This window comes from Sorex fumeus, unplaced genomic scaffold (assembly GCF_029834395.1).
Source record: "Sorex fumeus unplaced genomic scaffold, SorFum_2.1 ptg000098l, whole genome shotgun sequence".
Taxonomy (NCBI): domain Eukaryota; kingdom Metazoa; phylum Chordata; class Mammalia; order Eulipotyphla; family Soricidae; genus Sorex; species Sorex fumeus.
Window position 1 is genome coordinate 71141482 of NW_026606155.1, and position 121896 is coordinate 71263377.

General features: G+C 50.7%; 7 protein-coding genes and 2 pseudogenes across 8 annotated transcripts; 5 read left to right on the forward strand and 4 right to left on the reverse strand.

The window, feature by feature from the left end:
* The first annotated feature begins 32605 nt into the window (after window positions 1-32605).
* On the forward strand, window positions 32606-33023 carry LOC130041647 (activated RNA polymerase II transcriptional coactivator p15-like; annotated as a pseudogene).
* Window positions 33024-33913: 890 nt separating this feature from the next.
* On the forward strand, window positions 33914-48784 carry RIPK3 (receptor interacting serine/threonine kinase 3). The gene is made up of 11 exons (XM_056133909.1): window positions 33914-34094; window positions 45055-45160; window positions 45362-45502; window positions 45683-45992; window positions 46470-46615; window positions 46743-46789; window positions 46987-47145; window positions 47230-47297; window positions 47533-47901; window positions 48029-48089; window positions 48608-48784. Exons 1-11 carry the CDS (start codon window positions 33914-33916, stop codon window positions 48757-48759), a joined length of 1740 nt encoding a protein of 579 aa, XP_055989884.1. The 3' UTR covers window positions 48760-48784.
* Window positions 48785-49858: 1074 nt separating this feature from the next.
* Window positions 49859-70300, forward strand: ADCY4 (adenylate cyclase 4). Its single transcript, XM_056133749.1, has 26 exons — window positions 49859-49945; window positions 50287-50490; window positions 53095-53292; window positions 53384-53545; window positions 55058-55207; window positions 55570-55718; window positions 55822-55933; window positions 56902-57029; window positions 57177-57335; window positions 57948-58080; window positions 58268-58438; window positions 61757-61800; window positions 61953-62039; window positions 62203-62272; window positions 62554-62651; window positions 63237-63321; window positions 63424-63561; window positions 64579-64689; window positions 64897-65075; window positions 65243-65327; window positions 66441-66599; window positions 68283-68429; window positions 68692-68799; window positions 68914-69028; window positions 69504-69628; window positions 69715-70300. The coding sequence occupies exons 2-26, from the start codon at window positions 50332-50334 to the stop codon at window positions 69865-69867; spliced, it is 3225 nt and encodes a 1074-aa protein (XP_055989724.1). The 5' UTR covers window positions 49859-49945; window positions 50287-50331; the 3' UTR covers window positions 69868-70300.
* Window positions 52505-52631, reverse strand: LOC130042206 (uncharacterized; annotated as a pseudogene).
* A 1741-nt stretch (window positions 70301-72041) lies between the features above and the next one.
* Window positions 72042-74163, reverse strand: LTB4R (leukotriene B4 receptor). Its single transcript, XM_056134255.1, has 2 exons — window positions 74045-74163; window positions 72042-73223 (listed from the first exon to the last, which is right to left on the reverse strand). Exon 2 carries the CDS (start codon window positions 73212-73214, stop codon window positions 72150-72152), a length of 1065 nt encoding a protein of 354 aa, XP_055990230.1. The 5' UTR covers window positions 73215-73223; window positions 74045-74163; the 3' UTR covers window positions 72042-72149.
* Window positions 74164-79018: 4855 nt separating this feature from the next.
* On the reverse strand, window positions 79019-80098 carry LTB4R2 (leukotriene B4 receptor 2). The gene has a single exon (XM_056133911.1). It carries the CDS (start codon window positions 80096-80098, stop codon window positions 79019-79021), a length of 1080 nt encoding a protein of 359 aa, XP_055989886.1.
* Window positions 80099-82653: 2555 nt separating this feature from the next.
* Window positions 82654-85050, forward strand: CIDEB (cell death inducing DFFA like effector b). Its single transcript, XM_056133590.1, has 5 exons — window positions 82654-82814; window positions 83034-83178; window positions 83965-84114; window positions 84329-84519; window positions 84617-85050. Exons 1-5 carry the CDS (start codon window positions 82774-82776, stop codon window positions 84753-84755), a joined length of 666 nt encoding a protein of 221 aa, XP_055989565.1. The 5' UTR covers window positions 82654-82773; the 3' UTR covers window positions 84756-85050.
* NOP9 (NOP9 nucleolar protein) lies at window positions 85023-93502 on the reverse strand. Of its 2 annotated transcripts, none has more exons than XM_056133589.1 (10): window positions 93229-93502; window positions 91951-92427; window positions 89300-89410; window positions 88958-89099; window positions 88635-88827; window positions 87142-87282; window positions 86599-86724; window positions 86206-86442; window positions 85846-85951; window positions 85023-85267 (listed from the first exon to the last, which is right to left on the reverse strand). In XM_056133589.1, the coding sequence occupies exons 1-10, from the start codon at window positions 93473-93475 to the stop codon at window positions 85110-85112; spliced, it is 1938 nt and encodes a 645-aa protein (XP_055989564.1). In that variant the 5' UTR covers window positions 93476-93502; the 3' UTR covers window positions 85023-85109. The 2 variants fall into 2 exon arrangements, with proteins under 2 accessions (XP_055989564.1, XP_055989563.1); XM_056133588.1 differs by having other exon boundaries at window positions 86206-86438; window positions 86595-86724.
* A 231-nt stretch (window positions 93503-93733) lies between these two features.
* DHRS1 (dehydrogenase/reductase 1) lies at window positions 93734-106248 on the forward strand. Its single transcript, XM_056134013.1, has 9 exons — window positions 93734-93863; window positions 94510-94670; window positions 99822-99965; window positions 100096-100175; window positions 104404-104536; window positions 104767-104910; window positions 105369-105438; window positions 105795-105875; window positions 105975-106248. Exons 2-9 carry the CDS (start codon window positions 94521-94523, stop codon window positions 106109-106111), a joined length of 939 nt encoding a protein of 312 aa, XP_055989988.1. The 5' UTR covers window positions 93734-93863; window positions 94510-94520; the 3' UTR covers window positions 106112-106248.
* The last annotated feature ends 15648 nt before the right edge of the window (window positions 106249-121896 follow it).

Consider the following 121896-nt stretch of genomic DNA (forward strand, 5'->3'; position numbering starts at 1 on the left):
TTGCCAGATGTTAGTTAAATAGCCAGAGAGAGAGAGAGGAGAGAGAGATACACACACACACACACACACACACACACACACACACACACACACACAGATGCCTGGGGCCAGAGAGAGAACAGAGGGTAAGCCTTGCACATGGCTGACCTGGATTGGATCCCTGCACCCTTTATTGGCCAGATCTTACTCCTAGCTCTGCACTCAGGGATCACTCCTGGTGGGACTCAGAGGGCCATATAGGGTAATGAGGATAGAGCCCAGGACAGCAGCATGCAAGGCTAACCTGTTTAGTTGGGGTGCTCAAACACATTGTGGTTGCAAGGTAGGAGTTGGAGGTTGGCTACGATGCACACCCACATGCTGATTAATCTACTTTTCAGGCCGGTACTTCCTGCTCAAGCTGCTTTCACTTTTTCTTTGGTTGTGGATCTTACTGGGGTTGTACCTTTTAGTTGGGTATAAACAGTAGAGCTCTCAGAACTTGAATGAATGTGACAGCACCAAGAGATGAACACTCAGCCTTATGCTGGGCAGACAAGTGTTTTAATGACAGAGCTGTCCCACTGGCTCTGGTCCCATGATTCAGTTCAGGGGCCAGGGATCAAACTCTAGGCCTTATACATGTTAGGCATCAGCTCTACTACTTGAACTTTCTGGCCCCAGTGGATCACTTGTTTTTGGCTTGGGTATTTATTTGTTGGGGGGTGTTATTTTTTGGGAGGTGGCAACACCTGACAGTGCTCAGGACTTACTCCTGGCTCTGCACTCTGGTAAAATCAGGGGACCATATGAGGTGCCAGAGATGGTTAGCCACATGCAAGGCAAGTACCTTAACCACTTTCTGGCCCTGACATCATAACAATTTTAAAGCCTCAGAGTGTTCAAAGTCTCTGTTAAAGAAAAAATGATTATTTTCGGTATAAATCATGAGCTAAATATTAATGAATATAAATGCAGAGTAAAAAAATTTTACTGAGTTCATATGCATCATAATGTGAGTAAATATATAGTATATATGGTGTATTAAAATGATACAGCTCAATGGGGCTGGAGAGATAGCACAGCGGGTAGGTGTTTGCCTTGCACGCAGCCGACTCGGGTTCGATTCCCAGCATCCCATATGTTCCCCTGAGCACCGCCAGGAGTAACTCCTGAGTGCAGAGCCAGGAGTAACCCCTGTGCATCACCAGGTGTGACCCAAAAAGCAAAAAAAAAAATGATACAGCTCCCTACTGAGGCCACCAGTTGCCCCCCATGAGCGGCTCTCCAGCACGGCCACGACTCCAGAGCACAGAAACCAATTTCTTAACTATCTGACTTTCAGTAGAAATACTTCCAGGGTCAATAAGTAAAATAGCAGAAACCCAAAACCAACATTTAATTCTTGAACCCAGCTGTAGAAAGCAAATCACTTCACAATGCTTTTTCAGCATGTCTGATTGGGGGGCGGGGGGTAAACTCTAAATAATAGTGGTGAATCTTTTATTGAAACAATGAATCTAATCAAAGCAGATAGAGTGTTAACTAGAATTCATCTGCCTCACAGGGACTGGGAGGGGTGGGGGGTGGGGTTTTATTGGGGTTCTTCATGGTAAAAAATAAGTATTGGTAAAGGGAAATGTGTTTGATATTTGCATGACTGAGACCTAAACCTGAAAGCTTTGTAACCTTTCCCACAGTGATTCAATAAATAAATAAATAAATAATTTTAAAAAAATGATACAGCTCAAGAAAAGAAACATAATGGAATAACCATTATTTTATTCCTCTGCTTTTCATTTTTGTTGTTGGGCAGTCAGACACTTGTATGAGGGATAGCACTCTGGGCCTCACATATGTAAAACATGCTCCCTTGCTGAGCTATGGGGTGCTCACATTTTTTAAAAATAAGTAAAAAGGGAAAACTCATAATTACTCTATCACAAGAATGAATTGTAAAATTGCAATTTCTGTTGAAAGTCACTTTTTGCCATGTTTTCAATGACTTTGTCAACTTGATCTTTATTTGAATATAGAGAGAACACATCCAGATTAATTGGTCTGGCTCATCCAGGGTGAATCCCCAAATAAAAGCTTTCTAGAACTCCAATTAATCTTATGAACTTTTCAATGAGATATAATTAATATACCATAAAATTCACCTATTATAAGTTAATTCAGAGAGTTTTCATACCCTCAAAAAGTTGTAAAGCTGTCACTGTATCTAGTTTCAGGACTTTTCCATCACCCCAAAAAGAAATCCCAAAGCTAATAGTGGTCACACTCCCTCCTGCCCTCTCCTCAGTTCCTGCAAACTGCTGACCCACTCTCTGTCACCAAAGACTCTTCTGTCTCAGGATTGGAACAATAGTACAGCAGGGGAGGCACTTGCCTTGCATGTTACCAACTCAGGTTCAGCTCCTGACATCCCGTATGATTCCACAACCTCATCAGGAGTGATCCCTGAGTGTGCAGAGCCAGGAGTAACCTCTGAGCGCTGCTGAATGTGACCCAAAAATCAAAACAAACAAACAAACAATGCCAACAACAAAAATAAGAAATAAAAACTATCCTTTCTGGATAGTTCCTAAAAATAGAGTCACACAGTATATCACCTTTGAGATCTGGGATCTTTTGCTTAGTATAATGTTTTCAAGGTTCAGTTATGTTATAACATGTATCAGTACTTCATTCCTTTTCACATTTAAACATTCATTTTAATTGTGGAAATTTTCTTCACATGAAGGATGTAAGTAGAAAAAAATCTTAAACCTAAGGATAATATTGGCAAGATTCATAAAAAATTTATTTCACAATAAATTCCAGAAATTGCACTATGTCTTTGTTTCTCTAGAGTCAATGCTAACAGCTTTCAAATGTTTCCTTAGTTGAACAGTTTTAGGCACAAATAAACACTTCAAGTTCTCACAGTGTTCATTTCTATTACTATGTAATAAATCACTCCCAAAAAGCTGTGGCTTCTAACCACAATGATCATTTATTATCTCTCATGGTTTCTATGAGAAAGAAATTCAGACAGTATGCAAGAAAGAAGGATCCTATCTTCTCCACAATGGCTGGTCGGGAACTTGTAGGCAAGGAGCTAGAATCATCCAATACCACATGCATGTGACCGTCCATGTGGCTTGGCTTCTGTATAGCACAGAAAGTTTGAGAAAGAGAGGGAGAGAGAGAGAGAGAGAGAGAGAGAGAGAGAGAGAGAGAGAGAGAGAGAGAGATCCAGACACTGCTCCATCCTTTTTTCACACTTAGCCTTGAAAGTCACACAGAGATGTAGCCACTAGCCAGAATCAGGGAGTAAGTATATAACCTCCACCTCTAGGTGGACAGAGTATTAACTACACAGCAGGAAAAGCATGTGGAATAGCATAAACACGTGTAGGTATCCATCTGGGGTGGAGGGGTGGGCAAGGAGTCTTCCAACTGGCCTCATGGTCAGAAACACCCTCATCCCTCTACACTTGTTCCCTCCCCAGATCCTCAAATCTCAAACCCTTTATTATTTATTATTATTATTATTGTTTTTGTTTTTTGGGTCACACTCAGCAATGCACAGAGGTTACTCCTGGCTCATGAACTCAGGAATTACTCCTGCAGTGCTTGGGGGACCATATGGGATATCAGGAAAAAAACCCAGGTTGGCGTGTGCAAGGAAAACGCCCTACCCACTGTGTTATTATTCCAGCCCCATCTCAAGCCCTTTAGAATCAGAAACTATAATCTCAAACACTATCTCAGTGCCAATTCCAGGTTCATTGTCTCTTTCCTGGGCCGCATGCCTGAGCAAATGTTGAGAAAAATATCTCCCCAGAAATTAGTGACTCTTCCCAGGTACCTACTACCTCACAGGGAGGTAAAACATAAAAGTGAAAAGTGAAAAGTCTCACAATGGAGATGTTACTGGGCCCGCTCGAGCAAATTGATGAACGACGGAGGACAGTGACGGTGATATAACTTTTCACTTTTATATTTTATCTCCCTGTGAAAAGTTATATACAAAGAAAAAAATTCACAATAGGGAATAGTTCTGGAAATGTAACAAAACAATGAGAAGAGTAAAAGATGTTGGAGTGAAAGCTGTAGAAACTGATTTCATATAACTTAAGTGAACAGGGAGTACGTTGAAAAAAGAGCTCACAGAGTTCAAAGAAAAAAGGCAAATCAGGCATCAGGAGGACTAGAAACCAGAGTGGTTTTGGAAATTCAAAAGCACAGTGTCTTTAGAGAGATGGGCATTTTAGCTCTGGGATGCCTCGAGTCCTACCTGCTACCAGGACTTTGCAGATGCTCTCCACTTGCCTGGGTCTCTCTTTCCAAACATCCTTCTTGGTATAATTAACTTCTACTTTATCTAAATCTCAGTTCTCATCTCACAGTATTCGCACAGCATTCATAATCCATGTAGCACTGTCATCGTTGTTCATCGATTTGCTCAAGCGGGCACCACTAACGTCTCACAACAAATTGTGAGACTCGTTACTGTTTTTGGCATATTGAATATGTCACAGGTAGCTTGCCAGGATCTCCCAGAGGGGTGGAGGAATCGAACTCGGGTCAGCCATGTTGGCCGCTTGCAAGGCAAACGCCCTACCCGCTGTGCTATCGCTCCAGCCCTCATAATCCATATCCAATTGTAATAAGATATCTATATAAAAACAGTTGTATGTCTATGTACTCTACTATTTATCATCTCTGTAGAACAATGACTAGCAATTAAAGTCCCTTACTTTTGTTTTATTGATTCCACAAACAGTTGTGGAAAAAAATGAAGACCAATCAAACGACCACAGGCAAAGATTATTCCAAAGTGCCTTTCGCAAAGGACTCACCTGCATTTCATTTCAGCAGAGACTCACAGTCAGGTAATAGAGTAGGAAATTTTTAGTGTGGGAAGAAAAGGGAAAGCGTCAGTTCTGTCCTGAATGGAAGCTATTGATTGCTTGGGGAACCTATAGGAAGTTAGCTAACGGGCAATAGGACCTAAGAGATTCCACAAAGATGCCATCATATGGTTTTCTCAACTCAGCTCAACGGGACAAATTTAGGGAAGGTGTCACTTATTAATCAAAACCTAACTATTTGAGAATGATTGCTACAGCCTCTTAAGATCTGTAGAATGCTTGTTTAAGAGTGGTCTGACTGGCTGACACCTAAGGATAGTAGATACACGGGACAGATAGATTGCTCCATAGCTGGAAGCCTGCCTCATGAGCAAGGGGGAGAAGACAGATGGAATAGAGAAGGGGTCACTAAGAAAATGATGGCTGGAGGAGTTGGTCGGGATGGGAGATGTGTGCCGAAAGCAGATAATGGACCAAACATAATGACCTCTCAGTATCTGTATTGAAAACCATAATGTCCAAAAGTAGAGAGAGATTATGGGGAATCATGTCTCCCATGGAGGCAGAGGGAGGGTGGGAAAGGGTGGTTATACCGGGGATATTGGTGGTAGGGAATGTGCACTGGTGGAGGGATGGGTGTTTGATCATTGTGTGATTGTAACCCAAGCTTGTAACTATCTCATAGTGATCCAATAAAATTTTTTTTTTAATTTATTTATTGAATCACTGTGGGAAAGGTTACAAAGCTTTCAGGTTTAGGTCTCAGTCATGCAAATATCAAACACATTTCCCTTTACCAATACTTATTTTTTCCCATGAAGAACCCCAATAAAACCCCACCCCCCACCCCTCCCCGTCCCTGTGAGGCAGATGAATTCTAGTTAACACTCTATCCGCTTTGATTAGATTGTTTCAATAAAAGATTCACCACTATTATTTAGAGTTTACCCCCCCCCCCCCAAATCAGACATGCTGAAAAAGCATTGTGAAGTGATTTGCTTTCTCCAGCTGGGTTCAAGAATTAAATGTTGGTTTTGGATTTCTGCTATTTTACTTATTGACCCTGGAAGTATTTCTACTGAAAGTCAGATAGTTAAGAAATTGGTTTCTGTGTTCTGGAGTCGTGGCCGTGCTGGAGAGCCGCTCGTGGGGGGCAACTGGTGGCCTCGGTAGGGCGTGAAGGGCGGAGCGAAACGCCCCCCTTCCCATGAGGTTTTAGTCGCCCCCACACTCCCGGCTCATACCTGCTGTCCACAAGGCTCCCCTGTGGCCGCCATCTTTCTTTCCAGAGAGGAGAGGGCGAATGGGGCAACACCCTTTCCCCTCCGGCAGACTTGATGGGCTGGATCAACGCATAGTCCATTCACTTTTCTGCTCCAAGCTGCTGGGTTCTGCATTAAGTCCTTGTGCTTCTGGGGCCATGGCCGTGCTGGAGAGCCGCTCGTGGGGGGCAACTGGTGACCTCGGTAGGGCATGAAGGACGGACCGGAACGCCCCCCGACCCATGAGGTTTTAGTCGCCCCCACTAGTGATCCAATAAAATTTAAACAAAAAAGGGGTCTGATCTCTGAAGGCACGATGTCACCCGAAGAAGTTGGGGTCACTTGCCTTGACCTGTGGGACGTGTGGCGGAGACTATGGGATGAGGGCCTGAAGAACATGGGGAGGAGTCTCCTTGGCCAGGCAATGCGGGGTCTGAGCAAGCCTCATTGCAGGGGGTGGAAAGGAGAAATGGGGAAGGGGATTCAGCCACAGAAATTATCTCCATATAATTTGCGAGATCACCTGGTTTGGGGGGTGGGGCGTGCACAAGGGCAGCTGCCCAGGCAGAGGTCATGGGAAGGGGGCGGAGTGGCAGACTGGCCTGAAGCCTCTGGCTCCCTATGTGAGCTGCTGGGACTCCCCAGTTGCATCTGCTTAGATCTTACTCAACCCCTCTCTGCTGCCTCTTTGCTAACAGCCTGCTCCCTTTCACTGGTGAGAAGCAAAATGTGACAAATAAACAAACTGGAGACACACACACACACACACACACACACACACACACACACACACACACAAAGAGTGGTCTGACCTGACCTCCTGGGCCCGTTAGCTCTAAATAAGGGGATAGTTTCCTGGGCTAGTTGCTACCCAGTTTTTTATATACTATGACCATTTTTTATTTGCATATTCAACCCTTCACATTTATTGAACTTCTAATTTGTTTGGGGCAATTTAATTGCACTTTTGGTAAGAGGGTTACAGTAATGTTCAAGTTTATGGTGTGTTGATACCGAATATCTCAATTGTTCCATGCTTCATGCTAAATTCTGAGATTGTTGGAGTCAGAGATTGATGAAAGATAATTTGTTGACCAATTCAATTGAAAGACTGCTCAAAGATGAGGTTTACATAACTAGTTGCATTCATTAGAATTAGGCTTGGCTATATATGACATAAGACTCTGGAATACCCATGACCTAAAGGAAATAGAAATTTGCTTCTCTCTCATTGAAAGACTCTGCAGTTAGGCACTTGAGACCTCATATGGCAGTGTCACATCAATCAGTGTATAACCTCTTTCTCTCTTGAGCCACCATCCTTAGTCTCCACTTCATGGAGGATATCAAGGTACACTCATAACATGCAGTTTTCTTTTTCTTTCTTTTGTGTTTTTTTTTGTTGTTTTTTGCTTTTTTAGATTTTTTGGGTCACACCTGGCGATGCTCAGGAGTTACTCCTGGCTCTGCTCTCAGGAATCACCTTTGGTCATGTACAGGGGACGGGATGCCAGGAATTGAACCCGGGTAGGCCACATGCAAAGCAAGTATCTCACCTTCTGTACTATCACTCTGGCCCCCTTAATATGCACACTTAAATCTGTAAGAAGAAAGGCAAAAGGATTTATACTCTCTCCCTTCCCACACCATTTATACTTACATACTTCCATTTTCACAAAATTTAGTCATGTGGCCACACAGAACTGCACAGGAGGCTGGGAAATACATGCATATTATCTATATTATTATTTATACATTTATATTATATTATTTATATATTATATTATATTTATATAATTTTAGCTCTTGAGCTTATTCGCCAACGTGTCTTGGCGCATGCCTCAGGCAACTGCAAGCGAACGTCCGAGCTCGCAAAGCAGTGCAGAGAAGCAATAAAGGAAGACCTCAAAGAGAGAAGAGCAGCAGTGCTGGTAGATGCGGCAGAAGCCAGGAAAAGCATTTGCAATGCCTGCCTGTCCTTTGCCAACTATAAGACCAAGATGACTGCCCTCTGACGTCCTGATGTATCTATCACATCTTCCAGAAGGGCAATGGAGAAGATTATCCATGACTTCTACTTGAATCTCTTCGATAGCCATGTCAACCTGCTCACATACCAAATCCTGCAGAATAGATATGTCGTTCCCAATGTTCTCTCTTCCGAAATCCGACACACCATTTCTTCGGTAAAGAAGTGAACAGTACCTGGCCCAGACAAGGTCAGATCTAAACACCTGAAGAACCTGCCGTCAGTACTCATCAATACGCTGGCTCGGCTCTTCACAAGCTACCTGTCTGAATGCAAGGTTCCATCCCAATGGAAAACCAGCAGGACTGGACTACTGTACAAGAAGGGAGACATCCATGACATTGGCAATTATCGCCCAATCTGCCTATTGTCTGTCTTCTACAAACTGTTCACTCTAGTCATCCTGAATAGGATTGGCAGAACACTAGATGAAGGACAACCATGCGAGCAAGCCAGGTTCCACAAAGGATTCAGCACAATTGACCATATCCACACAATAACCAAGTTCATTGAGGTTTCTCAGGAGTTCAAGATGCCGCTCTGTCTAATGTTCATTGATTTAAAAAAAGCCTTTGATTTTGTTGAGACTTAAGTGGTCATCGAAGCCCTAGCTAAACATCAGGATCCTCTGTGAGCTGTATTGTGGATTCACTACCAGGATCTCACCATTCTACAGGGAGGTGATCATTGACATCAAGAGAGGGGTTTGGCAGGGTGATACCATTTCACTGAAACTCTTCAGTGCCACCCTCGAGAATGCCATGCAACAACTGAAATGGGAAGGAATGGGAGTGAAGATAGATGGTCAGCAACTACGCCACCTCTGCTTTGCTGATGATGTCATTGTAATAACACCAAACATTAGCCAAGCGACACAAATGCTGGCCAATTTCAACCGTAAGTGTGGAAAGGTCGGATTCCAGCTGAATCTTACGAAGACAATATTTATGAGAAATAGTCTCCTTCCTGATGTTCCATTCGCTCTCAATGGAACGACCATCTCTAAGTGCAACAGTTATGTGTACATAGGTCGAGAAGTCAACATGATGAATGACCTGGCACCGGAGCTGTGCAGGAGGAAGAGAGTGGCTTGGAACGCCTTCAAGAGCTTCGAAGAAATAGCTAAGAGGACAAAGAACCTTTGGCTCCGGGCAAATCTCTTTGATTCCACTGTTCTTCCTGCATTAACATATGCCTCAGAGACCTGGGCCCTACGAAAACCAGATGAGAATGCTATTCGGGTCTCTCAAAGAGGAATTGAAAAGAGCTAAGCTTGGAGTATCACGTTTCACTCAAATGAGAGAAAGAATGCAGAGTTCCGACCTCCATCGATGGTCAAGAATCAGGGACTCGGGCTCAGTAACACTGTGAGAGTTGTTACTGTGTTTGGCATATCATATACGTCACAGGTAGCTTGCCAGGCTTTGCCGAGTAGGCAAAATACTCTCGGTAGCTTGCTGGGCTCTCCAAGAGGGGCGGAAGAATTGAACTCGGGTCGGCCATAAAGTTAGCTAGTATAAAGCAAAACATAATCTGAATCATTATATTTGTACTCCATTATTCTGCTTTGTCACCTAATACAATACTGGGAACATTTCACATATATTTAAATACTCTTTGAGAAAATTACTTTTAAATAGCTCCCCAGCATTTCATTTTATGGTGCAACGTAATTTAATTTTGCCAATTCCCTGTTTTTTATATGAAAATTTTCCCAAATTTTATAGAAGTTAAAACAACAATAAATACCTTTGTTTACAGGGACGCTGTCTCATTTGCCAAGGTGTCGAAAATCAGTTGGGCTGGACACGTAATGAGATTTGGAGACGATGGCTGGAATAGAGCCGTTACCGACTGGATTCCATGAGACATCAAAAGACCGCATGGCCGCCCACCTACGAGATGGTCAGACTTCTTCCTCAAGATCCTGAATGATCGGTTTGAGGCTCTTCATATTCCTACAACGAGCAGACGCCACTGGGCTACACTAGCATGCGACAGGGACGAATGGAGCCGTTACTGGGACCCGCTTGAGCAAATCGATGAGTAATGGGATGTCAAGTGATCAAGTGATAATTTTAGCATATGTCTAGCTATAAAGGCCAGGTTCTGTTACAGAAGAAGATAAAGATGAAGGTATTGGGGGTTGATTAGTAGTTTCTGTGCACTAAAGAAATTGATTTTGGAGCTTATTTATTTTTTTAAATTTACTTTTATTAAGAAGACCATGGTTTACAAAGTTGTTTATTGTACAGTAGATTCAGGCTTGGTGTTAGTATTAGTTAGATTAGTGTTCCAAACCACCAGTGTGACCTTCTCTCCAACAATGTCCCCATTTTCCCTTCCATGCCCTAATTGCCCCCTTAGGCACATAACACATTTACTTTATATTACTTGTTTTGGAGCTTATTTATAAATTCTAATTGTCTATATTGTCTTTTAGGGTGTTTGCCTTGTGTGCAGCCGGCTCGGCAGAGCCAGGTTCGATTCCTCCACCCCTCTCAGAGAGCCCGGCAAGCTACTGAGAGTATCTCGCCCGTGCGGCAAAGCCTGACAAGCTACCCGTGACGTATTCAATATGCCAAACACAGTAACAAGTCTCACGATGGAGGTGTTACTGGGCCCGCTAGAGCAAATCAATGAACAACGGGAGGACCGTGACCGTGAACTCGCCCATAGAATATTTTTACCTATGCTCTAGTTATTCTCATTAGATATTACACAGAGCAAAGCAAGATCTTTTCATAACTAGTAAACTTCAGAGTGAGCCACATGGTCATCCTGCTTTAGGGATGCTGTCTGTGAGGCGGCCTGCAGAGGCTCTGCAGTGTCCACTCCAACAAGCCATCCTCTTTCCTCAGCAATGATGACACGTTTCATGAGTCATTGGGCAAAGGGTAAAACCACCGAGCCTTTGCAAATGGTAGATGCTGAATGTTGGGGAGGGGGGTGAGCATTTGCAATAAATGTCAAAGGTAATGATAGCAATTCATTTTATCATGATCACGATCATCCTGTTGTTCGTCAATTGCCTCGAGCAGGCACCAGTAACGTCTCCTTCGTCCTAGCCCTGAGATTTTAAAAAGTGCCATATTCAAGGCTGTCCCAGGTTTAGGAGAATGAGACCCATCATTGTTACTGGTATTTGGCATATTGGGTACACCACAGGGAGTTTGCCAGACTCTGCCATGTGGGCAGGCTACATTCGGTAGCCTGCCAGGTTGTCCAAAGTAAGAATGAGATAATAAGATGTTCGGGAGCTGGGTTTTATAGTCTCCGGGTCTTGGTCGTTGATGAGATTACACGGCGCTGGGGGTCAATTGGTGGGTGTGACCCCTGCCTACTGGAAGATGGAGGATCTGGGTGGAGGATGCTCGGGCCCAATCCGAGCAGGCTTGGAGATCTCAGCCCCAGGACCCGCATGCCTTTGTTCCTCTGCCAGTGCCTTCATGTGTGTGGAGAGTGGTCTTGGCATGGTTGTGGCTGGTTCCGGAGGTCTTCAGCTGCCGGAGCTCTGCTCAGGGCGGGGAGAGAAACTCAACCTTCCCCCCTCCAAGGGGCCTCGGCGAGGACAGCCAATACCCCCTAAAATTATGTTCTCAAGTGGGGAACATAGCTGGGAACCCACGCTTGGAATGTCTGAGGCCCTGGGCTCAATCCCTAGCATCAAAACCTAGTTATTTTGTTTTGTTTTTGTTGTTTTGGGATCATACATACCTGTGTTCTGACTCTGAGTTCAGAGATTATTCCTGGTGGCATTGTCTGGGTCGGCCAGGTGTGAAGCAAGTGCCTTAATTCCTGTACTGTCTCTCCATTTTTAAATAAAAAACTTTTCTTTCTCTTCCTTTTAGCTATTCAATACCATAAACAGAAAATCCTAAATTTTCACCAAAAACTTAACGTCCTTATCACACCCACTGCCTAGTTGCCCTCAGAATTTCACCTGGCTTGTCTTGCTGGAATTTGAAAGCATCTCATTTCCTTTTGTTCAATATTATTATAACCTATACCATCTGTCCCACACAGCCTTGGTAGCCTTGTTGCATATCATCTTATCTAAAGATCAGTGAAATAGTTTATGAACAATCATTTAATTTACCATCAGGAAGAGACTATACTGAATTTAAATTTGTGTTGTACTTTGACCTGGTGATTCACTTATGGCTTTGTTTGTCAGACCATTTTTGTTTGTCAGACCAATTCTCAGACCAGAATATATGGTTCTGAGAAACAAGATGTGGTAAATAGAATAACGATCTCCTGTTAGTAGATGCCCACATTCTTAACCCAGATACCTATCAATATGTTATTTCACGTGGCAAAAGGAACTTCGCTGATGTGATTAAATAAGGGCTTTGCGATTATTTTAGTGCCCCTAATATAATCACAAATCCTTTAAAATGGAAGGTGGAAGGGTTGGGGAGATAGTTCACAGCACTATGCGGTTTGATCCTCTGAGCACCAATGGAAGTAGGCCCTGAGAAACATTCGGTATTTACTTTCTAAAAAAATTCATGGAAATGGAGAACCAGGGAGATAGTACAAGAATTGGGTCACATGCAAAGCCCTGGGTTTGATCCCTGCATCACATGACCTTCCAAGCATTGCCAGATGGCCCTGCTAGTCCCCAGCTCTTCAGGACCTGAGCAGTTCTGCATTCTTTGGTTTTGTTTTGTTTTTGTTTTTGTTTTTCTCCTGGGGTCACATCCAGTAATGCACAAGGGTTACTTCTGGCTCTGCACTCAGGAATTACTCCTGGCGGCGCTCAGGGGACCAAATGGGATGCTGGAAATCAAAACCGGGTTTGCCACATGCAAGACAAACGCCCTACCCACTGTGCTATCATTCCAGCCCCTGGTTTGGTTTGGTTTTGGTTTTGATTTTGGTTTCTGACCACACCTGGCAATGCTCAGGGCTTACTCCTGGCTCTGTGCTCAGGAAATACTCCTGGAGGTGCTTGGGGAACCATATGGGATGCTGGGGACCAAACTCCCAGTCTAGAGCATTCAAGCAAGCACCCGACCTGCTGTGCCCCAGTTCTGCATTCATAAGACTTCCCACTGAACCCAGCACATACCCAGGAGTGATCTCCAGGCCACTTGAGCACCACTTGAGAGACTCCCCTCAAAAAAAATGGAAGAAGGAGGCAGCAGAAGAAAGAGAGAGATGAGAGGAAAGCAAAAAAGATTCAGTGTTTCGGGCTTTGAAGGCAGAGGAAGAGAGCCAAGTAATGTGGCCAGCTGCTGCGGTTAGAGGCGGGGGAAGTTAGGAAACCAATCATAGAGTTTCCCAAGGAATCACAGCCTGCACACATTCTGGAGGGAGTGCTCGCCATGGGCGCTTGCTGCTCATACAGGGATTGCACTCCTGCTCACAGTACTCGTGCATCTCACACAGTAGTAGTGTGCTCTAGCTTTGCACACTTTGTTTTGATGCTCTAGGACATTTGGCTGAGCACTGGAGGTCACATGCTCTGTCAAGTTGCTGGAGTCTCAGATAGCAGAGCTGAGGTGGCACTTGGTGCAAATGGAAGCACCAAGGATTGAACTCATGACCCCATGAGTTGTAAGGCAGGCACTTTTAGTCACTGAGACATCCCTGGAACCCAAATTTTGTTCTGTTTTAAGCTATTTTGTGGTCATTTGTTATAGCATCAATAAGGAATCTAATTCAATAAGGTGGTCTCATCTCTGCAAATACTCCAAATAGATCAGTCTCCAAAATTTTGCTGCTAAACTCAATAACTGAGGTTTCACAGCTTCAGGGAAGGATCCTTGCATAAAGAGCTTGATCATGGCTCCACTGCTGGTATGACGTCAGGCTCCTTGTGCTGTTAGAAAATTGGAAAAAGAAAGGTCTAGTATTGTCTAGGTTGAGAATGTGGGAGAAACATGAGTGAAAGGGTTACTACTAAACATGGATATCTCTATGATGTCCAGAAAGGCAAATCTGAAGCCTAATGCATTTTATGGACTGCTTCCTACCAAGCCCACTACTATAAGCCCATGCAGAACCACAAAAACTCAAACCCTCTGCAGTGAACAGATCACCCACAGAGTACAACAATAAAAAAAATGAAACAGACAAAGGGCTGACCAGAATCAATGTTTAATATAAGATAGAACCAGAGAGATAGTACAGGAGTTAAGGCTCTTACCTTGCATGTAACCAGCACCACATATGGTACTCAAGGCCCATCCAGAGTGATTCCTGAACACCGAGCCAGGAGTAAGCCCTAAGCGAGTGTGGCCCCCAGACAAACAAAAGATCAAGGAGCATAGCTCAACAGACTATGTACATGCTTTGGGTTTGATCACTGTTGCAGGTACCTCTGAGCCCAGAAGAGGCAGTAATCCCTGAGCACTGCCATATGTGGCCCTTCCCCCCCAAAAAAGAGAAAAGAACAGGAAGTTCAAATAGCCAGTTGCCACTCTGTGGGCAATTACAAGAACTTGAGTGGTTCGCTTCTATTTTCTGTTTGAGTATCAGTAAATAAAATACTGCCTCCTTCACATATTTTTCCTCATCCTCTCAAACAGAATCACCAGGTCTCATGGTTGGCTCAATGGCAAAAGTGCATCCCCCTAAAACATGAGTTCGATCCCCAGCACTACCTACTTGTGCCAAATGGTCCAAGTGATTCCACAACAAAATGTGTGATGCCCGCCCCCTCGCTCCCCCACTCCCATCACCCAGCACATACAACCAGGTGTGTGTGAGCCCCATTGCTTCAGTGTTTGAGCTCCAGTTAGAATGTGTGCAAACTGATGGCTGTGTGAACCTTGTCAAGCACCAGAACCAGGTCTGTCTGCACCCCAGTGATCACAACCAGAACCAGAGCAGGGAGGGAAACATAAGATGACATAAAAAGTTACATCCACTAAAGGAAAATGGACAGGTGGATTTTATCTCAGGTAAAGTGTGGGCTCTTTGAAAAAACATTAAGAATCAGGGGGAGGTGCCGCCAACAGGTCAACCTATACCTGCAGGATGAGTGCATCAAGCAGCCTGGTGGTGCCTTCAGGCTTCCTGATATCCCCAAATTTCCTCTGTGCCTCTGGCCAGATCCCAACAGCTCAGGACCAAGTTTCCCGAAAAATTAGGTATGTGGGAGCCACACCCACAAATCACCTCTGGCTCAGCTGTACAACTTCATTTATAGGCCTTGCTTCAGAGACATATAAATAAATCTCAAGAGATCAAAAGCCGCAGCTAATCTTGGACCCATGCAAGGCTGAACAGTCCAGGGAAAATTGGAAAGGGGCAGGTCAGCGTCCTTCAGGTGCCCACCCAAGCAGAACCTCTGGCAGTCACTTGCTCCCACAAAATCACCACCATGCCCCTGACCGAACTCCACTATCTCGGAATGGACCTCACATAAATATAATATGCTGAAAATTCAGGTATGCTGGTTTTTTTTACTAAAACCTCCAGGCTTTCTCAGGTAGGGGTGGGCTAACTTCCCCTACCTCCCTGTATTACAGGAAGCCTCCAAGTCACATCCACATCCCAAAGCTGCCTCCCATTTAAAAATCTCCTCCAGCCTTACCTTCCCAATAAAAGTTCTGAAGGCCCTGATTGAACATGATGACCTCTTAGTACCTGTATTGCAAACCATAACGCACAAAAGGAGAGAGAGAGAAAGAAGAAAAGTGCCTGCCATAGAGGTAGGCTGGGGGTGGGGTGGGAGGCAGAGGGCTGGGGGATGGTGGGAGGGAAACGGGGGGGGGACACAGGTGGTGGGAAATGTACACTGGTGGAGGGATGGATGTTAAATCATTGTATGACTGAAATCCAAACATGAACAGTTTTGTAACGGTCTATCTCAAGAATATTCAATTTAAAAATTACACGGTCACGGTCCTCCTGTTGTTCATCGATTTGCTCGAGCGGGCCCAGTAACGTCTCCATCGTGAAACCTGTTGTTACTGTGTTTTGGCATATCGAATACGTCACGGGTAGCTTGCCAGGCTCTGCCGTGCGGGCGAGATACTCTCGGTAGCTTGCTGGGCTCTCCGAGAGGGCCGGAGGAATAGAACTCGGGTCAGCTATGTTGGCCGCTTGTAAGGCAAATGCCCTACCAAAAAATACATTAAGAAAACAAAGAGGCCAGGGATGTGAATCAGCAGTGGAGCATCTGCCTTGCACATGTGATGCCCTGGATCGGATCCCTGGTACTGAAAAGAAAACCGTTAAAAAAATCTTTTCAAAAAAAAAAAAAAGAAAGAAAGAAAAGGAAAGAAGAAACCAGTAGATAAATCAAAGAGCTAATGCACATGGTTTGCATGCAAGGGCCCCACATTTTGGCCTTCAGCACTGCCAGAAATGAAGCTAAGATGGGAGTAGCCCCAGCAAATAAGGGGTGTCCCGCGAACAACAAAAATAAATCTAAAGGGGAAGAAGTAAATATAAAGAAATGGGCTGGAGAGTTAGTAAAGGCACTTGCCTTGAACATGGTGGATGCTGGTTCTAGCTCAGGCACAAAATATAGTCCCCAGAGCAACACCAGGACTGATCCCTGAGCACAAAGTCAGGAGTAAGGCCTGAGCACCACCAGGTATGATTCAAAAATAAAAATAAATAAAAGTTGGGTGGGGGCGGAGCAGTAGTACAGCAGGTAGGGCTTTTGCCTTGCATGTGACTCATCCAAGTTTGGTTCCCAGCACCTCATACGGTCTTCAGAGCCTGCCTGGAAAGATCCCTGAGTACAGAGCTAGGAATAAGCCCTGAACACCATTGGGTGTGCCCCCCAAAAAACAAATAAGAATAAATGAAAATTTTAAAAGAAATTGAAAAGATAAGTAATATATAAGATGGAATATAGCTTGTCCTGGAATGTAGCTAGATAATAGCTCACTTACCTTACATAAAAAGGTTCTGTTTGGTCCTTGGCACCACAAAAAAAGGGGGGTGGTGCTTATAGCCTGAATATATAAGTAATTTTGTAGCCTGATAAAAGTAAAACAACCCAATAATATTTGGGGGAGCAAGCTAAACAGATACTTCAAGAAGACACATGGATGGTAAGTAACCAGATAAAGAACTTCAGTATCATTAGTCGTTAGGGAAATGGAAATAAAAACCACACTGCAATACTGCTCAAAAAGGGCAACTGAGGGCTAGAGAGATAGCACAGCGGGTAGGGCGTTTGCCTTGCACGCGGCCGACCCGGGTTCGATTCCCAGCATCCCATATGGTCCCCTGAGCACCGCCAGGAGTAACTGCTGAGTGCAGAGCCAGGAGTAACCCCTGCGCATCGCCAGGTGTGACCCGAAAAAAAAAAGGGCAACTGAATATTTAAAAGACTTGAACATACCAAATGCTGGAAAGGTTATAGAAGATTTGTAACTCTTTACTTTGCTGGTGACAATGAAAAAGACTCCAGTCGCTCTGAAAAAACATTTGGCAGGTCCTTAAAGTTAAACAAGGACCACAAAGATAGCACAGAGGGTAGGGCAATCGCCTTGCATGTGGTTGACTGGGACCCCATCCCTGCTGCCACCTATAGTCCCTCGAGAGCCACCCGGCGTGATACCTAAACACAAAGCCAGGAATAAACCCTAAACACTTTAGATGTGCTCCCCACCCACCTTACCCTCCAAAAGAAAAGTTAGATAAGGATTGATCATCTAGTTGAGTCAGTTCACTCTTGATATTAACCCAAAAGAATAAAAGTATGTCCAGGGGCCAGAACATAACTCAGACTTAAGTGCTTGTCTGGCAATCACAAGGCCCCGCAGCCTCCTATGTGCTCTGAGATGACCCTGATAACACGCTCTTAGGGGTTTTGAGCCAGAAAGGTCCAGAAATGACTCAGAAGCACCCACAACAAGAATGAGGTGTAATGGTCCATCTCATAAATATTCAATTAAAAAATTTTTCTTTTAAAGTGAGGTCTTAGGCTTGAAACAGTGAAGGCTGGAGCGATAGCAACAGTGGGTAGGACGTTTTGCCTTGCACATTGCCGACCCGGGTTTGATTCCTCCATCCCTCTCGGAGAACCCAGCAAGCTACAGAGAGTATCCTGCCCGCACAGCAGAGCCTGGCAAGCTCCCTGTGGCATATTCAATATACCAAAAACAGTAACAATGAGTCTTGCAATGGAGACGTTACTGGTGCCCACTGGAGGAAATTGATGAGCAATAGGACGACAGTGCTACAGTGCTACACTGCACCCAGTCTGTTTTCAATTATAGCACCACTTGAGAGAGGCATCCCCATTTAAAAAAAAAGTGAGGTTCTGAACATAATCCCTGGTGCCAAAGTAATTAAAAAAATTGGCATTAAATTTTTTCAGCACTTTCAGCACTCAGTTCTTGTCGAAAGTGATCATTTCCAACTGTCATTGTCATATTGGTCCCCTTTCTATCCTAACTGACCTCTTCCCCTTATCCCCACTTGTGACAAGCTTCCAACCATCGACCATTCCTCTTGGCCCTCCTTTCTATTGTCCTTGGGTAATAGTCTTATACTGTGCTTTTATAGTCCTCAAATGAGTACAATCATTATAAGTCTGTCCCTCTCCTCTGACTCATTTCACTCAGCATGATACACTCTGTGTCTAACCATTTATAAGCAAATCATGACTTCATTTTTCCTGGTGGCTGCATAGTATTCCATTGTATAGATGTACCATGCGGGTTGTTTCCAGATTCTGGCTATTGTGAACAGTGCTGCAGTGAACATAGAAATGCAGATGGCATTTCTGCTGTGTGCTTTTGATCCTCCAGAGTATATTTACAGAAGTGGTATTGTTGGGTTATATGGAAACTCAATTTCTAGTTTTCTGAGCAATGCTCATACTGTTTTCCAAAAAGACTGGACCAATAAGCATTCCCACCAACAATGAATGAGAATCCCTTTCTCCTTGCATCTGCCCTAGCAGGGATATACATAATAATACATAATAACCTTACAGTTACCTATATCATAAGCCATAATTCCCAAAGGGGGATGGAGAGGGTGGAGGAGAGAGAGAGAGAGAGAGAGAGAGAGAGAGAGAGAGAGAGAGAGAAGTTCCTGCCTTAGGGTCTTGGTAGCACAGCGGGTAAGGTGTTTGCCTTGCACGCGGCCAACCTGGGTTTGATTCCCAGCATCCCATACGGTCCCCTGAGCACCACCAGGAGTAATTCCTGACTGCATGAGCCAGGAGTAATCCCTGTGCATCGCCAGGTGTGACCCCCCCCCCTTCCAAAAAAAGTTCCTGGGGCTGGAGCAATAGCACAGCAGGTAGGGCATTTGCCTTGCAAGCGGCCAACACAGGTTCGATTCCCAGCATTCCATATGGTCCCCTGAGCACTGCCAGGAGTAATTCCTGAGTGCAGAGCCAGGAGTAACACCTATGCACTGCCAGGTGTGACCCAAAAAGCAAAAAAAAAAAGTTCTGCCTTAGAGGTAGAGGGAGTGGGGTGTGGAAGGAGGGAAACTGGGGACATTCATGGTGAGAAATGTACATTGGTGAAGGGATGGGTGTTGGAACATTGTATGACTGAAACCTAAGAGTGGACAACTTTGTAACAGTTCATTCCAAAGTGATTTAACTTTAAAGAAATTATAGTTTTTTCTATCACTGTAAAGTACAAAGTGACAAAGGTTATTCAGGATTGAGTTTCAGGCACACAACATTCGGACACCAATTTCTTCACCAGTGTCCACCTCCTTCCACCAATGTCTCCAGCTTCTCTTTCAGGCCCTGACCTAACTCTGTAGCAGGCACTATTTTCTTTTTTTCCTTCCAACTACCCCCCTACCCACCGCCTGCCCAAATATTTACAAACAGTGATTTGCATGATTTGCAATCACTGTTACTGATAAAATCCCATGCATATCACTTTACCTCCATTCAGAACCTAGTCCTGGTCCAGAGCGACCACCTCCTTCTATGATTATCACAGTAGTCGTTTCCCTGACCTATCCCACGCACCCCCCAAACCCTCAGTGCAGTGCCAAAGTAATTTTGACTGGTCTGGATTCTTCAGTGAGAGAAAAATAAATAAAATCATGTTCATACAAAATCTTGTTTACAAATATTCATAAAGTCTTTATTAGTAATAATCAAAACTTATTCATGAACAGATGAATGACTGAAGAAATCATGGTACAATGGAAAATGAACACAGCAATAAAAAGAATGAACTATTGATAGATTCCCATTATGGATAAATCTCAAAATAATTAGATTGCATGAAAGGATATACAAAAAAATTACAAACCATGTGTCCATTTCTATAAAATAGTTTATGAAAACCCAGCCAAAATTCCAGAAAGCAGGTTAGTGGTTGGAAAGGAACCATTAGGTTCCTCAAGGCAACATTGGGTGTAATGATGCATTTGCTCATTATCAGAACTGTGGTGTTGATTACACAGGCATATATACACATGTGCCAAAACTCATTACCTGAGGGGCTGGAACGATATCACAGGGGGTAGGGTGTTTGCCTTGCACGGAGTCGACCCGGGTTCAATTCTCAGCATTCCATATAGTCCCCCTGAGTGCCGCCAGGAGTAATTCCTGAGTGCAGAGCCAGGAGTAACCCCTGTGCATCGCCAGGCCAGGTGTGACCCAAAAAGCAAAAACAAAAACAAAAACAAAACAAACAAAAACCTCATAACCAGAGGGGGCCAGAGTGATAGTATAGCAAGTGGGGAATTCGCTTTGCACATGGGTGACATGGGTTTGATCCCCAGCACCGCTAGGGTCCCCCAAACACCACCAAGAGTAACTCCTGAGTGCAGAGGCAGGAGTAAGCCCTGAGCACTGCCAAGTGTGACCCAAATACAAACAAAAATTCCTCATCTGAGCTCTGACTCATGTATGTATATGCCCATGTATACCTTAGAACCCAAAGAAATGCAGCATATTGGATGTCCTCCAGTTCAATCACGATCACTATCACTATCACCCCGTTGTTCATTGATTTGCTTGAGCGGGTGCCAGTAACGTCTCCATTCATCCCTGTCATATGCTAGCATAGCCCGATGGCATAGTGGGGGCTCTTTCAGGGTCGGGGAATGAGGACCATCCAGTTCAATAAGGCTGTTAAAATATTTCATCTAGGGGAAGGAGTGATAGTACAGCAGGTTAGGGCGTTTTTGCCTTGCACGCTGCCAAGCCAGGTTCGATTCCCAGCATCCCATATGGTACCCTGAGCACTGCCAGGGGTAATTCCTGAGTGCATGAGCCAGGGATAACCCCTGTTCATCACTGGGTGTGACCCAAAAAGGAAAAAAAAAAATTCATCTTAAAAAGCCTCACAGTTCTGGGGCCAGAGAAGGCTACATGCGTGTTTCACATGTGGGAGGTGGGGTCAATCTCCTGCCATACATTTTCCCCCTAAGCCCCCAGCCTCTGCCTTGGGGTGTGGCCTAACAAAAAGGCCTGATAGTCTCCCTCGATTCAAAGTCCAGCTTCCAGATTCTGCCAAAGGGCCTCACCCATAAAAGGAAATAGCTAGAATGGCACAGGTCTAGACTTAAATCCTGCTCTGCACAGTTATTTTGCTTTGGTTTTCTTTTTGGGTTCTTTTTTTTGGGGGGGGGTTTCTCTTGATGTTTGGGCTATATCTGATTGCACTCATGACTTACTCCTGGTTCTGCCCTGGGGATCTCTCCTTGAGGAGCTTGGGGGAACCATCTGTGATGCCGGGGAATGAGCCCAGGCTAGCTGCATGTAAGCACGTACCTTACCTCTGTATTATCCCTTCCACCCCCTTGCACGCTTATTAGATGATATGGGTGGGGCTGGTTACTTAACCTCTCACAGCATCCCACTTCCTTTATCCATAAAATGGGGTTATATGCAGATTTGTCACTCACATTGAGAGCGCAGGTGAGAGCATCCCTAAGATGTTCTTGAGAACGGTGGGTGCTATCTCTGAGGCAGTCTGAGTCCTTTTCTGCTCCCTTCCTTTCCCATCCTCTCCTCTCTCTTTCCAGACTGGGAGGGCTCCTAATCACAAAGACATTCAGAGGGGAAACAATGAGGAGGAAGCAGGGGCAGAGAGCTTGGATTGTGTTCTCCTCAAAACAGTGCCCAGGCCAGAATGGGACACTTCCTGGAGGGTGGTCCTGGGCTAGGAGGGAGCAGAAATTGTGAGTCAGGGAGGGAGGAAATGTCCATAAGAAGGCACAAGCAGAACTAGCGCCCTGGGCCCTCAGAAGACAGGAGTGGGGCACTGACCATGTCCTCCACCAGACAGGGCAGGGCCCTTGCAGGGGACGCTGGCTGGGTCAGCTCCTATCAAAGAGTGCCTGTAAACGTGGCACAGTTAGCTAAAGCAGTTTGCCTCAGGACCTAAACACAGACTGGAGCCCACAGTCCGCATCTTAGGGGCAAAAAATCTCTGGGTGGCATTGTCACTGGGAGGACTTGAGGCTTACTCCCTGGGCAGGGGCCCAGCTGACTTCCTGTCATGCTCCCTCAGGACTGCCATCTGGGGTGCTGAGGGAGCATACCTGAGGGGTGAGTCACCGAAGTGGCCAGGAAGGAAAGGGTGGGTCTGGAAATTTACCGGGAGAAGGAAAAACTCTGGTTCACTGTGTAGTAGTTAAAGCAGTTTCTCTACAAATTATGAACTAGACATTTTTCTCAGCTTGGGAAATATAAATGATAATAATATAGATTTTTATTATTGTTGCTTTGGGCCACCACATCGTGCGGTACCCAGGGGACTACTCCCAGCTCTGTGCTTGGAGGTTGCTCCTGGCAGTGCTGGGAAGTTGGGTGTGATGGGCAGGGGGCAAGAAGTGGGGGCTAAGGGTCAGTCCTAGGCCACCTGCAGACAGAGCATGTGCTCAGCCCTTGAGTTCTTTCTCCAGCCCCAGATGTTTCTGTTTTTCATTGGAGGGACCACAGTCAGCAGTGCTCGGGGCTTACTCCTGGTTCTGAGCTCTGGGATTACTCCTGGCGGGGCTCTGGGTTCATTAGAAACCCAGGTCAGCCGCATGCAAAGCAAGTGCCCTACACGCTGTACTTTTGCTCCAGCCCCCAGATGATGTTTTGTTTCTGTTTTGTTGGTTGGGTTTTTTTGGGAGGTAGGGGTTGGTTTGGGGGCTATACCAGGTGGTTTTCAGAGTTTAGGGGAATAAAATGGGGTGCCAAGGATCGAACTCGGTCAAGTGCAAGGCAAATGCCCTACCCTCTGTGCTGCATCTCTGGTCCCTCCCTATGTGTGTTGGGTTTGCTTATTTATTTATTTACTTTTAAATAAAAAGTAAATAAAAAGGGCTAGAGTGATAGCACAGCGGTAGGGCGTTTGCCTTGCATGCAGCCAACATGGCCGACCCGAGTTCGATTCCTCCGCCCCTCTCAGAGAGCCCGGCAAGCTACCGAGAGTATCTCGCCCGCACGGCAGAGCCGGGCAAGCTCCCCGTGACGTATTCGATATGCCAAACACAGTAACAACAAAGTCTCCAATGGAGACGTTACTGGGCCCGCTCGAGCAAATCGATGATCAACAGGAGGGCCTTTACCTTTACTTACTTTACTTTTAAATAGTAACCAAACCCAGAAGGGCTCAAAGGCCTGGGGGTACTCCAGACAGTCCTCCTGGGTGACCAGAGCTACACCTGCCCATGTTGGGGAAACAGGTGGTACAAGGGGTCAAACTCCATGCCTCACACATGCAAAGTAGTTGCTCTACAATTTGCACTCCCCCCGCCCCCATTCCCAAGTGTTCACCTGGTGTTTACCTCTCATTAACCTGTAATCTGTTTCTGGAAATGTGCTGTGTTCTCTCATGGCTTGTTCCTGTTCACCCTCACACTAACCCAATCCATGGCAGGTGAAAGAGCTCAGAGACCTGGAGCACATTCTTCACAAGCCCTGAGTGTGATTCCCAGAACCCCACGATGTCCTGAGCATTACCGGTATGACCCTCTCCTTCTCTAAATCGCCCAGTAACCCAGTCCAATAGGTACTGTAATTAACTGAAGCTCAGCGATATGAAAAATATTGTTAGATGACAACCAGACAGTAACAGGCAGAGCCAGAATTCAATCCCAGATTTCTGACTTCAGAGCCTGTACCACTGACAGCCAGGCTAGAGTTAACTCTCTATAACTCCAGTAAAGGAAGGAATGGGAAGGCAATGGCCGGCATCTCTGGGATGAGAGGGGCTGGGAGAAGACAGAAATGAGATCTCAAAAATTCACTGGCTGCAGTAAGCAAAGCTAGATTGCCACCCCACTGGCAGAGGTGGGCTAGGATTGCTGGGACGACATGGACACTTCTCAGTGACAGTTGTTCAACGTCTTGGCCCTGTTCCAAGAAGTTCATTTCTAGACATCCTTACCTGAATCCAGGAAAGGCAAGCTAAAGAGTACCACTGCAAAGGCCTTCCACTCTGCTGTGGAAACATGGCCCTTTGTGAAAACATTGCTAAGAGAAAAACAAGATTAAAGGGGCCTGACCTACTTGGAATGCTTATTTAAAAAAAAAAAAGCATAAGGGGCCGGAATGATAGTACAGTGGCTAGGGCACTTGCCTTGCATGTGGCCAACTCTGGTTCAACCTCCAGCATCCCATATAGACCCCTGCACACTGCCAGGAATAATTCCTGAGTGAAAAACCAGGAGTAATCCCTGAGCACCATTATCCCTCCCCCTACCCCTGAAAAGGGCATAAAAAGCAGTAAAAGAATAACAAAAAAAGGGGGGGGGGAATAGAAGCTACAGTGGAGGGGAATCCTAATAATCTGCACCAGTTCCAACTTGGTGGCCCAGAAGAAGAGAGAGCCACATCAGAAGCAAGTCCCAGATACCAGCAGTGTGTCCTACAATTTAACTTAATTTAGACATTGTCTACATGCAGGTGACATGAACTCCCACAGATTAGGGGATCAAGCCCCCAAGACTGCCTCCCCTTTCCTTCCCCTTTCAACCCACACACACATGCACACTCAGTTTGTTATTTACGCCTCTGACTAACCAAATGTAGATTAGAGAGTCCAACAGTCAGCTTGGGTTTGATTATTACAGTGGCTCGCACACTGACTTACTGGATTCCCTGATTATTGGAAAAGGAACAGCCCTGTAGAAAGACAAGGTGCTCTGGGTGTGGCACGCTCTCCACAAATCTCCACCTGTTTCCCATCTCTCTGAAGCTCTCTGAACCTCATCCCTTTGGGACCTTATGAAGGCATTCCTAGACAGTCCTGATTGATTAAGTCATTGGCCACTGGTGATTTTATCTAAACCCCACCCCCAGCGCCCCCAGAGATTGGGGCTGGCACGGAAGTTCCAATCACATGGTTCACTCCCCTGGCAAAGAACCCACACCCTCGGGTTACCTAAGGCTCTTCCAAACACCACTTAATTGATATAATTTCAAAAACACCTTACTCTTATTGCTCTTATCACAGGAAATTCCAGCAATTTTGGGAGCTCTATGCCAAGAACCCAGTTAAAGACAAAATATATGGTACTTACTATATAATTCATACTCTCCCTTTTCAAGTGGTCCAGTTTCCCCACAACCCTTCTCGATTGATACCCCTGAGGTTGGTTTTGTGACTTTTCCAAGTTATGTGCAGCCCAGGACCTGAAATGAGAGTTCCTGTGTTCATAGCTGTGCCCTTTCCCCCTCTGGTTAGGGGTTTTGTTTTGCAGCAGCTGGGACCAGAGATAAGAGTTCCCTGAAGAGTCTGGCGCCAGTGGGAGGGATTTGCCTCACTGCAGTTAAAAAAAAATGGGGCTGGAGAGATAATACAGTGGGTAGGGCACTTGCCTTACACACTGCCAACCTGGATTTGAACCCCAGCATCCCATATAGTCCCTCAAATACTGCCAGGACTAATTCCTGAGTACAGAGCAAGGAGTAACCCCTGAGCATCACTGGGTGTGGCCCAAAACCCAAAAAGAAATGTTTATCTTTTTTTTCTGGCATACACATCCAAACAAAAATAAATGAAGAGCCAGAAAGATAGTATAGTGGACAGGGTCCTGCACACAGACAACCCAGATTTAATTCCAAGTACCCCTTCATGATCCCTGAGCACTGAGCCAGGAGTAAGCCCTGAGCACCACTTGGTGTAGCTCAAAAATAAATAAATGAGATCTTTTTGTTTCTTCATATGAAAAACTTGACAGTAATCTGACCATTACAGGATATGATAAATTAATATGAAAGCACTTTTTAAAACTATCATACTTAAAAGAAAGTCTCATTTTTATGGGCCGAACAGGTGACTCAATGACCTGGAGTGCAAGCTTTGCATGCAGGAAGCTCAGTTCGATTCCCAGTGCTGCACCATCTCCTGATTCCTGAGCACTAAGCCAGGAGTCATAGGTATAGCCCCAAACAAAACAAACTACAGGAGTCTGGGTTTTGTCATTGTTTGTGATAATATAATAATGATGCAAGGGAGGAGAAAAAAGATCACTCATTTTTCTTTGTTTTGTTTTATTGGCTTTTGGGGTCACACCGGCATTACTCGGGGGTTACTCATGGTTCTGCATTCAGGAATTACTCCTGGCGATGCTCAGGGGAACATATGGGATGCCAGGGATTGAACCCAGGTGCTGTATGCAAGACAAGTACCCTATCCACTGTACCATCACTCAGGCCTTTGGTTTTTAATCTTTTCTTCTTTCTTCCTCCTCCTCCTCCTCCTCCTCCTCCTCCTCCTCCTCCTCCTCCTCCTCTTCTTCTTCTTCTTCTTCTTCTTCTTCTTCTTCTTCTTCTTCTTCTTCTTCTTCTTCTTCTTCTTCTTCTCCTCTTCCTCCTCCTCCTCCTCCTCTTCCTTCTCCTCCTTGTCCTCCTCCCCCTCCTCCTCCTCCTTTTCCTCCTCCTCCTCCTCTTCCTTCTCCTCCTCTTCCTTCTCCTCTTCTTCCTCCTTCTCCTCCCCCTTCTCCTCCTCCTTCTCCTTCTCCTCCTTCTACTTCTCCTTCTCCTCCTTCTCCTCCTTCTCCTCCTCCTCCTCCTTCTCCTCCTTCTCTTCTTCCTCCTTCTCCTCCCCCTTCTCCTCCTCTTCCTTCTCCTTCTCTTCTTCCTCCTTCTCCTCCCCCTTCTCCTCCTCCTTCTCCTTCTCCTCCTTCTCCTTCTCCTCCTTCTCCTCCTCCTCCTCCTTCTTCTTCTCCTTCTCTTCTTCCTCCTTCTCCTCCCCCTTCTCTTCCTCTTCCTCCTTCTTCTCCTCCCCCTTCTCCTCCTCCTCCTCTTCCTCCTCCTCCTTCTTCTCCTTCTTTATCTACTTTTCCCTCCAGGGGTTCTCCCAGCAGTGACAGTGGCAATGCCCTTCCTTTGTAGTGTGAGCCTGGCAGTCCTGTGCTGAGGCCTCAGGACTGAGGCGGCACCTCCCCGCCCCCACCACCACCTCCCAGCTGAGTCACATCCACTTCAGGGCATTTTTGCTGGAATCTGATCTGCCAGGTTTATGTCCATCTACACCCTCCTCATCATTGGAACCCAAATCATGGGTTCAAGTTGGTGTCTACAGACCTAGATAAAGCTGCAGGAAATCAAGAGGGAGCAGCAAAGTATAGATTTCCAGAATAGGGTTTCCAGATTTCCAGAACTGGGCTAGAGCAGGCGGGACATCTCTTGGCTCATGTTTTTTGGTGAAAAGAGGGGGCTGAAATGTAGTACATTTCATTACTACATTACCACCTGACTTTCACAAATTTACTTCAGGAAAGTTCAGCAATAGAGATACAAGTACAAATATAGGTCCAGGAATATAGCTTAGCATTAAAGCATTTTCCTTGCATGCGTGAGACCCTGGGTTTGGTCCCCAGTTTACAAAAAGTACAAATATCCACACATACAAAGTAAAACCACACATTCATCAAAAGTCAGAAATAATTAAGCATTGCTATATTTGTCCATTTAGACATATCTCTAAGTATATTCACATAAACACTTACCTTTCTTTTTTTGCCAGTAAAATTTATGTACACATCAAGGAGCTAAGTGTTTATTAATATAAATTTTATATCCCCTAATATCCATAACTGTATTTGTTTATAATAAAATACACATGACATAATCTGCTATGTTAAGTCTCTTAAAATATTCGTTTCAATGGAATTGAGTACATTCCCTTTGTTTTGTAACCACCACCACTATCTCCATCAGATGATTTCCTTTCCCAAACCAAAGTCTGTTCCCTTTAACTAGTAACTTCCCCTTTCGTCTCTACCCCGCCCATTCCGTGGTAACCCTTTCCATTACTGTGAATATGATTGTTTTAAGTGCCTCAAGTGCAATCATACACTGTTTGTCCTTCTGTGACTGACTTACTTAAAAAATAGCTTCAAGAAAATTTCACCTATCTTTCATAATGTGCCAGTATTTTATTCCTTTCTAAGATTACTAGTATTTCATTTTATGAATATACTGCACTGTGCATATCCATTTGTCTTTTGATGGACATTTGCACTGCTTCCACTTTTTGGCCATTTAAGTGATGTGACAATAAACATGGATGTACTAATACCTTCTTGAGTGCTGCTTTCATCTCCTTTGGATACTTAGATCCACTTGTGGAATTGTGGGTAGCAGATACCTTTGTGGTGGGGGTGGGGGCACAGTGTCGATGTCACATGCAGCATTTCTCAGGACCTAGGCCTGACTCTGTGCTCAGGGATCACTCTTGGTGATGCTCAGGAAGGACCCATATGTGGTACCTGGAATGGGAAGCTGGGTCGGCTGTACACAAGGCAAGCACCTTAACTCCTGCACTCTGTAATACCAATTTTTTGTTTTTGTTTTTTAGTCACACCTTATGGTACCCAGGATTACTGTCTATGCACTTAGAAATCACTCTTGGCAGACTCAAGGGACTATATGGGGTAACAGGGATCAAACCCAGGTGAGCCACATGCAAGGCAAATGCCCTATCCATTTTATTATTACTCTGCCCCCTACAATACCTTGTTAAATCAATAAACCATCCCATTTCATTAAAAAAATTTTTTTAAATTGGTCCACTGTGACTGGAAAGAAATCATCTTTCCCAAAAGAACAAAAGCAACTGGTGTTGGCATGGATGTGGCGAGAAAGAGACCCTCCTTCACTGCTGGTGGGAATGCTGACTGGTTCAGCCCTTTTGGAAAACAGTATGGACAATTCTCAAAAAATTAGAATTTGAGCTCCCATTTGACCCAGCAATACCACTCCTGGGAATATATCCCAGAGAGGCAAAAGAGTATAGTCGAAGTAACATCTGCACCTGTTAGTTCATTGCAGCACTGTACAATAGCTAGAATCTGGAAAAAACCCTGAGTGTCCAATGACTGGTTAAAGAAACTTGGTACATCTACACAATGGAGTACTATGTAGCTGTTAGAAAAGATGAAGTCATGAAATTTACATACAAGTGGTACAACATGGAAAGTATCATGCTAAGCAAAATGAGTCAGAAAGAGAGGGACAGACATAGAAAGATTGAATTCATCTGGGGAACATAAAGTAACAAAATAGGATACTAACACCCAAGAATAGCTGAGATAAGTACCAGGAGGTTCACTCCATGGCTTGGAGGCCAGCTGCACATGCTGGGGGAAAAGGCAGCTCAGATGGAGAAAGGAGCACCAAATAAAGGGTGTCAGGAGGATCCTCCCAGGATGGGAGATGCATGATGAAAGTAGACTACATAGAACAAACATGATCACCTCTCAATGCCTCTTTTGCAAACGACAGCACCCAAAAGGAGAGAGAGAACAAAGGGGAATGCCCTGCCACAAAGGCAGGGTGGGATGGGGAGGATAGGGGGTGGGAGAGGTACTGGATCAGTGGTGGTGGAAAATGGGCACTGGTGGAGGGATGGGTAACTCGATCATTGTATAATCAAAACCCAAGCACAAAAATTTGTAAGTCTACAACTGTACCTCAAGGTGTTTCACTAATAAAAATAAATAAATAAATAAATAAATAGAGTCACTGTGAGATACACAGTTACAAGGTTGTTCGTGATTAGGTTTCAGTCATACAATGTTCTGATACCCATCCCTCCACCAGTGTACATTTCCCTCCACCAAAGTCCCCAGTTTCCCTCCTGCTGCCCTCCCCACCTACCTCCAACCTCCAACCCTCATACCAGTCTGTCTATATATATAGAAATGAGGGTCTCATTTCTATGGGTCTTATATAAAGTTAATTATTTGGGGGTTGAATTTACTAAAAAAAATCCATTTCACATGTTCTTGCATTTCACATATTCTGTCTGAGTTAAGATTTTTTGTCTTCTTGCTGCATATTTACTAGAAATCTCTTTAGGGAAGAGTCTATTGGTAAAACCAGTTTTCGTTTATTTAAAATTATCTTTTTTTTTTTTTTGCTTTTTGTGTCACACCTGGAAATGCTATTCCTGGCTCTGCATTCAGAAATTACTATTGACAGTGCTCTGGGGATCATAAGGGATACAGGGGGTTGAACCCAGCATGCAAGGCAAATTATGGGGCCAGAAGAATAGTACAGTGAGTAGGGCATTTGCCTTTCATGCTGCTAACCCGTGTTTGACTCCCAGCACCCAATATGGTACCCCCCAAGTCTCCCAGAAGTTATCCCTGAGGATAGAGCCAGGAGCAAGTTCAGAGAATTGCTAAGTGTGAGCCCCACATTTTTTTCTTTTATAGGAAGTTAGAGAGATAGGAGAGGGGATAAGGCACTTGCTTTGCATGCAGAGATCCAAATTTGCAAATTTGGATGTTGTTCCCCCAAGCACCACTTAGGAATGGTCCCTGAGCACAGAGCCAGAAGTAAGTCCTGAGCACTGCCAGGTGTGACACAACCACCGTCCCACCCCAGCAAATTGGGCTGAATAGGTAATACTTTCTTTGTATTTGGCCTACCCCGGTTCGATTCCTAGCACTATGTATGATCCTCTAAACCACCAGGAAGGACCTCTGAGAACAGAGACAGGAGTAAGTCCTAATACAGTCACAGCCAGATGTGATTCAATCCCCCTACACACACACACACACACACACACACACACACACACACACGCACACACGCACACACACACACACACACACATACACACACTTCTTTTCTTTTTTTCGGGGCTGCAGAGACAGTTCAATGGTTAAGGTACTTGCCTGGCATGCAGCCATGGCCTCAAATTCCAGCCACACTTGTGGTCCCCTGAGTGGTACCACGTATGGCCCCTAAACACAGAGTAAGAGTGACCCCTGACCACAATGCTAGGTGTACACTCCTCCAAAAAAAAGGGGGGGGTAGGGTCGAAGCAATAGTACAGCGGGTAGGGTATTTGTCTTGCACATGGCCAACCCGGGTTCGATCCCCGGCATCCCATATGGTCTACCAGCACTGCCAGGAGTGATTCCTGAGTACAGAGCCAGGAGTAACCCTTGAGCATGGCCAGATGTGACCCAAAAAGCAAAAAAAAAGGGGGGGGGTGTTTAAGTATGTGTTCTAGAAGGAAATAATTTTATAGGTTTACGATTTGACAGGCTGTGTGTGTGTGTTTGTGAATGTGTCTTTAAATTTTTTATTAAAGGTTCTAGTAGAACAGCTAGGTTCCAGGTGGAGCTGCCAAGGAGATGCTCTTGTGACCTGGAGACCAGCTGGGGCAGGACCAACAGTTCTGATTTCCCACCCTTCTGTGCAGAGAAGGGAGTGGTGGGCCGTTTTCCGTCCCTGGTTTTCGTTTTCTTTGTATGTTACAGGGAATCAAACCTAGATTGCGTGTGTGTACAGACATGTACCTTTTTGTTGAGCCACATCTCAGGCTGTAACAATCTATGATTGCTGTCTAAATCTATGATTATAGATTCCCCCCCTTTCTCTTAACACTTTGAATCACTTCAATGTCTTCTGGTTTTCACGCTGGCTGCTAAAAAGTATGATACCAGTTTCATTGTATTCTTTGTAGACTTTGTAGACTTTCTAAATATTGAGATTACGCTATAAATTTTATTAAGACACTATGATTTATTAAATTATTCATTGTTTAGTTTTAGGCACACACTGTTACAGCACCAATCCCACCACCAATGTCAACTCCCCTCCATCAGTGATCCCAGGTTCCCTCCCACCATCATAACTCTCCATGAGTTTGGGGCTTTTTTTGTCCTCCTGTTTCTGCAACTTCACTGAAATGTATCTAAATACTTGTTTCTTCATATAAAGTTTCTTCTTTCTATATTTCTACAGTCTGACCTTGCATCAATTCTTGGGAATTCTCTGCTATTTCTCCTCAAGTATTTCCTTGCCTCCATTTCCCACCCCTCTCTTCTTTGCTCATGGGAATCCAATTTGATCAGTTAGACCTTATTTTTTGTCTCCTAATTTTTCTGTTTGTTCCTGCTCATTCTGGAGAATTTCTTCAGATCCATATTTCAGGACATCATTACTCTCTTTATGGGTATCTTCTGCTCGATCAAGTGTTTTCAGTGGTTACTTACATTGCTTTTATCTTGGGGCCACAACTGGCTGCCCTCACGCCTTCAACCTGGATCTGGCATTTGTCAGTGAGTGTGCTTGGAAGCGATTCGGCTCCAGGAGAGGAGCAATGACGAAGCCAAAGGGATTTGTTTCTTCCAGCTCTTCTGGCAGTGCCTCTGACAATGAAGTGGGCAACAAGTTAGAAAGCAGGTTACTCCAGAGAAATCTGTAAACAAAACAAAACAAAACAAAACGATGGGTGGAACTCCCAAAGCCCTGGTCTCCTCCAAGAGTGGCATCAGCAGAAATAAGACCATGTTTCAGAGTGGGAAAATGCAGATACATGAGTGTTCAGGACTCGAAAGAAAAAGCCCTAATTGATACTAGAGAATATTGGATGGATGGATACAGAAAGAGAAATGAAGCCGGGAAGAGAAGATATTTCTTAAAATCCTGAGCAATGAAGCCAGCTGAAGGAAGAGATTCCTGAGATTCATGACGCAGTAAAAAAAAAAAAAAAATCCTGTCAACCCAGAGCCATATAATGCCTATACTGTTCTAGATTTATTTATTTATTGATTTATTGGCTTTTTGGGTCATACCCGGCGATGCACAGAGGTTACTCCTGGCTCATGCACTCAGGAATTACTCCTGGCAGTGCTCGGGGGAACATATGGGATGCTGGGAATCGAACCCGGTTTAGCTGTATGCAAGGTAAATGCCTTACCCGCCGTTCTATTGCTCCAGCCCCTGTTCTAGTTGTTTTAATCTGTCTTTTTTACATTGAATTTTGTTTTCTAAAAGTTGTTTTCCAAGCTACTGTAATTTGGGTTGCAGAATAATTTGTAAGGTTTTCTTTATACACAAATCCATTTTCATTTTTCTAATAGCTTTAATATTTGTTAGAACTTTTAGCAATAATTTTTTTCAATTATGGCTTCTTTGCATTTTAGACATGATGCTTATATACCTTAGGCTGCAGTATAGTATACACCTAATTTTTAATGCACTAGAAAGCAAAAATTCATTTCACGCACATTGTTAATCTATTAGCTTAATTACAGTGGTCTGGAACCAAACCCATTATATCTTTATTGTGCATATTACACTGATATTTTCTGTTCTTGGCTGGAGCGATAGTACAGCAGGTAGGGCGTTTGCCTTGTACATGGCCAACCAGGGTTTGATTCCTCGGCTCCTTCCGGCAACCTACCAAGAGTATCCCGCCTCCACGGCAGAACCTGGCAAGCTCCCCATGGTGTATTTGATATGCAAAAAACAGTCAGTAACAAGTTTCACAACTTGTGTTTTTACATACACAGCATATAAAATGTTCTGGATGAAGCTAATTGTCACCTTTATTAAGAAAGGTATCTTTGAGACTCACAAATGAATCTTGGAACCAAGCAGCTCACTGCAGAGATGGCTCCAGACCATGTGCCAAGCTGATTTCACCTGGGCACCTCAGATAGGAGCAGACGTCCGCCCTCTCCACCTGCACCAGATGAACCCCAGCAGCCCCAAACTTCCAAAAACCAATTGCCACTACCCTCAGCCCATCTTCACAGGCCCATCATGGGATCCCAACGAAGAGAATAAATCCACGAAAAACCCAGGTATGTGGGACCAGTAACTGAAAATGCCAGGCCTCAGGGGGTCAGGACTAGGCCATTCTTTCCCTTCTCCCCGCCATTCCTGGCCCTGGCTGTCATGCCCAAGAACTGCCACTGGGTGCCATTTAAGCACACTAGTGGCCATGATCCATAAACTCACAAATGAATCTCAGCCTGCTGCAGAGATGGCTCCAGACCCTAATTATATTAATTTTTAGAATCCCAGGAGTGTGCGGCCATAAAAGTGACCGCACATATCTCATACCATTTTTTTTGCTTTTTTGTTGAATCACTGTGAGATAGACCCTTACAGACATCTTATACTATTCACACAACAATCAATACAAAATAAATTATCTTGCATCTGCCTGTGGGGCAATATTGAATGTAATAAATTATTGTGAACAACTTTAGGAAAATAAAATTAAAAAATAAAAAAGAAGGATTTCTTTCTTTTGTATGTCCAGCAGGTAGCACAAATAAAATCAAATCAGGTAACACAGCCCTACTCCCATTGTTCATCTAGATTTGCTTGAGCAGGCACCAGTAACGTCTCCATTGTTACTGTTTTTGGCATATACATCACAGGTAGCTTTCCAGGCTTTTCAATGTGGGTGGAATACTCTTGGTAGTTTGCTCGGCTCTCCGAGAGGGACGGAGAAATCAAACCAGGGTCAATCGCGAACAAAGCAAAAAGAGGAGGCCTGTGTTACCTGATTTGATTTTATTTGGGCTACCTGCTGGACGTACCTACTATGCTATCACTCCGGCCCAGTATTTAAAAAAAAAAAAGCCTGGATCAGGTGATGCTCCTAGGAGCAAACCCAACATGCATGCACACAAAGACTTGTTCTCTACTGTATTTGGGACCATATGTGGTGTTGGAGGTGGAACTAGGCTTGGTCATATGCAAGGCAAGTGCCCTACCCTCAGAGCTATCTCTCCAGCTCTTTCATATTTTTTTTTTGGTAAAAGAGGGATCACAGCTAGTCGAGCCTGGAGCCCTGGTTCACTCCTGGCCATGCTCAGCCTGATTGTACCAGGTGCAGTTGGGAGCAGGGGCCCCAGGGGAGTTGGTAAAACCTGCAGTACAGGGATGATAAAGTGTAAGGGATGGAATTCACGACCTCACACATGCTGGGAATGATGGCCTCTCAGTATTTGTATTGTAAACCATAAAGCCCAAAGGCAGAGAGAAAGTAAGAAGGAAAGCGTCTCCCATAGAGGCAGGGAAGGGGGGATTGAGTGGAGGTGGCCAGAGAGATACTGGGAACTTTGGTGGTGGACATTGTACTCTGGTGGAGTGTTGGGTGTTCAATCATTGTATGACTGAAACTCAATCATGAAAGCTTCGTAACTATATCTCATGGTGATTCAATTAAAAAAAGGTAAAGGTAAAGGCCCTCCCGTTGATCGTCAATTTGCTCGAGCGGGCCCAGTAACGTCTCCATTGGAGACTTTGTTGTTACTGTGTTTGGCATATTGAATACTCTCGGTAGCTTGCCGGGCTCTCCGAGACATACAATTAAAAACACATTTAAAATTTTTTAAAATTAAGTTAGCACTCACTTCAATAGTCTAGACAGGTTTTCTGGTAGGTTCCCTCCCTCAAGCAGCTGGGCATGTCCATTCCATGAACAACGCTGCCCCTTTGTGGGTATCCTTTGGGAGGAGTCAGGATATGGAACATTTAGTTATTCCACCTTCCTAGGCTTCGAGTCTTCTTTCCTGGTACTCCCCCAAATCCCCTACTTCCCCCCATCCCCCAAGTTCTAAGTTCTGGTTCCTCAACCCCATTGTTATTTTTATTTTTTGTTTGGTTTTGTTTTGTTGGTACCAGAAATATGCCCTTGAAATAAAATATGCCTTTTATTTCTTGGGAGCTCACAAATAGAAATTTTATTTTATTATAATTTTTTTATTTTATAAGGGAGTTCACAATATTTCATTACATTTAATATTCAAATACCATTCCCACCACCATTACACCTTCCCACTACCTTATTTCAGATATTTCCATTCCAAAGCCCAATCCCTGTCCCAAAGAAGAACCAAAATATTATATTTTGTATTGCTTGTTATGAAAAACCACTGAAAATGCTACAAGAAACTATTCTTAGAGGAAAGGGTGTGAAGATTATTCTATTTCAATAGGATCCATTAAGACCTTCTATAAGAGATCACTAACATGTTGTTAAAGGTCGAGGCTTGTGTGCTTTTATGTATATATCTGTAAAAAAGTATATTTCCCTCTAAGATTGTTTGCCTACTGCTTTGAATCCCATCAAATGCGGTACAGTTGGAATATTGGTGGGGTTTGTCCCATGAAGTGTTTGTCCCATGAAGCATTTGCGGCCATGCAGTGGATTAGGTCCAGCCTGAGCGTGTGGAGGGTGGCCTTGAGTGTGGAGGCAGTTGAGTTCTGGAGGTTTTTGGCTGCCAGGGCTGGGTCCCTTGGGGCAGGGAGGGTTCTCACCTGCCCCCCTCTAGGGTGCCCTGAGTGAAACAGCCTGGCTCTGGATCTGGCGTCACTAATGAATTTTAAAAACTTTATGTAGGGCTGGAGTGATAGCACAATGGGTAGGGCATTTACCTTGCATGTGGCTGACCCGGGTTCAATTCCCAGCATCACATATGATCCCCCGAGCACTGCTAGGAGTAATTCCTGAGTGAAGAACCAGGAGTAACCCCTGTGCATTGCCGGGTGTGACCCAAAAAGGAAAAAAAAAACCCTTATGTAGTATATAGATATTCTGTTTTGAAAAATTTGTGCAAATTCTGTCTTACCATTGAAAGCATTTTTTAAACAAAAACCTTGATTGTATGATATATATTGTTTTGTATCTGCTTTCCTTTGTTGTTGTTTGTTTGGGGGCCACACCTGGCTCTGTGCTCAGATCTCACTTCTGGAGATACTCAGTGCTGGATGGAACCAGGACTGTCAAGTGAAAGACACACACTTAACCTCTACTCTATGTCTCCATCACCTCCAAATTGATACATTATAAATATATGAATATTAATAAATATTGGTCCTGAGCATCTTTTTTCCCCTTTTTTTCAGAGAATTTGAGGGGGAAATCCTTAAACAGTGCTCATGAGGCCCGGGGGGGTAGAGGACCCTGCCATTTTCAGCTATCCAGGCCTGCAATTCAATGCAAGGGTCCCAGCATGAAGTGCGGCTTTAAGTTCTGTGATGCCAGAGATCCCAGAAGTGTTCAGGGGCCTGTATATACTGCTGAGGATCAAACCAGGTTCAGCCATATGCAAGGCAAGTGCCTTGCCCTCTGTACTATCTCTCCAGACCCTGGAGCATCATTTGAATGATAGAAATCTTTCATTTTATAATTCATTTAATCTAGTTATTATTATTGGATATTGAAGATTCTAATTTTTCACTAATTTAAACACCTCAGTAAATAATAACCTTATAGCTAAATCTTACAGAAATTATGATAGTTTTCCATTTTTGATCACATATAAAAGTAATATAGGCCTGGGGCCAGAGTGACAGTACAGTGGATAGGGCATTTGCCTTGCACTCAGCCAACATGGGTTCAATCCCCGGCATCCCATATGGTCCCCCAAGCACTGCCAGGAGTAATTCCTGAGTGCAGAGCCAGGAGTAACCGCTGAGCATCACTGGGTGTGACCTGGCACTGTAGCACTGTCCTCCCGTTGTTCATTAATTTGTTCAAGTGGGCACCAGTAATGTCTCACAACAAGTTGTGAGACTTATTACTGTTTTTGGCATATCGAATATGCCACAGGGAGCTTGCCAAGCTATGCCGTGCAGGCGGGATACTCTTGGTAGCTTGCCAGGCTCTCCAAGCGGGATGGAGGAATCAAACCCGGGTTAGTAGCGTGCAAGGCAAATGCCCTACCCACTGTGCTATCACTCCAGCCCTGCTATTTCCCACATATTAACACACAAGTATGTTTATACATACATATACCTACACAGATATATCCTATATATTGCTTCTTCTGAAGATCTCTGATGCATAAAGAGAGAGGTGTCAGACTTTTATTTAACAGTACAGTGGAATACTAAAATTGGTTGAATTTATGGTCACAAACATTTTAATAGAGGAACTTTTATGTCAGTCACTTCAATGATAAACACAAATTTTAAATTATGCGTGTGTAGTAAGGACAGAATTCGTGGGTTAGGAGGAAACAGCAGTGGAGGAGAACCCAAAGAAAAGTACATCCGTGCATTGCAGAAACCTTGGTCATACATCAAGAGTTTCTCCTCTGACTCCTTTTTGTTTTCCAGTCTTTCAGAATTAGGCTGTAATTACCTGATCCAAAGAAACTGGAAAGGAAGGAAAGTTGAAAGCAGAAAATGTTGAAAGCAGGAACATCGAGAGAAGCAAATGGATTGAGAGTGACTGACAAGACAGAAGAGGAAGGGAAAGCCATCGCATGAAGAGCTGGTGATCAGAATGAAAGGCGGGCAAATCACCCCGTCCAGATTTACACCTTCAAAGAAGAATCTCTCGGCTGAACGTCAAGTTTAAGATCCAGGGTTTGACAAGTACTTTCCTCCTGCTTACTCAAGTCGTTAGTTTTCCTGGGAGAGCACCAAGGGTGAAGTGCCTAAAAGGAGGGTAACATGCTGTCACCATCAGACTGTGTTGAGCCGACAGTAGGGGCCAGTATCAGGGAAGAGCATGGGTTTATCTCAGCCTTTTCAATGGGCTTCCTGGTCTTATCAACTCAGGCTGGCAGCCCACTCTCCCGAAAGGGATCTGGAGAGAATGAGTGAGAATGAACGAGCCCATGTAGAGGGTGAGCTACCCGCTCCTGCTCTGCCAGCTGCCCCAACGGGTAGGGGACTCCTGCCCAGGCCCAGGCTCCAACTCAGTGCACCCAAACGAGGCATTTGACTTGGGCTTCTCTCCCTCGGATTGTGATCTCCGTCACAGTCTCTCAGTCGAGGGTGACTTTCTTTCCAAGCCCACAATTTCCCTTCCTTTACACAGATGCAAAAATAAAAAAGAAAGAAAGGAAAGGTACCCAAAGACTTGTGGAAGGTGAAAAGAACCCTGGAGAACTTTCAAGGAGTGAACAGCGCAGGAGGGCGTGCAGATGTGGATGAGTGGGGTTTGTCAGGTGTGAGCATATATTCATTTGTTTTCTTTCTTTCGTCCTTTCTCCCTTTCTTTCTTCCTTTCTTTTCTTTCTTCCCTTTCTTTCTCTCTTTCTTCTTTCTTTCTTTCTTTCTCACAGTGAGATTCACAGTTACAAAGTTTTTCATAATTGGGTTTAAGTCATATAATGTTCCAAGAGCCATCCCATCACCAATGCACGTTTCCTAGCAACAATCCCTCAGTTTCCCTCCTGTCCTCCTCCCAGCCTGCCGCTATGGCAGACACTTTTCCTCTCTCTTCCTCTCATTTTCTCTCTCTCTCTCTCTCATTTTCCTTTAAATACTATGGATCGCAGTACAGGTACTGAAAGGTTATCATGCATATCACTTTATCTTCTTTCAGTACTCAGTTCTTGTTCAGAGTGATCATTTCCAATGATCATTGTCACAGTGGTCCCTTCTCTGTCCTAACTGCACCCCATCCCACCCGACTTGTAGCAAGCTTTCAACTAAGGACCAGTCCTCCTAGCCCTCATTTCTACTGTCTTTGGGTCTTAGTCTCATATTACGTTTTTTTAATATCCCCTGAATGAGTGCAGTCATTCTACCTCTGTCTTTCTCCCTCTGACTCATTTCACTCAGCATGATACTTTCCATGTCCATCCATTTACAAGAAAATTCCACAACTTCATTTTTCTAAGCAGCTGCATAGTATTCCATTATGTAGATGTCCCCTAGTTTATGTATCCAGTCATCTACTCTTGGCCACTTAGAGGGTGGGGAGGTGTGAGGGGGTAGGGGTGCAGAAGGGGCGTGTATATGCTAGTAAGCTGGAAACTCTCCTAGAGCTTGCCTGGCTGTTTCAAGACACTCTCCATCACAGCCACAGTCCATTCAGCCCACACACAGCCCTTGACTTCCCTGACCTGAGCCTCTATGTGTGAGAAAGAGGTTGTCTCCACCTCTCCATAGGCCATTTCCTCTCTCTCACTCTAAAAGCCATAAAGGTCTACTTTCGACCAAAGCACAAAAAATTGTAAATCTACAACTTTAAAAAAAATAAAATAAAATAAAGGGAAAAGAAAAAAAGAAAGAAGAAAAAAAAGCCATAAAGGTGCATTCCTAAACTCTAGCTCTCAATTTAATCGAAATTATAATCAGTAAGTCTCAGTAGCATAGCCAACCCATTTCTTCCCTGCTGCTATTTAGTTATGCATTTGAATAAATTTTCTAATCTTTCCTACACCTTGATTTTCTCATTTGTTAAAGTGGGTCCAACTCAGGGGGTATGGTGCCGCCAGCAGGTCAGTTTGTACCTGTGAGGTGAGTGCATCAGCAGCCTGATGGCACCATCAGGCTTTCAGATACCGAAAATTGCTGCTGTGCCTTTGGCCAGACCCCAAAAACTTGGGGCAAAGTTTACCAAGAAAGTAAACAGCCAAAAGTTAGGTATGTGAGAGACACACCAACAAACCACCTCTGGCTCAACTATATAATTGGAGGCATGGCCTCTCTGGTTCCTGATCGAACTGCTTAACGGCCATGATCCCAGAGACTCAGAAACGAATCTCGGAACCCAAAGGCTTTTGGCAGAAATGCGTCTTGTTCCTGCAGTAGGTTACTGGCTGGACCACTCCAGGTGGGAATAGGTTTCATGCCTTGGCCTGTTCCCCTTGGCGGCCCAGTGACCACCATCCTCCAGAGGCCACTGGACAGTCATGTTTGGGCCTGCAGTGAGGAGACACGCGGGGCCTCACCAGATGGGGGTGGAACCAGTCCTTTCCTCCCCATCCCAGCGAGACCCCAAGTCGCCGCCTACAAACGGCCTCTCTGGCTCCTGATAAAGCTAATTAACGGCCACGATCCCAGAGACTCAGAAACAAATCTCGAAACCCAGAGGCTTTTGGCAGAAATGCATCTGGACCGCATACCAGGTGGCTGCCGCCTCAGAGCTTCTTGGAAAGCCAGGTATGAGCCAGCGGTGACGGGGCAACTGCAGTCTCATGGGAAGGGGTAGGTACCGGCTTGTCCTTCACGCCCTACCAAGGTCACAAGTTGCTCCCCACAAGCGGCTCTCTGGCACGGCCATGGCTACAGAGGCAAAAGGACTTAATCCAGAGCCCGGCAACTTGCGTCAGAAAAGTGAATGGACCATGCGTTAAACTACGGCAACATGCCTCCCCGGGAGGGAAAGGGTGTTGCTCCCTTCTGCCTTCCCCACCCCACCCCCAGCAGCAAGGTGGCCACCGCCTCAGAGCTTATAAGAAAGCCAGGTATGAGCTGGCGGTGACAGGGCAACTGCAGTCTATCATGGGAAGAGGGGGTGGTATTGGCTCGTCCTTCACGCCCTACCGAGGTCAAGCGTTGCCCCCCCACGAGCGTCTCTCCGGCACAGCCATAACACCAGACGCACAGAAACCAATCTGTAATTATCTGGCTCTTTGCAGAAATCCAAAATCGCGTGGCCGCAATAGCAGCCACGCAACATTGTTTGATTCTCATAACCAGCTATAGAAAACAAAGTATTTTACAATGCCTTTTCAGCAATTCTGATTGTTGGCGGGGGGGGGGGGAATTCTAAACTATAATGGTGCATCTTTTGTTGAAATAATGAATGTAGTCAATGTAGAGAAGAGTTAAGTGGAAATCATCTGCCGCACAGGCATTGGGAGGGGGGTATATTGGGGTTCTTGGTGGTGAAAAATGAGTACCGGTGAAGGGAGAGGTGTTTGATCATTGTGTGACCAAGACTTAAACCTGAAAGCTTAGTAAATTTTCCCACAGTGATTCAATAAATAAATATAAGAAGAAAAAAATAAAGGTGAATGCTTAGTTATAAAAAATAAATAAATAAAGTGGGTCCAACTCAGAATCATGATAAGAATAAAATGACTCAGAAAAAAAATGTCCAGCACAAAGTAAATAGTAGTTACCACAAATTATTCTTAGAATTAGAGCGATAAACATATTCCTATATCTCAACTCTTCAAATCATGATCCCTTCAATGACCTGCCCTGGATCAGATTGCACTTTACGATTGCACTCATTTGTGAGATATAAAAAAGCATACTATGAGACTAAGACCCAAGGACAGTAGAAACAAGTGCCAGGAGGATTGGTCCACTGTTGGAAGCCTGCCACAAGTGCTGAGGGAGAGGGCAGTTGGGATAGAGAAGGGACCACTACGACAATGATGGTTGGAAGTGATCACTCTGGATGGAAGCTGCATGCTAAAAGTAGGTTAAGAACCAAACAAACATGATGACCTCTCAGTATCTTATGAACCACAATGCCCAAAAGGAGAAAGAGAGAGACAGAGACAGAGAGAGACAGAGAGAGAGAGAGAACTGTCTATCCTAAAGACAGACTAGGGTGGGAGTGGGGTGGCAGGAGGGAAACTGGGGACATTGGTGGTAGAAAATGTACACTGGTGTGACCTAAACAACAACAACAACAACAACAACAACAACAAAGTAATATAGGTCAATGTAAAACACTCAGACATAATACAGAGAGCAGGGCACTTGCCTTACATGCTGCTCACCTGGGTTTGATCCCTGGCATCACATATGGTCTCCCAAGCCCATCAGGAGTGATACCTAAGTGCAGAACCAGGAGTAAGCCCTGAGCACCACCAGGTATGCTGAAAAAGAAAAAAAAACCTCAGACATCAAAAAAAAAGAAAGAAATTATCCATAATTTTTCTCAATACCATTTGATATAATATTGGAATTTTTTGTTTTGCTTTGTTCTTGAGCCATACTCAGCTCTGCACTCAGAGATCACTCCTGGCAGGCTCGGGGGACCATGTGGGGTGCTGGGAATCAACCCTGGTTTGGCTGCATACAGAGAAAACACCCTACCTGCTGTAGTATCTATTGTTCTGGCCCCCTAATACTGGAATCTCTTAATCAGACAACTGATAAGAACTGGTGGAGCAGAGAGACAGCTCAATAGGCTGAGCATATGATTTATGTGCTGAAAGCTGGGTTCAATCCCAGGCATATGGTTCCCTGAGCATTGCCAAATAGGAAGAAAATGCAAGAAAATACCATACCAACCACATCCTCTGCCTCTCACCCCAAGACCTATGTTCAAGGAAGCGGATAGGTACTAGAGATGAGCCGATAGTAATCAAAGACCATCAGGAAGAGAGAACTGAAGGCATGACAGACATTCAAGTAGGCTTGCAAAGGCCGAGACCACTGGGACCAGTAGCTCCAGGTCTCAGGACAGAGCAGAGCTCCAATATCCACTCTACCTGGCCAGCCAAGGCCTTCTTCAAGGAAGAGGACTCTGAACACTCCAGGTTCTCAGCTTTTCAGGAAACTCCCTAAGTCTTGGCTGTTCACTTATTAATCCAACAACAAAGACAGCAAATAGTTACTGGGCACCTACCATCAATTTCTTTAGGAAGGGATGGGATTTTGGGTGCTCAGGGGCTATCCTAAATTCTAAGTTTCTCCAAGTTCCTGGGTCCACAGGTGATCTTCTCCAGGGAATGCATAAGTCAGGAACATGGGATCTGCATGGATTGGCACAGGACAGAGGGGACGTATTGATTCCTGACTTTGTGATTAGAAGTGACCTCTGGTGGTGCTTAGAGGGACAATATATGATGCCAGGGACTCAAGTGACTCTATCATGTGGGTGTGCTCTGCCAACATGCATAGTGTGAATTCTGGAGCTCCTACTTGCTCTAGAAGCCACAGTTAATTGTGGGCCACTTCAGTTCCAAACCAACAGAGCCCTAGACCACTGGAAGGACAAAAGTATGTGCTGAGGTACCTTATTTCTGAAAGTTGGTACGTGACCCCCAGGCTTGAGTCCTGCATGCAGACCAAAGGTCTCAAACTAGCTACATCTAACTCCCTGCACTCACAGTCAGACCAGAGCAGGTAAAATACAAACACCTGTTGTCCATCCTAAACTCTAAGGTCCCCCCAAGTTCCTGAGTTCACAAAGGACATTCTCCAGAGGATGCATGAGCGGGAAATATGAATTACTAACCAGTTAATTCATACGGATTGACACAGGGGAGCAGGAAGCAAGGTTCACCACATATGGACACCACAACGTCAGCAACCCTAGGACTAAGCCCGTCCACCTAGCTGACCACAGTACCTGGGTCTTGGTCTCAGAACAGGGAAATTAATAATATTGCAGGAGCTCACCTAAACAAGGGCAGCTAGAAGGGCCGTCAGGGACCCTGGCAGAGGCTTCACCACCTCCTAACAACTTGAGGGTTCCACCCTGAAACTGGACAACCTGATGATTCAGATCAGAGCCCTGAAACTGCACAACCTATTGAGTCAGGTCTGAAGTCCAAGGCACAGGGCACCGAGGAACCAAGATGAGGGGATTTCATTCATTTCCTTCTCTATAAAAGAAGCAGTAAAAGCAGCGACAAAGCAGCAAGTCTCAGGGGGTGCAGATACATAGTAAAAGTCTCCTGCAGCGGTAGGAGAGCCAGAACACCCCCCCCCAAACACACACACACACACTCACACACGCAGATAAACACACAAACACAGACACACACACACACACACACACACACATCCTCCTCAACACCAGGCGCTCTCCACCACGAGCCACCCCGAGAGGGTTGATTGCCGGTTCCTGGAAGGTTAGAATCCCTTCGGAGACTCCTAAACGTCCAATAACCCTAATCTGACCGCGCCACCGCTGGAGTTCACACAGTCGAGACCGCCAGCTCCCGGCAGCACCCCAGGCCCGGGCCCGCGCCCGCCCCCGCCGCCGGAGGCGTCATCTAGAATAGTGGGTTGCAGAAGGAAGTGCCGCAGCCCTTCGGGGCCCAGTGACCGGAACCGACGCCTGATCCTAAAACATGGACCCCCCTTCAGAACCCCTCTCGGACCCCTCTCTGCAGCAGACCCCAAGTTCCGAAACCGGTCCCTGCGGTGGGCTGGAAAATTTCCCCAGCGCCAGCCTGAGGGCGGGAAGTATATGGTAAGTGGAAGGAGGATCCGGCACCCAGCGCGCGCGCGTTGGGGACTCCGGTGCCAAGGCGCCCGGCGGGGAGCGAGGGGTGCCGCGCCAGGGGCCGCGGGTCGTACTGACCGCGCCTGGTTGTGGCCTCACCCGGGCCGGTGCGGGACGGCTCGCGGAGAGCGCGGATTGCTGGAGGGGGACGGGGGCCTGCTCTTTCAGGCAAAATGGCCCCCGAGCCCCCTTGGTGCCTGTCGAGGAATTGGAGTACGAGATGTTCGTCGGCGAAGGTGGATTCGGCAGGGTGTTCAAGGCAAAGCATAAGACGTGGGCGGATGAAGTGGCGGTCAAGATCGTGAACGCGTGAGTAACCTGTGCGGTGGGCACCCCTCGCGTGCGCGCGCGCGCGCGCGCGCGTCTCTGACCAGAACGGGGAGACAGCGCGCTCGGACCTGGAATGGGAGGAGGAAAGGGGGCGCGCCCCGAGAGCAGGAGCGGAGCCCCGCCGCAACTTCTGCTACCCCGAACACCCTTCGACTGTAGGGAGTCCATATCCGACGAGGTCAAAGCCATGGTCAATCTACGGAACAAGTTCGTGGTGATGCTGCTGGGGGTCACCAACGAACTGCAGTGGGGCGGCAGGGCAGGACCTGCCCTGGTGACCCAGTACATGGAGAACGGGTCCCTGGCTCAGCTACTGAAGCCAAACTGCCCGCGCCCCTGGCCGCTTCTCTGCCGCCTGCTTTGGGAGCTGGTGCGCGGCATGTGTTACCTGCACAGCCTGAACCCGGTGCTTCTGCACAGGGACCTCAAGCCCTCCAACGTCCTGCTGGATTCCGATCTGCACGCCAAGGTAAGCCCATGCACGCTCCAGCCCTGCCCCCACACACCGCCCCGCCCGAGGACGCGGGGGGGGGGGGGGGCGGGGGTGGCGCTGCTACTGCTGCTGCTGAGTTTCCTGAGCACCTCCCCCGCCCCCACAGCTGCCTAAGAGCCTGCGCAGGTGCCTGTATGCCAGGTGACACAGGCCATGCATGACCCATAGGATCAGTCCAAGAGCTCCCCATATCTACCGCTCCCGGACTCCCCAGACTAGCACTTTAACCCAACTCCATGGAAAAGGGATCCAGAACTCCAACGCAGGGCCCATCGGGGAAAGGGGGTGGCGGGGGCTACCATTCCCTTAACCCTCCACACCAGCTTTCCAAGGAAGTGCCTACTAAAGGCAAGGCATCGCTGCTGATTCTAGAGGAGGGCAGAGCATCCTGGGGTTCTGGAGGTTGCCTGGCCCTGACCAGTCCTCCCTATGTTCTCTTCCCTCCCTTCGCAGGTGGCAGACTTCGGCCTGTCCACATTTCAGGGAGGTTCCCAGTCAGGGGTAGCAGTTGGAAAAGCACGGGGTACCCTGGAGTACCTGGCCCCAGAACTGTTGGCTGATGTGAATCAAAGGGCCACCAGGGCCAGTGATGTTTACAGGTGAGGTGCTGCTCCTAGCACCTACTCCCAATAAGCTGCACCTCCCTGGGTCCTTCTGGGTGGAACTGGGGAGGGAGAGGACTCTGGCTCCCACTTGGGCCAGCCCTCAGTTCTGTGTCTCCTGCAGCTTTGCCATCCTGTTGTGGACCGTGCTCGCTGGAAGAGAAGTTGAGAGTAAGATTCTAGGCAGAGGTACCCCAGGGTCCTCTGACCCCGAGACCCCAAGCCCTCCTCTCTGCCTGCTTCCCCCACTGTCCAGATTTCCAAGGGCCCCTTGCATTCCAGTCCCTGCCTCTCCATCCGATGGAGCCAGTGGCCACTCGTACCCTGAGGCCTTCTCCCCAACCTATCTCCTCCCCAACCTATCCCAGCTGTGTCGAACTTCTCACTGATGGTGGAAACAGTTGGCAAGAGGGACATCCGTCCCCCGCTGCCCGAGACCAGCTCTGAGAAGCCAGGCTTTGAAGAACTGAAGGAGTTAATGCAGCGCTGTTGGAGCCCTGTCCCCAAGGACAGACCTTCCTTCCAGGGTAAGCCCACTGATAGCCTGGCCTGGGTCTGCCTGCCCCGGTAAGTTCTGCCCGCCTGCCACTGCCACTCTCCCATTTCTCCAGATTGCTGCCCCCAAACTGATAAAGTCCTAAAGCTGGTGGTGACAGACATGGATGATGCAGTGTCCAAGGTGAGTGCCGATACCCCCCACCCCCACCCCACTCCAGCAGATGTTCAGGATGGCACCCCTGGCTCCCTGGGCCCCCCAGCGACTCCCCCCCCACCATTCATCTTTATGCCTGGACCTCACTGACCCCTTTCTCCCCACTTCAAACTGCTGAGTTCCTGGCCAACTGATGTTGGACCTCCAGTCACTTTGGTGGGATTAATTCTGGTCTCCCCACTCCGCACTCCCATCCTTGCAGGTGAAGACGTACCTGTCTGAGAACAGAAGCAGTGATGGGGTGTCACCTACCCCTGAGTCAAGCTTTGAAGGGACAGAACAGGATGGTCTTAGAGGAACCACAGCAAGCAGTACCTGCATTCCCTATGAGCAGCTGAGCACTCTGAGATTGACAGAGTCCCCGACCTCTGTTCCTGAAAGACCTACAAACCCAGCTGAGAGGATGGAGACACAGAGGGAACCGATTCATCGTGTCCAGGCAGCAGGGGCAACTTCCAGTTCATCAGCCCCAATTCGGCCGCCCCAAACTGCAGAAACCTCATCTTTCAGAAGGCCCAATTCCAGCCCCAACTCGGCCAGGAACCCAAGATTTGAATCCTCAGGGAATCAGGTGAGACCATGTCAGGACTAGGGGACACACCAGGATGTCTGTTATTCCTGTTCCCTTGGGAGTGAGGAGGTGTGCAGTGGGGTAACAGCTCAGGGACAGGGGACTGAGAGCTGTGTGTTATTTACAGGAGGCTGGGAAACAAAGCAGCCCCGAGCATGGCTGGGCACAGGCACCAGGTTCAGCACCAGGTACCCCATCCTCACTCTCCTCTTCCCACCTGCTCTTCCTCAAGACTATCTAAATCTGGGTACCTTGGGGAGAGGGGACAGAAGGATAAGAGGTCACCTACCCCTTCCTGTTTCGTGAATCTACCCCTTCCTGTTTCATGAAGAAACTGACAGACACCCATGCAACTGAATCATGCTGAGGTTACCTCGAAGCCCAGATTTGACCCCCGGGACTTCCCCAGCCCCAACTTTGTGAACCCTTAGATTCACCAGCTATTCTCTTGAACCAGAGGGCCTCCCAATAGAAAAGACCCAAATATCAGAGTTATGGAAATCAATGGCCAGTCCTCTTAAGTCTCAGCACTGGTTCTGAAGAGGCAGCCCCAAAGGGGACGGCTCAAGACCCATGTAGACCCAGTCACTGGGTCCCATGGACCTGACTTCTCATTTCCCAGAGTGAACCCACGCTGGTGCTGCCCTCTGCTCTCTCCTCTTGAGTTTCTGATGACTTAACTCATCCACCACCATTTCTCTTCAAGGCTATGTTGTCATACAAGGCTGCCAATCGGTGCAGTTTGGAAACAACAACCAAATGTACTCATCCCCAGGAGCCCTGGGTTCGTCCTCGCAGGCCAGGAGGCCCCCAGTCATCCATTGGAATCCTCGGTGGCCCCGTCCTCCCCGCCAGTAGCAGAATTTGGGGAATCTGCAGATGAGCTGTCTTCTGGTGCTAGTATAATAATATCACTGGAACTAACTGAAGCAGTGAGCCTTGGTGTGTGCACCGTAACTGACCTTGTATCGCCAAGAGTCAATAAACCGAAGAGAATTTTAACTGAGTCTGTGGCTGTATCATCTAGGGTCCAGGGCCCGTTGGGGGGACTAAAGAAACCTATAGCCAGGGAAGGACAGGGGTCTCGGTAGTCCCATGAAGGCAGAAAGCTGGACACTGACGGCTGAGGAGCCACAGTGGCCTGGCACACAGGGTCAGCGCCCAGCCGGAGGCAGGAAGGAATCTCAGCAACCAGACTCTAATCTCTGGGAGGAACACTTCCTCTGGACGCTCAGACCTAAACCCAGACCCTGTGAGACAGGCTAGGCCCCACTCACTGCCCTCCCCACTGACTTTTTCTTCTAGTCTTGGCGACTTGCAGCAGCGTCCTGGGAAGGGAATTCCGTGGGAACTTTTAGATACAGCCATCACACAGCACACCATATGCTCAGGTTTTCAGGGGTCAGGCCCCCTGCAGTCTCTTCCCTCCAGGACTCAGGCACACCCCCATCTCGTCCCAGCTGCAGAGCCCTTTGATTTCCAGCTGCTGTCCGGGAGAGGAACGTCATAGGCCCCACAAAGCGACATACACAAAAGCCTCCGCTAGACATGGTGGAAGCATCGACCCACTCAGTTGCTCAGCTCAGGAGAGGGGACAGAGAAACTCACCTCCCCCAATGCCCCACCTGCCCCCATCCTGAGATCCACCCCCACCTGGTGCCTGCTTCCCCACATTCTGGCCCGGCATCCCTCCAAGCCCGCCCCGCAGTCATCCCTCATCCAAGTATCCCACCCTCACCGGGACCCCGGAAACTCCCGGGGCTCACCCCAACTCCTGCGTCTCTCCCGTGCTCTGCATTCCGGGTTCTCGCGAGCTGCCCAGGGAAAGGGCAGTGGCGCGGGAAAGACAAGAGGAGGGCGGAGGCCGGAGGAGCAGCCGGACACGGGAAGGGGCCGGGCCGTCCCGTTGGGAAGTTGGAGGGGGCGCGGCGCCGGGAGGAAAGCGCCTGTCTCGCGGGGCGCGGGGCCACTGGCCGGGCTGCGAGCGTGACTCGGCACTGAGCCCCCCCGCGCCCTCCCACCCGGGCCGAGCCCACCAGCTTCTGTGAGTTTCGGGGGAGTTGGGACGGGGCGGACACCCCCCACCCTCGTCCCTGCAGGGGGGTCAGGGCCGCTTTGTTTCCACCGCAAACCGTGCCCACCCACCCAGGCGAGGAGACTTTGGCTAGGGCCCTTCTCGTCTGGGTTTGCGGGTGGAGGAGCCCCCGACTGGGGAGATCTCTTTACCGCGAACTGGGTGAGGGCTGGGGGGAGGAGTGGCGGGAGTGGGGGGCTTCCCGGAAGGAAACGGGGTCGCGGGGTGGCTGACGCTGGGGCTTGGGTGAGAGGGGCCCTGCGGGGCCGGAGCCCCGGAGGTAACCTGGCCCCGCATCCCGCGCCCCGCAGCCCCGGCGTCCGCGCGCCCCGCGGGAGAGCCGGGCTGGGCCGAGCATGGCGCGCCTGTTCAGCCCCCGGCCGCCCCCCAGCGAGGACCTCTTCTACGAGACCTACTACAGCCTGAGCCAGCAGTACCCGCTGGTGCTGCTGCTGCTGCTCATCGTGCTCGGCGCGCTGCTGGCGCTGCTGGCGGTCGCCTGGGCCACCGGCAGGGTGAGTCGGGAGCCCATCGAGGGCGAGGAGGGGAGGGGACGCGGGTGGGGGGCGCGCTGGAGCTTCCTAGGGTCGCGCTTTCTCTGCACACCGGCGGGGGACTTCCAGGGATCACGCTCCGGCGAGCAGACCTCGGTGGTACTTCCTGAGAGCCTCGGCGGGGCGTGCAGACTGGCTGGGTTTCCCAGGGTCGCACTTTCTCTGCAGACGGGCGGGGCTTCCTAGGGTCCTGCTAGTTCCTAGTGCAAAACTGTAGGGGTGTCTTAGGGTCGAACTGCGGAGTGCAAACCTGCCAGGCTTCTTAGGGTCACGCTGGGACGTGCAGACTGGAGGGGCTTCTTAGGGTCACTCTGGGGTGTGCCACGAGGCTTCCTAGGACTGAGCTTTCTCTGCCGGAGCCGGGAAACAATCGCGGGACCCTAGCCAGATCTCCAGGCGGTAGCGTCACCTCCCACACCACCACCTCTGGGTCCACATAAGGAAGAGAGCTGAGCCCTGGATGCTGCCAACTTCCCTCAGAACCGACAGTCCTCCTGAGCTTCTGTGGGCAGCTGGCCTTAGAATAAATCCTAGAGTGGATTTTCCACTTCTCCAGGCAGGGGTGTATTGGGTGCAGGGGTAGGGGGTGATATTACACTGGACCTTGTTGGAATTGGTTCCCGGATTTTCTTTCTCTGATAGAGCCTTCAGGTCAGTAGTGCCCACAACATTTCCTGAAACTACCCTCTTTCCCTCTCTTATCTAATCCCCAAATAAATCCGTTTCCAATTTCTTTGGGTGGGGAGGAGAGGGATGTCTGTCTTCTAGTCCATTCTGGAAGCAAACTGCTCCAACTTTTCTTTTTCCTCCTGGGAGACAAGGGAGGAGAATCGCAGACCACCAGCTGAAGTTCAGGAAGCCGTGGGAGCAAAGGGTGGAACAGCAAAAGGGTATCTATGCCCAGAGCTGGGTGGTAGGAGAGCAGTCCAGGGCCACTAGGAAGGTAGGGCACCCCCTGCTGCCTAGTACCTTTCATCTGTTCTGGACACAGAGTCTTTGCGGAACCAACTGGCCAGATTTGAACACACATGGTCTTTCTGTTCACTTTCCCCTGAAGATAGGAAGTAGGGTTTGTTGGTGGGCATGACTGAGCAGGGGGCAGTTCTGAAGCTTGCAAGATTCCAAGGCTCATATTTGTTCAAAGGCGCCATGATTAGGGATGTATCTGACCCCGCAGTCATCCAAAATGAGCTGCTTAACGACCCCCAAGTCGTCAGATTTATCCACTGCAGGGCTGGGGAGAGGACTCGGGTGCAGAATCCTCCATTTCCTGCTCTGCATGGTTCCCTGAGCACTGCTGGGAGCTACCTCAAGTGGCAAGCCAAGAACAGCCCCTGAGCACCTCTAGGTGCTTCAAAAAACAAAACCAAACAAAACAAACCAAAAATATTCATCCGGGCAGCTGGAGCGATAGTACCGCAGGTAGGCATTTGCTTTGCACGTGGCCGACCCGGATTCAATTCCCAGCATCCTATATGGTCCCCCAATCACTGCGGGGAGTAATTCCTGAGTGCATGAGCCAGGAGTAATCCCTGTGCATTGCTGGGGGTGACCCAAAAAGCCAAAAAAGATATTCATCCAGGCTCTGGGGCAGTAGCACAGGGGATAGAGCATTTGCCCTGCACACGCAGACCTGGGCTTGATCCCCAGCACCCCCATATGTCTCCCAAGACCCACCAGGAGTGATCCCTGAGCACAGAAGTAAGACCTGTGCACTGCCAGCTGTGGCCCAATCCCCCCTTTTGCTGAAGTGCCCTTTTTGGTGAAGTGGATCAGCAGGAGGCGAGGGAATCTGGATGCACCCATACGTAGAGCTCACCACATAATCCTTGTTCTGCAGGCTGGGGCACATGGGTGGCAGGGTAGACCCAAGGGTTTTCCAAAGGCTCCTCATCTACCTAGGGGCCCGTTTAGGGGCTTTAGGAGGTTAAAAATGGGACCAACTAGGGGCAGAGATAAATGCCATACTGCCAAGGACTGTCTCCAGGTCCCTCAGGGAAGCTTGCAAGAGCATCAGGCTGTGGACATTCCTCAGGTGGCTGCTGTGTGCAGCCAGTGCTCACTGGGCCTCAGGCGAAAGAACATAGTTGGAATCATTACATCCTTCTATGCATCCTATGAGGTAGGATTTTCTGGTTGCTTTGGCATGTTAGGCTAGCATTATGCCTTTTTTTCCATAGATAAGAAATCTAGGACTCATCAGAAAGATTGTGAGTTCACACAGGGCAAATACAGAAAGATTCACATACGGACTCATATACAGACGATGGGGTGATCACCAGGTATTTCAGGTAGGCGGGTCCAGGCTCAGGAGCCCTTGTGGCATGTTAGTGTGAAAAGTAGATTCAACCATGTGATACTGCAAGCTCTAGCGACAGAACTGGGATAGAGACGCTTTCAGACAGATTATCTCTTTTGAATGCCAAGTAGAGGTGCTCGCTTCCTTTTGATACTCGGGTTTGCAGCTTCAAAATTGGCTGAGGGGCTTCGGATTCTTCCTCTCTTTGGAAGGACCCCAGTTTCCAAAATTGTCTCCCATCCCCTCTATCCCCCACCTCTGCACAGGAGCTGATCTCAGACCCAGGCTTCCTGACCATTGTGCTGTGTGCTCTGGGCGGTTTCTCCCTGCTGCTGGGACTGGCTTCCCGGGAACAGTGGCTGCAGCGCTGGACACGACCCCTCTCAGGCTTCGTGTGGGTGGCACTGCTCGCCCTTGGTCATAGCTTCCTGTTCACTGGAGGCGTAGTGAGCGCCTGGGACCAGGTGAGAGGTGGACCAGGAAGATCAGCGGGAAGGGGGCCGTCGCCTGGAATCAGAACCCAGGTAGTGAGCAGTCTCCCATCCTCCCTTCTAGGTGTCCTTCTTCCTCTTTGTCATCTTCACTGTGTACGCTATGCTGCCCTTGGGTATGTGGGACGCAGTTGCTGCGGGCCTCACCTCATCACTCTCACACCTGCTGGCCCTTGGATTCTATCTTGGACCCCAACCGGACTCAAGGCCCGCACTGCTGCCACAGGTGACCACAGGAGGGTCAGGCTGCGCCTGATGGTTCTGCCGCATTTGTTGCTTTCCTTAGGCATTCATGGTGCATTTGCTGACCTGGGAGTTGGGAGTATGGCAAAGGCCTGCCTTGAGGAGTGGGTGCACTGTCTCCACACGGTGCTCACCAGAATGAGAAAAGAGAATGCAAAAAGAGAATGCAAAAGTTGAAGCTTAAAGACTTTGTGCTGGGGGTGGGGGAGAGACAAGAGTGCTGTGGGATTCTAGAAGAAGAAAAGGTGCAAAAGATTTCTCGGTCTTTTGGGTGGAGTTGTGGTTCAGCATTAGAGCGGGCCTTGCATGTGTGATATCCTGGGTTTAGTCTATAGCATCAGGAAGGGGAAAGAGACTTAGCCTGGCATGTCACTCAACTACTCAGGGGTAGAGCATTTGTCTTGCATGGGTGAGGTCCTGGATTCAATCCCCAGCACTGTAAAAAAAAAAAAAGGAAGATAGGAAGGAAGGAAAGGAGAGAGGGAGAAAGAGAGGGAGAGAAAGAGAGGGAGAAAGAAAGAAAGAAAGAAAGAAAGAAAGAAAGAAGAAAGAAAGAAAGATAGATAGACAGACAGAAAGGGGGGCCAGAATGATAGTACAGTAGGTAGGGCATTTGCCTTGCATGAAGTTGACCTGAGTTTGATCCCCAGCATCCCATATGGCCCCCCAAGCATCAGGAGTAATTCCTGAATGAAGAAGAGGAGTAACCCCTGAGCATCACCAGGTGTGACCCAAAAAGAAAAAAAAGGAAAGGAAGGAAGATAAGAAAGAAGGGAGGGAGGGAGGGAAGGAGGGAGGGAGGGAGAAAGGAAGGCGAAGAGAAGGAAGAAGGGTGGGAGGAAAAGAAAAAAAGAGGAAAAGAGAAAGAGGAAGGGAGGGAGGGAGAGAGGGAGGAAGGAAGAAAGAAAGGGTTGGTGGGAGGGAGAAGCAGGGAGGGAAAGAGAGAAAGAAAGAGAAAGTGGAAGAGAAAGAGAGAAGGAAAGAGAAAGAGAAAGGAAGGTAGAACTAAGAAAGAAAGCAAGGAAGGGAGGAAGGGAGGGGGAAGGAAGGACGGAGGGAGGAAGGAGGCTGGAGTGATAGTACAACAGTCTGGGTGCTTGCCTTGCGTGCAGCGGACCCAGGTTCTATCCTGGTCATCCCATATGGTCCTCGGAACACCTCCAGGAGTAATTCCTGAGTGCAGAGCCAGGAGTAACCCCTGAGCATTGGAGGATGTGGCCCAAAAACAAACCAAAAAAGGGAGTGGGGGAAAGAGGCAGGGAGGAAAAGAGAGAAGGTTGCGTTGGTACTGGAGCTGGGGGTGGGGGGCAGAGGGGGATGCGCGGTAGGGCTTGGGGGAGGGGCGTCATTAGGGGTGCACCTCCAGCAGCCGCCTGGAAGAACTTCGGCCTCTCACTGCAGCTGCGGTCCTGTAGTCTGTGCTGTAGTCCCTGCCAGGCCCCTCAGAGGGCAGCTCCCCCCGCGAGCATCGCGCTGAGGCCACCCTGTCCCGCAGCTGGCGGCTAACGCGGTGCTGTTCCTGTGCGGGAACGTGGCGGGGGCGTACCACAAGGCGCTGATGGAGCGCGCGCTGCGCGCCACCTTCCGGGAGGCGCTGACCTCGCTGCACTCGCGCCGCCGACTGGACACCGAGAAGAAGCACCAGGTGTGCGGGGGGGAGGGGCGGGCGGGCGCAGAGAGAGGGATGCGCATGACTTCGGGCGGCCCCTGAGCTTCTCTTTCCTTCGGGGCCCAACTGGGGCTGTCGTCAGCTCCAATCAAGGTTTGTGGAAGCACTTTAGGACGCGCTGATACTAAACCATGGGCTCTCAGTCCATCCGTAGTGCCGCGAATTCAGGTGCTCAGAGCAGGATGGGGTGCTGAGCCCAGCTGGGGGTGGGGTGGAGCTGGGAAGACCAGGGAACTCCTAGTGGGTCTGGGGGAGTGTGGGCGCCAAGGGTGTTCCGAGAGTAGGGGGTCCTGACTTTGGGGAGCAGGAGGGTTGGTGTTCATAGTACATTCTCCCAGGAACACCTTCTCTTGTCCATCCTTCCGGCCTACCTGGCCCGCGAGATGAAGGCAGAGATCATGGCCCGGCTGCAGGCTGGACAGGGCTCCCGACCAGAGAGTACCAACAACTTCCACAGCCTCTATGTCAAGAGACACCAGGGAGTGAGGTAGGGAGGAGGGTGACAGGAGGGAAGGGATGAGTTGGGGTGATGGTGGCCAGAGGAAGGGAGGCGCAGAATGCCTGCAGGACTGACCCCTTGCCCCACCCAGTGTGCTGTATGCAGACATCGTGGGCTTCACGCGACTGGCCAGTGAGTGCTCGCCAAAGGAGTTGGTGCTCATGCTCAACGAGCTCTTCGGCAAGTTTGACCAGATCGCCAAGGTCAGAGAGGCCTCCCGTCTCACCCCACTCCTCCCTCTACACCCCCTTCCACAGTCTCCCAGCCTCCTCAGAATCAAGCAGGGTCCAGAGGCCAGGAGGGTTACTGCGTGCCCCATGTGACCGAGGAGACCCTTCTCAGACATCCCCAGGGACAGGACTGCTCACCCTGTGCTCCAGAACTGGGAAAACCTCTCCACAAACCCCTCAGAGCTGGGGAGATCCTTCACAGGCACCATAAGAGCTGGGAAGACCCTTCCACAGACTCTCCAGAGCTAGGGAGACCCCCCCAGAACTAGGAGACCCTGCCACAGCCCCTCCCAAGCTGGGACCCTTCCACAGACCCCTCAGAGCAGGGAAACCCCTCCACAGAAACCTCAGAACTGGGGAGACCCCTCCACAGACCCCCCCAGAGCTGGGGAGATCCCTCCATAGACCCCCCAGAGCTGGGAAGGCCTCACCACAGACCACCCCCAGAGCAGGGAGACCCCTTCACAGAACCCTCAGAGCTAGCAAGAACCCTCCATAGAATCCTCAAAACTGAGGAGACCTCTCCACATCCCCAAACATCTCCCAGTCCCCCCAAGAAACACAAAGAGAGTTGACATAGGCATCTCTGGACACCGCCACTAAACTGCCAAGCTCCACACTCCATGGGAGCATTTTCAAATCTATGAATGACTTGTAGCAGTGCTCCCACGCTATCTCAGAGTCCAGGGACACCCCCAAGTAACCAGATCTTGCATCTCAGTCACCACCCCCATACACACACCAAAAAACCCCTCTCAGTCCTGAAGGCACTTTCATAGGGTCGAATCTGACTGGGGTGAGCCACACACAGGGATGCTCTGGGGATGACACTGTACAGACAGTGCCTGGACCTGACCTCCACATGCCCCCCCACCCCAGCTGGCCTTCAGCATCCACATCCTCACCCACTCGCTCCAGCCATCTCGTTCTCCCCACCCCAGGAGCACGAATGCATGCGGATCAAGATCCTGGGAGACTGTTACTACTGCGTCTCGGGCCTACCACTTTCGCTGCCAGACCACGCCATCAACTGCGTGCGCATGGGGCTGGACATGTGTCGGGCCATCAGGTCAGCTTGGGCAGCTGGCCCATGGTACAGCCAGTGATGGCTGTAGGGCACAGGCTGGCTGGGTAGTGGAAACTTGGCAGAGGAAGAGGTGTGGCTTGGGTAGGGCAGAGGGAGCCACTTGAACTGCTCCCCACACTCCGTGTGCAGGAAGCTGCGGGCAGCCACGGGTGTGGATATCAACATGCGTGTGGGCGTGCACTCTGGCAGTGTGCTCTGCGGAGTCATTGGGCTGCAGAAGTGGCAGTATGACGTGTGGTCCCATGATGTCACGCTGGCCAACCACATGGAGGCGGGCGGCGTGCCAGGGTAAGTCCTGGAGCTCCTGGGCTGGAGTGATAGCACAGTGGGTAGGGTATTTGCCTTGCACGCAGCTGACCTGGGTTCGATTCCCAGTATCCCATATGATCCCCTGAGCACTGCCAGGACTAATTCCTGAGTGCAAAGTCAGGAGTAACCCCTGTGCATCGCCAGGTGTGACCCAAAAAGTAAAAAAAAAAAAAGTCCTAGAGCTCCTGGAAACAGTAGGAAGAGGTCACTGGGGCCTTCCACATGATGCCACTCATCTCCTGTTCCTTACTAGAATAGGCACAACCCCAGGGCACAGAGAGGGCTCAAAGGGTTTGAGCACAGGTTATGCATGTGGGAGCACCCCTCCCCCATCCAGGAGCTGGCAATGCATAGTCCCTGAAGCACCACCAGGAAACACCCAAGCTTGAGCCAGAAGTAGTCCTGGAGAACTGCCGATGCCCACCACCAAAAAATAAAAAATGTTGCAAACAGATCAGGGAGGCACAGAGGAGCAGGGAGAGAGAGCTGAAGCTGAGAGAGACAATCCAGAACAGTCAAGACCTGGTCTCGGTCCTTGGGGAATAAGAGGTCTAAATGCATCCTCCTGACTCCGGCCATTCCTCCCTCCAGGCGGGTGCACATCACAGGGGCTACCCTGGCCCTGCTGGCAGGTGCTTATGCAGTGGAGGCTGCAGCTATGGAACACCGGGACCCTTACCTTCGGGATCTGGGGGAGCCTACCTACCTGGTCATCGATCCCCGGGTAAAAGAAGAGCAGGGACCCCTACCCAGAGCATCTCTGGCCAACAACCCTAGTCTCTCCTACTCAGCCAGAGACTGAGTTCCCGAGTCCCAGTGCACTTGCTGCGGGAGGCAGGGGGGTCAGGAAGCCCCTAAGGGTGTGGGGAGAAGAGGCAGGTCTGTGATCTTGACACCCAGCTCTGCCCCAGGCTGAGGAGGATGAAAAGGGCACCGCTGGAGGCTTGCTGTCTTCTCTTGAGGGCCCCAAAATGCGTCCTTCCCTGCTGATGACCCGCTACCTGGAGTCCTGGGGTGCAGCCAAGCCTTTTGCTCACCTGAGCCATGTGGATAGCCCCGTGTCCACCTCCACCCCGCTCCCGGTATGTGCTCTTCCAACAAGGGCCCCGTGAAAGGGCTGAGACCACCACCCTCCAAGCAGGCTTAGGAGAAGATCCAAAAACCCAGGATCACAGTCCCTTAGTCTTCACTCAGGAAGCTTTCCAGGGACCCCAAGGCATGGAGCAAACTTCTCCTTGACTCTACCTGGGCTACACACCCACCTCCAGCAGGAATTGTCTGTTTAACTCAGTTCCTTCACTGTACCTTCTCTTCCTCAACCCTCATTCGGACTAGGGCAGTAACAGACCGGGTGTCCTGCTCTGGCATGGGTACATGGAGAGAGTGAGGTGACAGTGAAATGCTCACATGGCCTTCAAGAAGGAAGTCTCCCTGAGCAGGCAGAGGGAGTGTGACTGAGTGGAGTGTGTGTGCATGAACATGTGTGAGAGGGAGCGAGTGTGAGAGTGTGTGTGCAGGTGAGTATGCACGAGCAATATGAGTGTGACTGAGTGTGAGTGTGAGAGTGTGTGCTCATGAGCATGTATGAGTGTGACTGTGTGTGAACATGTGTGAGAGTGTGCATGTGAAAGTACGTGAACATGTATGAGAGTGTATGTGCATGAGCATGTGTGAGTGTGACTGTGAGTGTGAGAGTGTGTGCATGAGCATGTTTGAGTGTGACTGAATGTGAATGAGTGTGAATGTGTATGAGTGTGAGAGTGTGTATGTGTGCATAAGAGTAAGTGTGAGTGTACATGAGCGTATGTTACTGTGTATGAACATGTGTGAGAGTGAGCGAGATGAGTGTATGCATGTGAGTGTGCATGAGCATGTATGAGTGTGACTGAGTGTGAGTGTGCATGTGAGTGTACTTGAGCATGTGTGAGTGTGACTGTGAGCATGTGTGAGAGTGAGCGAGAGTGAGAGTGTGTGCATGAGTGTGTGAGTGAGCCAGTATATGAGTGAGTGTGTGTTAGTGTGTGCGTATGAGTGAGTGGTGTGTGTGTGTATGTGTGTGCACATGTAGGGGGAGGTAGACAGAGGGAAGGGGTGCACCTTCCCCTCCCGTCAGGACAGTGTTCAAGCCCTTGGTTCTGGCTTTGAAACTGCTGATCCCCTGCAGTGGATTAAAACTACTGGAATTCAGGTCAGTGCAGGCAGGAGCTGGTCTACAGGTGGAAAAGGGTTAAAACCAAGCCACTGTTTTTTTGTTTTGTTCTTTGCTTTTTGGGTCACATCCGGCAATGCACAGGAGTTACTCCTGGTTCATGCACTCAGGAATTACTCCTAGCGGTGCCATATGGGATGCTGGGGATCAAACCTGGGTCAGCTGCATGCAAGGCAAACGCCCTACCCGCTGTGCTATTGCTCCAGCCCCAAAGCCACTGGTTTTAACCATGGGCCAGACCCATTCCTTGCTGATTCTTTTGGAAAGCACCCACCAGCTGCTGGGGGAGCCTGGATCTCCCCTATAGACTGGTTCTTGGGGGGTTAGTTTTTGTCCAATGACCAGAACATCCTCATGCAGGACCCTGGTCACACCCCGAAGTTGAGATGTCCCAGGTTGAAAATTCCTCAGTCTAGTTTCCCTTTTATCTGATTTTCCCAAGAGCTGGTCAGCGGCTATAAGCTTCTTTCTGCAGAGCTTCCCCAAATCTAGTGGCTACAGCTGGGACTTTTGAAATGACTCAACTCCCTCTCCGTGTTCCATCACCAAAAAAGCAGAAATCAGGAGTGCTGGGGACTTGGAAGCCATTGGCAGAAGGGGTTCAGGGAATCATGAACCCCCTTTAAAGCCTCTACATGGGGTGGGGAAGGGTCTAAAGTGCCAGGCTGAAGACCTGGGAGATAGTTGCATGTCGGGATCACAGTGGGGGATGGTGGGTAGCCAGTGGGGGTTGCTGGGAGCCTAGAGGCAGGACAACGTTGGGTACAGTCTGCATGGTGGAGACGCTCCCCATTCCGTGCCAGACCTCCTTGACCCCCCACTGCTGGTGTGCAGGCTACATGTGTCCAGGAGGAGGTGTGGGAACCCCATGCTCAAGGACAGTTCTTGAGAATTTCTCTCCAGCCCAGAAATTCATCTCTCATCCCTAGCTCCAGGAGGTGTAGCCAGATGTTAGAAAGCCTGAGAATCACAATCAGCTTAGTCACAAAGATTGTAGAACTTCAGGGGTTCAGAGGCGGTATTTGTGCTGGTTTCTACTTCACCTCCCACCCACCCATTCTTCTTTTCCTCCTTCCATGATTTTGAGCACCTACCGTGTGGCAGGCGCTGAACTGGTTCCTGAGGAGATAAAGATGAATAAGAGTTTTCCTTGCTTTCACGTAGGCTATAGGCACTGGGGGCATGTAGGTGATTTGGAGAGGGGAGCAAAATTGAAGGCGTAGCTTCAGAGACGTGCTCACCCCTAGAGCAGTGACTTTTAATTACCGATCCACAGACCAGTGCCAATTCAACAGGAATTTTCTGACCTCTGTGAGCCAGTTGTTGTTGCCTGCTTGACATTGCTTTCCTGCGAGTACCTAAGGTTGGAAACCACAGACCTAGGGCTGTCGTCTTCCTCTACCCCACTCTGCACATGCATAGGGTTTCAGTTGAGGGGATGTTGCAGCCCCTGTGACCCGCTGCCTTCAGATGAGCCAAGAAGCAGAAGTCCCCACACTCTCCTCTGCCCCAGCCCAGCCTCAGCCCCTGCCCCTTTCCTGGCCTCTGAACCCTTGCTGCACCCCCTCTTTCTACACCAGTGCTGCACCCCTCTTTCTGCATAAGAGAATCATTGTAGCCATGGGTTTCTCTTCCTCTTTTGCTTTCCTCGTCATGGTTTGCTTCCTGCCTCTCATCAGCCCACTTCTCACCCCAGGTCACTCAGAGAATCAGAATGTTGGGTCTTGTCACTTCCACTTTATTTTTTGTTTGGGGGGGGGGTTAGGGGGTGACACAGCAGGCAGTGCTCAGGAATGACTCCTGGCTTTTGTGCCCAGGGATCATGCCTGGTGAGGCTCAGGAGACCATACGGGGTGCCAAGTACTAAACCTGGGTTTAGCATGTAAGGCAAGTGCCCTACCAGCTGTACCTTTGTTACTTCAACTTCAACCCACCAGGATTGTTGGCTCCCTGGGTATGTAGCAAGTGCACACAGAGCCCATGCGAGGTACAGATTGCCTTATGAATGACCATGTAGGAAGAAGATAAAAGAACTAGAAGTGACCTCCTCCTCCCCCCCCCACGCCCTTCAGGGCACTGGAGGTTCAATGCAGAGACTCGTCACTAGAAGCAGGGGAAACAGGAAGGCCAAGGTCAAGGCAGCTAGGCAAGGCCTCATGGCCCCATTTCCCCTCCCTTGCTCTCCCTGCAGGAGAAGGCTCTGGCTTCCTTCAGCCCCCAGTGGAGCCTGGACCGGTGAGGAGGGAGGCCCTGGCAGCTTTGACTTGGGGTCCATCTGTGAGATGCCCACCATGCTCCCCCAGGGGATGGCGTGTGTGGAGGGGGGCTCCTGCTTGGTCCAGATGTTTATCAGGGTGTGTGGTGACAGTCAGGCACTTCCTGTGCAGGAGCCGCACCCCCCGAGGACTTGATGATGAACTGGACACAGGGGATGCCAAGTTCTTCCAGGTCATCGAACAGCTCAATTCACAAAAGTATGGAGACAGGGGCAGGGCTGGGGAGGCCGCAGATACCCAGGGTCCTGGAGGGAAGTGGGGGGCTTCTCATCTCCTCCAGGAAAGATTCATCTGACTGCCCCCTCTGCCCTGCCTCTCCTCTGCTGGGGCTCACTGCCTTGCCTGCCCCCACCCCCACCAGCCAGTGGAAGCAGTCGAAGGACTTCAGCCCACTGACACTGTTCTTCCGAGAAGAGAAGATGGAAAAAGAGGTACACTGGGGAAGCGGGAATAGAGGACTCCCCAACTTCCGTTTCCTGGCTCTAGGGAAGGGGCAGTAGAGGTCTACTGAGTTTGTGACTGGGCCTCTCTCTGGAAGTGAGTGTCTTCAGGCTGGATACTGGGGAGTCGGGGGACGGGGGACTCCTTGGGAGCTGCTATTGAATTCTGGCACTGAGCTGGAGGTCGGTGGGGGCAACTGGGGTGGACCCTTTCACGGTGAGGGGCAGATGAGCAGTGGGCCCCCAATTTTACCCCTGTACTGGTTCTCCAGTATCGGCTCTCCACACTCCCCGCCTTCAAGTACTACGCAGCCTGCACCTTCCTGGTCTTCCTCTCCAACTTCATCATTCAGATGCTGGTGACCAACAGGTGAGACCATGGACAGGGTGGCCCCCCAAGCCTCGCACCACTGATTCTTCCAGAGACTGGATCTGATACACCCTTGTCCCCTTCCCTGTACCCTGTGATCCTGACCCCCCAAGGAAACACTCCTTCTGGGCTATCAGGGACCATCATGGTCCTCATCTTACTGGCAAGCCTGCCTCAGTTTTCCCTGTGCCTCCCCAGGCCTGACTCCAGCACCCAACATTCCCATTGGGGTTGTGGGTGAGGGTCTCCCTGCAGGAAAAAACAACAACAACAACAACACAATAATTGAACGTAGGAGGGAGCTATTCACTTTCCCACGCAGCTGGACTCAAAGCTCAACCAGGAAGGAAGGGACTGTCATGGGCAGACATGGCCACCAGTTTGGCCCCAATGCCTCCCTCAACCTGCCTGGCCCCAGAGAACTTACAGCATCTCATTATCTCCACTTTGCATCCACCTCGACCCATCAGCAGCCTTTTCACTTCCACAGGAACACAGCCCCCCATGTCTCCCGACAGGAGATGGGTGGGGGGCATGCTTCAAGCCCTCCTCAGCCCCTCACCTTCTCCCTCTTCTGTCCCACAGGCCCCCAGCTCTGACCATCACCTACAGTGTCACCTTCCTCCTCTTCCTCCTCCTCCTCTTCGTTTGCTTCTCAGAGCACCTGACGGTGAGGTGGGTCGGGGGCAGCAGGACCAGCTGGGCCCTTAGCCCAACTGAGCTGCTCTGGGCACCACTGCCCGCTGGCTGAGTTGCCACCCTCCCTCCACAGAGGTGCGTCTTGAAAGGTCCCAAGATGCTGCATTGGCTGCCCGCCCTCTCTGGCCTGGTGGCCACCAGGCCCGGACTGCGAGTCGCCCTGGGCACGGCCACCATCCTCCTGGTCTTCACCATGGCCATCATCATCCTGGTAAGGACAGGGGGGACCCAGACCTTCCGTCAGAGCTACCGGGGACCTCTTGATTTGCAAAGCCAGCTGTACTAATCAGGGGTGGGATGGAGACATGGAGACGGAGGCAAGCATGAAAGAACAGAGATGGCACTCATTGCCACCAACCGGGCTGGGACTGTTGTGACCAGCACCCTGGGGACATCTTTGTTCCTTTCCAGGAGGTCGGAGCTTCACTATTGAGCACCCTCTCGGTGCCTTTTGTAGTTGAGGCTCAGCTGGGATCTTCAGAACTCAGAACCAGTCCTTGAAATCTATCCCTGAAGACACCTTAGCAATCCCATGTGGCAGATGAGGCCCAGGAAGACTGAGCTACTGGCGGGAAACCCCTGATGGGGCCCAGGAGATAGAACCGGGGACTGGAGCTATAGTACAGTGGGTAGGGCGTTTGCTTTGCACATGACCGACCCAGGATCGATTCCCAGTATCCCATATTGTCCCCCAAGCACTGCCAGGAGTAATTCCTGAGTGAATGAACCAGAAGTAATCCCTGAACATCGCCGGGTGTGACCCAAAAAGACAGAGAACCGTATCAGGGTGACTGCCTTGTACATGCTATCTAGCTTCACTCCCTGGCATCACATACACCCCTGCCCTCACCACCCTAAACATCGCTGGGTGCAGCCCTGGAGGCCCCCAGCACCACTCGGGTAATCCAGGTATCCCCCAGAACTGCAGGGTTCAAGCATCATCGCATCCTAGGGCCCTTGTGTTGACTGGATAAGTTGGCCAAGAATCACCAGTGGGCCCTGAACACTGGAAGACACCCCCAGAAAGAAATCATTCCCCAAATCTACGGACGTTTAGTGCTTATGGCAGCCCCACTTCCTCCAGCTCTGACATTGCTCCCAGTGCTAAGGCTCTCCAACCGGAAATCAGTCTCCAGCTCTGGGGGAAGTCTGGCTGGGCCTCCTGATGGTGAGGTCCTCAGCTTGGGGCGCCCCTAGCACTCCCCTCATCCCTCACTTCCTTCTGCAGTTCTTCTTACCGGCAACCGCTAGCTGTCCTTTCCACACTCACAACATATCCTCGGTGACCGCCAACCTCTCCTGGGAGCTCCCCGGCTCCTTGCCTCTCATCAGCATCCCGGTGAGTGGACCCACAGCCCAGTTGTCCCCTCCAGATCCCCTCACCCTATCCTTGTCCTGGGGGGCGTGACACCACTACCCCTTCAGTGCGTGCCTGTATGTTCTTGTGCATGTGTATCTGTGTGTGTGTCCGCTCTTCGGAGTGGCCTGGGCCCTGGCGGGGTGCAGGGAGAACATCGGCTGCCGCTAACACCCCGGCCACCCACAGTACTCCATGCACTGCTGCGTGCTGGCTTTCTTCTCCTGCTCCGTCTACCTGCACATGAGCTTCGAGCTGAAGCTGCTGCTGCTGCTGCTCGGGCTGGCAGCCTCCTGCTCCTTCTTCCTGCACTCCCACGCCTGGCTGTCCGACTGCCTCATCGCCCGCCTCTATCTGGGCCCCTCCAGGTACATGTGGCCACTGGACAGAGGCACCAGGTCCTGTGGGAGGCCTATGGGGGGAGCTTCCTGAAACACCACCAGGGTGGCAGGGGAGGGAGGCAAGGGGCTGCCTGATGTGGGGAGCAGGGAGAAGGGCACCAGGAAGGGGCAGCCCTGATCCTTGGTCCTCTCAGGCCAGGCGTACTGAAGGAACCCAAACTGATGGGCGCTATCTCCTTCTTCATCTTCTTCTTCACCCTCCTGTTCCTGGCCCGCCAGGTAAGTCACTGCGTTCAGTCCTCCGGGGCCCTCCTAGGACAGGTGAGGCTGGAAAAGTGGCCATATGACTTGGCCTTTCTTCCCCTTTGCCTGACTCTTAACATCTCCCAAGTTGAGCCCAAATGGTGTATGCACTGGAAGTTTCTAAATCACCCTGCCTGCTCCCTTTCTTTTCCTTCATTTCACTCATCTGAGGGTGTGCCTGCCTCTCTCCCTTCCCTTCCTTCCCCCAACAAGGAAAAGTATGCTTAAGGGGAAAAAAAGATATATATATATATATATATATATATATATATATATATATATATAGTGGGCTGGAGTGATAGCACAACGGGTAGGGCATTTGCTTTGCAAGCGGCCAATGTGACCGACCCGAGTTCGATTCCTCTGCCCCTCTTGGAGAGCCCGGCAAGCTACTGAGAGTATCTTGCACAGCAAAGCCTGGCAAGCTACCTATGACATATTCGATATGCCAAACACAGTAATAATTGTCACAATGGAGACATTACTTGGTCCACTTGAGCAAATCGATGAACAACAGGACAGTGACAGTGATACACCACACACACACACACACACACACACACACACACACACACATATAATGGAGGAACCAGAGAAATAGTACAACAGGTAGAGTTCTTGCCAGGGTTCGATTCTTGGCATCCCATATGAGACCATCAGGGTGATTCCTGAGTTCAGAGCCAGGGCTTAACCCTGAGCATTGCCCCAAAACCAAAAATACATACATAAAAATTTGGAGTGGAGCCTGAAATAGTAGTACAGCAGGTAGAGCACTAACCCCACATGTAGCCAACCTGGATTCAATCCCCAGCATTCTATATGGTCCCCTGAACCCCCCCAGGAATACTCCCTGAGCACAGAGCCAAGAGTAAGCCCTGAGCACTGTTGGGTGTGCCCAAACCCTTCAAAAAAAAAGAGAGCCTCTACCCCCACCCCTAATCCTCTGATTCCAAAGGTAGTCCCCATCTCTAAGGATCTTCTCTCGAAAGCGGGGTGAGTAGAGGGCCTCAGGGAGTGGGCATGAATGCTCAGGAGCCGGGACTTTCCCTGCACTGTGTCTCCCCATATTGTGCCCGGACGGCCCCCCAGAATGAGTATTACTGCCGCCTGGACTTCCTGTGGAAGAAAAAGCTGCGGCAGGAGCGGGAGGAGACTGAGACAATGGAGAACCTGACTCGGCTGCTTTTGGAGAATGTGCTCCCGGCACACGTGGCCCCCCAGTTCATCGGCCAGAACCGGCGCAACGAGGTGACTTCCCTCCCTGACATAGGAGACCTAAAAACCCTAGAAATCATTTCCCAGGAAATTCTTGGCTCTGGGCTTGTGCTCTCTGGAGATCCCCCATGGAGATTTGGGGAGGAGGGTACAGCCACACTGTATCTGTCAGGTGCCGCCCTCCATCGATCCCAGATCTTAGGTTCCATCTTTGGGGAGCACAGAGAATCTGCCTCCTGAGTTCTCACTCTGAAGGAGTGTTGTGTCCAGTGCCTGACTCCTCAGTTCTGAAGCTTCATGGTGTGTCGGTGGGATTTGAGTGAAGGTTGTACATCACCCAGCTTCCGGGACGTGTGCTATCCAGAGCATAACCAATAGGCAGATGGAGATGTTTGAATCTGCGTCCAGTTCCTCACTCTCAAGGGGCACATTTAAAGTGTTCAGTGGCTGTTGGGGGCTGGCAGCGACCGACCAGATGGCACAGAAATGGAATTCCCAACAGAACAGAAAGTTCCAATGGGCCATGCTGCCCTAGAGACTCCAGGACCTTGCCAGTCTCTGCCCATGAGGTTGCCCTTCATTTGCACTGTGGGTGCCTTATTTGATTCACACTATCTTGTTGAATTTGTCCATTCTCCTTCCCTCTCCCCTTTTTCCTGTTGTCGTTTGCTGCAAAGACCGGGGTGGGCTGTGGTGCTCACTCAGGGTCTCACACTTGAGTTGTGATGCTCACACACCTGGCTGGCCACAGTGCTCCATTGACTGCATGCCATGTTGCAGGGTGCCCAGGACCCAAACTGCAGAGCTGCAGGACCATACTTGGTAACTGTGGGTGGCACTGGACATGGAATGTCTGATCTCATGCTTACATGGCAGATACATCTGCCACTTGAGCCATACCTGGGTTCCCTGTTCTCTCTTCTTTTTCCCATCATGTCACCTTCTATGCAACAGAAGCACTCTTGGCCTGAGTGGGGTGGGGGGTATTAGAGAAACTATTGGGGTGGCGGAGTTATTTCATAGTCTCAGGATCCCATTATCTGCTCTCTGCTCTCAAAATCAAAGCAGAAACTCATAGTCTTCCTGTAGGCACTGGGTCTCTTGTAGCTGCTTCTGTTTCTGTCCTTAACTTAGCTCCTAGAGAGTGGCCTCAGTGCCATCAGTGGGCCTTAAAGCAGGGAATCAGAGAGATAGTAGAGTGGGTAGGGTGCTTGCCTTGCACATGGCTAACTCAGGCCCAATCTCTGGCACCCACTGGTCTCCTGAGACCAGCCAACAATAACCCTTGAGCACAGAGTCAGGAGAAAGTCCTGAGCACCACTGAGTGTGTCCCCCAAACAAAAAACAGACCGAAAAAAATAGGACTTTAAAGCACTCATTGGGTGACAGTCTCATCTGGTCACATCTTTACCACCTTACCCTCACTTCTCCTTTGCCACACTCTCCATATTGTTTATTTTTACTTTTCTCTTGCAGATATGCAACTGATTGTCTTTGTCTGGGATCCCAGTTTTAGAAGTGGTTCCCGGGGTTTTGTTCTGAGAGGAGCCTGACCTCAATCTTCTGTGCTCTCAGAATCACACTGGGGCCCCATCTGGGATGCCTGAGTCAGTGGGACTTCCTCTGTCCCAGTCCTTAACAGGAGAGGGGTGGCCCCAGGCAGATCCCGAGGGGGACAAACACTCATTTCACCCACCCACCCCTGCCCTTGCCCAGGACCTCTACCACCAGTCCTACGAGTGCGTCTGTGTGCTCTTCGCCTCAGTCCCTGACTTTAAGGAGTTCTACTCTGAATCCAACATCAACCATGAGGGGCTCGAGTGTCTGCGGCTGCTCAATGAGATCATTGCTGATTTCGATGAGGTGACCACCCCCCCACAACTCCCCCAGATCTCAGAATTTCCCACCAGTCCCTTCTTTTGCTTCGCTCTCTCCACCCGCAAACCCCATCCCTCCTCTGCTCCACGGATTGCCCAGGTCTGCCCTCTCCGGCAACTTTCCACCCTCCCAACCTGTCCCTCCTGCTTCCCGAGCCTACACCATGGCCCTTTAGCCTCCAGTGGCCTGGGACTGGGTTCCAGGGTGAGAGTGAGAGGGACGGGGACAGAGTCTTCTCTCTGTCCAGCTACTCTCCAAGCCCAAGTTCAGTGGTGTGGAGAAGATCAAAACCATTGGCAGCACCTACATGGCAGCTACAGGCTTAAATGCCACCTCGGGGCAGGACGCCCAGCAGGTAGTACCCCCCTTCCTTGCAGACCAAGCCTCTCCCAGCTCCCCTGGGGGCACTGTCAGTGGGGGATCTTCCCAGGTCCTCATTGACCTGGCCTGCTGGCCGGTCCTTTGTCAGGATGCTGAGCGCAGCTGTAGCCACCTGGGCACCATGGTGGAATTCGCGATGGCCCTGGGGGCTAAGCTGGAGGTTATCAACAAGCATTCCTTCAACAACTTCCATCTGCGTGTGGGTAAGGACCTTCCCTTTTGGGCTCACGCCCACCCCCACCCCCGCTAAGTGCCCCCTCTTCAGAACCTATGTAAGCCACCGGGGTCACCCCGGCCCCTCTGCAGACTCCCCCTTCCAGCAGAGCAAAAAAGCTGCTGGGCCTCACCCCATCCCTTTCCTAAGCCATATCCTCCTTTTCTCTCCCTAGGTTTCTTCTCTCTGTTTCATTCCACTTCCTCTTTCCCTCCTACTGCTCCCCAAACCCCATCAGGTCCTCTCTTGGTCATCCCATTTGGGGGTCGGGGGGTGGTTTGGGAGATCATCCCATGAAGTGCTCAGGGACTATTCCTGGCTTTTTGCTCAGGGCTCACTCCTGGGGGGTGCTCTGGGGACCACAAGGTGCCAGAGGTGGAACCAGGGTTGGCCTCCTGCAAGGCAAGCGCCTTCTCTCCCCCTGGGCTCTCTCTCCCACAGCCCTTAACCACGCCTTTCCTCAGGGCTGAATCATGGACCTGTAGTGGCCGGAGTGATTGGAGCCCAGAAGCCACAATATGACATCTGGGGCAACACAGTGAACGTGGCCAGCCGCATGGAGAGTACAGGAGTGTTGGGCAAGATCCAAGTGAGGGGGGGGACACGGTGGAGGGAACTGTTGGGGGAAGCAGGAAGGGGCCCTGCGCTCACTCTCTTACCTTCCTCCAATCGCAGGTGACTGAAGAGACAGCTGAGGCGCTGCAGTCCTTAGGCTACACCTGCTACAGCCGGGGTGTCATCAAGGTCAAGGGCAAGGGACAGCTCTGCACCTACTTCCTAAACACAGACTTCACTCGAGCTGGTCCTCCCTCGGCCACCCTGGGCTGAGACACCGCCTGCCTGTGCTCTGCCTCTCAGAGCTTCACCAAAGAGATGAGTATGACCACAGCCGGATGAAGTCAGGGGCTGCTGGGAGAGCTGGGGGTTCCCTTCTCCCTGCACCCCCACAGGACAGCATCTCCTCGGGCCAAACAGAGAGAGTGTGTGAAATCCTGGGCCTGAACACGTGGGAGAGGAATGAATCTTTGTCACTAGCGAGGAAGAGGGTGGCTGCCACTTCCCGGTTTGCTCGCCAGCCCCATTCTGATCACATGTACACCTGGGAAGCATAAAGGGTTTTAGCGACATGACTCAAAACTCAGGACTTGTCCTTTCCTGCTCCCCACCCACAGATACTGGAAGGCACCGCCAAGGAAGTGCCGTTTACCTTTATTCATTCTACAGATGCTGAGTAAGCACTGAGCATGTGCTGACGAGGCAGCCTGGGTGATAGGCCCAGGAACTTAGCTTATATCCCGGCCTGTTGAGCTGCAGTGGCCAAATGGACCCAGGCTTCGCAGGAACAACATGTGAACAATGGGGGGGGGGGGGGTTCCCCTGCCCCCAGGTCCCTCAGATGCCCCCGTGCTTGCTTCTGCAACTGTCCCATACATGCATGTGGGTCTTGCCGCATCTGTGGTTTATGCTCACCTGCTCATCTTTTGAGGTCCGTGGGAAAGGTCTAGGTGGGCTGCAGAGAGAGCGTGTGGACTTTTGGGTTTTTCTCTCTGCTCTCTGCATTGCTCTGACTGTGACGAAGTGAAATGCTGCTGAAATGTTGACCCAGAGTCACCCCCAGGGTCTCCCACAGTGATCTCCAAGGATAGAATGTCTCATCCTTTGTACTCTAGGGAATTCTTTTTATTTTGGTTTGTTTGGGGCTTGTTTTGTTTTTAGGTCACACCTGGAGATGCACAGGGGTTCTTCCTGGCTCTACACTCAGGAATTACTCCTGGCTCTGCACTTGGGAATTACTCCTGGCAGTGCTGGGGAGAACATATGGGATGCCGAGATGGAACTTGGGTCAGTACGTGCAAGGCAAGTGCCTTACCCCCGTGCTACCCCTCCAGCCCCCCTGGAGAATTCTTGCTCCTGAGGGTGCTCGTGCATACAGAGAAACCTCAGCCCCACCCTGAGCCAGAGTATAGTTGGGGGGGAGGTGGGGAGGGCCAGTGAAAGGTTGATATGCAGACATGGAGGGGATAAGATCTGAGGTCTGGGAGCTGGCAGGCAGGGAGGGGCTTGGCCATGGGCACAGAGCATCTCCTGCTGAGAGGGGAGATTGCTGGCAGGAAGTCAAGCTAAGTGATGCTATCGCAGGCCTGGAAGGCCCTGCTGCCACCGGTGTCCCCATGGGCCCACTGCATTGCTCCGTACCTCGGCACCTCGGGAGTGCTTCAAAGTGTAACTTGTACCCCACAGAAAGGTGTGGAGAGGTGCTCATATGACTGTTTTATTTTTATTTTAATAGTCTTATTATTTTTGGTTTGGGGGGCACACCTGGCAGTGGGCTGCTGAGGGGCTGCTCCCCACTCTACACGCACAGGTGTTTTCCGGGGGTGCTCAGGGGGGCCATACGGTGGCAGGAAATCAAATCTGGGCCTCCGGCCTTCAAAGCACAGACTCCTCCTGCACATTACACTCTCTCTTGGGCCCTCGGTCTGGTTCTGGGTTTTGGGGTTTTTGTTTGTTTGGGTTTTTTTTGGTGTTGGGGGGTGGGGATTTGCTTTGGGCTTTGTTTTTGATTGGTTGGCTGGTATTGGTTTGTGAGCCACACCCGGTGGTGTTCAAGAATTAGTCCTGGCTCTGTTCTCAGGGATGACGCCTGTTGGGGCTCAGGGGGTCCTATGGAGTGCTGGGAGCCAAACCCAGGTCAGCGGTGTGCAAGGCAAGAGTCAGCCTCGCTGGCTCTTTCCAGCTCCCCCTAGGTCTGATTTTAATGCCTCTCCCAAAACTGAACAGCACAGGGATGGGAAGGATGCCTCTCAATCTTTGAGCAGGACCCCCAGAGGACTCCCATTCCCCCCCCCCCCAATCCCACATAACACACTCCTGGCTCTCAGAGTCGCCCCGATTTCAGACGTGGTTTTAATAGAGCTGTACACTCAACTGGGCCCTGGCTCCGCCATGCCCCTCCCTCTCCTTGCTCCCCGTTACACCCTCCCCACACCATCCTGGTCCTCTCCTGGGGCACAGAAGTGGGTCAGGCCCCCGCAAGGGCCCCCCACACGCCCCCAGCTGATGTGTCCTCCATCCTTCCGCCGCATCCCCGGGTCCTGGCTCTGCGCGCCTCACTCCGGAGGGTCGTCGGGGGTCACCGTGAGGCTCTCGGTGGGACCCGGCTCGGCCGCGACAGGGGCGCCCCGCACCGTCTGGCCGCCCAGGGTGCCGACGCGGCGGGTGCTGGACATCTCAGAGCCGGTGCCCTCCAGCAGTTTGGCCACGAAGCCCACGCCGGCCGAGCGCAGCAGGCCCCCGCCCGCGCACGCGTACAGCACCGGGTTGACGCTGCTGCTCAGGAAGGCCAGCGCGATGAGCACGTGGCGGGCCAGGGACAGGCGCCGGCCTGTGGGGTCCGAGGCCATCAGGGGCCAGCCGGCCAGCGCGCGGCTCGCCTCGGCCAAGTTCACCACGTGGTAGGGCAGCCAGAAGGCGGCGAAGGCCAAGATGATGAGCACCACCAGGCGCCCGGTGCGGCGGCTTCGGCGAAAGCGGCGCGCCTGCAGTCGCCGCCCGATGTCCGAGTAGCTGGCCACGATGGCCACGAAGGGCAGCAGGAAGCCCGTGAGGGCCTCGAAGAGCAGGTGGAAGGCCTTGTCGCCGTTCTTGGGGTAGCTCAGGAAGCACATCACGGTCCGGTTGTCCCGCATCAGACCCACCTTGCGGTAGGCGATGACCGGCGTGGCCAGAAGCACCGACACCACCCAGATGCCCACCAGCACCCGCCAGGCCACCGCCTTGGTGCGCAGCTTCTGGGATAGGAAGGGCCGAGCCACAGCCAGCGAGCGGTCCAGACTCATGGTGGTGATGAGTAGGACGCTGCCGTACATGCTGACGCCGCAGACGTAGTGGCACAGGCGGCAGCCAAAGAGGCCGAAAATCCAGGTGCCCCGGGCCAGGAAGTGCAGGAAGAACGGGGCGGTGAGCAGCACGGCCAGGTCGGCCACCGCCAGGTTCAGCACCAGCAGGGCAGTGACAGAGCGCTTGCGCATCTTTGCCAGGATGCTCCACACCACGAAAAGGTTGCCAGGGAGCCCCAGGGCCAGCGCCACAGACAGGAGGCAGCTGGCCAGCAGCGGGATGAAGGAGGACCTTGCTCCAGAGGACGCCGTGGGGCCCGTAGTGTTGGCAGCCATTGGAAGCACCTGAAGGGTGAGGCCCAACAACGCCCATGAGGTGGAGGGGTGGGGGGGCTTCCTGAGGCTCCGGACTCCCTGGCCCTGAGGCCTCTCCAGGTGGAAAGTTCTGGTGTCCTCCTCTGCCCCACCCCCTCCAAACCCCCCACTGCGCATTGCCAGCGGATCTGACTTAAGGGCATCTGGTTGAGCACAAAGACTCATTTCCTAACTGGGGCATCTGGCCCCTTCCTGCCCACAGACCCAATTGCAAAATAATGAGCAAGAGCACTCAAGGTTCCCAGCCCTTTAGTCCTTTTTTCCCTTAAGAGACCATGAAACCCATGGGGCTGAAGCGATAGCATAGTGGGTAGAGCGTTTGTCTTGCACATGGCCAACCCGGGCAATTCCCAGCATCCCATATGGTCCCCCAAGCACCACCAAGAGTAATTCCTGAGTGCAGAGCCAGGAGTAACCCCTGAGCATCACTGGGTGTGACTGAGAGAGAGAGAGAGAGAGAGAGAGAGAGAGAGAGAGAGAGACCCTGAAACCCAGAGCCAGCATGGTGGGAGCTGGGAATGGGCTTTCTCCACCCTTCAAAAGCTAGTCACTCTGACCCATGCCGGGTTGTTTGGCCCCTCTGTCATTCTGACTGCCTCCAGTCACCTCCCCCTCCTCCCCAGCAATGCCCAGGGTACATTGGACACCTCAGGGATGGGAGGACCCCCAGGTAGGCAGCAAGGACAAGTTCTCCAGACTTACCTACCCAGCAGGCTTTCTTTAGAAATCTCTCTGCACCTTTTCTCAAGCTGCCCCCCACCTCCACCCTCACACCCAGGATTTTTACTTACAGGTTTTCCCGGTACTGTCGGGAGCTGGTGCCAATCCTGGGGCTCAGGGCAACGTGGTGTAGCCTACACGCACTCTGTCCAGTGCCAGGGGGGCCTGGCCCCAGGTCTGGGTGCTGTCTTCTCAATCAACCCAAGAGGAAGTACCTCAGGGCAGGGGAGGGGGAAGATAAATGTTCCAAAGGGTGGGGCTGTAGCGCCTCCCCTCTCCCTCCACTGTAGGGGACAGGCTCTGTTCCAAGGGAACCCCCCCCCCCCCCCCCCCGCCTCCCCTAAAGGGGTGGAGCCAGAGTAGAAGTGCCCAGGAAGAGGCAGTGAGAGGGGAAAGAGGGGTGAGGAGAGTGAAAACCAAGGGTGTGGTCTCAGTGCAGGTCCCAACCGGAGAATTGAATCGAGTCCTGAGTTACGTCATGGGAGAGACCAAAGGGTGGAAGCCAGAGAGGGCAATGGGCTCAGGTGGTGAGCCCAGAATGTTGAGCATCTTGGTATTTGGGGTGAACAAGGTAGATTTCAAGATGGTTGAGAAGTGTAGATTGTCGCTGTGCCCAGGTCTGGAGCATGGTTAGGTCACCAGATGGGTGCGAGAGCCACACCTGGTCTTTGGCATGTCATGATGCCATGAGTGGAGTTGGTAGGGGGCACCTGCAGCACCCCCATACTCCCCTCCTTCTCCATTGGTTCCGTTTTCACTCTACCAGTCCTCCCTTTTCTCTGGTAGAAGCAAAAGTCCAGCTGGTCCCCAAAATGCCCATTTCCTCACTTTCCCCAAAAGCCCTGCCTGCGCCTGCCCCTGGGTTTGCCCATGTGCTCGCCCATGGGACTGCCCTGCCACCTGAGCCTGGGCACCAGGCAAGGAACCCAGCACTGCCTCTATCCCACCTTGGCCAGCTTCACCTTAGACACAGAGAAAGTTGGGGGGGTGGACTATAGCACAGGGATTAGGGCGTTGGCTTGCACGAGGCCTACCCAAGTTCGATTCCTAGCATCCCATATGGTCTCCCAGCACTCTCAGGAGTAATTCCTGAGAGCAGAGTCAGGAGTAACCCCTGAGCATTGCTGGGTGTGACCCAAAAAGAAAAAAAAGAAAGAAACAGAAAGTTAAGTAGGGACAATTCTGAAGGAGCTCAGGCACTGATCTGATGGCCAAGGGGGGAGTGGAGGGGGAGGGGGGAGGGGGAAGGAGCAGGAGGGGACCAAGAAAGTGGCCAGAGCAGCAGTCCCCAGGCCACTCTGTCTGCCCCTCGGTGATAGGAAGCCAGGAGGCCGTCTGCTTCCTCTACCTCCCCTGCAGCGCTCAGCATGGCAAAGCCGTCCCTGCAAGCAGGACTGAGCCCACCTGCTTCCCTTCCTCTGCCACTTCTCAGAAAACTGTGTGACTCTTGGGCACTGTGGCCATCAGCACGGTCCCTTAGCCCTCCTGGTGCCCTCGCTCCCTCTGCTGAGAAAAGCCATAGCAGAGCAGTCCCGGGAACTGACGGGCAGAGGATGTGATGAAACCCAGAGGGTGAAACCGCAAGAAGTGCATGCAGAACTGAGGAAGGGCTTCCGACCGCACAGGGGGGTGAGCCGCGGGTATGTGGCAGAGCAAGCTGGGAGCCTCTGCCCCACGAAGGCAGGCAGGAAAAGCCCCGGAGAGCTGTTTGGAAGTGGAAGTTTCTGACTCAGCAGCCTCCCCAGCTCCATCTCTCGCAGACCATTCTTTTCTTTTCTTTTTGGTTTTGAGGGCCACACCTAGGGGTGCTCAGGGCTCACTCCTAGCTCTGTGCTCAACCTGGTGCTTGAGGGATCATATGCAGCGCCAGGGATGGAACCAGTGCGATGCAAGGCATGCGCCTTAACCCTGTTCTATCTGTCTCTCCAGCTCCTCAATGCCCTTCCTTCCTCCACTCAAGATAGACACTCTAAGCACTATCACCGTCACCTAAGTGCCAAGCTATACCCCCAGCATAACCCTGAGAACTGGATTTCCTTTGTTCCCATTTGCCCTCTGCCTGGGTGGTGCAAAAGTGACTACAGCAGAGACTGGGTGACCCCTCAGGTGACCAGCCAGTTAGGCTTGTTTTTTTTTTAATTTTAATTAGTGAAACACCATAAGGTACAGTTGTAGACTTACAAATTTTTGTACTTGGGTTTCAGTTATACAATGATCGAGTACCCATCCCTCCACCAGTGCCCATTCTCCACCACCACTGATCCCAGTATCCCTCCCACCCCCCATGCCTTCAATCCCACCCTGCCTCTGTGGCAGGGCATTCCCTTTTGCTCTCTCTCTCTCTCTCTCTCTCTCTCTCTCTCTCTCTCTCTCTCCTTTTGGGTGCTGTGGTTTGCAAAAGAGGCATTGAGTGGCAATCATGTTCAGTCTATAATCTACTTTCAGCATGCATCTCCCATCCTGGGAGGATCCTCCCGATACCCTTTATTTGGTGCTCCCTTCTCTATCTGAGCTGCCTTTTCGCCTAGCATGTCCGGCTGGCCTCCGAGCCATGGAGTAAACCTCCTGGTATTTATCTCGGCTATTCTCGGGTGTTAGTCTCCTATTTTGTTACTTTATGTTCCCCAGATGAATGCAATCTTTCTATGTCTGTCCCTCTCTTTCTGACTCATTTCGCTTAGCATGATACTTTCCATGTAGTACCACTTGTATGTAAATTTCGTGACTTCATCTTTTCTAACAGCTACATAGTACTGCATTGTGTAGATGTGCCAAAGTTTCTTTAACCAGTCATCTGTTCTCAAGCACTTAGGTTTTTTCCAGATTCTAGCTATTGTAAAGAGTGCTGCAATGAACAAACAAGTGCAGATGTCACTTTGACTATACTTTTTTGCCTCTCTAGGATATATTCCCAGGAATGGTATTGCTGGGTCAAATGGGAGCTCAATTTCTAATTTTTCGAGAATTGTCCATACTGTTTTCCAAAAGCAGCCAGTTAGGTTTGCCAGAGACATTGGGACTGGGACAAGAGAGTTTTTAGTGTTGAAACTGGGAAAGTCCTGAGCACATTATCACGAGTTGGTTATTCTACAGAATCCTAAAGAATCCTATTCCATACCCCACACTCTAAAGTATCAGAATCCAGGGCTGGGGAGAGAGGACAGTGGGTAGGGAGCTTGCCTTGTACACAGCTGACCCAGGTTGGATCCCCGGCACTGCACATGGTATCTCTGGCACTCTATATGGACCCCGAGCCCTCCAGGACTAATCCCTGAGCTCTGAGCACCACCAGGTATGGCCCCAAAACAACAACTACAAAGTGTCAGAATCCAGACAAGCATTTAGCTCTAAAGAGGTTCCAAAAGCCGGTGGTGAGAAATACTGGGTGTGGAGGTGGAGGTAAAGAATAGCTGAGCTGTCTTAGGAGGAGATAAGATTTGGCAAAGCCAGGAGCGCAGCTCAGTGGTAGAGCACATGCCCTGCAAGTGGAAGGCCTGGGTTCCATCCCTGTAGTGCGCGCGCGCACACACACACACACACTCTCTATCTTACCTGGTTGGAGAGAGAGCTCAGTAAGCAGAGTCTGGGACTGGAGAGAAAGTGCAGTATGTAGGGTGCTTGCCTTGCATGAGGCCGACCTGGGTTCCATCCTGTATGGTCCCCTGAGTACCGCCAGGAGGAGGAATTCCTGAGCTCAGAGCCAGGATTAACCCCTGAGCATCGTTAGGTGTGGTCCCAAAACAATAATAGTAATAATTAGCTGAACCCACATTTTGCATGGAGGAGGCCCAGGTTTAAAATCTTCAGCATGGGACCAGAGCGATAGTACAGCAGGTAGGGCGTTTGCCTTGCACGCAGCTGACCCGGGTTCGATCCCCGGCATCCCATATGGTCCCCCAAGCACTGACAGGAGTAATTCCTGAGTGAATGAGCCAGGAGTAATTCCTGAGCATTTCTGGGTGTGACCCAAAAAAGCAAAAAATTTTAAAAATTTTTTAAAAAATCCTCAGCACTCCACCTTCAAGAGTGATCCTAGAGCACCAAACCAGGAGCAGCACCTGAACACCAACCCCCAGTCCCCAAATAAAAGATCAGGGAAAGGGTTGGGGCAATAGCACAGTGGGTAGGGCGTTTGCCTTGCACGAAGCCGACCCAGGTTTGATTCCCAGCATCATATGGTCCCCTGAGCACCACCAGGAGTAATTCCTGAGTGCAGAGCCAGGAGTAACCCCTGTGCATTGCTGGGTATGACCCAAAAAGGTGGGGGGGGGGGGGAAAGCAGGGAAAAGAGAGATAGGCAGGAGACACAGCACTGAAAACTTCTTTCTGTCCTTATATCACCATCACTGCTCCCTACTCCGCTCACTAGCCTGCCCAGGATGAGTAGTACCTGCTCAGGGCCTCCCTGATAGGCCAGTGGCCTCTGTGTGGAGAGTGGACCCCAAAGAGGAAGGCTGTCTGAAATTCTAAGGTTCCCAGGGCTGGCCCACCACCAAATAGCTCCAGACAGATGGACTCCAGATAGATGGAAAAGGAAACCCTCCCCTCAAATCCCATACTCAGCAACCCCTTGGCTCTGACACACTAAAGAGAACGGAGTCCATGGCCTCCCCTCCCCCAAACTCCTGCATGTTTCCTTCCGGTCGCGCTTGCTTGGATTCCAGACCTGTTCCCTGGGTGAGTCTGGGCGCCACTGCCCGACCACAGGCGCCTTCAGAGTAGCTTGTGCACAACGGCCACCAGAGGGGCGCACACTGTGGCCGGCGTCGGGCAAGGGCTGCTTGTTTCACGGTGGTTGGGGGGCACGTGGGCACGCACCCCCTGCAAGCCCAGAACCTTCATTCACATGCACCATCACCACCGCTTGCAGTCCCTCAGTGTGGAGGAACCTGGACCTGCCCCAGGTACACGATGACTCTGCCCAGCTAGCCCCCACGCTGATGCTCAGAAAGGGATTCCCAAACGCTGCAGAGCGCTTCCTCGAGTTCGGCGGGGTGGGCAGGAAAGGGGTCGGCAGGGGGCAGGCCTGGCCAGGGGTTGGGAGATCAGGGTCCCCATCCCTGAGGGTCCTTCTCCGCCCCGCCCCCGGGGTCTCCATTGCCCTGGCCCTGGCCCACCACTTTCAGCCTGGGCGTGGCTCGGAGCTCCATGGTGCCCTCCCGAGAGCGGCCACCCCCTCGTGTCTCCCCGGACCCCTCGAAGATTCTGGTGAGGAAGCGGGGCCCGGCCCGCGGCAGCAGGTCCCCCGCCGAGAAGACGTAGAGCACCGGGTTGACGCTGGAGCTGAAGAAGGCCAAGGCCGTGGTCCCCGCGCGAGCAGCCTGGCCCGCCCCGCCGAGCCTCGCCAAGGCCCCTTCCTGGGGCGCCAGCGCGGCGATGGCCTGCACGATGTTGACGGCGTGGTAGGGGCACCAGAGCAGGCCAAAGGCCAGCACGATGGCACTGACCAGGCGGCCCACCCGCGTGCCCTGGCGCCCGGCCGCCCAGCGCGCGCCCCGCAGCCGCGCCAGCGTCACGCCGTAGCAGCCGAGCACCAGGCCGAAGGGCAGCACGAAGGCCGTGAGGGTCTCGAGGCTCAGGTGCACGGCCGCGTGCACCGCTGAAGGGTGGCACAGCTGGCACACGCCGTCCCCCGACAGCTGGCGGTAGACGGCGGCGGGCGCGGCCAGCAGCAGCGCGGCCAGCCAGACGGCCAGCAGCAGGCCGCGCGCCAGGACCGGGCTGCGCTGCCGCCGCGGTGCCAGGAAGGGCCGGGTGACGGCCAGGCAGCGCTGCAGGCTCAGCAGGCTGGTGATCAGCACGCTGGCGTACATGCTGAGCGCGCACACGTAGTACACCGCCTTGCAGCCCGCGGGGCCCAGCGGCCACGCCTGCCCCAGCAGGAAGGCCACGAAGAGCGGCGTGAGCAGCAGCACTGCGCCGTCGGCCAGCGCCAGGTGCAGCACGAGCGTGGCCGCCAGAGGCCGGCCGCGAGCCGGCCGCCAGCCCGCCAGGCTCCACACCACGAAGCCGTTGCCCGGCAGCCCCAGCAGCGCGGCCAGCAGCAGGAAGACCGTGCCCGTGGCCCGCGAGGCTGTCCAGCTCAGCAGCGTCTCATTCCCTGGGGGGCGGTAGCAGACCGACATCCTTCTGCAGCTGGGAGGGGGGACCTGAAAGGGGCCAGATCCGGCATTCAGGGGTGGTGCTCACCAGCCTGCTGAGTCTGCAGTGCTGCCTGGCCGTCATCCGGCCCTTCCTGGCACGGGGGTGGAGGGGGGGGGAGTGGGGGGGTCGCCCGTCCTGCCTGGGGATGAGGGGAGAGAAGGGACTGACTCCCCGCCACTCCCCTGCAGCCTTCCCCAGCGGGAACTGTATACCCCTGCTTGAGCCCTAAGCCGCCTGCGCTGTCAGCCGCATCCCAGTCACAACCTTCTCAGCCCCAAAATCTGCCTGGAACTCAGCTCCCAGGACTCCCCGTCTCCACCCCGGAACCAGCAGGGAACCCCCACCACCATCACCACACACACACACACACACACACACACACACACACACACACACACACACACACAGAGTTTCTGTCTGCAGATTGGGAGGGATGAGTGAATGGCTGGGCCCAGGCACATGGGCAGTTCCACTTACCCAGCCAGGACCAGGGGTCTGGGGGAGCTGAAAGGTCAGACCGTAGTGGCCCAGGAGTCTCCTCCGGCTCCTGTCCTGCGCCTGTCAGACTTCCAGAGGGTGAGGCGAGAATGGGGAGGGAGAGGTGTGAGTCCTATGGCCCTTCCCTAGGCCCCTCCCTCCAGCCCTGCGTGCCATCCCATGGTGAACTCGTCCAGGCCTGCGAGAGCTTGCCTCTCCGAGATACCAGATAAGCTAAAGAGATGCACAGCAGGCTCCCAGCCGCCAGGTGAGCAGTGAGTCTGCTGCAGGCTGCCCTTGGGTCCAGCTTCTGCACCCCTGCATGCCCAGCTCTGACCCCAGTTACTCTCCACCACTACCCCTCATTAACCCTCATGGTTCTCCAACCCTCCGTGGCCTGAGCTCCACAAAGGTCACCCAAACAGCCCTTTCCCTTTCAGTGCTCAATCTTTGCCTAGATCCAGGCTCCATATGGAGCAGAACCCACCCTACCCCCCCTTCTTCAGTTTCCCACCTATTCCTCTCACTTCCTGTCTCAGGCCCTGCCCCAGGGATGGCATGAAGTTCTGAGGGGCTGAAGGGGACATCGCACAGAGGAGTCAGGGACTTATAATTGGCTTCAGCATCATCACTCGTAACCAACCATGAAGAACCACATTATCACCTGCAGCAGTGCCAAGAAATGAAGGGCGCGGCCAACAGGAGCTTCTGGGTGGAAGCCAGGCAGCTCTCAGAAATTAAAATATTGGAGGTCAGGGGCTGGAGCAATAATACAGCGGGTTGGGTGTTTGCCTTGCATGCAGCTGACTGGGATTTAATCTCCAGCATCCCATATGGTTCCCCAACTACCACCAGGAGTGATTCCTGAGTGCAGAGCCAGGAGAAACCCCTGAGCATCGCTGGGTGTGACTCAAATAGCCAACATATATGTATGAGACCTGATGGAGACCTGGGTTTGAAGGAGCTGGGAGAAGTCACAGTCAACAGCCAGGGCCGGGGGCTCCTTGGGAGCCCGGACATCAGGATGGTTACAGTTCGTGTACCTCCAAAGCAGAGTCTGGTTAAGGGGAAAGCTAGTCCTGTCTCTGGGAGGGCAGCCCAGGAAGCGGGAGAGTGGGCATAGGGCAAGGGGAGGAAGAGAAACACCACCAAGTGTGTGATCCTGAGGTCCCCACTAAGCACAGGAACCTTCCAGAAGGCTGGTCTGTGCATACCCAGATGCACTCCCCACTGGGGCTGCTCTATCTGTCCAATACCCTGTGCTCACTTGCAGTCTGTCCTTATGGGGGCTGAGTGAGCTACCATAGCTTTAGACAAGGCTCCTCCCAGAAGCAGAGGGACTTGATCTCCCAGTCCCTGTGTCCCAGCTTCTGAGAAAGGGAACGGATCACCTGCAGCTGAAAGCAGAGATGGAATGTGGGTCACCGGAGCCCAAGTCCTGATGCCATTGGAGGACGTACCCCCCACCCACCCCTTTTCATGTCTTCTCATGCCCGTGCAGTGGCCAAAGGAGAAAGGTGAGAATGTGACTGATCCAGGTGACAGTCCCTGCAGCTCTGGAAATGGAACCCAGAGAAATATGTATGGAGCCAGTCCCAGCCCTAAACTGAGGAGGAACAGGAAAGCAGGAAGGCCAGGGAGCCTGAACACCACGACCTTTGAGTAAAGTCTCCCTTCCCTCCCCTCCTCCTCCTCTCAAATCCTGTAACCCCCCCCACCCCACCCCTGCCCCCACCCTCAGCCACCCTAAAGCTGCAGTTCCTGGCTTTCTCAGTAGGCGGCAGCACGCACTGCGGATCACATAGAGCAGCTTCTCGAAGGTCGAAGGTCGGAGGCCTGAAAACTGTCCCTAGAAAACCTCTCTATAGAAAAAAAAGACACCATGAGCAGGTTCCAACCTCTTTTTAGGATTCCTGATTGCCCTCACAGCACGCAGTGTCCCACAACATCTGCTGGGCAAGTCTGGGCCTCGATCCTTCCCTGAGAACCCATGAGAGCCCTCCCTATCACCCTCCCCTTGGACTTTGTCCTTCTTCCTGGCCAGGCAGAGGGACCAGAGTCCGACTTGACTCAGCCCCACCTGACAGGGGCTGAGAGCCCAGCTCTGTGGTAGAAAACAACGCCAGTACAGCGGAGAACCACCCAGCCCACCAGGATAGGCAGCCCCCTCGCAGCCACCATGGAGCTCCTATCTGCCCTGAACCCCAGCAGCCTGCTCAGGTGAGCACTAGCCCTCCCCTCCTCCCGCCAGCTCTGGAGTCTGTGCCTTCCCCACCACCCTTCCCCACCATGGGTCTGTCCTGACCCTCCTCCCCGCACCCACACACCAGGTCTTGGTCCCTCTCCCCAACTCCTCCACTGTGAGAACCTAGACCTCGCCTTCCCTATCCAACTAACCCAGAAACCCTTTCCCCCTGCCCCTTTTTCCCCAATTACCAGGTCGGTCTCGAACGTCAGCTCTGAGGTTGGCCGCAGAGTCTGGACCCCTGCACCCCCACCCCCGCGACCTTTCCGTGTCTGTGATCACAAGCGGACCATCAGAAAAGGGTTAACCGCTGCCACATACCAGGAACTGCTAGAGAAGGTGGGTGGTCCCTGTGCCCCAATTCAGGGTCAGTCAAGGGACAGAAGAGTGGCTACCTGGGATGACCAGCAGAAAGGGCTGAGGTTCCATGGCCATCCACCCTCTGAGGGTAGGGCAGGGTATGGAGCCTCACCAGACAGCAGGGGAATAGATAGAACGGGCAGAGGAATGGAATCCAGATGTTGACATGGACTTGTACAACCATGTATGACCATGTACGACTCTCAAATCCTGATTCGGCCACTTGCTGGTGTCAAAAAAAAAAAAAAAAACCAAACCTGGGAACTTATCAAAGCTTCGTCTTCTTCATCAATCAAATGGGAATAATACCTCCTAGGCATGCAGAAAAGAAATGGAAGAGGATGATGTGTATGAAATGCTCACTAGATACCTGGTGCCAGACACAGTGAAGGGGAAGGGTCATTACTTAAAGCTGAGAACGGTTCTGGAGGCTCCAGACATGAGCTGAGACTCAACTGAGACTGAAGGGAGGATGGGCTTCAGAATAGTCTGGGTAACTCCAATTCCAAATCTGCAGTGGCTTGGGGGAACTGGGGAATGATGCGATGAGGGTGGAGCAAAGCAGTAGGGGAAAAGGTGAGCCCCCTGTGAGAGTCCCCAACAAAATCTGAAGGTGGAGCCTTGAGGGGGCAGGGCTTTGAGGGGACAGCAAAGCACTGGGCTTGTCAACCATCCTGGTATGCAGCCACACCCAGGTGTCAGCTGCCAAGAGGGACCGGCCTGGTCCTAGACCTCCTCTGCCCTCCTGCTTCCTGCCACCTGCAGGCCCTGGAGACCCTCTCACTGCGCGGGGAGCCCACCCTGGTGCTGGAGGAGGACGGCACCACCGTGGAGAGTGAAGACTTCTTCCAGATGCTGGAGGACGACACGTGCCTGATGGTGCTGGAGCCTGGGCAGAGGTGGAGCCCTCTCAGGGTGAGGCCACACCCGCTGTCTCTCTCCCAGCCTTACCCTGATCTCGGGAGGGGGTGGGGTGGGTGGCACACCCTGGGAGAGCTGGCACAGGCACTTTCCTGGGGATGGCAGGAGTGGGTGCTGAGGGTCAGGCTGCAGGGAACACGGCACTGATGTGGGTGCTGATGCTGAGGGTCAGGCTGAGGGGTCCGGCACTGATGGGGGTGCCCTACAGAGTGGGGTGCTGTCGTATGGCCTAGGCCGGGAGAAGCCCAAGCACAGCAAGGACATCGCCAGCATCACATTTGACGTGTACAAGCAAAACCCTCGAGACCTCTTCGGCAGCCTGAATGTCAAAGCCACGTTCTATGGGCTCTACTCCATGAGCTGTGACTTCCAGGGACTTGGACCCAAGAAAGTCCTCAGGTTCTCACGCACCCCCCCCCCCGCCCTCCCCCCCTCCCCCCGTACCCGGATCTGTGGTCCTCTAGGCCAGGCTGACCCCGTCCTGTTGTCCCTGCAGGGAGCTGCTGCGCTGGCTGTCCAGTCTGCTGCAGGGCATGGGCAGCGTGCTGCTGGGCGTCGCCTCCACCCTGCGCCACGTGGTGGAGGGGGTAGAGCAGCTGCAGAGGCAGAACCAGAACCGTCTCTACCACCACTGAGAAGTGCCTCAGGCATCGGCCCCGGGCGCACCCCCGGGGAACACTCTGGAATGTGAGCATGTCTGGGACGGGGACCCTCAGACATGGGAGACAAGGGGGTCAAGGCCCCCATGGACCTCGGACCCCATAAACAAGGGCTCTGCCCTTGTCTTGCCCAAGTTGAAGAATGGAGTCCAGCTTCCCACTTACCCTGAGACGCCACAATTCTTCACACCCTCCCCATTCCCTCCCCCCACCACCACTCCCCCAGAACACAGCAACAAAACATTTCCAATAAAAATATAAAAACATTTACTAAGAAGACTTGTCTGCAGTCCCAGCTCGGGAAAGTCCCGGGGCCCCGGTGGGCAGGCTTCAGTCTCCAAGGATGGACTCCAGAGCCCGCCTGCGCTTGGCCACGGCACCCTGCTGCTGTTCCCAAGCCCCTCGTCGCTTCAGGAAGGTCGTCAGGGCCACGTTGCGAGCCACATGGTGGCCAAAAGGGTCTCTGAGCAGCTCCTGGTTCCGCTCCCCTGGAAAGGGAACCGTTTGTGCTCAATGTCCCCGTCAAGTCACCCGCAAAATGTTCACAGCAGCTCTACTTGGAGGGAAGGTCCATCTTTTAAATTGTTTGGGGTTGGGGGGGAGGAATACTCCTAATAGTTCTCAGAGGTTGCTCCTGGCTTTGCGCTCACAAGTCACTCCTGGTGGTGCTAGGGGGACCCTATGTAGTGCTGGGGACTGAACAGAATCAGCTACATGCAAGTCAAACACCTTCCCTTCCCAGGTCATTAAAAAAAAAAAGCACACAAACAAAAAAAAATCAACTACTGTAGTTTAGGTCACATAGTTACAACTTTCGAGGTTTGGGTGCTCGGTTACTGTACCACAAAGGTCCATTTTCCCTGGACCTTGAGCCTGGAGGGCTCCAGGGCTGGAGAAAAGTGAGAGCAAGAGGTTGCATAAACAGCAGAGGGGAGAGGCGAGCAGGCGGAGAGCCCACAGCCAGGGTTAGCCTCTGAAGTGAGTCAAGTCCACTCGCAGGCACGAGCACTTTGAGTGAGAGAGAGAGGGACGTTGGGGAAGGTCCAGGGGAAGAGCGAGCACTCACCGAGCTCCTCAGCGATCTCTGTCCGGGCCCCCAAGGCAGCTCCACTCCAGATGGCATCGAGCACACGGCTGCCGTGGCGGCTGCAGGCCAAAGCCACATACTGTCCCTGCATGGAGACAAGCGAAGAGGCAAAGCAGGTCCCCCCAGGGCTGACCACAAGAGCCTATGCGTGTGCATCTATGCTGTACTGGGGGCGTGGGGGAGGGGGCTGGAGGGTTAAGTCTCTGGGATTTGGAGGCCATGAGCTCAGGAGTCCAGGAGCTGCACAGTCATCCCCCTCTCTCCCTCCCGAGCCTGGGCCTGGGGAAGCAACGCAGACAGGGGAGGGGGAGAGGGGGCGGGGGCAGGCATAGGGCTGACCTTCAGGGTCTTCAGCACGCGGCGGCGCTGCTTGCGTGTCACCGAGGGGCTGGTCAGGACAGCGTCCAGCACGTGGGAGCCCGCAGGGCTCTGGGCCAGCGCCAGAAGTTGGGGTCCCGTTAGGGCGGCCAGACTGCGCAGTACGAGCCCCGGCGTGGAGAAGTGCAGCAGATGCTGGAGCAGCAGGGACCCCGGGACTGTCACGTCCCCCAGGGCCTGCTCTGCGGCCATTTCTGGCTGGGAAGACAGAGATGGGGCTTTTAGGAGGCAGCCGCTGAACTGCCCACTCCGTTGGGATGGGCCTCAGACTCGCCACCCTCATGTGTGTGTGTTGGAAGAGGGATGAGGGAGGGGAGGCCACGGCCCACCCACTTGGCTGCTTCCTGGACTCACCTGGTACTCCGAGGGCTCCGTGCCCTCCTCCTCCGTCAGGCCATAGTACACTTCATATGCCAGCAGGGTGGCAAAGAGGGGCGCGCAGGCCAGCTGGCGGGACGTGGGCTCTGCACAGTGGAATGCCTGTTGGGAAGGGCAGATGAGCTGGACCCTTACTCTAGAGCCTCCACAGGGGCGCCTATTCTCCTACCTTGAGAGAATACAGGTTCCATGAGGACAGTTCAACCAGCCTGCCCTATCTCTGGGCCCCCTGAACACAAAAGATGCCAAATAAATATCTACTCCTGAAAGTCACTTTCTGGTGACAGTCCTGGAGGAAACAGTTCTTATTTCAGGACTGTCAGGAGCCCCTGGGCCTCCCTCATGTTCCCCCCACCCCCCCCGGCATCTGAGAACTCCCCAGGCGCTGGACCCTTCAGGTTCACAAACGCACACGGTCAGCTTCAGAGAGAATCTTGAGCTCTTGAGTCAAAGGTAACAAGAACCCACAAGGTAAGAAGCAGAACTGAAGGCAGGAATGTCTGAGTGACACCCACTCACCTCCAGCAACAGCTGCAGGACCTGGGCTTGGTGGGCACCGACTCTGCGGCAGGCCCCCACGAGGGCCACGACCACGCCCGGGTGACCCTGCGCCAGCACAGCTTCCAGGGCAGGGCTCAGCTCCTCAAACACAGGGGACAGCTAAGGAGAGACACGGAGGAAGGACTTTTAGCATTCGGGTAAGTGTGGGTTAGTCTCCGAGAGAAATCACACTGCTAAAGGCCATGGGTTAAAATAAATCACCAGCTGCAGCGACAGTACAAGTGGGTAGGGAGTTTGTTTGCCTTGCACTCCGCTGACCTAGGTGCAAACCCTGGCATCCTATACGGTCCCCCAAGCATCTCCAGGAGTAACTCCTGGGTGTAGTCTGGAAAAAACCCTGAGCATTGCCGGGTATGACACCACTACTAACACACACACACACACACACACACACACACACACACACACACACACACACTACCGGGTATGACCACCACTAACACACACACACACATGCACACACACACGCATGCATGCACAAACACCCGCAAATAAATAAATAATCACCAAGAGGGCAAGGAATGGGCTCAAGGTGCTTGAGCATGGGCTTTGCCCGCTTGAGGCCTGGATCTGATCCTCAGCACTGCACATTTTGTTTTTCTGTCCTCGGGTCATAATTGGTGGTCTCGGTATCAATCCAGGCCTCCTGCATACAGAGCATCTGCTCTGCCCATCCAGCTGTCTCTCCGGCCCCTTGGGCAACACATCATTTCCCGAATACCCTACTGAGGAGCAGCCCCTAGACAGTGGCAGATGTGGCTCAAATGCCAAAGGGAAAAAGCAGAAAAGGGCTGAAGAGCTAGTACAATAGGTAGGGCACTTGTCTTACATGCAGCCAACCCAGGTTCTGTCCCTAGCATCACATGTTTCCCTGAGCCCTGCCAGGAGTAAGCCTTGGTCACCACCAGGTATGCCCCCAATTTAAAAAAAAAAAAAAAAGAAGAAACTGAGACTAAAGTTCAGGACAGTCTTCGGGGGAGCTAAGAGGGGCTGTCTCACATGGGAGGAGCTGTCCTGGAGAACATACTATCAAGAGGATCGAATTCTAGAATTAGCATTCCGGAATTCTTCCACCTCAGCTCCCAGCCTGTGAGATTGCAAAGAAATGACACCTTGGTGCCGAACGGCCAAGGGAGAGAGACGCTTGGCAGCAGCCTCCAGCTCTCCCGTAAATCTGTAGGCAGGTATCTGAGTAGACCTTGGAATCTCAAGCTGTCAACTCAATATATGCCAGGCTTCCAGGTCCTGAGAGAACCCAGGACACAGCTTTTCTGGGAAGAAGCCACTTTCTACTAGGCCCTGGGAAACCCCCAGGAATACATTTTCAAAGGCAGTGGTTGGAAGGAACACTGACCAAGACAGGAACATAAAAATAAATAAATAAATAAAAGTGCCAGGAACAAACCTACAATGGTTATGGGTACAGAACCGACCTGACTAGCTCGACTCACCAAGGCTGGGCTCGTGATTGCATCTAACAAGCGCTGCAAAGGGAAGTTGGCGATAGGATGTGCAGCCAGGATCTGCAGCTGTCCTCGCAAGTGATCCTCAAAGAGGCTCTGCAGCCTCGGGGGCTCCAGCACGAGCAGCAGCTGCTCTAGGAGCCTGGAACTCGTCTGATCCCGCAGGAAGAGCAGCAGGGGGCTAGGGACACAAAGTTCTTCAGGCCCAATTCACTCCCCCCTCCTTCCATACCCCCCGCCCCTCTGTCCCTCGCCCTCTTCGCTACTCCTGGCACCATCAGCCCTGGTAGGTGCCCAGGTCCTGACCGTACCTGCCATCGGCTGAGGACTGGCGGCTGCTGAGGTAGCTGATCACGGCACTGCAGAGGTGGGCACAGTCCTGGGGCAGTTTGCGGTGTAAGACCTGCAAGGCCACTTGAAGGCAGAAACTGGAGATCTTGTCAGTGACAAACACTGTGGGGACAGGGCCAACATAATAAAAGCAGTACTCCACAAAGCCGTGTGATCTGATGTACAAACCGCAATCTGGCCCAAAGGGACCAGACAGATCTAGACGGTGTCATTGCAATGTGAAACCACCTTGGAAAGGGCAGGAAACGGGCCGGCTGGTGTGACGGAAGTAGATCCTGGGCCCTTCTCCCTCCCATCCTTACCAGCAAGGTCTTTGAGAAAGCAGGAGCACAGATCCTGAAGGCGGCTCAGGAAGGCTGCAGGGACTTCGAAGTCAGTGGGCTTACACTCCCGCGCGGGGGCCTTCTGTGCTTCTGAAGGGAGATGAAGAGCACGGCAAGGGTGAGAGCATTGCCCAGACCCCGGCGTGGATGCCAAGCGCAGACGCACACTGGGCGTAACTCATATTTCTGCTCATGTGCACAAATGACCTGTGTTATTTCTGTTGTCAGAATTTTAAGAACGTCAGCAGCTCCCACAGGGTCGACAGGATACAGGCATGCTTCCTCAAGTCAGGAAATCAAGAGGTTCCACCATCAAGCCTCATCTTGACTCTCCAACCCTTAACTGCCCAGAGTTGAGGCCATACCTGGTGGTGCTGAGGGATCACTCTTGGTGGTGCTCATGATATGGAATGCCAGGGATCAAATCCCGGTTGGCCATGTGAGGCAAGTGTTACTCTAATAGTAACCCACTGTTACTATCGCTCCAGTCCCTCAAGCAGTATATTTTAAACGGAACAGAACAAAGGCAGAAGAGATGGTTGCAGGCTTTGCAGGCAGGAACCCTTAGTTCAGTCACCAGAAGTGCAGGCTCTCATTAAGTACTGCCCAGAGTGACTGGTCAAGCAATGGGTTTGGATCCACGGGTGAGTGTGTGAAAGAGGGAGAAAGAAATGGACAGACTAGAACTGAATAACAAAATGCAGAGATGGCTCGGTGGCTACGGGTACCTTCCTTGCCAACAGGAGTCCGTGAGTTCCACCCCTGTGCCACTCACATGCAGAGTTTGAACTCAGCAGCATTACAGTGTGGGACCTCACGTGCCACGGGAGTGTGTATGCTCGCCCCGCAGAGTCCTGCAGTCCTCCCCAGCGATCACATGCATAAACACCAGTGCCACCCCCCCTCCAACCTATCCCCAATCCCCCCCTTTGAACACCACTGAAATGAACACAACTGAGGCCACCAAGGCAGCAACAAGGGGAAGGGAAGGGATGGCAACTTTAAAGAGGAAAGAATGTAAGTGGGATGCACGCAGTTAAGAGCAGTCTCCTGAAATTTTTTCTTGAATTATGTGTACAAAAACACATACACAGCCTGAGTTAGGTTTCTTTTCTTTTCTTTGTTGTTTTTGGGTGACACCTGATGGTGCTCTTAGGTTGGTCTCCCCCGCCCCCTTTATTTAAACACCATAGTTTACAAAGTTTTTCATGATGCATTGATTACAGGCATTCAGTATTCCAACAACAATCCCATCATCAGTGTGACCTTCCCTCTACCATCATCCCATTTTCACAACCACTTCCCCAAGCCTGCCCCTTTAGCAGACACAAAATATTTCATATTGCTTGTTACAACTAAATGGCTAATGCAATTATTAAATACTTCAGTAAAAGAAAATTTGTGAAAATTGTTGTATCTCACCAAAGGGACATTAAGTCCTTGTCTGAGGGTTTACTAAGCTGTTTGCTGCTAGTGGAGCCTTTTGGTTGGTGGTCTTGTTTAAGCTTAGTTGGCATCTATGTTACTTTCGCATCTAATTTGGTGTGCTCCTACTGAGATGTCAGTATTATAGAGCTCAGAGCTGTTGGTTTTTGCAGCTCTGCACTCCAGAAACTCCAGAATATTTAACTGGGCAGTGAGTTTACATGGTAAGTTGTGGGATATGGGTGTGGCTGCCAGGGATTCCAGAAGTACAGGGGGTTGGGGAGAGACTGTCTGCCCCAACTCTGGGGTCAGTCTTGATACTACTTCGAGAAGTATGTGGTATCAGGTATCAAACTCAGGGCTCTAGCATACAAAGCATACACTTCCTCTGATCAATTGGTGGTGGGGTGTGTGATAGGGAGGGAAGGAGAAATAGTATACAACAACTTAAGAAGCTTGTCTTGCATGTGGATGACCCCAGTTCAATTCTCAGCAACCCATATTGTCCCCGGAGCACCACCAGGAGTGACCCCCATACACAGAGCCAGGAATATTCCCTAAGCACTGCCAGGTGTGGCCCCAAACCAATAACTGAACAACTGGGGTTGGGCCACACCAGGCACTGCTCTGAGGCCACTCCGGGCTGCGCTCCAGAGTGCTTCTCATAGCGCTAGAGGCGGGTAGAGGGGGGCCGACATGCGGTGCTGAAGATCACACCCAGGCCTGCTTAACCCATTGAGATATATTGCCAGCCCTAAATTTTTGTTCTTACTGTGGGTTATGGTTTAAATTTGAACAACGACCCCCCCGCCCCGCCCCCGGCTCAACTGAATCACCTCTCCCCTCTGCCCTACTCTTAAAGCTGTCCCCTAAACAATTCTCTGCATACTCATCTTTTGCCTCTGTGTCCACTAATCTTCAGCCTCCTAAATTATCCTAACTATTTTTCTTTATTCATTTTGGTATTGGGCCCACAACTGGTAGTACTCAGGGATCATTCCTGGCGATGCTTGGGGAACCATATGGGATGCCAGGGATTGCACAGGGATTGACTGCATGCAAAGCAATCACCTTAACCCCTGTGCCATCCCTCCAGCCTAATTTCTTTAAATACATGAAGAGTACTCTTCCCAGCCTACTCACTGCTGAACGCCCTACACCCTCCCTTCCTCAAGCTCCCCACTACCTTGGTGGGTCATACTTACCTGGTGCCTGGGAGCTCCGGGGCCTGGCTCGCTCCGACTCCAGAACAGTCCCTCCTAACACCTGCAGCAGAGTTCTGACCACGAAGCTGCCGTGTGTGTCTCCACAGTAGGTGAGAAAATCCTCACACACCTCAGAGGCGAGTCCCAGGACCAGCTCTTCCAGAGTTTCCAAGGGTCCGTCCTTCCCCTTCTCCTCATCCTCCCCGTCCTCCTCGTCCTCTTCTTCCTCCTGCGCCTCCTTCACCGGGCTCCCCAGCAGTCGAGGCAGCTGCAGCAGAGCACTCTGCAATACATGCACGCCACAGCGGTGACATGCCACCAAGCGTAAGTTGGCGCGCAGGGCAGCCCACACTCGGCACAGCGGTTTCTGGGGGCTCAACTCCAAGAGTTCCTGCAACATCTCACTGCCGGTCCGGTTCAGGGCCAACGCGAGGGCCTGCTCCTCCACTTCCTTCAACACATTGCGCACCATCAGCTCTGAAGACACCGGGAAAAGAAACGAGTTAGAGGCGCAGAAGAAGATAAGTTATGCTCCATCCCGGGGCATGCAGGGTGACAGAACAAGGACAGGCAAGATGAAAGCAAATCCCCTGGCCATGGGAACCCAAGAGAATTCCCTCGCCCATCCCTTGGATTTTTCTTGCTTACTCCTGGCTCTGTGCTCAGGGGAAATCACTCCTGGCTGAGCTCAGGGGACCATCTGGGGTGCCAAGAGGTGGCGGGCAGGGTAAGCATCTTACCCGGACCTGGCATACTATCTCTCCCGCCCGCGAACCTGGCTTTTATAAGCCTACTAGCCCTTCTCTTCGTCCCATCCCCAATCTACCTCTTTTTTCTGATGGGGGTACTGGGGTTCGCGGTAGGGAGGGTGTAGGACGTTCAGCAGTGAGTAGGCGAAGAAGAGTACTCTTCGTGTTTTTAAAGAAATTAGGTTCGAGGGATAGCACAGGGGTTAAGGTGATTGCTTTGGACGCAGTCAATCCCTGTGCAATCCCTGGCATCCCACATGGTCTCCCAAGCATTGCCAGGAATGATCTTTGAACGCAGAGTCAAGAAGAAGCCCTAAGAACTGCCGGTTGTGGGCCCAACACCAAAATGAATAAGAAAAATAATTAGGATAATTCAGGAGGCTGACGATTAGCGGGCAGAGGCCAAAAGGCGAGTATACAAAGGACTGTTTAGGGGACAGCTCTAAGAGTAAGGGCAGAGGGGAGAGGTGATTCAGTTGAGCACGGGGTGGGGTGGGGAGGGTCGTTGTTCAAGTTTAAGATCCCCTACCTCTTTCTTCTCCGCTCGTGGGAGCCTCTTTCAGCGCCGACAGCGCTCGCCGAAAATACCCCAGGGCTTCGGGGCTCAGGTGAGGGGGCGCCTCAGGAGCCGACTCCGAGCGCCCTTCGCGCGGCGGGCCGGGTGGCCGCGGGCGCCCTGCTGGGGGCCGCCTCGACCCTTTGGCCCCGCGCCCTCGGGTGCCGCCAGCTTGGAACCGGCGCCCCGCTTTGTGCGGGGAGCGCGGAGCCAGCCCCATGGGTTCAGCGGGGGCTGTCCCGCGGGCGAGAGCTTCCTCGGGAGTCCCGAGCCCTGCAGCAGCGAGCAACACACCTGGCTCCGGCAGGGCTCAGACACGCCGGCGAACTGGGGGCGCGCGTGATACGTCATAACCCCGCGACGACTCCCAGCGGGCGCGAGTGGGTGTGTCTCTCTCTTGGCCCTGCCCCCGGACCGCCCGGCCCCGCCCAGCTCCGGCCTAGCCACGCCTCTTCCAGGCGCCGGGATCACCCGCCAAACCCCGGCCGCCGCCGACTTGACATTCACCCTCCTTTTCTGACTCACTTCTCGCTGTCTCATCCCGCCCCCGCGGCCGGTCCGAAGTCTCGATTTCGAGATCTGGAAGAGCTAGGCGGCACCGGTGGCAGGTAAGGGGCGAGAGGCCTCGGAGTCCCTGGACCTGAGCTCCGCACCCTGTGCTGGAACCGCGCCGAGCTCAGCCTAACTGGACCAGGTACAGGGTCTCAGCCCCCGATGCTACTGGAAGACCAGGGGACTGCAAGGTGGAATCCCGCACCCGGAGACCCCCACCACGTCTCCGAGGGGATGCAGCCGACAGCCCCTCCCACCTCTTTACTCTGTCCCGTGACCATCACTCCGTGGTCACTGTCTGAGAATTCCAACCCCCGGCCGAAGCGATACTACAGCGGGTAGAGCGTTTGCCTTGCACGCAGTCGACCCGGATTCAATCCCCCGCATCCAGGGTGGTCCCCCGAACACTACCAGGAGTAATTCCTGAGCGCAAAGCCAGGAGTAACCCCTGAGCACTGCCGGATGAGGCCCAAAAGCCAAAACCAAAAAGAATTTCAGCCCGGGTGCCCCGTTTATCATTGCCGGGGTACCCCCTTCCTATAGGCCTCCCTGGGATAGTTCTTGATTTTGGTTTTTGCTTTGGGGAGACCTCACTCGCTCTGGGCTGGGGTCGGGCTCGCTCTGCGATCGCAAGCGGGGCAGTGGATGAGGGCGTGCCAGGCGGGCGAAGCGCACCTGAAAATAGGTCTTTGTCCCCAATAGATTTGCGAGTCATGGCTGCAGCTATGAAGGGCCAAGTGTGCGTGGTGACCGGCGCGTCCCGAGGCATCGGCCGCGGCATTGCCCTGCAGCTCTGTGAGGCCGGCGCCACGGTCTACATCACCGGACGCCACCAGGACACGCTGCAGGCCACCGCACAGGAGGTGAGTGTGAACTTCCAGACTCAGGGGCATCGGGAATCCTCTCCAGGGCTGCCCCTCCACCGCCCTCCCTGGAAACATCACTGTCTTCCCCACACACACACACACACATACACTCCCGCAAAAGGTGATTGTTGGGGCTGAAGTGATAGTACAGCAGGTAGGGCATTTGCCTTGCAATCGGTCTACCCAGGTTGTATCCCCGGCATCCCATGTGGTTCATGCAGGAAGTGAGCCGGGAGTGACCCTTGAGCAGTGCTAGGTGTGCCCCTGTCCCCGCAAAAGTTGAATGTCTATTCACAGTGGGTTCAAAGAGCCGGCAAGAAACTTCGATCCCATTAACTGTTACCTCCTCCTAAGTTTTCTGAGTAGTTTTGTATGGGGGTGACAAGGATTGGGGGTTGCCACTCAGCAGTGATGCAATTCTGCTTTCCTCTAGTCCAGGAAGACTCCCAACACTATCTTTTCACTCAGCTTTTTTTTTTTTTTTTTTAGTCCAAAGACTCAAGTTTTTTCATTGCAGTTTGGTTTCTGGGTTTCCTTGGGAAAGAGGGGAGAGCAGATCAGCTCACTAAAGAACAGCCAGGGTTGTGGGCAGAGCAGAGAGGGACAATGGCAGGTAGTGGCACAGAAGGGGAATCCTGTCCTGCAGCCTGTAACCTGTGGCACCTGCCATACCTGGCAACTTGCCCAGTGAGTGGTAAGAGTTTGCCACATCCAGATCCAGGAGCATGGTATTCTTCCAGCAGGAGAGCAACTGTCCCCTGCCAGCATAACCAGGGTAAGGCAGGTGCTGTAGGCCATAGTCACATGTCCTGGAGGAGTTGCAGAGTGATTATCTGCACCAGGTAAGGCCATCTTAGTGGCTGCTACCAGGGGGCACTCTGGTCCCTGTACAGAAGTTTCTCTCCAGCCACCTTAAGGCCTTCACAGCAGAGCACCAAGACAAACATTATCAGGACAATGAGGACCAGGACACAGGCGCTGTTGATCACCAAGCCCAAACACAGCAGCTCTGCATTCTGGTAGCCAAAATAGAAGGTGGTGGGCATCGTCATGGTTGCCATGTGTCCATTGCCGTGGGAGTGCTTGGCTGAGGGGCCTCAGGGGTGCTCAGGTTGGATGGTGCTGGAGGTCAGTGAGATTGCGGCCATTCCCTCATGGTGGCACAGATGAGGCATGGGACTCTTCCTCAGGTAGGCAGTGATTCAGCTTTACAGCCCGAGCCCCCTCTGGGTGCCTTGAGCAGTTCTCAGCTTTTCGTTTTTTTCATGAAACATTAAGTCATTATTGAAAAGATATACAATCTTTCAGCAATCTAGGAGTAAGCATACCTTTCTTAATCTAGTAGAGAGCAATCATATGCACTGTTAGTGAGTACCATACTCAATGGAAAGGTGCTTAAGGCTTTTGGCTTGTCTTTCAAAAAAGCTCCTTTGATGCTTCTTGTGAAACTGGTTTCAAGGCTGTGAATTCCCCATCCCCAAAGCTGCGTGTAGTTCCTTCAAATCTAAATGATAATCTAGCTGAATACAGTATTCTTGATGAGGTGTTCATTTTGTCGAGTTTTTGCACTGTATCTTTCCATATTCTTCTGGCTTGTAGAGTCTCATTTGATCCAGATCTGCTGAACATCTTATGGGCTTTCCTTGGTATTTACATTCATTTTTTGATCGTGCGGCTTTCAATATTCTGTCTTTGGCTGTGGCTTTTGTCATTCTAAGTGCAATGTGTCTTGGAATATTTCTGTTTTGGTCTATTTTCACTGGGATCCTGAAGGCCTCCTGAATCTCAATGCCTGTATTCCTCAACTCTGGGAAATTTTCTTCTATGATTTCTCCAACTATCCATTCTTCATTGAACTTGTCTTCCTATCCTTCATGGACTCGAATGATTCTTATATGGTTCCTTTTGAGCTCGTTCCATAGTTCTCTGGTATGCTATTTATTTCCTTTTAAACTTCTTCCTTCTCTTCTTTTACAGAGATTTCCTCAGCTGCTGTTATTTTGTTGCTCAGAGCTTCTATTGAATTTTTTTTTAATATCACCTACCATGCTCTTCCTTTCTGTAACTTCTGAATGTTGTTTTTTTTCATTTTCACATTCATACTTTCATGTACTTTGCTGACTGCCCTCTGCCACTCCTTTGAGCTCATTAAACATCCTCACCAGGGTGTCACTAAAGTCGTTTTCTGAGTGCTCACAGAGCTAGATGGTGCTGGTTGGGTCTTCTGTGTTACTGTTTTCACTCACTGAACTTGGTGGGCTTCTGAGTCTTCCCCATTGGATTTCTTGCTTCTGCTGTGCCGAGGGTGAATCCTAGCCCCTCTGGGAGTCTCTGAGAGAATAGTCTAGGAGTTGCTCTTTTCCTTTGCAGCCAGTCTTCACTCAGTGAGGAAGTATCAGTGTGATCAGTGTGAGGTGTGATGAGTAAAACTGTCAGGAGATGTAGAAATAGGCCTGCTGAGAGGGTGGAGGACAGACACAGAGGCTGCTGGCCTTGACCAGAAGGAAAGGAAATCTGCTTCAGATTCCAAAAAAGGCTATGAAATGTCATACATCAGATTAACCTCACCTAAAGGGTTAGAGGGGCGAGCAGAGGTTCAGGAGATGTGCAGGTAGGCCTGCTGAGATGGCAAAGGGCTGGCATCTCAATTGACTTCCTCCTCCTCCTCCTCCTCCTCCTCCTCGTCCTCCTCCTCCTTCTTATATTCCAGTTAAAGATTTGAATGTGTTTGATTTACAAGGCACTGGATGAAACACTGGGATTATTAAGATTAATAAGATTTAGCTGGTGGTTCTAAATGAGACTCTGCAGGGGGTGAGCAGGAGAAATGGACCATTGCAATGTAATGTGAACTGAGTAAGCCATAAGGAGGAGGTGCACACATAGTTCCCTGGGAGCATGCAGTGGGCATCAAGGCAATAGGAGAATGACTCAGGAGAACATTCTAGAAGTGTTTCTTCAACTTCATCTTGGAAGAGAAGACCTAGAAAAAGGAAATTAAGAAAAATTATTCAGAGGCCAGAGATAGTCCAGGTGGTAAGGCACTTACCCTGCATGCAGTGCGCCCAGGTTTGATCCCTGATACCACATATGGTCCCCATAGTCCGATCAGGCATGATTCCCAAGTGTAGGTCCATGAATGAGCCCTGAGCACAGCTGAGTATCGTCCCCCAAAAAAGAAAAAGGAAAAACAATTCATCAAAGGGAGCTAGATGAACAGAAGGAAAAGAGCAAAGACTGTGGCTATTGCAAGAAGTAACATCAGAGCATAAAAACAGAAGAGGGCTGGAGTGATAGTACAGTGTGTATGGCATTTGCCTTGTACGTGGCTGACCTGGGTTTGAACCCTGGCACCCCGTATGGTCTCCTAAGCCCACCATGAGTGATCCCTGAGCTCAGAGCCCTGAGAACCACCAGAAAACCCTAGTAGAGAACTTGGGCTTTATCCTCCTAAAAGATGATGATCCTAGTTGGAAGATCTTAAATAGTTTTATGTTTTAGGTGCTGCATGCCAAGTGCAGTACCAAGAGTCAGTTTAAGGCAGAAAGACCAGAGATGGGTAAGCAGTTAGGAAAAAGCTTAAAAGAAGGTAAGGGCTACTCATCTCCCTCTGAGCTAAGGGGATTGGGAAACATTTGTAGAGGATGAGGCAAAGCAAGACGTAGAAGTAGGCCTTACCTGAAAGCTTGATTTCTCAATTACTAGGAGGGAGTGTTGTTGAATAGGTGAAAGGATGGGATTGAGTAGGGGTTCTGGGAGTGGTGAAGGCGGGAACTAAAGGCACCCCAGTTGGAAAAGACCAAGGACCAGGAGGAAGACAGTAATTTCTCAAGAGCATCCCTCAGCACGTAGTAGGCCTCAGTAAATGTTGGTTTTGTTTTTTTTTTAATTTATGTTTATTAAAACACCGCGATTTACAAGGTTATACATAATACAGCTGTTTCAAGCATACAATGTTCTCACACCAATCCCACCACTGAGATTCTCTCATTCAACATTCCCTTCACCAATGTTCTCAGTTTCCCTACCCCTACCCCCAGCCTGACCCCTTAGCAGGAACAAAACAAATTTAGTTCATATTTCTTGCTCCAAGAATACTTAGAGGAATGGCAAATACCATTATCAGAAAATAAATCAATAAAAGTCAATTTGTGATGATTGATTGCTATACGATTTTAACCTATGTAAATAATGAAATTAAAATCATTTACATTGATAAGTTTTATTTCTGTTATCTGAGATATTTTTGCATTAACTTTTATTTTGTACTTGGGTCTAATTAATGGTAATAATCATTCCTTGTCATTAACATAACCATTTTTTAAATTCTTTCCTAATATATTTTAGAGTTTACTTGAAATAGGTAAAGCCTACAACTGTAAATTTTAGTAAGAGTGAAAAGAATTAAGAAAATCGAGGCCAATAGTGAGTAGGGTATTTGACTTGCATGCAGCCAACCCAGGTTCTATTCCTGGAACCCCGGAGCACCATGGGTATGCTCACCCCACCAAAAAAAAAACCTGTACAAGTACAGAGTATTTTATCCTAAGAAAAGAATACTGAAAATACTAATAAGACATAGCATATTTAATATAAATGAGATTTAATTCACTATTGAAAAATTATTAAATCCCTTAGCAAGCTAGGAGTAAGTACACAAACCTTCCTTAATCTAGCAAAGGGCAACCATGAGTGAGTACCTTAGTCAGTGCCACATGCTGAGAAGTTTGTCCTGTCCTAAAGCTCTTTTAACACTTCTTGCAAGGCTGGTTTCAAGGCTATGAATTCCCTAAATTGTTGCCTGTCCATGAAGCTCTGTATCGTTCCTTCAGTGTGAATGATAATCTAGCTGGATATATGATTCTTGGTGGTATGTTCAATCATTGAGTTTTTTTGTACTTTATTGCCCCATTCCCTTTTGGCTCGTAGAGTCTCATTTGATAGAGCTGCTATGATCAATGTCGATTTTAAGCCGGAGATTCCAATCCGGTTTTCTAAACTAAGCAGTCCCGAAACTCCTCAGACAGACACCAGAGGGCAGTATCGGCTGCCTTGTTCCTTCTGCTTCGGGCTGGCTCCCTGCGTTAATGGGGACTGTGTCATCTCTCACACCGAATGTCAGACCACATTTCTTTCTTCCCTAACCAGGCACAAGCCCGAGGGGGCCAGTGTGTGCCGGTGGTGTGTGATTCAAGCCAGGAGAGTGAAGTGAAAAGCCTGTTTGAGCAGGTGGATCGGGAACAGAACGGGCGCCTGGACGTGCTAGTGAACAATGCCTATGCCGGGGTCCAGGTAGGCTTCAAACTCTGACCCCAGCTTCACTCTCTGGATCTCTCCCCCAGTTCCCACTCCGTGAGCCAGCCTTCCTGCCACCTTCCTGCCTTCAGATCCTCACGTCCCTGCTGCACCTTGTGTCTTCCAGACACTCATGAACCACTTTGGGAAGGAATTCTGGAAATGTCCTGCCTCTATTTGGGATGATGTCAACAATGTGGGACTCAGGTGGGTGTTCCCCGTTTCCTGCACTTGCCACTCACTGAGCTAGGTCATGTCCTCAGCCATATTAGACATTATCTGACCATCTAGTAAAGCATGCCTCGGGCTCTGATAGCTGCTTTTAATGGATGTAAATAGAGGTGGTTTTAATCTATATATCTTCATCATTTGTGAGACTCAACTTTGTTTCTTTTTCTTTTTTTTTTTTAACCAAGGTAACATTGGCTTACAAGACTGAAATGTTTATGTTTCCCAGGATACAATGTTATCATACCACACCCACTACTGAAGTGTCAGTAGCTTCCACCACAACCCACCACTACACTCTATCCTTATAGCTCACTACTCCCTTGCAGTGGTTAACAGTAGTTCTGGCATGGGAGTCTAGGGGTTTGTTCTTGCTTGCTGTTTCTGTTCCTGTTCCCTTGCTTTATTTCAGGATGCATGAGATTAACCATTATATGCATTTCTCCTAATTTTGTTTAGCATGACCCTCTGTATTTCCATCTATGGATGTTTGCTATATTTTTTTAATTAATTGAATTACTGTGAGATACAGTTACAAGCTTTCATGTTTGAGTTTCAATCATACAATGATCAAACACTCATCCTTCCACCAGAGCACATTCTCCGCCACCAATGTCCCTAGTATACACCCCCTTTCCAACCCTCCCTCTGCCTCCATGGCAGACAATTTCCCCCATACTCTCTCTCTACTTTTGGGCATTATGGTTTGCAATACAGATACTGAGAGGTTATCACATTTGGTCCTTTATCTACTTTCAGCACACATCTCCCATCCCAAATGATTCCTCCAACCATCATTGTCTTAGTGATCCCTTCTCTATTCCAGCTGCCTTCTCCCTCAGCTCATGAGACAGGCTTCCAACTATGGGACAATATTTCTGGCCCTTGTGTCTACTGTCATTGGGTGTCAGTCTCATATTATTTTATATTCCACAAATGAGTGCAGTTCTTCTGTGTCTGTCCCTCTCTTTCTAACTCTTTTCACTTAGCAAGATATTCTCCATGTCTATCCACTTATAAGCAAATTTCATGACTTCATCTCTCCTAACAGCTGCATAGTATTCAATTGTGTAGATGTACCAAAGTTTCTTTAACCAGTAGTCTGTTCTCAGGCACTCAGGTTGTTTCCAGATTCAGGCTATCGTGAATAGTGCTGCAATGAACATGTAGGTGCAGATGTCATTTCTACTGTGCTTTTTTGCACCCTTAGGATATATTCCCAGAAGTGGTATTATGGGGCCATATGGAAGCTTAATTTCTAGTTTTTGAAGGAATGTCCATATTGTTTTCCAGAAAGGCTGGACCATTTGGCATGCCTACCAACAGTGAAAGAGCGTCCCTTTTTCCCCCACATCCATGCCAGCACTGGTTGCTTTTGTTCTTTTGAATGTGTGCCAGTCTCTGTGGTGTGAGATGATATCTCATTGTTGTTTTGATATGCATTCCCCTGATGATTAGGGATGTGGAGCATTTTTTCATGTGCCCTTTGGTCATTTGTATTTCTTTTTTAAGGAAGCTTCTGTCATTTCTTCTCCCCATTTTTTGATGGAGTTGGAGGTTTTTTTCTTGTGCAATTCTACTGGTGTCTTGTATCCTGGATATTAATCCCTTATCAGATGGGTATTGGATAAATAGTCCTTCCCATTCTGTGGACTCTCTGTTTTTTGGTCACTGTTTCTTTTGAGGTGCAGAAGCTTCTTAGTTTGATGTAGTCCCATTTGGTTATGTTTGTTTCCACTTGCTTGATCCTTAACATTGAAGCTAAAATCATCTTTAAGGATGTTATGGAAGGTTCTGCCTACATTTTCCTCCACGTACCTTATAGATTCATGTCTGATATTGAGGTCTTGAATCCATTTTGATCTAACTTTTGTGCCTGATGTTAGACAGAGGTCAGAGTTCATTTTTTGCAGGTGTTTGCTGCATCTTTGTTATAGCAAAAATTAGATTGCACCTTTTCTCATGGCTAACTATTGTCTATCAGTGTGGTATATATGCCACTTCTTTGTTCATCATGTGTCACTGGGCACTTGTGTTGTTTCCAGATCTCGGCTACTGTACATAGTGTGTTGATGAATATAGGCGGGCCTGTCCTTTTAACTGAGTGTCTCTATATTCCCCGAGTGAATACTTGGAGTAGAATTCCTGAATCATATAAATAGTTCTGTTTTTTAATTTGTTTTGTATTGAGGCCACAACGATAGCACAGCGGTAGGGTGTTTGCCTTGCACGCAGCCAACATGGCCGACCCGAGTTCGATTCCTCTGCCCCTCTCGGAGAGCCCGGCAAGCTACCGAGAGTATCTCGCCCGCACGGCAGAGCCTGGCAAGCTCCCCGTGACGTATTCGATATGCCAGACACAGTAACAACAAAGTCTCCAATGGAGACGTTACTGGGCCCGCTCGAGCAAATCGACGAACAACGGGAGGACCGTGACCATGACCATGAGGCCACAACAGATGATGCTCCGGGCCTACTTCTGTCTTTGTACTCAGGGATCATTTTCAGCAGTGCTCAAGACCATGGGGTGCTAGGGACTGAATCTGGGCCTCCAACATGCAAAACATGTGCTCAGACCTTTGTGCCAGTTCTCCAGTGCCTCTAATTTTGTTTATTTTCTTCTTTTTTTTTTTTTTCGGGGGGGAGGGAGGGAAGGCTTTTGTTTTGGGCCAATTATTCCTGCCTCTGTGCTCAGGCATTACTCCTGGCTTGCTCAGAGGACTATATGGGGTGCCTGGAATCAGACCCAGGTCAGCTGTGTGAAAGGCAAGCGCCCTGTCTGCTGTACTATCTCTCCAGCCCCTAATTTTTTTTTTTAATTTGGAGCTGGGGGTGGGGTGGGGGAGTGACCACACCTGCCTATGCTCAGTGCTGCCTCCTGGCTCTGCACTCAGGGATCACTTCTGGCAGATGTGGTGTAGGTGATCAAACCCAGGTTGGCCACGTGCAAAGCAAGCATCCTACCCTCTGTATTATTGCTTAGGCTTCTGCATTTGTTTTTTAAATCAAAATATTTAACTCTGTGAGGTGCGTCCTGAAATAAGAAATAAGGTAATGGAGGCATAGCAGTACAATTAAGAAGCTTGCTTTGAACATGGCTGACCCGGGTTTGAGCCCTGGCACCTTATATGATCCCCTGAGTTCCCCTGAGTACAGCCGGCTGTGACTCAAAAACAACAAAATCTGAGGTAGCAGGACACTCCCATCCACCAAAGAGCTGGCCTATTACCAGTTTTGGATGATCCATCTTTGCCCATTCATTGGAAATGGTCCCTTTATCATTTGCTGAAGCCTCCTTGGATTTAGTCGCTGACTCTCTCATTTCATTGGCTTCTCTGTGTATTGTTATCCCCGTTGTGTGTTATTTAACTATGACATCATTGTACATTTTCCTGTGGGGTGGCAGGAAGTAGCTTACATCCCCTTACCCACAAGGTAACATTGAGCTTCAGATTAGTCCTTTTCCTCAAAAGTCTCACTGATGCACACTTAAAATTGGCTGAAGCTATTAATCTATAGATTAAAGTAGATGTTTTACCTGTTGCTTTTTTTTTCTTTTTGGGTCACACCTGGTGATGCACAGGGGTTGCTCTTGGCTCTGCACTCAGGAATTACCTCTGGCCGCGCTCAGGGTACCATATGGAATGCTGAAAATCAAACCTGGATCAGTCACGTGCGAGGCGAAGGCTCTACCCGCTATGCTTTCACTCCAGCCCCCTGTTGCTTTTCCTTTGAACAAATTATATTCTACTGGTCTAGTTTTTTTGTGCAGATACTGTATATTTTTTGACATGGGAGTCTTGCCAATAGTGCTTAGGGGGCCAAGCAATACCAGGAATAGAACCTGGGGTCTTGAACCTGCAAGGCATGTTTTTCACCCTTTTGAGCTACCCACCTGACCCCAGATCCAGTGTGTTTCTCACATTTTACCCCCTGAGACCTTTATTGCCACTAGGACAGAGCTCTTTCTTTCCATTTTTTCCAGTCTTCTAAAATAGAACATTTCCCTCCTGCCAGGGGTTCCCTAGATGGGGGCTCCATTGTCAGGATGTGGCCTTAAACTGCCACATCCTGATTCTCCTGATTCTCCTGATTCTCCTGCTAACACCTGCCCACTAGAGGGCAGAGGCTGCCGCCGCTGGGCCACAGCCCCCAGGCCAGCCCTGCCCACCCGTGCCTTTTTCCTTCCCTCCCACCCACCTCCTAGGGGCCACTACCTGTGCTCCGTGTATGGGGCACGGATGATGGTTCCCGCCGGCCGGGGCCTCATCGTGATCATCTCCTCCGCTGGGGGACTGAAATACCTCTTCAATGCATCCTATGGCGTGGGCAAAGCTGCGGTGAGGACACAAATGGCCCTGGCGGGGGCTGGGGTGGGGGTGGGGGTGGGACGGGCAGATATAGAACAGTGACCATACAGCCAGCTTAGGAGGTTGGTGACCCCAGGAAGACACCTGGGGCTCCCTCATAAAAGAGCGGGGGGAAGGAGCAGTGCAAGGGAGGGAGGTGACAGGGCTGGCATCCTGACAACCCCCTCCCCACCACCACCACCACCCCTGTCCCTCTACAGTGTGACAGGATGGCTGCTGACTGTGCCCTGGAGCTGAAGCCCCACGGGGTCAGCTATGTGTCTCTCTGGCCGGGGTTGGTACAGACAGAAATGCTGATGGAGCGTTTAAAAACCGACAAAACCGCCGACTCTGTGCTTAAGAAGGTGGGTGAGGGCTGGGCAAAGGAGGCAGGCAGTGTGGGGCAGCTGACCTTCTATTCTGACGGGCATCGCAGGCTGGGAGAGCATGTTGTGCCCAGGGCTACCCTGGGCAGGCCACACGGCACACATGCTCTAGGTCCTGGCAGGAGGTGGGTCTTGATGCCCAGAAGGTGGCTGGGAGAGCCGGGGAGCTCTGGATACTCTCCAGCCCCCACGTACCGAGAGTGGAGGCAGGTTTGTTCTCCTGACGCCCCCCCCCCCACTCACCAGCAAGGTCTACAGATATCCCCAGACCCCAGCATTGGGGAGGGGGCCCCGTGAGTCTCCCACGCTGCAGCCAGGGCCCCTGGACCTGGGATGGGGATCGCAGACCGTGACCTGCGGCCTCACCGGCTCCTGGAATGGGAGTGGGGCCCAGCTCCGGAAAACCAAGCCTTGGTGGCTCTGCCCCTGTGCTTCAGTTCCAGATGGATTTATCAACTGCGGAGACCACCGAAGTGAGCGGCAAATGTGTAGTGGCTCTGGCCACAGGTAAAAAGGTGGGGGGCCAGAGGATGGCATGAAAGGGCGGAGCTGCGGGGACGGAGTGGGGGTGGCCACCGGGCCTGGCTCTGGAGGCAGTGGGGGACATGTCTGTCTTTCCTCTGGCTTCTGGAGACCCTCGAGGCTAGGCTGCCCAGCCCTGGGGTTCAGGGAGCCTCAAGAACTGGTGCCTGGAGCCGGAGACCCAGGAAGCAGCTGCCAAGGAACTGAGAGCAACAGCTCCGGGCTCCCCTGCAGACCTCTCAGGCCCCATCACTCTGTACCCCGCCCCCCACCATGCCCCTCACCCAGGACCAGCTTGGCTGTCTGTCCATCTTTTTGTCTGTCTGTCTGTGTGCCCGCAGACCCCAATATCCTGAGCCTGAGTGGGAAGGTGCTGCCCTCCTGCGACCTGGCACGGCGCTATGGCTTTCAGGATGTGGACGGTGAGCATCGTGTGGCCTGTCCCTGAGCGCCTTCCCTCAGCGCCCCTGGCGCGGTGTCCTCAGGCCCCGCGCAGGGATGACGCTCTCCTGTCCCCGCAGGCCGCCCTGTCCAAGATTACCTGTCCGTGAGCTCCGCGCTGTCCCGCGTGTCCAGCGTGGGCTGGCTGGCCTCCTACCTGCCTGGCTTCCTCCGCGTGCCCAAGTGGCTTCTGACACTGTCCGCCAGCAAGTTCTAACTCGGCCTCCGGCCCTGCGTCGCCTCCACTGCCTGGGTGCGCCCCCGGGGCGGCTCCTGTGGGGCTCCAGGGGTCCTTGCAAGATGCCTTGGTTTTCCATCTCTTACCTCTGATGTGCTGCCTCCGGGTGGGAAAATGCTCCAGGGGCTAATAAAGGTCTCCCGTTGCCTTCAGGGTGTTGCCCCACGTGCTGATTCAGTGCTCAGCAAAGGGTGAAGTATCGGACTCCATTGTTTTAATTATGATTTTCTTTTGTTTTTGGTTTGCACCCAGCATGATCAGGGGTTACTCCTGGCTCTGCACTCAGGAATTACTCCTGGCAGTGCTGGGGGGGGAGGTGGGGACCATATGGGATGCTGGGAATCGAACCTAGGTTGGCCGCGTGCAAGGCAAATGCCATACCCACTGTGCTATCACTCGAGTTCTCTATGATTTTTTTTTCACTTTGTGGCGCTGGGCATCGAACCCAGAACCCCAAAGTGTTAAGGACCATTTGAAAGGCTCTGACAGGTGGCCGTTTTCCATTTCCGCGGCGCTCTGTCCCTCCACGGGTCTCTCCCTGCTTGATCTGGTTTGCTACCCCCGAGTCACGGCCCACCTCAGGGGCACCCGCTCATTGGCTGCACGATCTGCCAGTCATGCTCTGCCAGAGTGCGGGCTTCCCTCCTTCACAAGAGCAGGTGCACCCCACACTCACTCCTTACTGCCCCCCCCCCCCCATACATCCAGGGATTTCGATGTGCCTGTCTCCTACTTCACAGGGCCTGGTCCTGGCAGTGAGCCCCTGGGGTGTGGAGCTAATGATCTCCACCATCCCGAATCTGAGCTGGTACGTGGGGGTATGCTCAGCCTCCTGGGGATGGGCCCATGTGAAATGCTTTAGAAGAAATGAGGAACATTCATTCTAGAGACATTTATTTTATGCCTAGTACAAAGCCAGTCATCAGGGAAGGCTGGTAAAATTGGTTGAGGTTTACAGAGTGCAGACCAGAGGGCAGGGAGGAGGGGGGCCTCCACAGACACCTGAAGGACACAGGCCCACCCAGACTCCTCAAGAAGAATGAGGCAAGGGTGCGGGGCTAGAGCGATAGCACAGCAGGTAGGGCATTTGCCTTGCATGCTGCTGACCCGGATTTGATTCCCAGCATCCCATATGGTCCCTCGAGCACCACCAGGAGTAATTCCTGAGTGCAGAGCCAAGAGTAACCCCTGTGCATCACCGGGTGTGACCCAAAAAGGAAAAAAAATGGGGCAAAGGGGGATAGGGGGAGTGTAGATTCAAAGAGGTGATGAAGGTATAACTTTTTGTGATAAAAAAAAAAGAACTAAGACATAAAAGGGTGATGAAAGTGGAAGTTGGTATGCATATAGATGAAATGAGCAAATGAGAGGAAATGAGTAAAGATAGGTTATCAGATATATACTGTGGGAAGCAAGCTTCCACTAGGTAGTCATCATAGACAGAGTGGGGTGTGAAGGAAGTGCTCCCGGGAGACTGGTGGCCGGAAAACCAGAGAATTACCACAGTCCCGGCAGCCACAGAAAACCCATGTGGTGAAAGTCTGTTCAGAGAAGAGATTTGATGCATGCAGCAAAGGGTTTGCATTTCCCAATCTCTGCCTCTTCTGGAACTTGTCCACATAAGTGGAACCATTTTCAGAGGAGGGGGCATGGTTTTGGCCTGGAAGAGGACACCCAGCATTGCTCAGGGATCACTCCTGGCAGTGCTCAGAGGACCATGTGCTGCTGGGAATGAAATGGAAGTATCACTGTATCACTGTCCTCCCGTTGTTCATTGATTTGCTCGAGCGGGCCCAGGAACATCTCCATTGGAGACTTTGTTGTTACTGTGTTTGGCATATCAAATACGTCACGGGGAGCTTGCCAGGCTCTGCCGTGCGGGCGAGATACTCTCGGTTAGCTTGCCGGGCTCTCCGAGAGGGGTGGAGGAATAGAACTCCGGTCGGCCACGTTGGCTGCGTGCAAGGCAAACGCCCTACCACTGTGCTATTGCTCCAGCCCAAAATGGAAGTAAAAACACACAAAGTATGCACTCCAGATCTCTGAGCTATCCCCTAGCCCCACCTTTTATTTATTTATTTACTTATTTATTTATTTTGGTTTGGGAGACCACACCCAGCTGTGTTCAGGGCTTACTCCTGGCTCTACCCCCAGGGATCACTCCTATTGGGGTTCGGGGGACTATATGGGGTACCAGGGGTCAAACCCAGGTCGGGCACATGCAAGGCAATGCCCAACCCCTCTGTACTATCTGTCTCTCCAGCTCTCCCACCAATTTTTTCTTAACGGTGTTGGGCAGTCAACACAGGAAAACTATGTTAGCTATGTTGTTTTAACTGGGCCAGAGACCTTTAGACTGAGCCAAAATCAATTGATTTTTAAAACCACCAAGCAAACAACTGTTTGAACATCATCCGGGTAAATTCTGAACTTTTTTTTTGCCAGAGGACGGGATTAGTTACCAGTAGTGTGTAGGCAGAGTAGTTTAAGGATTTTTAATGTTGATTAACTACTTACCTCATCTTTCTTTTCTGCTCAAAAACCCCTCCAATGGTGTTTTTCCCCTTCCAAAGTTTTTATTTTATTTGGAGGTGGAGTGGGGGTCATTGGGCCACAGGGATCTATTCTATTCAGGAATCTATTCCTAGTTCTGTGCTCAGGAATGACACCTGGTGATGCTCAGGCGACCATATGTGATATCGGGGATCAATCTTAAGTCAACCGAGTGCAAGGCAAGAGGCTTAATCCCTGTACTATCTCTCTAGTCCACCTAGAGTTCTTATCTGTTCCTTTTGTTGTTGTTTTGCTGTGCCATGGATCAAACTCGGGACCTCACACAGGCAAAGCAAGTTCTGTGTCATGAGCTCCATCTCCAACCCAGTCCCCCATCTTTTATCCCTCCTTGAGACTTGTTTTAGATGTACCCAAATCTGCATAGCCTAAATTGCACTCTGTGCCTATTCCCAAATAAAGGCATTTCAGCTTGCCTGCAGATCTTGCTATTCATTTATTTAAAATAAGCATGTCTGGGTTGGAGGAGAGCAGAGTCAGTTGAGCACATGCTCTGTATGCAGGAGACCTGGGTTCCATCCCCAGCATCTCATGGTCCCCTGAATAATGCTGAGAGTGCCCCTCTGAGCACAGAGTTAAGAGTCGCCCCTGAGCACCTCCAAGTTTGACCCCAAGCCAATAAAATAAATTAATTAAAAACTTTCTGAGTGATTGGAGTGCAGCAGGTAGGGTGCTTGCCTTGCACTTAGGTTTGATCCCCGGCATCATGTATGGTCCCCTGAGGCTGTCAGGAATTAGGAGAAAGCCTGGAGCACTGCCGGGTATGGCCCAAAAACCTAAAAAGAAAAAAAAGTTTCTGAAAGTTGAAGATGCATCTACTATTTCTATTTCTTCTCTCTGCTTGTTCATTTTCTTCATGTTAGACAGTTTCCCTGTCTAGTGTATAGCCCACACATGACAGACCTCTTTCAAGAGCAACTAAGGTCAGGGGACATAGGTGGAGGAAAGGTCACACCTGTGGTGTATTGAACCCTGAATATCTGAAACAATTGTTTTATGAATAACTTGGTAAATCATAGTGTTTAAATAAAGTTTCAAATGTTAGGGGAGAAAAAAAAGACCGGGGCTAAAACGAAGCAGCCTGTGCAGCCGTGGAGCTCCGGGCATCCTGTTAGTGGTAGCTCTGACCAACTGGCCTTCCTGGGGCAGGAAAGGGCTGGATGCAGGGCTGGACACACAGTTCTCTGAGCCCAACTTTTGGAACAAATCCAAAGAAGAAGCCCCACTCCCTGTCAGAGGCCCGTGGCAATGCTGAGTGGGTAGAGAGGCGGCGCAGGACCCAGCCCAGTGAACAGAACCAGGGGAACTGTTTGGCAGGGAGCAGGCAACAACCAGAGAAAACAAACCCTTAGGCTCTGGCTGGAGAACTGAGGTTACTGAGACAGACGGGGATGATGCAGGGTGGTGGGTGGGGTGCCAGAAGGGTGGAAGGGGTCCAGAAGACTGTGTTGGAGGGCTATCAGCTCTCTGCTGGGAGTGGAGGGAGCGATCAGGGCATGATAGCACACCCTGAAAGCATAAATATTGACCGCCTTGTAAATATGTTGCCACAATATAAAAATTAACTACTGCTATTTTTTTTTCAAAAAGTTTTTTTTTTTTTTGGTCACATCCACCCACCAATGCTCAGGGGTTACTTCTGGCTCTGCACTCTACTCCTTGCATTACTCAGGGATGCCAGGAATAATATGAGATGCCAGGGATCGAATCCTGGTCAGTTGCATGCAAGGCAAGTGCCCTACCCGCTGTGCTATCTCTCCAGCCCCAATTTTCAGAAAGTTGACTTCTTAAGCCCAGATCTTTTCCTTCCTTATCCTGGAGCCCAAAGGCTGAACACCATTTCTCTTCCTTTAAAAAAAAAATATATACACACTATGTGTGTGTGTGTGTGTGTGTGTGTATATATATATATATATATATATATATATACACATATATATATATGTTTTGAGGCCACACCCAGTGATGCTCAGAGGTTACTCAGGAATTACGGAATTACTCCTGGAGGTGCTCTGGGGACCTATATGAGGTACTGGGGATGGAACCCGGGTCAGCTGCATGCAAGGCAAACTCCCTACCTGCTGTACTATCACTCCAGCCCCTTTTTTTTTCTTTTGTCACCGTGATTTACAATCCTGTCAATGAAAGGGTTTCATGCATAGAATGTTCCAGCACCACACCCTCCACCAGAGTTTCTGCTTACCACCGCCACTGTCTCAGGGACACCCCCCCCAGCCCACCCCCAGACACTTCTGAGGTAGTAACTGGGGTCTCCATGCCTGGAGAAAACCTCCACTGCCCCCACAGTCACTGGAGGTCGGTTCCCCCACAAGACCTCCTCGACAGACCCTCTGCTTTCACCTTTCCACCCTTTCACGAGCCTCCTAACCCTGTGTGCCCTGTACTGCCCCCTTCAAGTTGTCTCCTCACCCCTATGTCAGCTGGATTTGACATAGCTTCCCCACCCCCTCACCACCACCCCCCTTCAATTTCGACCCAGCCAGTGAAGGGCAGACAGGCATGAACAAGCCTTTGGAGACAAAGGTCCCACTCTGTGTGCCCAAAAGTTGGTTGTGAAACAAGACAGCCACCGCGGCAAGTCTGAGACAGGGCGGAGGCGTCGGGGTCAAGCTGCTGGCTGTCAGGTCTCACCTCCCAGGACAGGACTGTCACTCCCTCACTCCCTGCTTTTCTCTGCAAAGCCTCACCCCTGTCTCAGATCCCATGTCCAGGCCACCAGGCATCTCCTCCCCATCTCCGCCTGGCCTGCCCCTCCCACCAGCCACACCCACACCCACACCCAGCGCCAGCACAGCTACTCCGCCTCCACGCTGACCTGGCCCACGGTGAGCAGGGCCCAGGGAAGGACACCTCAGAGCCAGGCTTGCCTGCTCCTGATGTGAGAAGGGACCCTAGGGACTAGACAGATAGTGCAGCAGGTAGAGTGCTCGTCTTGCACGTGGCCTACTGGGTTCAATCCCTGGCATCCCCTATGGTCCCCTAAGTACCACCAGGAGTGATTCCTGAGTGCAGAGCCAGGAGTAATGCCTGAGCATTGCCAGGTGTGACCCAAAACCAAAACCAAACAGAACAGAAAAGGACCTGGGGGGGGGGGGGGGCTATGGTGGCACCAGTAGGTCATTCTGTACCTGTGAGGTGAGTACATCAGCAGCCTGATGGCGCCTTCAGACTTCCAGATACCCCAGAATTGCTGCTGCGCCTTTGGTCAGACCCCAAAAACTTGGGGCAAAGTTTACCAAGAAAGTAAATGGCCAAAAGTTAGGTATGTGGGGGACACACCTACAAACCACCTCCGGGTCAGCTATATAAATGGAGGCAAGGCCTCTCTGGTCCCTGATCAAACTGCTTAATGGCCATGATCCCAGAGACTCAGAGACAAATCTCAGCACCCAGCAGCTTTTGGCAGAGATGTGTCCGGTCCTCGCAATGGGTTACGGGAGCCAGACCACCCCAGGGGGGAAAAGGTGCTGTCCCTCTGCCTACTCCCCCTTGGTGGCTCAGGGGACACCATCCTCCAGAGGTCATTGGACAGTCAGGATTGGGTCCGCAGTGATGAGACACATGGGGCCTCACAGGAAGGGGGTGGAGCCGGCCCTTTCCTCTCCGCCCCAACAAGTCGCCGCCCACGAACGGCCTCTCTGTCTCCTGATCAAGCTGCTTAATGGCCATGATCCAAGAGACTCAGGAACAAATCTCAGAACCCAGCAGGTTTTGGCAGAAATCCCTACATATTTAATTGCTAAAATTTTAGAATTCCAAAATCTCGCAGCCACTACTGCAGCTGCGCAACATCATATGTTATTCATGACCAGCAATAGAACACAAATTGTCTACTGTTGCCCTTTCAGCATATCTGAGTGTTGGGGTAAAATCCCAAATAATAATGGCGGGTCTGGTGTCAAAATATTGAATGTGATCAAAGTAGAGAGTAATGCGGAAATCATCTGCCCCACAGGTAAGGGAAGGGTGTGGGATGGGGGTATACTGGGGTTGTTGGGGGTGGAGAATGGGCACTGGTGAAGTTACGGGTGTTTCATTGTATGACTGAGACTTTAACCCGAAAGCTTTGTAACTGCTCTCATGATGATTCAATAAATAGAATTATGAAAAAGGAAAAAAAAAGGATTTGGAAGATTGGGGCCCAAGCAAGTAAGATGCTTGCCTTGCATGCGACTGACCAGGTTTCGATCCCCAGTATCACATATGGTCCCCTGTGCAATGCCAGGAGTGATTCCTGAATGCAGAGTCTAGAGTAACCCTTGATCATCTCCAAGTGTAGCCCCAAAATAAAAAAAGAAGAAGGAGGAGAAGGAAAAAAAGGAAAAAACATAACAGCAGCCATTAAGGGAGCATGTGGGAGAGATTAGCCCTTGGAAGTGGAGGTGCGTGATGAAAGCTGGGAAGGAGCCAGTAGCTGTGAGGTGACCTTGGGCAGCAGTTTGCATTAGCAGCACAGGAGCGCGTCTTGCCTGTCCGCTTTCAGTAGGTCAGGGCACCCGGTCCTTGGAGAAGTGGCTCCAGAAAGCAGCAAAGCCAGAACTCCACAAACAGACTGCCCCTGCGTCCCCCCGGGGACTTGTGAAGAGGAGCACAGTCCTGTCGCTGGCACACAGAGATGAACATTCGCACAGGCTTAACATCCTTGCATCTTTTTGGCCTCACTCACTCTCTTCCGCCTTGGAGGACACAGCCCTAAAGGGGAGGGAGGCGGAGGGGGCTGTCTAGAGTTTTAAGTCTGTACAGTAGAAGAGAGCAAGGAAAGGGCACATGTCTGGCATTAGAAGGCCCCAGTTCTGTACCCAACACCCCCATGCTCCCCTGTGTACCAACACAGCACTGCCAGGACCAAACAGCACTGAATAGCCGGCCAAGCATTGAGATGTCCATCCTGCAGGCCCATCAGCAGGAGTGGTGCCCCTCAGGGCCACCATAGACACACAGCTGAGAGTCTGGATTCAACCAATCCTGTACAACTGCAGTGTTGATGGTTTGTGTGAGTGGGGGTTTCGTGTAACCCCTGTCTGCAGCAGAATGGTGCGAGTATCCCCAGTTTCACCCAACTCAAGGTGCCTATCTCTCAACTTGACCTCATCTGTGTCCTCCTGGTCCCTGGGGCACCACCCATTGCCACTTCCTTCAGCCTCACTTCTACCTGGTCACTTTCTTGCCACTAAGCTCATCTCTAACTCTTAGAACCTTCTGGTTTCTTCTGTCACTATTCTTGCCCCTTTCTGAAAAATCCACAACACCCATTGGCTCTTGACTGGCATATGTTACAGAAATCCTCACCTGTTCCAAAATAAGGTCAACAAACTCCCCTAGATCAGGATCAAGTCTTGGACCCTTCATACAGAGAGGCTAAGACAGAGATAGAGATGGGATGAGACAGAGATGGAGTGAGACAGAGATGGAGAGAGAGATAGAGATGGAGAGAGACAAAGATTGATTGTCTTTGATTTTATTTGGGGACCACACCCAATGATGTTTAGGGGTCACTCCTGGCTCTGTGCTCAGGGATCACTCTTGGTGCTGCTTGGGGGATCATATGGGGTGTCGGGGATCAAACCTGAGTGGACTGTATGCAAGGCAAGTGCCCTACACACTATGCTATCACTCCGACCTCCAGAGGCTGAGATTGAGAGAGACAAAGACAGAGGTGGTGAAAGACAGGGATAGACATACAGACAAAGAAGCCCCATCTGGAGTGTCCACAGTGTCCCTAAGCTCCTTCCCTGTGGGGGGCCCACAGGTGAGACCCCTCCCTGGAGGCATGCTGGTCAGTGAGTCTGCGGCAGTGTCTGCACCCCAGGACTATGCCCCCTAGCACCCTCAGTACTGGGCCTCAGCCTCTGTGTCCCACTCAGGGGAGGGCCATCCAGTAGATGCCCTAGAGGCCTCTACTGGGCAGGACCCAAGAGGCTGCCAGCCTCTGCCAAGCTCTCTAAACCTCACATCCAGGTCCTCCCTGCCCTTCCCCTGCTTTCCTAGTCCAGCCTGAGTCATGGCAGGTTGCACAGGGACTGGGGACCATGCACTCCGTCAGTGCCTCGCCCTCCTGGCCACTCCCTGTCCAGTGCCTGGAAACCTGGACACAGAGTGCAGCCATCCCTGACCCTGAAACACCCTCCTGCACCCCACCCTGGGATCCCTCTTTGGCCACATCCCCAGACCTTTGAGGTGCAGCCTGTCTGTCTCTCACCTCCGTGGCTCCCCATTCACTCCTCCATCAGGCTCTGCCAGGACCACCTCATGCCCAGGCAACTCTGTCTCAATCACCTGCTTCCCCAGGATCCTGCTTCTCCCCGGCTCAGCTCAGCGAGCGCGGAGTTGGGGGGTCTGTGCAGGGCGACCCTGGTTCATAGTTCACGGCTCAGAGTCCTGCTAGGGGACTAGGCAGACTGGGTTCCACCGAGGCTGGCTGAGCACCCCCCCCCCACACACACACACACACACATACACGCAGTGCAGTCTGAGGAGGGAACATGCAGTCAAACAAGCCTCCTTGGGTGGGTGACAGAGTGGCAGTGAAACTTGCACCCCATAAGTGAGCTGCAAGACAAGATATCACAGCCTGGGGACACAGGGACATGGTCTGATCCCCGAGGAAGTGGCCAGGAGCATTCCAGCACTCAGCCTTCAGCACAAGGGCAAAGCTTTAACCATGACTGCATCACTCCTGTGGCCGCTTTGACTCCTGTGGCCATGTCACTCCCATGGCCACAACACTCCTGTGGCCACATCACTCTCATCACTCTCACTACCCTATTCCCAGGAGCCAGAAAGCACCACTGGCCGGCCCCCTACTTAGGTCCAGGGGGATTGTGTGTTTCTCACTGCCAAGGCCTGGGACCAGCACAGTGCCTGGCATAAGGGCACTTAGCTAGTGTTTGCCGAATGAATGAATGAATGAACAAGACAGGGAAGGCCCAGGGATGGCTTTTTTGCAGAGAGCTACTCTTCCTTCATCCCCCTGTTTTCCCTGCACTGCAGGAAACCAGCCAGAGCTCCCTTTCATCCTCCCCCAGCCCATCCCTTCAGCACCCTCTCCCTATCCCACCTTCCAAGGTCTCCCCTCCTTCCAGGGCCTCTGTGTCTTACTTATGACGTGCTGCTGGCCCTGGGAATCACTCACTCTGCTCTGAGTCCATTGACCACACACAAACACACATACACACACACACACACACACACACACACACAACACTGAGCTTCTCTGTCAAGTGTCCACCAGTGTTCCAGGCAGTGCTCCAGGCAGGTTTAAGACCATGGTCCCCTCATGCATGAAGGAACTGGCAGAGGAACCCCGGTATGGGGGACCCGTGGCTGAGATCTCCAAGCCTGCTCGGATCGGGACTGAGTTTCCTCCACCCAGATCCCCAGTTTTCCAGTAGCTTGGCAGTCACAACCACAAACTGCTACCCCCCACCCCACGCCATGTTATGTCACCAACGTCCAAGATCCAGAGACTATAAAATAAAGCTCCAGGAAGAGAGCGATGCAGTATTTCCTGGAGCGTGCAGCCACAGGACCTCTTACACTCCAGCCCACTGATGTACCTAAGGCAGCACACGTGTTTGGTTTTTACATATTTGCTTGTATCCTCTTATATACAGGCTTAAATGGCCCCCAAATGAAATCAACAACCTTCACACACTTCCCTCTTATTGTGATGAGAAGATGCTCACTGGTTGGGTGGGTGTTTGAATACTATCTGTAATGAACTATTGTGAACTACTTTATGAAAATAAAATACATAAAATTTGAAGAAGAAAAAAAGACCGTGCTCCCATGCTCCCACCTTCACGACTATTGAACAGCTAACTTTGGAGGTTCCAGACAGAAGCTGGATCTCTGGCTTGGGAAGTCTTTTGATCCTTCCTGCCCCATTTCCTGGCTGTTCTGAAGATCCCCTCCCTGGCTGAGTCAGCACCTGCTAAGTCATGGGAGAAAGAGGAGATTCCCCTATTCTGGGGAGTCTTTGAGGCTCTGCCCAGCCCTCTCCCCAGTTCCTTCCTCCTCCCCAGCTGGGAGTGTGCTGTGCACTCAGGGTCAACATTTCTAGGGACACTCTGGTCAGTCAGCCTGGAATTTCCCAAGCCTGACAGAAGGAACTGGGGAGCAGAAAGGAAGAGAAGCCCAAGTGTGGGGTCCCAGGAGAGCTCCATGGTGGGGGACCATCATGGCAGGCTTGAGGCTGTGAGTTTGGTCGCCCTGCCCCTCCTTTGGAGGAGTGCCCAGGGTGTGGATGGATCCTTGGAGCAGTGAGAAGTGTGGTCTCTTGGCTCACCAGAAACCAAGAGTCATCTCAGCAACTTCTGTTTACAAAGGGAAGGGGCACGGGGGAAGTAGAAAAGAAGTAAACATCCGAGTGCTGATAACCTGAGGTAGTAAGTCACAAAGGAGGTGTCCTGGGCTCTGAGTCATTTTCTTCTTTGAGTCCATCTCAGGGATCAGGAGCTATTGGAGGGCTGGAGTGATAGTAGAGGGCACTTGCTTTGCATGCGGCCAACCTGGGTTAGATCCCTGGAACTCCATATGGTTCCCCACCAAGAGCAATCCCTGATTGCAGAGCCAGAAGTAAGTCCTAACATCTGCTGATGTGGCCCCAAGAACAAACAAAAAGAAAATCTGGCCCCACAGAGGCAGGGTGGGACGAGGGGGGGTGGGAATGGGGGTGGGAGGGATACTGGGATCTGTGGAAGTGGAAAATGGGCACTGGTGGAGGGATGGGTACTCGATCATTGTATAACTGAAACACAAGCACAAAAATTTGTAAGTCTACAACTGTACCTCATGGTGTTTCACTAATAAAAATTCAAAAAAAAATCCACACAAAAATAAAAGAAAGAAAATCTGGCCTCTTGATAAGTTCCTGCCAGTCCCTGTCTTCATTCTTGCTCTCCAGATACACAGAACCAGTGTGAATTAGAAGCAGCTGGCTTCCCCTCAAGAGTATGAGGACCCCATACGTGTTCCCCTGGAGTCCTCTGCCCCCAGAGAGTCACCTTCCCTCTGGCCACAGGCTCTCCTCACCTTCTTCATCTCTCCCTCCTATTTGTGAAGTTTGTCCCTGTCATTTCAGTGCGGTATACAGGCACTATTGTGGCGCTGTGCTCTGGGGTAGTTCAGCAGGGACCTAGTGGTGCTGGGAATGGAACCTGAGGCTCCCACATGCAGAACCTGTGTCCCAGCTCTCTGAGCCATTTCCTTGGCCCTGTCATTTCAACATGCCCCTAGCATTCCCTAAAAGATCTGACTATTGTGGATCTAGGGGCAATTCATCCCATCTTTCTGGGTCCTGATGCTGTCTCCAGGCAGGATAAAGGCATGATAGGACCCTAGGAAAACAAATGACAGGGTTCACTCTGACCAGCCCTGTGCCAACCACATTTCCGTGACTCCCCCTGGAGCTGCTACCCCACCTCCCGCACATGCTGCTTTCATGCAGCAGATGGTCGAAAAGCCAAAGAACCAGATTGTCTATCCCTATGGTATTCCACGAAAGCAATGCCTGTAGTTATGCCTGAGCCAGCTTCCAGCACCCGACATTGGTCCCACAGTCAGCTCTTGTCCAACATAAGAAGATCTCTGGACACCCATCCAGCAATGTGTCACTGAAAACCTACCACCACTAAGATTTCACCGCAGGCTGGGCAAGACTCATTTTACCTTTGGAGAAAAAGGATCATGTATTCACCATCCTCACATTCCATAGCTCATCACTATGATCAAAAACCTGTGCTGAGGGTCTGGAGCCATAGCGCAGTGGGTAGGGTGTTTGCCTTGCACGCGGCTGACCCGGGTTCGATTCCCAGCATTCTATATGGTCCCCCCACCATCAGGAGTAGTTCCTAAGTGCAGAGCCAGGAGTAACCCCTGTGCATTGCTGGTGTGACCCAAAGAAAAAAAAAAAACCTAAAACCTATGCTGAGATGGAGCTCATGGTTCCAAAGTACCACAGTGGTGACCCATGGGAACCCAGCTTCTGAGCTCGAACTTGTGGGTGATTTCATATCACTTTCAGGAACATTAAGAAATGAGCACGTGCGTGCGTGCATGCGTGCGTGCCACGTGTGTGTGTGTGTGTATGTGTGTGTGTGTGTGTGTGTCCTGTCAAGCCCTCTCTGACGTCCTCTCCTGGGGCACTTGTTCAGTGCTAAGAGTGAGCGTCAGGAAGCAGTGGGTGGCGAAGGTGATGTTGCAAGAGCTAAAGGGCAAGCAGAAGGTCCACCCTGTCCCTGTCTGCTCTTCCGCTTTCATCTCCTCTGCCACAACCTATGCTTTTCCCACGTTCATTCTCCCCTCAAGTGTCAGCAAGTGGCCCCCTCCGAAAAATATAACCACTGATCACTTGAGAGCCTGCTGACCCAAAAAAGGTCCCCACCCGGAGGCCAGAGTCGCCCTTGCTCGACCCCTCCCCACTAGGAGGCCCTGTTGTGCCCCGCCCTTTCCCAAAAGCCTTTGGGCTCCCCCCCCCCCCCACTTCAAATTCACCCTTAGTCGCTGTCTCTGCTGACTCTCAAGCCTGGTGAGCAGAGTCCCCGAGAACTCAGGAAAAGGGGGTTAGAGAGTCCTTGGGAACTGGACAGCCTGATTGTGAGATTGGCAGTCTCAGTTTCTCATCACTGAGCTGCAGCACATGTAGTCATCGAGAATTGAGAGAATTGACTATTGAATCAATGAGAATTGTTCATTAATATGGGCTACCATGGGCTGGAGTGGGTAGAGCGTTTGTCTTGCACATGGCAATCCAGGTTCGATTCCCAGCATCCCATATGGTCCCCTGAGCACCGCTGGGAGTAATTACTGAGTGCATGAGCCAGGAGTAACCCCTGTGCACTGCTGGGTGTGACACAAAAAGCAAAATAAATAAATAAATAAATAAATAAATATGGGCTACCAGGTGCAAAACCTCTCTTCCAAGTTGCTGGCTTCCTGACTTCTCTCTCCATAGCCTAGGCTGCCCTCACCATCAGTCTATCAGAACTAGGTTGCAGGTTCCCTCATCTCTCCCTGCAGAGGCCACCCTGGGTGTGGTCACTGCTGCCCACCCCTCTCAGGAAAACATGTGTGGGGTCTCCAGGGATTCTCGTGTCAGACCAACTGCAGCCCTCTCTCCCTGTGTGAGCTCCTTCGTATTCTCAGACCTCTAGGGAAAGAGTCTCAAGTCCCTCAGTCTTACCCCTTGCAGGTTTGCCTCAAAGTCCATACAACTTAATCCTACCTGTGTACTCTCCATCTCTCCCCATCCCCAGCAAGACTTTGAGCTTCTGATTTCTATTTATGCCAAAATATTCTAAGAAGGGGCTGGAGAGATAGCACAGCGGGGAGGGCGTTTGCCTTGCACGCGGCCAACCCGGGTTCAATTCCCAGCATCCCATATGGTCCCCTGAGCACCGCCAGGAGTAACTCCTGAGTGCAGAGCCAGGAGTAACCCCTGTGCATCGCCGGGTGTGACCCAAAAAGCAAAAAAAAAAAATATTCTAAGAAGGTGGGTTTTGACCCTTTTCCCTCTGTTCCCCTCTGCACCCTGTATTTTGGGAATCTATTAATCCCTTTCCATGTACTTGTGACTAGACAGTTTAAAATAGGAAGATGAAGGACCAGAGAAATTTTCAAAGAGGTTAATGCACTTGCCTTGAATGTGACCAATCCCGGTTCAATTCCTAACACCACATATGGTCCCCTGAGTGATCCCCCTGGTCAGAGCCAGGAGTAAGCCTTGAACACCTCTGGCTGTGGCTCCCAAACCAAAAATAAATAAATAAATAGGAGGATGAGAGCTGTACATATGATTTATTCTTATAGTTTATAAATCTTATGTGCAGAAATATGTGCATGTAAAATCATAATTAAAGTACATATCATATAAGTAAGTCATATAAACTATAATTCATATATATATACATGTATAAAGCTGGAGCGATAGCACAGCGGGTAGGGCGTTCGCCTTACACGCGGCCAACATGGCCGACCCGAGTTCGATTCCTCCGCCCCTCTCGGAGACCCCGGCAAGCTACCGAGAGTATCTCGCCCGCACGGCAGAGCCTGGCAAGCTCCCCGTGACGTATTCCATATGCCAGACACAGTAACAACAAAGTCTCCAATGGAGACGTTACTGGGCCCGCTCGAGCAAATCGACGATCAACGGGAGGGCCTTTACCTTTACCTTTACCTATAAAGCATAGAATCATACACTGGGCTTCACTGACAAGTGCAAAGAAGAGTCAGGTGTTTAAGAACAAAGATGCAAATCATAATACATCAAACTCTAGGACCAGCGGCTGGAAGAGAGAGAGCTCAAAGGGCTGAGCACATATCCAAGGAACCCAATTTTGTTCCCTGGCACCACAGTCCCCTGAGCACCAAGCCAGGAGTGACCCCTGAGTGCCGTCAGGTGTGCCCCCAAGAAACCAGTTTTGATTCGAACCTCTGGCCACGGGATTCTACACTGCACAGACACCCAATGATCCGTGTGAACTCTGACTGTATATTCTCTAGTCATATGCCCTTAACCAGGAGGCTAAGCTTCTATGTACACACGGTGTGTCCTCAACTATAAACCACAAACAGTAACATTTGCTTCAAAATCATTTACCAGGCACCCAGACAGAGAGCGGGAGAGAGAGAGAGAGAGAGAGAGAGAGAGAGAGAGAGAGAGAGAGAGAGAGATTGAGGTCAATGGACTGAGTACAGGCTTCTCAGGCAGGAGGCCCAGGTTTCATTCCCATGACTATATGGCTCCCCAAGTACTTCCAGGAGTGACCCCAAGCACTGAGCTATGAGCATCCCCTGATCATCAACAGATGTGGTGAAAATCCTTACCACTTCAAAAATAAAAGAATAGGGGCTGGAGTGATAGCACGGTGGGTAGGGTGTTTGTCTTGCATGCGGCCAACCTGGGTTCGATTCCCAGCATGCCATATGGTCCCCTGAGCACCGCCAGGAGTAATTCCTGAGTGCAAAGCCAGGAGTAACCCCTGTGCATCGCCAGGTGTGACCCAAAAAGAAAAAGAAAAAATAACTTAAAAAAAATTAAAAGAATAGCCCAGAGGATGACTTGTAGCTAAATGTGCCTTCCTTGCAAATGTGCTGCCCAGAGACACAGAGCAGGTCCTAATACAGAGAATATGTGACACCCCCCCCACACACACACACACACCAGGTGTGTG

Excerpts from the sequence above, each read along its gene's own strand:
- DHRS1 (XM_056134013.1), top strand. The coding sequence starts at position 94,521 with ATGGCTGCAGCTATGAAGGGCCAAGTGTGCGTGGTGACCGGCGCGTCC. Across the intron at positions 100,176-104,403 it reads GTCAACAATGTGGGACTCAG|GGGCCACTACCTGTGCTCCG; the intron begins GTGGGTGTTCCC and ends CCCACCTCCTAG. Across the intron at positions 104,911-105,368 it reads CCGACTCTGTGCTTAAGAAG|TTCCAGATGGATTTATCAAC; the intron begins GTGGGTGAGGGC and ends CCTGTGCTTCAG.
- LTB4R2 (XM_056133911.1), bottom strand. The coding sequence starts at position 80,098 with ATGTCGGTCTGCTACCGCCCCCCAGGGAATGAGACGCTGCTGAGCTGG.
- NOP9 (XM_056133589.1), bottom strand. The coding sequence starts at position 93,475 with ATGGGGCTGGCTCCGCGCTCCCCGCACAAAGCGGGGCGCCGGTTCCAA. Across the intron at positions 89,100-89,299 it reads CTTTCTCAAAGACCTTGCTG|TGTTTGTCACTGACAAGATC; the intron begins GTAAGGATGGGA and ends CTGTCCCCACAG. Across the intron at positions 86,443-86,598 it reads CGGAGCCCTCGGAGTACCAG|CCAGAAATGGCCGCAGAGCA; the intron begins GTGAGTCCAGGA and ends CTGTCTTCCCAG.
- LTB4R (XM_056134255.1), bottom strand. The coding sequence starts at position 73,214 with ATGGCTGCCAACACTACGGGCCCCACGGCGTCCTCTGGAGCAAGGTCC.
- ADCY4 (XM_056133749.1), top strand. The coding sequence starts at position 50,332 with ATGGCGCGCCTGTTCAGCCCCCGGCCGCCCCCCAGCGAGGACCTCTTC. Across the intron at positions 55,208-55,569 it reads ACACCGAGAAGAAGCACCAG|GAACACCTTCTCTTGTCCAT; the intron begins GTGTGCGGGGGG and ends ACATTCTCCCAG. Across the intron at positions 55,934-56,901 it reads AGTTTGACCAGATCGCCAAG|GAGCACGAATGCATGCGGAT; the intron begins GTCAGAGAGGCC and ends TCCCCACCCCAG.
- RIPK3 (XM_056133909.1), top strand. The coding sequence starts at position 33,914 with ATGTGCCAAGCTGATTTCACCTGGGCACCTCAGATAGGAGCAGACGTC. Across the intron at positions 46,790-46,986 it reads CGCTGGAAGAGAAGTTGAGA|CTGTGTCGAACTTCTCACTG; the intron begins GTAAGATTCTAG and ends AACCTATCCCAG. Across the intron at positions 47,298-47,532 it reads TGGATGATGCAGTGTCCAAG|GTGAAGACGTACCTGTCTGA; the intron begins GTGAGTGCCGAT and ends CCATCCTTGCAG.
- CIDEB (XM_056133590.1), top strand. The coding sequence starts at position 82,774 with ATGGAGCTCCTATCTGCCCTGAACCCCAGCAGCCTGCTCAG. Across the intron at positions 83,179-83,964 it reads ACCAGGAACTGCTAGAGAAG|GCCCTGGAGACCCTCTCACT; the intron begins GTGGGTGGTCCC and ends TGCCACCTGCAG. Across the intron at positions 84,520-84,616 it reads GGACCCAAGAAAGTCCTCAG|GGAGCTGCTGCGCTGGCTGT; the intron begins GTTCTCACGCAC and ends TTGTCCCTGCAG.